The 137,981-nt window shown below is 34.9% G+C and overlaps 20 protein-coding genes across 27 annotated transcripts in view; 7 read left to right on the forward strand and 13 right to left on the reverse strand.

Annotated features, from left to right (window-relative positions):
- Window positions 1-730, reverse strand: part of LOC123005502 — an 892-nt gene extending 162 nt beyond the window's left edge. The window contains exons 1-3 of one of the 2 annotated variants that reach the window (XM_044399286.1): window positions 592-730; window positions 367-545; window positions 44-315 (exon numbers count right to left, since the gene is read on the reverse strand). In XM_044399286.1, the coding sequence (XP_044255221.1) occupies window positions 44-315; window positions 367-545; window positions 592-666 (526 nt within the window). In that variant the 5' untranslated portion in view covers window positions 667-730. Of the gene's footprint in view, window positions 316-366; window positions 546-591 lie in introns of both variants that reach the window. The other variant, XM_044399285.1, reaches the window with a different exon arrangement.
- Window positions 731-3,915: 3,185 nt separating this feature from the next.
- LOC123005442 (RWD domain-containing protein 2A) lies at window positions 3,916-11,496 on the forward strand. The gene is made up of 2 exons (XM_044399197.1): window positions 3,916-3,993; window positions 10,579-11,496. The coding sequence occupies exons 1-2, from the start codon at window positions 3,954-3,956 to the stop codon at window positions 11,415-11,417; spliced, it is 879 nt and encodes a 292-aa protein (XP_044255132.1). The 5' UTR covers window positions 3,916-3,953; the 3' UTR covers window positions 11,418-11,496.
- LOC123005441 lies at window positions 4,123-11,788 on the reverse strand. Its single transcript, XM_044399196.1, has 18 exons — window positions 11,643-11,788; window positions 11,450-11,590; window positions 9,794-10,555; window positions 9,626-9,744; window positions 9,408-9,579; window positions 9,150-9,364; window positions 7,660-9,101; window positions 7,063-7,613; window positions 6,773-7,015; window positions 6,570-6,727; window positions 6,267-6,519; window positions 5,963-6,215; window positions 5,731-5,914; window positions 5,474-5,684; window positions 5,253-5,429; window positions 5,124-5,204; window positions 4,860-5,074; window positions 4,123-4,815 (listed from the first exon to the last, which is right to left on the reverse strand). Exons 1-18 carry the CDS (start codon window positions 11,755-11,757, stop codon window positions 4,246-4,248), a joined length of 5,862 nt encoding a protein of 1,953 aa, XP_044255131.1. The 5' UTR covers window positions 11,758-11,788; the 3' UTR covers window positions 4,123-4,245.
- A 63-nt stretch (window positions 11,789-11,851) lies between these two features.
- On the reverse strand, window positions 11,852-12,807 carry LOC123005514 (anaphase-promoting complex subunit 10). The gene is made up of 3 exons (XM_044399303.1): window positions 12,629-12,807; window positions 12,374-12,576; window positions 11,852-12,328 (listed from the first exon to the last, which is right to left on the reverse strand). The coding sequence occupies exons 2-3, from the start codon at window positions 12,489-12,491 to the stop codon at window positions 11,880-11,882; spliced, it is 567 nt and encodes a 188-aa protein (XP_044255238.1). The 5' UTR covers window positions 12,492-12,576; window positions 12,629-12,807; the 3' UTR covers window positions 11,852-11,879.
- On the forward strand, window positions 12,642-16,957 carry LOC123005513 (putative helicase mov-10-B.1). Its single transcript, XM_044399302.1, has 12 exons — window positions 12,642-12,999; window positions 13,048-13,290; window positions 13,343-13,546; window positions 13,925-14,250; window positions 14,301-14,422; window positions 14,471-14,605; window positions 14,651-14,822; window positions 14,871-15,013; window positions 15,068-15,861; window positions 15,907-16,496; window positions 16,544-16,751; window positions 16,802-16,957. Exons 1-12 carry the CDS (start codon window positions 12,984-12,986, stop codon window positions 16,849-16,851), a joined length of 3,003 nt encoding a protein of 1,000 aa, XP_044255237.1. The 5' UTR covers window positions 12,642-12,983; the 3' UTR covers window positions 16,852-16,957.
- A 5-nt stretch (window positions 16,958-16,962) lies between these two features.
- On the reverse strand, window positions 16,963-19,921 carry LOC123005515 (nose resistant to fluoxetine protein 6-like). Of its 2 annotated transcripts, XM_044399305.1 has the most exons (11): window positions 19,742-19,921; window positions 19,298-19,543; window positions 18,846-19,251; window positions 18,718-18,794; window positions 18,313-18,670; window positions 18,095-18,263; window positions 17,856-18,049; window positions 17,489-17,808; window positions 17,302-17,444; window positions 17,149-17,251; window positions 16,963-17,098 (listed from the first exon to the last, which is right to left on the reverse strand). In XM_044399305.1, exons 2-11 carry the CDS (start codon window positions 19,476-19,478, stop codon window positions 17,022-17,024), a joined length of 2,028 nt encoding a protein of 675 aa, XP_044255240.1. In that variant the 5' UTR covers window positions 19,479-19,543; window positions 19,742-19,921; the 3' UTR covers window positions 16,963-17,021. The 2 variants fall into 2 exon arrangements, with proteins under 2 accessions (XP_044255240.1, XP_044255239.1); XM_044399304.1 differs by having other exon boundaries at window positions 19,298-19,921.
- Window positions 19,922-20,429: 508 nt separating this feature from the next.
- Window positions 20,430-22,957, reverse strand: LOC123005191 (nose resistant to fluoxetine protein 6-like). The gene is made up of 11 exons (XM_044398846.1): window positions 22,838-22,957; window positions 22,619-22,788; window positions 22,327-22,571; window positions 22,204-22,280; window positions 21,796-22,153; window positions 21,573-21,741; window positions 21,322-21,515; window positions 20,952-21,271; window positions 20,763-20,905; window positions 20,609-20,711; window positions 20,430-20,559 (listed from the first exon to the last, which is right to left on the reverse strand). The coding sequence occupies exons 1-11, from the start codon at window positions 22,875-22,877 to the stop codon at window positions 20,495-20,497; spliced, it is 1,884 nt and encodes a 627-aa protein (XP_044254781.1). The 5' UTR covers window positions 22,878-22,957; the 3' UTR covers window positions 20,430-20,494.
- Window positions 22,958-23,256: 299 nt separating this feature from the next.
- On the reverse strand, window positions 23,257-25,870 carry LOC123005444 (nose resistant to fluoxetine protein 6-like). Its single transcript, XM_044399200.1, has 11 exons — window positions 25,690-25,870; window positions 25,469-25,638; window positions 25,103-25,418; window positions 24,692-25,049; window positions 24,472-24,640; window positions 24,238-24,431; window positions 23,876-24,195; window positions 23,675-23,817; window positions 23,523-23,625; window positions 23,413-23,468; window positions 23,257-23,357 (listed from the first exon to the last, which is right to left on the reverse strand). The coding sequence occupies exons 1-11, from the start codon at window positions 25,868-25,870 to the stop codon at window positions 23,295-23,297; spliced, it is 2,073 nt and encodes a 690-aa protein (XP_044255135.1). The 3' UTR covers window positions 23,257-23,294.
- A 518-nt stretch (window positions 25,871-26,388) lies between these two features.
- Window positions 26,389-28,425, reverse strand: LOC123004889 (glutamate receptor ionotropic, delta-1). The gene is made up of 6 exons (XM_044398400.1): window positions 28,303-28,425; window positions 28,140-28,252; window positions 27,917-28,093; window positions 27,530-27,866; window positions 27,002-27,485; window positions 26,389-26,945 (listed from the first exon to the last, which is right to left on the reverse strand). The coding sequence occupies exons 1-6, from the start codon at window positions 28,370-28,372 to the stop codon at window positions 26,450-26,452; spliced, it is 1,677 nt and encodes a 558-aa protein (XP_044254335.1). The 5' UTR covers window positions 28,373-28,425; the 3' UTR covers window positions 26,389-26,449.
- A 911-nt stretch (window positions 28,426-29,336) lies between these two features.
- Window positions 29,337-33,640, reverse strand: LOC123005606 (nose resistant to fluoxetine protein 6-like). The gene is made up of 14 exons (XM_044399427.1): window positions 33,584-33,640; window positions 32,746-32,836; window positions 32,345-32,640; window positions 32,053-32,294; window positions 31,772-31,989; window positions 31,625-31,719; window positions 31,382-31,575; window positions 30,751-30,914; window positions 30,536-30,704; window positions 30,286-30,479; window positions 29,897-30,228; window positions 29,707-29,849; window positions 29,549-29,657; window positions 29,337-29,498 (listed from the first exon to the last, which is right to left on the reverse strand). Exons 3-14 carry the CDS (start codon window positions 32,535-32,537, stop codon window positions 29,419-29,421), a joined length of 2,133 nt encoding a protein of 710 aa, XP_044255362.1. The 5' UTR covers window positions 32,538-32,640; window positions 32,746-32,836; window positions 33,584-33,640; the 3' UTR covers window positions 29,337-29,418.
- Window positions 33,641-35,062: 1,422 nt separating this feature from the next.
- On the reverse strand, window positions 35,063-36,704 carry LOC123005609 (Bardet-Biedl syndrome 7 protein homolog). Its single transcript, XM_044399431.1, has 7 exons — window positions 36,531-36,704; window positions 36,365-36,488; window positions 36,201-36,315; window positions 36,023-36,152; window positions 35,787-35,974; window positions 35,231-35,738; window positions 35,063-35,180 (listed from the first exon to the last, which is right to left on the reverse strand). Exons 1-6 carry the CDS (start codon window positions 36,630-36,632, stop codon window positions 35,315-35,317), a joined length of 1,083 nt encoding a protein of 360 aa, XP_044255366.1. The 5' UTR covers window positions 36,633-36,704; the 3' UTR covers window positions 35,063-35,180; window positions 35,231-35,314.
- Window positions 36,705-41,327: 4,623 nt separating this feature from the next.
- On the reverse strand, window positions 41,328-42,653 carry LOC123005610 (toll-interacting protein-like). Its single transcript, XM_044399432.1, has 3 exons — window positions 42,493-42,653; window positions 42,146-42,444; window positions 41,328-42,094 (listed from the first exon to the last, which is right to left on the reverse strand). The coding sequence occupies exons 1-3, from the start codon at window positions 42,535-42,537 to the stop codon at window positions 41,638-41,640; spliced, it is 801 nt and encodes a 266-aa protein (XP_044255367.1). The 5' UTR covers window positions 42,538-42,653; the 3' UTR covers window positions 41,328-41,637.
- Window positions 42,654-42,850: 197 nt separating this feature from the next.
- Window positions 42,851-46,435, forward strand: LOC123005604 (mediator of RNA polymerase II transcription subunit 25-like). 4 transcript variants are annotated; one of them, XM_044399425.1, is made up of 12 exons: window positions 42,857-43,059; window positions 43,311-43,481; window positions 43,531-43,750; window positions 43,799-44,147; window positions 44,196-44,441; window positions 44,494-44,672; window positions 44,849-45,018; window positions 45,073-45,235; window positions 45,282-45,698; window positions 45,744-46,037; window positions 46,084-46,200; window positions 46,248-46,435. In XM_044399425.1, the coding sequence occupies exons 1-12, from the start codon at window positions 42,938-42,940 to the stop codon at window positions 46,386-46,388; spliced, it is 2,589 nt and encodes an 862-aa protein (XP_044255360.1). In that variant the 5' UTR covers window positions 42,857-42,937; the 3' UTR covers window positions 46,389-46,435. The 4 variants fall into 4 exon arrangements, with proteins under 4 accessions (XP_044255361.1, XP_044255359.1, XP_044255360.1 ...); XM_044399424.1 differs by having other exon boundaries at window positions 42,855-43,059; window positions 43,799-44,441; window positions 45,753-46,037; XM_044399423.1 differs by having other exon boundaries at window positions 43,799-44,441.
- Window positions 46,436-46,440: 5 nt separating this feature from the next.
- On the reverse strand, window positions 46,441-47,611 carry LOC123005611 (charged multivesicular body protein 2a). The gene is made up of 3 exons (XM_044399433.1): window positions 47,336-47,611; window positions 46,972-47,282; window positions 46,441-46,918 (listed from the first exon to the last, which is right to left on the reverse strand). Exons 1-3 carry the CDS (start codon window positions 47,501-47,503, stop codon window positions 46,714-46,716), a joined length of 684 nt encoding a protein of 227 aa, XP_044255368.1. The 5' UTR covers window positions 47,504-47,611; the 3' UTR covers window positions 46,441-46,713.
- A 375-nt stretch (window positions 47,612-47,986) lies between these two features.
- LOC123005607 (V-type proton ATPase catalytic subunit A) lies at window positions 47,987-51,034 on the forward strand. The gene is made up of 6 exons (XM_044399429.1): window positions 47,987-48,067; window positions 48,528-48,619; window positions 48,673-49,013; window positions 49,069-49,206; window positions 49,290-49,441; window positions 49,493-51,034. The coding sequence occupies exons 2-6, from the start codon at window positions 48,544-48,546 to the stop codon at window positions 50,628-50,630; spliced, it is 1,845 nt and encodes a 614-aa protein (XP_044255364.1). The 5' UTR covers window positions 47,987-48,067; window positions 48,528-48,543; the 3' UTR covers window positions 50,631-51,034.
- Window positions 51,024-52,773, reverse strand: LOC123005608 (something about silencing protein 10). Its single transcript, XM_044399430.1, has 7 exons — window positions 52,615-52,773; window positions 52,453-52,570; window positions 52,105-52,401; window positions 51,808-52,058; window positions 51,405-51,757; window positions 51,217-51,353; window positions 51,024-51,162 (listed from the first exon to the last, which is right to left on the reverse strand). Exons 1-7 carry the CDS (start codon window positions 52,629-52,631, stop codon window positions 51,070-51,072), a joined length of 1,266 nt encoding a protein of 421 aa, XP_044255365.1. The 5' UTR covers window positions 52,632-52,773; the 3' UTR covers window positions 51,024-51,069.
- Window positions 52,774-52,921: 148 nt separating this feature from the next.
- On the forward strand, window positions 52,922-56,052 carry LOC123004868 (CLK4-associating serine/arginine rich protein-like). Of its 2 annotated transcripts, XM_044398362.1 has the most exons (12): window positions 52,922-53,140; window positions 53,196-53,293; window positions 53,350-53,645; window positions 53,694-53,967; window positions 54,013-54,173; window positions 54,225-54,429; window positions 54,476-54,805; window positions 54,854-54,905; window positions 55,054-55,123; window positions 55,176-55,281; window positions 55,330-55,467; window positions 55,522-56,052. In XM_044398362.1, exons 1-12 carry the CDS (start codon window positions 53,042-53,044, stop codon window positions 55,913-55,915), a joined length of 2,223 nt encoding a protein of 740 aa, XP_044254297.1. In that variant the 5' UTR covers window positions 52,922-53,041; the 3' UTR covers window positions 55,916-56,052. The 2 variants fall into 2 exon arrangements, with proteins under 2 accessions (XP_044254297.1, XP_044254296.1); XM_044398361.1 differs by having other exon boundaries at window positions 54,476-54,905.
- A 1,368-nt stretch (window positions 56,053-57,420) lies between these two features.
- Window positions 57,421-62,948, forward strand: LOC123005337 (maltase 2-like). Its single transcript, XM_044399031.1, has 5 exons — window positions 57,421-57,451; window positions 61,094-61,551; window positions 61,595-61,720; window positions 61,767-62,794; window positions 62,840-62,948. The coding sequence occupies exons 2-5, from the start codon at window positions 61,105-61,107 to the stop codon at window positions 62,901-62,903; spliced, it is 1,665 nt and encodes a 554-aa protein (XP_044254966.1). The 5' UTR covers window positions 57,421-57,451; window positions 61,094-61,104; the 3' UTR covers window positions 62,904-62,948.
- Window positions 62,949-63,544: 596 nt separating this feature from the next.
- LOC123005964 (maltase 2-like) lies at window positions 63,545-65,611 on the forward strand. The gene is made up of 4 exons (XM_044400071.1): window positions 63,545-64,171; window positions 64,227-64,352; window positions 64,410-65,434; window positions 65,489-65,611. The coding sequence occupies exons 1-4, from the start codon at window positions 63,659-63,661 to the stop codon at window positions 65,550-65,552; spliced, it is 1,728 nt and encodes a 575-aa protein (XP_044256006.1). The 5' UTR covers window positions 63,545-63,658; the 3' UTR covers window positions 65,553-65,611.
- A 45,060-nt stretch (window positions 65,612-110,671) lies between these two features.
- Window positions 110,672-133,386, reverse strand: LOC123005477 (B-cell lymphoma/leukemia 11B). 2 transcript variants are annotated; one of them, XM_044399259.1, is made up of 3 exons: window positions 132,917-133,386; window positions 119,037-119,543; window positions 110,672-113,613 (listed from the first exon to the last, which is right to left on the reverse strand). In XM_044399259.1, exons 1-3 carry the CDS (start codon window positions 132,951-132,953, stop codon window positions 111,665-111,667), a joined length of 2,493 nt encoding a protein of 830 aa, XP_044255194.1. In that variant the 5' UTR covers window positions 132,954-133,386; the 3' UTR covers window positions 110,672-111,664. The 2 variants fall into 2 exon arrangements, with proteins under 2 accessions (XP_044255194.1, XP_044255193.1); XM_044399258.1 differs by having other exon boundaries at window positions 119,037-119,546.
- Between the last annotated feature and the right edge of the window lie 4,595 nt (window positions 133,387-137,981).

Genomic DNA, 137,981 nt, shown 5'->3' on the forward strand with positions numbered 1-137,981 from the left:
TGTTCATCTTTTTTATTTTCCATTTTGTCAGTTAAATTATCACCATCTGATTTGATGCTGTAAACACTCGGGGTCCCCTCTTTTGTAATTGTTCGTTCTACACTTGTGTCTTTGTTACATCTGCATTTTATCGTAGAAGTACTTTTCGAAGATAACGAACAAGTAGATGAACACTGATTACGAAGCATTTCTAGTGAATCTTTTGTTGCCGCTAAAAGATTGCTTCTGCATCTACTTCTTGATCTGTGCGACCGAAATTTTCTTGCAGGTAACCATCTGTGATCTTTAAAATTACACAAAGAAGAAGACTGTGATCTACAAGATGTGGAAATTGAGTTTTGTCTAATTCAGTCTTGTTCAACATACTCATTTTTATGAATTCGTCCATCCAAAATTTTTGATCTTCGGTTATTTGCATTTGTATAACTGACTTCAATTTTTTTATTTTTTACCAAACGATTATATAGGTAGTAAAGAGTACCGGAAATTATAATAATACCAGTGGAAGGGGGTATAGTCGGACTTTTTTCAAGAGGTGCTTGAATCTGAAATAGACTTTGAAGAGAGTGAAAATTTTGAAATGGAGCTTACGGCAACTATAAACCTGTCTAGCAAACCTCTAAGCACTACTGTTACCACTGCCACTGCAAAATTAGCCGAAATCATGCTTTTAAACCATATTTATTTTAGCAAAATTTCACACTTCAAATTTTCTCCACATGTCAATAAAGCAAAGATGAGTAGATTGATAAATAATTTTTGATGTTTCATAAATCATCAACTTGTGAATGGGTGTAAAACTAGGGGAGTGGAGCTACCAAATGCACAAAAGCCACGTGACCAACTCAAAGACTGATCAACTGAAAGTTTGCTTACCGCAACACTACAGATGGCCTTTTGAACAGGGGTGAAACGATTTTATTACCCTAGTAAGTGGCACAAAATTTATTTTCAATAAAGACACTTGTCCGGGAGTGCATGATACATGTGGTAGCTAATGACACGAAAACTGATTTAATTAAATCAGATGAAGTGATTAAAATAATCACAAATATTTTATAAATTAAGATCGGAGAAAAGTTTTGTCAATTCGAAATGGAAGAAGTGAAAAGTAAACAGCGTGATAGATGTTTATTATAGAGCGAGGCGGCCATAGTTAGGATGGTCCCTGGAGACTCCGGGATGAATCTTAGAGGTGGAGCGCTTCTTGGACAAATTGCCCGGAGCGGAGATCGGGGACCTGAGACAGGATCAGAACGAAGGGATGCGGCGATATTCCACCAAAAGCCAACTCACGCTGCGCTTTCTCAAAACACGACAAAAACACACTAACCAAAAGACTAACAAACAACTTTTTACTATATGATTGATGTATTTGATATTATATTGATTTGATTATTTACTTACAAATGTCATTATTAAAAAATAAAAAACCTAATTTTTATATTATTATAAGCATCAGGATGTGTTCTGATAAAATATTTATTGTTTTACAAACAAAACACTTTTTATATTATTTTTGTATTTACTGTACAGGGTGTCCTAACATATCTCCGTCGCTATAGAAATTTTTAAAATAAATATTATGTTCAATACTATTTGCCACTTTTTACAAAAGGGAATTAACTGGCAGTTGAGGTAATATTTTGTTTTTGTCACTGTTTGTTAATGAATTTTTCGGCTAAATGTGTTACCATTTGACAATAGCCATTGTCTCCGAAAATTTCAGTCAAATTCTTTTTAATTTATTCTCACTGATTCTTGTGTTATCAGTTATCACTCTTGAAAATCAAATTTGAAAACTTATAAAATAGGTGGCTACCTAAACTGGCTAGTTAAACAAAAAATTGATACATAGAAAAAATTTGTCTAACTATGAACTACTTTTTAGAAAAACTAAATAAATACAAAATTTTAAAATTAGAAAATTTTTATTTTTTAATGGTAACTGAAATTACAATAAAATTCTCTATACAAATTGAAAAAAACATTTTTTTTAGTTTTTCTGTCATCGACTTAAGAAATGTTGTTTTTTTAATAAAGCAAAAAATAATAAGACAACATTTTCAGGCAGAACATAAGAAAAGACATAAATTTTTATAGTAAAATTTAGACAGGTATGTAGGTATGTTCAAATCGATTTTTTTTATTGCACATGACTTTTCTGCTTATTTTTTTTACAGTACAACTGAAAAATATTTTTATTTTTTGTTTACTGTAATAACAAAATACTAACAGAGAAGTTATAGTTGGAACATTCTGTGTACAAAATAATGTAACGGCGGTGTTGAAGTTAATTAAATTATGGTTCTATACTGCTCAACTACTTTAAATATTGGTGCATATGCTTTTTAATGCTAAATAATTGTATGCTTTAGTACAAAGCTAATTAAATACAAAACGAACCTTTTTTTTAGTATTTATATCAAGGATCTGTCTTAATATTTTTATACCTTCTCTGAAAAAATAAGACTACACTTTGTGTGCATTTCCTTGAGTGTTTTTATCCATCTTTTCCGCGAATTCTGCTTACGCCAATGAACGGCGAAATGTCAATAAGCGTTGTGCCCCTCGAGACAAAAGTCAATATTGTCGCTGTTCAATCCGTAAGAAGATGGTTTTGGGAGGCGTTTAATAATTGACCGGAGTTGGAACGAAAAAGCTGATTTGTGCGTGGTGGAACTGCTGGCGATCCTCTTTCCGGTGCCAATCCGGAACAGACACGGACTCCTGTCCCGAGGCAATGAGGACAATCAGTCTCTCCCCTGTTCTTATTTCGTCGGAGATATTTGTCTGGCCGGAATCTGCTCTTGTGCGGAGTTGAGACTCATTTCTAGACCGTTTTCATCCGTTCTATTAGTCTAGATTGTAGTCGGTCGGGCGGCACTCTTGTCTTATTGCACACACACAAACTTACCAAACACACACACATACCCGCGTCTCTGTCGATTCTCCACACACTGTGCTTTCTGCTGATTGCTTAGGGTACACAAATTGTGCAATAAGCTTTTTCATTAAATGAATTATGTGTTTTGTTGCTGCTTTGCCGGATTCCGGACTTTTTTCCGCTTTTTCACATATCCTAACTTAATGGACCACTATGTCTAGCACTGGTTTTCATCCAAAATAGACAAAATCGCCAGAAATCAAAAGCAGTGACTTAATTGCTTAATGACGCAAAGCTCGGTTTCGATTTCGCAAAGCTTCTACATGGCTAAACCCTTAAAACGAACAATTTTGTCGGCCGTACCTTCCAACCCTTTAATCGATGTTTATGAAATGAGGCTTCAGATATTAACGCTATTATAGTCTCAAATTGCTTCTTATCTTATTAAGAGCCATGAACAGCCGCATTAACCGTCTAATTCGCTTTTACATTCTAATTAAATTCTAGGCTTGAAACTCTTCTTCTTAGTTTCTTAATGCATTCTACAATCATGGTACTAATTTCAACAGTAAGACCCCTTCAAAAATTTATATTCTCATTTGCTGTTTTTATCATGATTACATCAAGAAAAATAAGTTTAACTTGTTTGTTCAGTATTGAATGACGTTCTCATCCGCCCATTACAATCATTATCCACTTTGGAGGTTTGATTTCAATAGGGCCCAAATGTACAAACGCTCATCAGATATGATCTCATCTAGTGCCACGTGACTCGACAGTCAACTTTTTCGGCACGTGACCGACGGACGTCATCTACACATTCAAATTGTCCCATAATCTAATTTGATGAGCCATTGATTTTTACTTCGGAAATTATTTTCTCCACTACGCCCCTTACACCAATCTTAATACAAAAAATCGATAGATTAAGTTTAGATATTTATTTTGTCGTACATTGTACAAAATTTCCTTTGTGGTAGGCAACCAAATATACACTTGCAATACGCATGCGTGCGACTAATTTTTTATTTTCATAAACAGTTGTCAGTGTCAAGATCGAAAGCACATGTTTGTGACAGAATCAATTCAATTAGCAATCACAAAAGGTAAATTAAAATTAAAGCATACTAATTAATAAATTTGGTGTAATGCGCCATGACTTGCGTATCATTTTCTGTAATCATTGATCAGTTCAGAGGTTATCTCTAAAAAACCAGTCAAGTGGAGAAAACTAGTTTGAACCATTTAATATTTTTTATTTATATCAGTGTACAATCACATTTATGTATCACACAACAAAATAAAATAACAAAAACACCAAAACAATACACTATTATTAAATTCCCTTTCTAATTTCATCACCCATCAGCTACTTTTTCGCCTTTAAAAATCGCTTGTATAACATTGATTTCGTCATAACTTTGTGCTATAATAAAGTGTTGGTTGTCTCCACCCATAAACAGGTTCATGTATAATATTTTGGGCAGAGTTGACGCTGCGAGGGCTAATTTGAACCCGGCGATGCCCTCGTACCGGTAAACAAGTAGGGGTTGGGTCGGATTGTCCGTAACGACGTATAAAACCAATTCATTTGATGGTAAAATTGAAAATTCGACTTGGATAGGAGCGTCTAGCTCCAGGCTTTGCCAGGGGACGAATTGGAGTGACAATTCGTCGAATTTTCGGATTTCAACTCTTCCAGAATAAATCGCGTTTTGTAAATGACCACAAGCTATAGCCAAATAGTGAAATCCATTATACGAAGCTGTGGCAATACTTCGCGGTTGGGCTTCAAACATTGTTTGGTGGATTTCAAAATAGCCAGTGTTGTTATTCAGGCGCCAAAGGTCGATTTGAGACTCCAAACCCTCCCTAGGTTCGGTGATAATGGCCAAATATAATGTTCCCTCAATTGTTTTCGATGTTCCCTAGATTTTGATTGAAAAATCGAAATTGAACATTTTTTACTCACTTTAAGACCTATTGAAGAATCCAATGATTGCAAAAGTTCAATACTGCCCTCAATTTCGCAGAAGATCTTTGGGGCACAATCATCATAAATAAATAGAGTACAATTGGTCCCTGTATAAGGTAGTACAAATGAAGCAGTAGATCGCGTAAAGTTTGTAGGAATAGTCAAAGTGTTTTGAAATACAGGGCGTGACATAAGAGTGAAACTTCCGGTCCCTAAAATAAAAAAATTACAATTTAGTTACTCTGATATGTAAAAATGTACCGTTTTGTCTTTCCATGTAAAGGTAGCGCCCCGAAAATACCTGGTCTATGTACACTAGAGGTTCAGTGAATTGTATAATTCCTGAAAAAAATTATTTGTTGGGTGTTAATTCCACCAGTTTTAACTTACCGTTATTTAAGAATTGTTTTTCGGGACTCCAACCATACAAATCCATTCTTAGGCCATCCTCGTCTGTTACTAAAGAACCAATTCGGAGAATATTATCTGAGCAAAATATCATCTTGCTCTCTTTTACCCGGGGTATTATTTGGATGGTTTTGTAATGATGCATGAAATAAGCTTGACCTAAGTGAAAAATTAGATAAAAAAGTTTGTACGATTTTTTATACCTTTGACCGAATTTTCAAGTTTGTAAGTCATGTCCAAAACCTTGTTGTATTGTTCAAGTAAATTGTTCAACACTCCTAAATTAGTGACATTCATAATCAATTCAGTCATGTTTAACTGTTGGTAGGTTTTTTTTATTATCAAATTATTTGTAGTAATATTGTTAGCAAAATTGAGTCTTGTTTTAAAAATATTTTCTTGATTTTTGTACGCCTAGAAAGAAATATAAAACCTTTAATTTTAAGTGTGAGTATAATACCTGGTCGTTGATAAGTTTCGAAAGATCAACATCGTTTAATAACCCCTTCAATTTGATACTTTTGAACATGACTGAATTTAATTGACTTGTATGAATAATTTTTTTCCCGGTTATTTCTTGAGGTATGTTTGTTACCATAATATTTTTTGAATCAAACATGTGATCATTCAACTTCCCTGAAACCCTAATAAAATTGAATTAATTTGGAACCAAATTAATATAAAATAATTACTGAAATCCGTTGGCGAAATTGGCATTTGTGAAACTTTTATCCGCCGTGATATTGAAACTAGTGGTTTTGAGAACCGAATTTTTGAACCACTCTAAGACATCAACATCTTGTATTTTGATATTTTTCTCTAATTTCAAGTAATCGACATTCAGATTTTCGAAAATTTTTGTACCAGTAACCATGTTGTCCTTATCGTATCTCATAACATCGGTTTCTAGATCCAAATTATTTACAAGAAAGTCTCCATTTAAATCTGAAAATAACGATTATATAATAAAAAAATAAGGAGTTTTAGTAATTATACTCTCAATAACGCAGTCTTCTATAAAAACTACAGTTTCAAAAATTTGTTCGTAATCATTTAGTAAAGCCGTTTTAACAAATTCGTCCAAATCAATGTTATTTAATCGCCCGTTAAGTGATATTTCGGGAACTGTTACATTATTTTCAAAAATTAAATCATTTTCGAATTTGAAAGTGGCCGTAATGTTTTGATCTTTGGATTTGCTGAAGTAGTTTTCATAGAGGAGATTCAAACTGATGTTTTCAACGTAACCCTAAAAGTTAAATTAATTTTGAGGTATTTTAGAGCGAAATTTGAACTTACTTTAACATAAATATCATTTTCGAAAATTATATCGTCGAAATGAACAGAACCGGTCAAATTGACGTCTCTATCCTTAAACCAAGCTCTGTTTCTGATTTCGTTTATATTCACGTTATTTATTTTTCCAATATTTGGTCCCATGGCAAAATAAACATTTCCTGAAAAAAAGTTAGCAAAAGAAAGACTAAAAACCGATCAAATACCGTCAATAGTGACATTTCTGCCTTCGCTTTCTCCCATACTAAATTCACAAAATTGTGTTACATTGATTCCGTTAAGGAGACCATCCAAAACAAAACTTCCATTAATTGTGACACTATTTTTGAAATTTTTTTCACCAATAATTATCAGTTCTTTATCAGAATTCGGCAGTAATGCATTTTCGAAATCAAAATCTTCAATGTGGCCATTAAGACTTACCCGACTTCTTGAAATAACTTGAGATTCTACAAAACTATGATTAAGAGAAATTAATGTCGGCAAACAAAGTTACCAAATGTAGCAGAATTAAACTCGAATGGCTCATCCAATTTGACTGAATTTTCAACTAAATCTTCGATTTCAACCTCACTTATTTTATTTGAGGCAATATAGACGTTACCGAAAACCACTACAGTGTCCAAATTCAAATTTTTTGGAATTATTGTATGGTCTGTGTTGTTTTCATTTCCAAAAATTTTCTTGTCCACACCATTGAACTCATTTTCGAAATAAATGTTTTCAACTTTAATATTTGTGAGATTTATGGGTTTGTCAATTGTGAGTTTGTCAATTTCGGCAAGATTGTGAAGAGTGATACCATTTTCGGTATGCAAGTTGTTGATAGTGAGTTTATTAAAATTTTTGTGACCACCAATTAAACGATCAGAATCTTTTTTAACTGTATCATTGACAATTTGAGTAAAATTTAAATTGTTAACTAATCCTTTGACTGTAATTGACCCAGTTTTGATTTTGTCCACTTTCAAATCCCTATTTATTACAACATTTTCGGAACTTGTTTGATTTAAAGCTTCGTTAAATTTGGTCTCATTACTTGAAATTCTACAAAAAAATTTGAGTCAAAATAAAATCACATCGACAAACTTACTTATCAGCTATAACATGCTTGATATGGTGTTTTCCTTCAATCTCCTGATCGCCGTTAATCCTCAAAACTTTATTTTCCAATTCCTCAATTTCAACATCATTGATTTTGATTGCATTAGTGCCCCCTGTAACGCGAACATCTCCAAGAAACGTTTTCACACTTTGGATAATTTGTGATTCCTCAGTTCCAGTCACGACAAAATCATGAGGATTTTTCCCATTTAAAGTATCAACAAAAATCTCATCAATATTAATCTGTTGCACGAAGTGTAAATGCGGCTTCACTTCTTTACTAGTTAATTTAAGACCATCAGCTTCGAGCCAAGTTAATGAATACGTGCCATCTGTAGTGACGATGTCTTTCACACTAACCAAATTTTCGATTTGGACATGTCCTGTAATTGTTTTTGGGCCCGTGAGCACCAAATCATTCTCGATTGTAATCAAAGGATTCATTTTTTCCAAATTTTTGCTTTTGACGTGCCCTTGGAAATTGATAGCGTGGTAGATGATAACGTCGTCGAAGATTTTCGCACCGGTTATTTCCTGTTCCTCTCGACTGTCTTTCAAAAGAATATCAAGCTTACCATCAAACACTTCAATTCCGTCTAGAGACTTCGAGACCTCTAAATCATCGACGAAAAGATCATTTTTGAAAATAATTTCACTATTAAGTGAATAATTGCCACTATTTGCGGATATCAAATCTGATACTTTTTTGCCAGAAATTTCCCCAAACACCTCCAGATTTTTCCCTTGAATCTCATCAAAAATAAACTCGGATGTTATTTGTTGATTGCCGGATTTTTTCAAAGCATATTTGTCCAAAGTTGGAACATCTACATTATTTATGTAACCACCAATAGTCAAATTTTTCACTTTTAGTGTTTCCAAATGTGAAATGATTGGTTCCTGCGTCGGTGTTCGTAAATTGGCCAAATCTTGGCCGTTTAGTGATTTTGCAGTTATTTTATTAATTTCAGCTTCTTGTAACACTAATGGTTGCGAAAAATTTTGATCACCGGACTTTAGCAACAAACTTTTGTTATTTATAGACATGTTGTTGAGTTTTCCTTCAACTTTTATCCCCTTAGGTGCAGATAAATTACCTTGCACTTTAAGATTTGTTAAATTTAAGTTGTCGGAAGTGTGAAGAAGAGTCTGAGGATCTCTTGCATTGATCGCATGTGCCTTAAGAGATTCATCGGTGATAAGTGAGACAAAACTCACTTCACCTAAATCAAATCCTAGCTCAATATTCAGAGTATTTTCCAATAATTTATTTGTTTCAAAGTTATTAATCTTGTCAGTGACCAAATTTTGGATAAAAGTTGAATTATTGAAGATAATTACTTCAGCACTGATTTGTTCAGGTTTATGAAACACGTTCAGTTGATCCAGCAGTGAGTTCAATGAATCAATTTGTGAATTAAGATTTTGTATCTAATGTTTAAGATTTAAGTTTTTGCAAAATGTTGACACAGTACTTACCTCTGTGTTTTCTTTTTCTTCGTCAATATCAGCCCTTTCGGCCTCACCCAAAACCTCGTCAAAAACATCTCCATTGACCATTTCTTCAATTTTTGCCAATCCACTATCACACCAAGTGCTCATATCGGCATAAATTTCATTTACGACATTTAGATGAGTAAATTCCAACCGAAAGATGTTGGCCGTTTTGCCTTTGTTGTTTTTACTCGAAACGACTAAATTTTATTTGAGTTACCCCGTCAAAAAAATAAAACTTACCTAAAGCGTAACTATTATTAAATTTGGCAAAACGTATCGACTTTATTCCGGCACTTCTGACCAAATCCACCGTTTTTTGAACAGTTTCACTGAAAGACCAGCCATCGTATTGGAAATATTTGAGGCCATCAAAAGCCGAAGTTGCAATAAGAGCAAACTCGTCGTCCTCACCCTAAAATTTCAGTAATAATTTTGAATTTTCGGTAATTGCAACCCACCTGTATTGGTAGCCACTGCTGAATTCCATTCAGACGGAAAGTTTGAAACGGGATAAAGTAATTGTCCACATATTTATAAATTATAGAATCAGTTGCATAATTTATATTACCATCAGAATCTAAAAAAATTGAGGATGTTTGTAATTGGAAACAGATTTTACTCGTTACCTTTGTCGTAGAAGTTGGCAACAATTAGAAAGGTGTCCTTTTTGTGATCATCTTGTGATAAAGTGAAGACTTTAATATCACTACAAGCCTTTGTGAGAATACTTTGATACAAAACATATTTTTCTAAGTGATAATCGTATTTGTGTATTTCGGAATACACTCGAGTATTCCCTTGGTTGTCCCTAAAATTCGCAATAGCTAAAAAATTCACATGATCGACTTTAAACGGCGTAATTTTTCGAGTCCCTTTGCTTGCAATGTTTTGCACCAAATCAAAATGATTCCCCAACCATTTGTAAACCGGTATTTTGGCCTCGTATTGAATATGACCGCTTTGATTTGTCATAAATTGTGCGAAGGACATGTATACTTCATCGTGTATCTTCCACAAAGTTATATCATTAGCATAATGCATATCAATAGATTGGATTTTGCTCAGTCGGGCCTTATCAAATTGATAAATTCCGGATTTATTGTGAAAATTGTCCCTGGAGGTATCATTTTCAGCCACGGCTATCAGCGTTGAGTTTCCCAAATCGATAGTGGCAAGTTTGACTCCATTTTTGACGGGGGTTCGAGCTCTTTCATTGAAAGTTTGATTCTCAAATTTGAAGATGACTAAATAATTGGCATTTTCTTTAACATCTGCACTTTCTAAAGCTGCAGCATGCCAGTGCGAATTTTGCTCAAATAGAGTTAGATCGAGAGGAAATCGGACCGGAATTGTAGCTGATGGTGTGACGTTAGACAGGAGATAAGTTCCTACAAAATAAATGTGATTTCAGACATGGACCCCAGCAAAATCAAGGAAAATTTGGAAAGCCAGTTGTCTGAATTGGAAACTCTCCAGTCGATGTACAACCCGGGGGAACTCCGAGTTGAAGATTTGAATGTCTTGGCAGACATCAACGCTTTTGTTGACGGTCGTACGTCCGATTTGCCCGCGTATTTGGATTTAACGCTCAATCTTTCAATCGATAAGCAAAAATTCGAGTTGTGTATAAATCTCTCGCACGAGTATCCCGATGTCGAACCTGATATCTTCGTCCGTAATCACAAATTGAATAAAAAGCAGCACGCAACGCTAAATAAGGATTTGACCGAGTACATTGCAAGTTTAGACCGAATGCCTTGTATTTTTTCGGCTGTAACTTGGTTACAAGACAATGCTGCTAACTACATTATTGTGGAAGAAGTGGACGAGCAACGAATCGAAAAAGATGAGACTCTTGTCAGATACTGGATCTACTCTCACCACATTTACAGTAAATCAAAACGGCGTGAAATCCTCGATTTGGCTAATACTTTAAATATAACCGGGTTTTGTATGCCCGGAAAACCCGGAATTATCTGCGTGGAGGGAACGAAAAGTGACTGTACTGAGTGGTGGCAGACTATCAAAGCGATGAATTGGAAACGGATTTTTTGCAAAATTAGTGAAGAGTGTAAAGATTCGGGTGAGAGTTTTTTAAAGTTTCGGACTTTTGAGGAACGGGTGTTCCAGAATTGTAATGTAAAGTGTAATCATATGAACATGGGGGAGTTGTTTAAGTTTCTAGAGGATCATCAGTGTGGATACATTTTTAAGGACATTTTTGGGGTCGAGGCTAAGGCTAGCTCTTAAATGATTGTATAAATAATAATGTAAAAACTCACCTTTTATATTTTTTGTAAAATTATCTAATAAACTGCGTTTTTTCTTATTAGCGTTTCTTTCCCCAAAAGTTACCAGTTTTACATAATTTGATATTTGTGTCTCTATGAATTGCTTCGATTTATCGCTCAAGTTATTATCAGCTACAATTGTAATTTTGATGCAACATTTTTTGGTTTAAAAGGCAGGTCATACCTAGCAATGCAGGGTCGGCTTGTAGATTATCAAAAAAATTACTTGTAAGCACTTGAAAATCATGACTTGTCACGTAATTAATCCCTGCAATTAGCAGGAATATCATAAACCACATTTTTAACACACAAGACGTACTACAAATCAGAAATAACTATCTTTCCCTCCAATTCAAAGATAAGTTTTTGTGAGGATAAATAAAAACCACCAAAAAAATTTAAAAAGAATTTATTACTCCTACTATCTAATTGTTGCATATTGTTGAAATTCTACAGTAGAAAAATTTAAAAAATTGTCAATTGCTAAGCCTTGATTTTCTATTGGACTATAAATTTTTATTTGTCTCATATGAGTATCCCTCCCATTTTGATGATTACTAGTTACAGCAATCTGTATCATGAAAACTCTAATGGGTTTATCTCTAATGTCCTTGATGGGAATATGTACCCATCCTGACGGTTCCGTGAGCATAACAACTTCGATTTCTTGCAAATCGTTGAAGTGGCTTCCCACTCTGATTGATATGCGACTGGGGGTGTAGCTTTCATCTAATTTATAGTCTGTATAGATATAAATATCACTAATTGTGGTTTTTCTTTGGAATTGCACGTTAACTAAATGAGGTAATTGGCCGTCGGATTGCCAGTACGTGTCGTCACGGTCATCCCTTAGCTGATCAACGCCAAAACCTGGAAATTTAAGCTAAAGCAAGAGTTAGCCTAACCTCAAATTACCTGGCTTGCAAGAGGATAAGCTCCAAATTGCTTGCGACCCCACTTCGCGGACATTCCCGCTTCGTTCATTTTTAATCGGATCTACATCACTCGGCGGTTTTGAAGCCATTTTAAACATTAAATTGTCTGTAATTTTAAATTTGGTAAATAAACAAAGCTGTCATTTAGGGCTGTCACTTGTCACTTGCAGTGCTTACAGTTTCCTACAATTACAGAATTCTAGTTTTAGATTAACCTCAAATGCTGATTAAATACGTTGAATAATTTTAGTTTTTATGACAAATCTAAAATCGTTTAAAATGTCAGTTATTTGAGAACAATAAATAAAAACATGGGGCCATAAAAAATGTATGCAAACTTAATATTGGCGGCAAATTTAAAATTTAAATTCGAAATCGTCACTCTATAATCAGAATCACAGACCCCCCACTACAAACGTATTAAACTTGCTGAGGCAAGAAAAGTCTTATCTATCAGTGTTTAGTGGGTTAAAAGTGATTTTAAGTCCAAATTCAGTGAAAATGACTGTCCGATAAGATAAAATCAATATTTTGGAAATCTCAAAAATTAGGGTATTTACTCAAAAAATTGTTAAATCACCGTCTCAAAGATGAATTTCGCACAAGGTAGGACAAAAAACTGTTTTTCCTCAATTAAGTTTTTTTATTTTGTAGCTTGCTCCCATAAATTTGCTTTGTACCTTTATAAGAACAATCATCTTGATAATTTTTGTATTGAGAAGGAACAAGCTAAAAAGCTTTACAATGAGAAATTTAAAAGTGAAAATAAAATTAAATTGAATTTTGGAACCGTATTTCATTTTACTATTAAAATGCTTACTCGACAAAAAAATCTTAATATCATGTTTTATAACAAAAACAGGCTGTTCAACTTGTTGAAAAAAGAAGGACAAATTGGTAAGTAAGTAATTTGCAATTAATTACACAAATAAATGTTTTTGTTTTATAGACACACGTTTGAAAAGTAATAATGTTAAGAAAAATACAATTGTTAGTCACAACCTTTCTTTCAACAAGAAACAACAACTTGAAGAAATTCTGCTGTCTCCACAAGAATGCAAACTGTGTAATGTCAAATTTGATAAGCAGAATAAATTTGAAGATCACATAAATAAGAAGGAGCACACCTTTTCTGATTCTCTTAACAAGGCTCGTAAGTATTTTATTTTTCTATTAATTTTAAAAATAATGAAATATTTATCTTGAAACTAATAATTATTATCATTCAAAAGGATTTTCCTCTATGTAGTTAACTATTTTCTTGTATTCTACATATGTATCTATTGATTCAATATAATTGTCAGTTGATAAAAGATAATGTTTGATTTGTGATATCTGTGATAAACGTTTAAAAGTTTTTGATGTAAAAACAGTTTATTCAGCTCATTGTACATAACAATGGTATTTGCTGTATCCATTAATTTGCATTTTTATTATACTCTACATTATTCTTTTTACATAACCGGATTTTAATTAACTAACACCTAACATTTGTAGTTAATAAGTAATGTAATAGTCGATTTTTTTATAGTGAAAGAACGTAAAGAAGTACTGCTTGAGTTTGCCGTTGACGTTTCTCCAGTTTTGAATAACTTAATAATTCGTAAAAATGTCTCAAAAACATTCATTTTGCAAATAAAAAACTCGGGCAAAAACTCCGTAAAAATAACAAAGATTTGGACCAAAGACAACTTAGAACAAGTAAAATTTCAACACACGTGTCCTTACGAAGTATCACCTCTCCAAATCATACAATTGGAATTATTAGTTCACAATCCAGATACGAATATGCTGTATTTTCCTGTTTTATTTACTGTAGAGACTGTGCGAGGAAATCAACAGTATGCTATTGAATTGGTACGATTTTTTTAGCCAAACATTGTTTGTATATTAAGCATTTCTCTAAGGTCTTTCATACACACGATGAATCTTTTGATGACCTGCATCCAGTTGAACCCTATAAACGTGCCACTAAACCAGTTTTCGAAGAATTTGTTCAAGAAATAGACAAGGGTGAACGACCAGATATGTAGGTATTCCACCGATATGACTATTTTACACTGATTTTTTTTTAAAGATTTCCTCAAAGAAAACTCAAAGTGCCTTTAAATAATTACCGTTTGCCTTTTGATATTATCGGTTGTTTAAATGCAGGTTTGAAAGAGTTTGCCGGTATGACTTCCTCGCAACATGGACAATTACTTTATTTGAAGTAAGATGCACATTTTCTTATCCTAAATCTAGAAAAAAATTGTAGAAATTTACTCAATGTTGAGAACAAACAAAATTGTTTGGCGCCTAGAAATTACACGAAAATGTTAGATATGCTTCTGTATATCGAAGAACATCAGATGTTGAAAGATATCAAGGATTATAATCGAGAGGACCAGATTTTGAAGAAGGTTTCAGGTGGCATGTTTGAACTTGAGGTTTTTTTTGTTTTTTTATTTAACTAAATTTAATAATTGTGTATTAAGGTTCCTGGACTGGCAGAGCATCGCCCGTCTGTTGTTTTCGGCGATGCTGTGTATGTGAGAGAAAACAAAAATAGTAAAATCCTATTTGAAGGATTTGTTCACAAAGTTAAAGAATCAAGCGTTTTACTAAAATTTTCTCGACGGTAAGATATTGCTCATTGCAATATAAGTACAAACTTAACACGTATCTATAATAGATTCACCAACGAGGTTTTCATCAAAGGAAAGAAATTCTACGTCAGTTTTACTTTCAACCGTTACCCAATAAGAGTTGAACATCAAGCTGTCGATTTTTGTCGAATTGATAACATCGCACATTTGCTGTTTCCAGTAAAAATTCCTAATTCACCAATTTCTAGCACGCCTCTTGTTTGGTTTAACAGAAACATTGAGGGTAACACCCAGCAACAACAAGCAGTACGTGCTGTTTTACAAAAAAGTGCGATGCCAGCTCCTTATTTGATTTTTGGACCCCCTGGAACCGGTAAAACTATGACGGTAGTAGAATCTGTAAAACAGATTTATAAAAAAGGCAACGAGAAAATTTTGATTTGTACTCCTTCAAATAATGCAGCAAACGAAGTGACTAAACGTTTGATTGACACAATTCCGACCACCGATCTGTTCAGATACATTGCTCCTAGCTTTCCTTATCATTTAATACCCAAGGAGATCAAAAAATATATCAATTTTCCTGCTGGTAACTACACTTTACCTACGATTGAAGAATTTACAAAATACCGAATTGTGGTCACAACATTGACCTCAGCTGCAAAATTAGTTAACGGTGGTTGCCCGCAGGACCATTTCAATTATGTGTTTATTGATGAAAGTGGACAAGCCACAGAAACTGAGACTTTGGTAGCTATAGCCAGAATTTTGACCAGTAATGCCAAACAAGGGGTTGTTTCTGGTCAAATTGTTTTGGCGGGGGATCCCAGACAACTTGGGCCAGTGATTCACTCGACTTTAGCCAAAGAATACGGTTTTGGTAAGTATTTATCACAATATTAATCTAAATTAATAACTTGCAAAGACACCTCCATGTTGGAACGTTTGATGGACACTTGTGATTGCTACAAAAAGAACAATAACTTGAAGAACTACAACCCCAGCGCTTTGACTAAACTTTTGAAGAATTACCGATCCCATAAAGTCATTATAGAGCAACCAAAAAAATTGTTTTATGACGATGAATTGGAATCGGCGGGTGATAATTTAATAAACGCTGCTTTGAATTGGGAACATTTACCCAATCGCCAATTCCCGTTGATTTTTCACAGCGTCGTGGGAATAGACCAACGTGAAAAAACATCGCCTAGTTTTTTCAACATTCAAGAAGTTCAAATTGTTATGGATTACTTGAATAAGTTGATCGGTTCGAAAATGCAGGGTATTACGATTAAAGAACAGCATATTGGGATTGTAACACCGTACAAAAAACAAGCGGAGAAAATTAGACAATCTTGTTTGAAGAAAAAATATAATGATAATTTGATGGTAGGAACTGTTGAGCAATTTCAGGGTCAAGAAAAATTGATTATTATTGTATCAACTGTTAGATCTAAATCGGATCTTATTAAGTTTGATTTAAAATTTCATTTAGGGTTTTTGAATAATCCAAAGGTACAGGAATTCCTGAGAATTGTTAACTGTTATAAGTGAATTTTTAGCGTTTCAATGTTGCCATAACTCGTGCCAAAGCTTTATTAATTATCGTTGGAAATCCTAATATTTTGCAACACGATAAACATTGGAGGAGCATGATTTCGTATTGCAAGGATAATAATGCTTTGATTGGTAATAAATTTGATTTTGATAATTCAGGTGCCACAAATATGGATGATTTAATTCGTGAAGTACAAGTCATGACAATTACCAGTAAGAATAACAAAGATTATTATTGCAAAGACAATTTTTTTATTTTTCAGATGGACCAAATCTTGAAGAACGTCCAAACTTTTCTAGAGGCAATCTTTAATATTTTTGCTTTTTTAAGAAAATTCTTATTTTTTTTTCGGGAGATATGTTTTTTTTAATATTCTTTTTGATTCCAAACTGCTGCTCATTAAAAAATATAAAAATAATACTTGTGTTTTTTATTCTTTGAATACAAACAATTTGTTTATACCACTGAGTAGGCAAAAATAGTTATTTTTCAAACGCAGCATTATCGATCCCTTTTTCTAAATCTTGTTTTAGTTGTTTCTTCTTTTTGCCTATATTTCCTAAAACAAGTACTGTTATTTCACTTATTTTGTACTAAGTAAAGAACTACCAAAAATGATTTTTTCTATAACTATTATAGGGGATTCAGTCAGGAAGACTAATAAAACTGCAAGTCCAGTACTGATCCAAAGAGTACCCCAAAATTCGTATGCCTTATAAAAAATGATTCAAAAAACTTATATTTAAAACATTTAGAATTTACCATATTAAAGTCACTAAAATAATCCGGCCATTTTTTACCATATGCGATCACATATAATAATGTCACGTGTGTTAAATATATGCTATATGTAAATCGGTTAAGTACTTGGTATATAGGAAGTGAAAGAAACCAGTTGATTGGTCCTAAAACTTGACTGCAAAAAATGTATGTTTTATTTTTAACTTACCTCCATAATTGACAGTACAAGCTAAAATAATCCAGGAAATAGCAATCGACCAAACTGGTCGTACTAGCGCTATATGAATGGTATTACCCCACTTGTCATATTCCTTATTACGAAGGGTACTATGCCCCCCTAACACACAAGCAAACAATGTTCCTAAGCACACACCCCATAAAACAAAAACCACAACTTTGTTGAGTCTTAAACAAATTTCGTTTTGTTTAATTTTGTAAATAAAAAAGCCTAGGATAACTCCAATAACCCATGGCCCTGATCTCGTGTGGGTTAAAAGATAGTACTTATTTTGATAGTCATTAGAATTACTAAAATTATGGTTGTGAAATTTATACCAACTGAAAACCAGTTTTACCCATAAATATTTGATAAAATTGCGGGCAGTTGATTATCCCACGCTTCGAAAAAGCTTACTCCCATAAATGCTAAAACGCATAATGAGAGAAAAGGTAAACAAACCCGTGGATATTTCCATAACGCGAAAAATACCAGTGGTGAAATAATGTACAATTGCATGTCAATATTAAGATACCATGTTTGTCCAACACACTACAATTTTTTTTATCAAGAAATATTATTCTCGCATGTATTTACCATTTCGGAAATGTTGACATAATTTTGGACGTATAGAAGAGCTGACCACCAGTAGTCTTGACAATTTTTTTGAAAATACATCTCAAGGAAAGGCCATTTTGGTCCAGAACCTACATATTTTAAAAGAGTTGCACTGACTAGTACCACCAACGCAAATGGAGCGGTTAACCTGTAAAATATGTTTTATATAAAATTCCGACTGTTGCATTTGTGATTGCCTGAGATATCTGTGAAGATAGTACAGAAATAAATTAAAAGGAATTTTATTGTGTTTAGCTTTCATGAATCCGTACGACATTAAAGTACCACCGATTGTGAAGAAAGTATCTACTGATAAAGTCCCACTAACTATGAACATACTATATAACGAATTTGCCCATTCCATTAAATATTTAGTGTTAGTAATTGAACCATTCATAGGTATTGAATATTGATGTCCAGCCACAACCCACATCATGCTAATGAATTTTAAACCATTCAAGCATGGAAGTTGATCGGAAACGGAAATAGTCATTTTGAAAATTTTTTGACTGTTGCTGTAGACCGAAAAGCCTTGTAAAATCATTGGGCACGTTTCTAAAATTATCAGTTTTTTTCTTAGTCAAAATTAGTTCATCACTTACTGTGGCAATAGAATATGCAGTATAAATCACAGATAGTTGAAACGAAAGCCATTATAAACAACAAAGCTAAAATAACTCTGCAAACAGAATCACTAGAAGTAACACTTTTGATAAGTTTTCAAACAAACATTGTCACAACTGCACCAGGAGTTAGATCAGGTTTGACTTCATTTACTGTTTGGCAAAAAGAGTCAGTGAAAGTAATTCCAATTTCTTGCCCAAATACTGAATTAAAAAAAGCGTTACCGATGACATTAGTATCATTCGTGGAGCACCCATTTGGCAAACACAGTGCCCACATGGGCATAACTTGTGTTATTTTAATGCCATCTAGATCTCCAAGAGAGCTAGTTTTTAGGAGTATGTGGTCATTTTTGGCATTGTTGATGCTAATAAATCCTAAGCAGTATTTACCGAGGATAAGACCTGAATTCGTTGTCGTGGTTTCAATATTGATACATTGATTAAAATCGCCCATTTCGCCAAAATTTAATGAGAGTATTCCTGATGGTATTTTAGACGTAGCGTCCAGCACTGGAGAATTAAAACTTAAGAAAAATTGATCGCATTGTTTACTTACTTTGCAGTGCCCATGAAGACTCATTTATACTAAAATTTGCAAAATATTCTCCAAGTTGTTCTTCACATTTCTGCGTAATTAACAAAGACGAATTTTGCAAAATTTCAATGAAGGCTTCTTGACATTGTGCCTCTAGCACCAACAAAAAAAGTATCAACGCGCTTTGCCACATTTTGCTCATAAAGTGTACTGAATGTGGATATTTATACCTAGATATTGTTTTAGGTATTTATCTTTTTTAATCATCTGTAATAGGTATTATTATGTTTTTACGTTGTAATGAAAACCTTGTGATTTTCAACTCGTGCTAAAAATTTTAAGTGATTTTTGATGACTTTGATTGCAAATGTCAATGAACTCAATTATCTTTTAGTAGCGGATACATCAGATTATCGAAAAAGTCAAAAAATTTACGAGGATTCAAAAATTTACATCAAATTTTACCTTCCAATTGTTGCTTTTGCTTAACACAATAATAAGTTTTCAATGTACCAGTTTTCAGAGACATTAATTGGTAAGTAACAGATTTTTAAGATCAAATTGGAATTTTTAAGTAGAATTTTATCACCACAAGATGTTCTATTAAGATAATATGCAGTATAAACTACGGCTTAAAATTACATACTTATATGAAAATTATAGATTTATGACATTGATCGAACTTCAATTTACTTTATTTTAATTAAAATCAAGTGCATTTATGTTATGTTAAGCACGTAATTTTTTTAATTATTGCAACAAATATTTAAGAATGAGATAAGATTCCTATCAATTATTAACTGCATCATGCTACGAGTCCCTGGTTTTAAGTGCTTACATTTTATAACAATTTTATCAATTGTAAATTGTGCGAGTGCGTTAACCTTTCATTACTGAAAAAAATAGAAAAAAAATATTTCTGGTTTTAGAAACATTAGGTATATTACCTGGATCAAACAGCAAATGAAACAATAAAACAGTAGCTATGACCTACACTATGTTAATTTTACAATAATTATGTGTGTATTTTCCATTTTATCAGTAACAGTTGTTAGAGTGTGTCATTTCGAATATTGCTTAGCTTTACAAGAGTACAATAAAATCTCATTTAGGTACATAAATTTATTGAATAATAAAAATACAATATATGTATATTATGTTATATTTTAAGCAACAAAAATAGCTAATTAAGAAAAACACGTGCCTTCGTTAACCTTTTTATACTTTTGTTGTGTTTGCTGATATTTGTAGCTTTGCAGACTTTCGCATTACAGTAAAACCACCTAAGACAGACCCATAGTATTAGGAAATATTTCAATCACAAAGTTTTACCTAATAAATATTTTTCAACAGCTGATACTGGATACTCTGTTGTAAACACAAGCACAACTGCAAATAGAACACTAAAGCAAAAAGTTCCCCAAAACTCGTGTAACTGAAAATATTATTTATTAAACTTTAATTAAATTTTTTCGAAAAAATTTACTATGTTGAATTCACTGAAGTAGCCTGGATATTTCGTACTACCAGTATACACACCGAGAAAAAGCACATGTGTCAAATATATACTGTATGTAAACCGATTAAATACTTGATAAATGGGTAGTGAGAGAATCCAGTTGACAGGACCTTCAAATTTTATTTTATTTCAAATTTAGTGTTTTATTACTATTACCTCCATAATCGATAGTACAAGCAAAAATTATCCAAGAAATAGCAAGTGCCCACACTGGTCGTCCTAGTACTATATAAAGAGCATTACCCCATTTGTCATAATCTGGGCCTTGAAGAGTTTTGTGTCCTCCAAATACACAAACGTTTATTATTGCAATACATACAAACCACATAACGCAAACAATAAATTTATTCATTCTTATTTGGATGTTATCATGTTTGATTTTGAATAGATAGTAACCTAGAATTATCCCAAAAATCCACGGCGTTGCTCTTAGATGAGTTACGAAATAATATTTTTCTAAATATTCGCGAATGTTACTAAAATTAAATTACTAGCTAGTTGTTAAAATCAAAAGTAGAATAAATACCCATATAAATTTATCATAAGTCCAGTTAATTGGTTGTCCCAAGCTACGTAAAATGTTGCTACTGCAATTGCAACACTAATACCACACAGGAGCGTAATACAAGTTTTTGGATATTTCCACAAAGTGTACAATATTATAGGAGAGATTACATAGAGTTGCATGTCGACGCTGAGATACCAAGCTTGAGGAATGCACTATTTGAATTTGTTGAAAAAATAATTGTTAACAAATCATTTTTCATTAAATGTTACCATCTCTGAAACACTGAAGTAATTTTGTACATAGAGAAGGCCCAACCACCAATGGTCTTCACAACGCTTTTGGAATAATTCACTCACAACAGGCATTATTGGCCCACTGGCTAAGTATTTGAAAAGATTCATTTGAATTAATTCAATTACGGCAAGGGGTAGAGTTAATCTTGAATTTTTTAAAAATGATTTTCTACTGATTTCATAATCGATACTTACCTACCTCAGATATCTGTGAAGATAATACAAAAATAAATTAAATCGAATCTTATTCACTTTTGCCTTTATAAATCCATAAGACATCAAAACACCTGCTATTGTTAAAAAAGTATCAACAGCGTAGGTTCCACTGGCCACAATCATACTTTGTAAATTATTTGCCCAGTCTACTATGTCTTTGGAATGAGTAAGAATATTATTTAGTTGAAACTGGTGTACATGCGAATAAATAACCCACAACATACTGATACATCTTAAACCATTCAGACATGACAAATGATCAGCAGTAGGTGGCGACATTCGGAAAATTTTTTGGCTATTTGTGTAAATAGAAAAGCCTTCGATTAACTTAGGACAAGAGTCTGATCAAAACAAAGTAATAACCAACTGAAATATCAAATATTACACTTACTTTTACTGTAGAAAACACAATAAAGGTTGTAGATGGTTGAAAAGAAAACTACAGAAATCAGAAGTAGCAAAACCGTTCTGCAAGAGAATATTTCGTTTAATAATTTTTTAGCCAAATACTTACATTGTTATTATTGCTTTAGTAGTGAGGTTTGGATAAACATCATTCACAGTCTGGCACAAAGACTCCATAAATTCTACTTCAATCCCTGTATTTTTTATAAATCTATTCGTATTTATAAGAATGTTCCCAATAGTGTTAGCATCGTTAACCGTGCATTCATTAGGTAAACATAAAGCCCAACTCGGAACTTTGACTAATCCTATTTTACCAGTGAAAAAATTTACTTCAGGTCTATTCTCCAACAGCTAAAATTTTTATGTCAAAACTTTTCAATCCGAATTAAAATTATTACACTCATGGCTTTAGTGTTATTAATTATAACACGACCCAAGCAATATTTTCCGAAGATCATCCCAGCTTTAGTCGTGTTGGTCCGAATGTCTATACACTCGTCAAAATCACCCAAAACTTCGACATTTAAAGAGAGGACTCCTGATGGCACTTTTGCAGTTGCATCTATCACTAAAACAGTTTTTTAGTGGAAATTTATTGGAGATATAAAGCGACTTACTTTGGAGTGCTGCAGAATTTGGATTTAAACTAAAATTCATAAATAGTTCTCTATACTGAAGCAAGCATTTTGGTGAAACGGCTAGAGATACTTTGCTTAAAGTTTCACCAAAGACATTTTTTTTACTTTGGGTGCAAAATATTTGTGTTGACAAAATTAGAATTAAAGTTATTTGCCACATTTTTTAGAAACGAGTAAACCACTTTTAAAAAACTAATAATGTCAGTAACACAATTTTACAATGTTATCAAAAGGTTGTCTAAATTTTGCAAGTTAAATGGTGGCCTCAGTTTTGGAATAATAATGAGACCGATAGTGTAGTGCAAATTAAGTATTTATGTGATTAACAAAACACCGATTTTTTGATTAAAATTTGAGAAAAAATTTTGGTCTAGTTCATGAAAATGAAAAGCAAATAATATTTTTATCACTTTATTTCAATATCAAACGAAAACAATTATTTAAGAAACAGAGTAGGTCTTTCGAAGGAAGATATTGACACGGAGTCATCTAATTTTTCCTGTAACAATGATTGCACAAATTATTTTGAAAACAATTTTTGTTTGTATGTTTACATGCATGCTAACTTCTGTATCCACCTTTGGTAACTTCCTTATCTTGACAAATTTATCTAAAAAATAATAATAAACAATTTATAAATAATTTAACTAAATATAATTATGACCTCTCAAAAATTTTTCTATTGCTATCATTGGATATTCGACCATAAAAACCAAAATCAGTGCAAAAACAATACTAAAACATACTGTTCCCGCGTATTCGTACATCTAAAAAAAATTTTTAAATGAACATTTGTACAAATAATAGTGATTTTACCATGTTGAGTTTACTAAAATGGTCGGGATATTTTCTGTTACCAACAATTACACTAAGCACAACCACGTGTACTAGATACATAGAGTATGTAAATTTGTTTAAAACTTGATATATTGGTAATGAAAGGAACCAGTTGACTGGGCCTTAAATTTTTTTTAATCAATTTATTTATTATTATTATTTATTGTTTTTTTTACTCACCTCCATAATCGACGGTGCAGGCAAAAATAATCCAAGAAATAGCCACCGACCACACCGGTCGTATGAATGTTATATAAAGAGCATTTCCCCAGCTGTCGTATTCTTTAGTTCTAAGAGTACTATGCCCTCCCAAAACACAACCTAACATTGCTCCAATGCATATCACCCACGTGATACAAACAATAAATTTATTGATTTTTATTTGGGTGTTATTTTGTTTTATTTTAAATAAATAGTAACCTAAAATTATTCCGATGATCCACGGAGAGGCTCTCAAATGTGTTAAGAAATAGTATTTGTGTGTATATTCCTTAAAATTGCTGAAAACTACATTGAAACATATTTAAAGTCATGATAAGTACCCATAAAGATTTGCTACAAGTGCTGTTAAGTGGTTTTCCCATGCTGAGTAAAAAGATGCTCCCATGATAGCGATAATACAACCACACAAAGTCGCAATACACATTTTTGGATATTTCCACAAAGCAAAAAATATTATTGGTGATATTACATAAAGTTGGAAGTCGATACTAAGATACCAGGTTTCCTCAAGACACTTCAAAACAATTAAACATTTTGAAATTTTTATATGTTACCATTTCTGAAACATTGACGTAGTTCTGCACGTAGAGAAGTGTTGTCCACCAATATTTTTCGCAAGGTTTTTGAAATATTTCATGCAGGATAGGCATTTTTGGCCCATTGCCTAAATAATTGTACAGATTTTTTAACACAAATATAACCACAGCAAGTGGTGCTGTTAATCTTTAAAAATTTTGTTAAGTTGCTGTTAAACAGTTTTGTTTCCTACTTTACCTTAAATATCTGTGAAGATAATAGAAGCATAAATTGAAACGAATTTTTTTTGTTTTTGATTTAATAAAACCATAAGACATCAAAACGCCGCTGATTGTGAGAAACGTGTCTACTGATAAAGTTCCACTTGATACAAACATGCTGTTGAGAGAATCGGACCACTCTACTATGTGTTTTGAATTTGTAAGAATATCATTCATTAGGATTTGATAATGATGGAGGTACACCACCCATAGCATACTAATACATCTTAGACCATTAAGACATGGCATTTGGTCAGCTGTAGGTGGACTAGTTTTAAAAAATTTTTGACCATTTGTGAAGACAGAAAAGCCTTGAGTTAACTGTGGACACACTCCTGACAAAAACTTTAATAAATATTTATATGAAATGCCATTTTGCTTGCTTTACTTTTACTCCAGAAAGTGCAATAGAGGTCGTACACAGTTGCTACCAGGATAATACATATTAAAATTGCTAAAACAATAATTGTTATAATTGCTTTAGTGGTAAGTTGCGGGAAAGCCTCATGGATTGTTTGACAAGACGTTTCAGAAAAATTTACTGCAACTCCTTTATCTTTTAGTATCATACTGAGAAAAGCGTTTCCGACGACATTAGCATCGTCAGAAGTACACCCATTTGGTAAGCATAGGGCCCAAAGCGGCATTTTGGTTACTACGCCATTACCAGTGAAAAAATTAGCCTCGGGACCATCTGTCACAAGCTTAAATAATAATTAATATAACAAACCCCAAAATTCCTTGTAATTCTTACTGTCTTTAACTTTGTATCATTTTTAAGTACAAAAAGTCCTAAACAATATTTTCCTAACAGGAATCCTGCACTCGTATTGGTTTTAATTTTTATACACTGATCAAAATCGCCTAAAGCGTTGATATTTAAAGATAGTATTCCCGAAGGAATTTTTGCAGTAGCATCTACCACTATAAAATAAGGATTTATTATAGAATATTCTGTAAAAACAGAAGACTTACTTTGTAGTGCTATCGAATTTGGGTTTAAACTAAAATTAGCAAACAATTCTTCAAACTGAAGCAAACATTTTGGCGTGACGGAAAGTACTACTTTTTCTAGAACGCCCACCAAAGGGTTTATTTTACCCCAAACGCAAAATACTTGTGTCAAAAGAAATAGAATTAAAACTACTTGCCACATTTTTCAAAATTGTGTTACATAGGGATTGAAATCTCTTTCTGACGAGGCTTAAAGTGTAAAGATTTTTTAAATTTAAAAAAATCAAGATTATTCAAATATATTTGAATGTTTTTGATGTGTTTAGTTATCAGCTCATTTGTTTAATGGTTTCCTAAAGTGGGAGCATTTTTTATTAATAAAACGTTTTTCATTACTGTTTAGATAAGAAAAACCTTTTCTTTATTTTCATTTTTCATTATTTAAAATTTAAATTTGAAATTTTAGAACAACATGAAAATTATTTTTGTTTTGAGAAAACTGATGTGTTGGTAAAATGTTATAAATGTCTGATTTTGTGTGGTTACCTTGTCTTTACACAACCGTGAACTCACTTTTAAAGCAAACAATTGTTTTTTTCTACAGTTGCAAATCGGAGATTTTTGCAGAGGAGGAATTTAATTATTTAAAAAGAATAGTTATGAGTGGGTTTCAATCTCTGATTAAAATGTGGAGCATATTTTTCAGAGTTTATTAACATTTTCTTGTCACAATTGTCACACGCTCTAAGTCTACATTCAAAAGATACACATATTTTCACACTTAATTCGTGTATTGGAAAAGTAAAGCTGAAGGTGTGCGCATTGGTATCATCTTTGTTTCTCCCGAAATCGAATCATAAACCCAATACTCTCTCCCATTGAAATTTTTCTTCTTAATATTATCGTTCTTATTCGGGGGATTAAACAACGTATGATAAGGTGGAGGTGGTGTTACAAACTTTGATGTGTAAGGAAAATATCCAAACTTTTCATAATTATTGTTGAGATTAACTTCAAAAGTGTGTTTGTTTGGATTTTGTAACGGCAAATTTTTCAAAATGTGCGTGTTCTTTGGTTGCCGACGAATTACCAATTCTATTATAAAAATAGTAGCCGAAATGATGAAACCACCACCGACTATCTCGTAAGTCATCAAGAGATCCGAATTGCGTAATTGGCGTTCTTTGTTGCCTAAATTGTGTGGACAGATTTCTGTGTCCGGGAGTTCTTCCCGGAGTTTAAATTTAATTATTCCGGATTCGACAAGGTACTGTATCCTACAAAGATAAGAATTTAGATATGTAATTGTAAAATTTAAATAATTTTAACTAACGTTGAGTCAAATAACGGCTTGTATTTGAAATCCTTCGAGTAAGCAAAGGCTCGAGAAAAGGACACTACTGAAAATTTTGTTATAACGTAAGTGCATCGTTTGGTTTCCTCAATCTGGTTTCTGGTCTTTTCTTTATAATCATCATACATGACATATTCCACTATTGGTTTTTCCCTTATAAACATCCAGTCTCTTTTCTGAACAAAAGTGCTCAAAATTTCTGAATCCGAAACGTAAAGGTAGCGTTGAGGTTGCCCTAACATTTTTCCAAGTTCTGTCAAAGAATCATTTACAGTTACTGTATCTTCCAAAGCATTTCCCTTTGTTGTCACCCATTTATATCCCTTAGCTCCTATATCTTTAGGTTCAGTGATTGGCAAAGTAAATCTTGATAGAGTCAAAAATGCTGTTAAATTAGCAGTGTAGAAAGCGGTCAAAATCGTGATAAAAATCCACCATGTCGCAAATAACAAACGCGAGGAGTCTATGACTGTAAATGAGAAACAAGTGCAAAAAACTACCCCTTACCTGTCATAGGATTTAGCGTAGTGCCTTGTTTCAAAAGCGCCCCGTACACAAACCAGACACATGCCGGGAGAGGAAACACTTTGTTATTATCATCTTTGCACAACTTTGCTTGCAAATAAATAATAAAATGTATAACGGGACCTACGACAACCAAACTCAACAAAATTAATAACCACACAGGTAGGGTGAAAGGTGCTAGCAGTCCCGACCCAGTAGCTGACTCTTTGGGCCGTCTCATGAGTACTACCCATTCTCCTGTATCTATACTTGGAGAGTAAGAAATGTAATTCGAATATTGAGTTAAAACTGGGAGAAAAGCGGCCGATAAATTCGCCTTCTAAAAATCGCAGATTTCTGATTTAATTTTAATAAGTCTTAGTTACCTACTTTTTCTTTGAGTAAGTCTAAAACTCCAGACTTTTCCGACCCCCATACGTTAATTTTCGGTTCAATTATGGTATAATTAAATTTGAATTTATCTTGCAAAATATTGAGAAGATCGAAAGCTACTCCTTTGCCAAAAATGATATTGTTCTTTTTTTCAGTACCACTCAACCGATCATTCTGAAAACCACATTCAACGAACTGAATCTGAAATTGTGTTAATTACCTTAAGTGTTGTAATTACTAAATTTTCATTTTTTAACTGTTCAGATAATTGCGCAAACAACGTTTTACGGTCACTCAAACTGGTGGCAAGATATTGAACTTCGGGAAAGCCAGCTGAAATAGCGATAATTTTTAATTTGATTTTTTTTAAATAATTTATTTACGGGGCTCTTCCTCTCTTGGACATGTTGCATTCAAACATAGTGCTGCTAAAGCGATTTCAAAAAGTCCCATTTTTTCTTGACACCACTCTGCATTTTTTCACATAATAAAGTATTCGATCACTATCGAAACACTAAAGTTTAGATCGGCTAGCATTAATTTTATTCATAAATGGCGCATGCTTTATTCAGTCGATATGGTCTATTATGGACATTTATTATTCAAGAATTTGTGCTTCGGGTAATCGTTTTGACACGGTATACTTTAGTTAGGAATGAAATAAATGGGTTTTTCGGGCAGTAATTATCAAAATAATAAAAACATTGTCAAACCTTTGCACATATTAATTTTTTACACATCCAGTACGTGTATAAACAATTTTTACTTAAAAAAATACAAGTTATATTTTCTAATTTGATTTATTAAAACAAATCAGCAAATTTACTTTTTATTGATTTCATAAATATTATGGGTCATCAAATTGATATGACCTTCAAGATAATCATAAAAATACATATACTAGATATTATTGCCTGTAATAGAATAATCATTACTTATTCATTAGTTTTTTATTTAAATGAATGTGACATAATAATTACCGCATCCGTTCATGATTTTTGTAATGGTAATACAGTTTTCAAAAGCTTTTTAATTGTCTAGCAATTAATTACTTAAATTCAAATATCTTTTCTTGTAATAAAGCGTGATTTATGGACATAGAATGAATTAAATTTTTGTCAAAAAGACAGTACCAGCTATTAGAGGATAGATATAATGATATAAATTATTACAGCTGTAGAAAAACATAAATATTATTGGAAATAGCTTTTAGTTAATTCAGTCTAGTAGAGCAATACCTATATGCAAACTTCGACGTAATAATAAATCGACCCATTTTCAACCTTTATATTCGTGACATTATAATGAGCGCTTCCTTTGTAAAGCTTTTTATCAAACACTAAATTGTCCACAAAATCGATTTCTCAAACAAGTTATCATGCATATCATGTCTTATAATAGAGAAAAATAAACCAAAAATGCTTAAAATTAATTTATTAATCACAAAAATCAGACTTACAATTGTCTTGTACAACCAAGACTCACAATTTGTGCTTAATTTAAAATTGATTAATTATCTTGATTTTTGGGGTCACAACTTTTGAAACTTTGCTTTTTTCTTCCTTGTCACTTGGGTCTTCTACAACAATATTTTTTTTTAAATCCACGTCCACAAAAAAATTTATTTACCTCTGTTTAAAATAATTTTCTCTAGTCCTAGAATGGGGGCCTCGAATAGCATGCTTAAAAATAAGCCGAAAATGTACGCTAACGTAATATCGCCAGCAGTGTAAAACATCTAAGTTAAAAAAACACATTATCAGAAAATCATTTTTTGAAAAACTTACGAGATGAAATACTCCGGCATAACTAGGGTGCCTTAAAATCCCAACGGTGTAAATCTGAATAGCCCCATGACAAAGAAAGGCCGCATATGTTATTCGACTGAGAAGTATCATAGGTTTCCACTCTAAGACTGGCTGAACCCAAGCTGCGAAAAATAATTAGTAAAATCGAAAAGATCTGTTATTTTTTTACCCCCATGTCCTTCCGAAATAGCAATAATAATCCAACTGATACAAATGCTCCAAGTGAAGTGATGCATAGCGGAATAAATTGCAGAAATAATGGGGTCGTAAGGCTTATCCGGCAAGTAGAAAATAAAAGCGGAGTAAACAGTGACTTCAATAATGAAAATACTCATAACCCATCCCATGTAAACCATATATTTGGGTATTTTATACTCCCGAGACTTTATAATATATTTAATGTATCCCGTAACCATCCCGACAAAGTAAGGACTAGCCCTCATATGTGTCGGAATGTAAATGTTTTTGAACGTATTGTTAATAACAGGATCTCGCAAAAACCTGCAATTACATAATTTGCAATATACTTAATAAATAAAAAATTAATCAAACACTCACTTCATGTAAAGCATTAAAATTGCATCTTCCTTGCTAAGATACACGGTGGCAAAAACAACAGAAATTGAAGCTACAATAAGCGTAAATAAGGTCACAAGACCTAGGAAAGGTTTTTTTCTTAATATCCAAATTATGATAGGTGCAAGCATAAACAAGTGCATATCGCATGTCATATACCACGACTGGAACATACACTGAAATAATATAATATTAATATTCTTGTTGTCCTTGTTAAAAACATTTTACTTACAATGTGTTCCTTGTTGATGTAATTATTTAAATAAAATAAATTGGCCCACCAACTAGCAATGCAACGTTCTTGTTCTACTTGAACTCTTTCGAGCCACAAAGGGCCGGAACCCACTTTTACAAAAAGAGTGCAGTAGAAGGCAAGAACCATGGCATAGGCTGGGGTTAGTCTAGAAATAAAACTGTTATAACTTTTATAAGATATTTTTTCCATACCTTATGAATCTGTGGAGATACAGGAAAAGAAAGTTGATACCGCGTTTTCGTTTCTCTAATTGGGTTAGCATTAAATAACAAACTAAAAATCCAGAAATGTTAAAAAAGGTGTCAACTATCACAGGGCCGTTTAGGAGGGCGGTTGCTTCAATTCGGCCGTACATCTAAGAATAATAATGATAAAGAATATTTTTTTTTAATATTTTTACCCTTTAATTCGAATATGTTAAATGTTGGTAAATTGAGAAAAATAGTCTTTTCAAAATTTTCAAAATAACGGTAAGAATAAATTTGAAAAATATTTCAAATGATGGAAGTTAAATACATGTAACCAATATTATTTCAGTTTTCAGTACAATATTTTCAATTTTCTTGATTATTTATAAAACATAAAATAAAATCATTTTTCGAATTTTTAACAAACATTGCAATAAGCAAATTAAATCATTTTTACAATTCTATAGAAGATGGCCTTGCCAGAACTTATTATAAAATGTATTTCACTTTTTTCTAAAAACACGAAAATTTTTGAAAATTAGTGAACGGGAATATCCTTGGCATTTTATAAGCTAGTTTAACAAAAAAATTCTCATAAACCAAATTGATTTAAAATTTAAATCAATTTACTTACATTTTCGATGAAGCTGGGATTTATCAACGGTGACCCAATCCCAAACATAATTCTATGTCCCATGATTATAAGAAACATAGAAATTACTTTCAAGCCATGAATGCACTGAAGCCCGTCATCATTTACAGTTCCACCACTTAATTTTTTCAAATTTGACCATAGGGAGAACGACATTAAAATTTGATGTTTTTTTCCTGAAACACAAAATAAACATCAAGATATACGTTTATGTAAAATGTTTACCCTCAAGTTGATATTTTTTCAAGTCGTCCAGTTTTATTAACCAATCGTAAGAAGTAGCTATACATGCTAAAAGAACAAAAAAGAACACCACACATCTGAAAGTGTTGTGATTAAATTAAATGTAAATAATAAAATTTAAATAATTACATAAAGCCGATATCAGCACTGCTGAATTTGAATTCAGGTTTAAGTTGACAATTCCGCGGATTTACACTTGCCGTGACTTTGAAATCACTGAAGGAATTCAATTTTGCAGTGACTTGTTTCAGCGACGATTCCAGATCGCCGTAATTGCAAGAGGATGGGATGCAATAGGAAAAGAAAAATTCGTTCCTAGTATTACGAGACCTCTTATTCGAAAACGCCTGAAATTAAAAATTGTAATTTTGATAAAAAAAACACGGTGAATTTGTGATTAAATTACTCACTATCATTTTCTCCCACGTAGAGGCGTTAATAAAATAATTATCTCCGTTAAAAAATCGGGAATATTTTTGCTCTTCATGTTTAAAGTCAGGTGGTGCGATATGAAATTTGGCCATACAGTACCTTCCTTGTATTTTTTCCCCGGTCAAAGGTACTCTCACTTCGATACATTCGTCAAAATTTCCAAAATCGTAAGTCGAGCCTGACAAAATTCCAGTAGGAAATTTGGACGAAGCATCAAACACTGGTAAAAAATACATTACAACACTTGATACACTGACACAAAAAACCTACTTTCCGTAGCCCACAATCTCAACTTTTTCAATTCTTCGACATAAAAAATAGTATGATTTCGGCATTGCGGATTTTCCGAATTTAGCGTCGGGATCAAAATGTATAAAACTTCATCCAGAGGCACGTTGTCGAATTGGAAGGCTCGGGAAAAGTTGAGACAAACACACAAAACTAGAGCTTTGTATCCGATCATTGTGACATACTTAATTCTTGCAAATGGACGAAAAGCTTCAGCACCACTTTGATATAAAAGGACTAAAGACGGACGAATTTAAGACAAGGAAAGGTCACTGCATCTGGAAAAAACAGCGCTTATGGTGGAAGTGGAAAATGTTGGTGGATTTTTCAAAACGCCGGGTTTATTGGACAAGATTTGAGATAATTAAGTAAAATGTACGTACCTTAATAGAGTTACCTTGAAAATAACCAGCTTCTTGGTAAAGTGGTGAAAAACTGGCACTCTGGCACTTGTTTCGATGGACTTGTTTATTCCTGCAAGGGAGCATTATTAATACCAAATTTTTTCGCGTTTTTTTAGCAGGTATAGTTATAGGTAGCGCATTGACCCTAGTCCTAGGACTGGTTTCAAGCCCCATTCTGAATACGTTTGTGGGGTATGGAATTTTTTTGGCTACGCTCAAAAACATTGGAATTTTTTATGAACGAGATACCATAATTATATATTGGGATTCCACTGCTCGTACGCTGCTGTTGGTGTTGTTACAACTAATCGTTCTCATAAGTTTTATTCCAGTCTAAAATATGTCTCTAAATTTTCAAACTGCAGCTGATAATAGGTCGTAGAAATTTTAAAAACAATGAATTTATCCATAATGATTTTTACATAATGCAAAAAATAGGCACTAATACTAGGTACTTAATTCGTATCTAACACAATTTAGTACACATATTTCACAGTTTTAAGAAAGAAAAACACATTACAAATTTTAAATTCTTGTTTCTTTAACTGAATTCAGAAATCTTTTTTTGGTTAAAAGCTTAAATAACAAATACGCATAAATAGTAACGTTAAAATATTTTTCATGTCCAAAAACTCTTAACTCTAAACTTAAAATATACCTAAAGAATTATTTTGTAGAAATGTTGCAAGTTATCCAAATTATTCATACATTGTTGGGTTCTATTAAAATCCACATTAAAAGGCACTGATTATTTAAAATTTTTATTTTAGAAACACGAAAGCAAGTTTGTTTGATAATTAAAATAAAAAAAAATTACCTTCAGACTTATGCAACGCATTTTAATAATTCCGCACCACTCAGTCACTGGCTTAACTCAACTAAAAATTCTAAACAGTTTTTAAATTGTTCACAGGGATAGTAAAAAACTAACTACTAAGCAAACTTTTATTTAAATAAACAGAAAGAATGACATTGAAAATGCACATTCATTGAGTAATCATTTTAATATTTTCCAAACATGCAGTAATTATTTAGACAAGTCTGGGCGGAAAAATTGTATCAAGGCGTCATAGGAGTACTCATCAAGGATTTCACGAAGAGTCACTAGTTTGGATTTTACGTTGCAGCCCTTGAATTTATTGTAATCAATGTATAAATCCGTAATAATACCTAAAAATAGTTAAAGAAATTTTTATTAATTATATTCATAACAATAATTTTAGTACCATAAAGGCGATCTAAATAGTCTGGTTGACTTTGATACTCCTTTCTCACTTCTTTTTCATTGGCCAACAAATTTCGATACTTCTCAGATAAACAAGTTCTGTTTTCCTCTTCTGTTACTTCTAATTCATTCAAAGCATTCAATAATTTAATATCGTTATTCAAATTCTTCTGTTTAATTAATTTTGGTTCGATTAACTTAATTACATGATTAATACTTTCATCATTAATATCTAAAAAACAGAAAATCATAGTACGTTTGTAAAAAATAGATTACAGTAATAACTAACTTGAGCTAATACTGATTTTAATTTTTTTCTTTGTGGCTTCTACTGTCAGAAACTCTTTCAGGATTGAAATTGTTGACACGTTATCAGATTTAAAAAACGCTTCTCCTTTTCTGAAAGTCAGTTTTAAGCATTTAAGCTGACAAAAATTATAATTTTTTACTGATAAGAACAGTGTAAGATGGTCCCCAACAAAGTCGACTGAAAATCTAGCACCGTATTTTCCCCAAATTGGGGCTTTTCAGGCACTTCAGGCAAACACTGCGACACCCAAGTATGCATTTCAGCCAAACTGAAAGTTCCGGTAATTGTCAAACTATTAAATAACCGACTTTCATCAAAATTATGAATCCTGTAATGTAACGATAGTGGTTTAATTTCGAACTGTTTCAGTCTGCTACATTTTGGTTGGACCAAAGGCGTAACGTAAGCTTGGAGAAGACCATGTTGACCCTCGATGGTTCTAATTTTAATTTCGAGGCGGTTGGTATTGACTTGACACCGGTAAGTCGCCAATAAAAAATTTCCAATCTGGGTTATTTTAAACTTGTAAACAAACAGCTATTTAAAGTTTGTTAACTCACAAAGTGGTCCGAGTCGCTGTAACTGATCACAGCCAAATTTTTCTCCACGTCTAGTAAATCTACAGCGACGTTGCTTTGCAGGAGAATATTGTCAATAGCCGTCGGAACTTCCATGGTTAAAGTATAAGTCGCTGTGTCTTTTGATAGCACAAACTAGAAGTCAAAGTTTGAGCAAAAATTTTTCCAATTTTTTCACCTAACTGAATCTTTGACTGAAAGCAAGGGGATTGCTGATAACTCCTCAAAAAAAGACTGAGTTGAGTTTTGATATTTTTCCCGTTCTTTGGAAACTTTAACTTGCAGGTCCTCAATTTCGCTTCTGAAATAAGTTAGATAAAAGTCTCCTAATCGAAATTTTGCCAGATTTACTTCAATTTATTAATTTTGTTGCCCGTATCTTGTGAATAAATATAGTTCCCCATGCTGCTATCAGCCACACTTTTATCAACTGCCTCAGTAGTGAGGCCAAAAATGCGTCCGGTGTAGGTTACCACCAAGATCTCGTCGAAACCTTGGGTTCCGATGACCCCACACTGCAGTGATGAAATACTTTCGTTGCAATTCTGTAGGAAAAAAGTGATAGTGACATTGATCTTGATCATGCAAAACCGGTTTGAAAGTCTTGTTAATTGGTTTTTGTCTGCGTGAGAATGGGTCGATGAAACGATCAAGGCCGGTTGTACTCACATGTGAATAAATAAGCACTGAGGAGTCTAATTTATCATTTACATTGATTACGTATACTTCAATGGTACCGTCTTGGCGTCCCAAAATCAGGTTTTTGGTACCACCGCTAGTCATGTCGTAAGTATCTACACAAGAAATGGTACTTGAGTTTGAGGAGTTGTCAATAAGCCAACGGTCAAAACCGTGCAACCTAATTATAAAAAAATAATTACAATTAAATTTTGTTGCTGAGTACTACTTTTCAACGTCTAGTATCCCAATTCGGCCATCGACGGTACCAAACAACACTGTTTTGGTACCTTCCTGTTCAAGGACATGAAGAAGAGTTGGTGCACTCTCCACTTCCATACTTAGAGTGACCCTTGCATGTTCCAAGGCTCGTATCATTCGTCCTTCACACGCTATCAAGGACATAAGTCTACGAGTCTGAATAATTGTTATTTTTTGTTCTTTAATTCTGAAATATTGTTATACCCTGTCAGCATAAAACGCGATTACGTCGACTATTTGATCACCACATAAGTAAGAACCCACATCTTTACAGTCCCTGTAATGGTTGTAAATATGTCTGCCACATAAAAATAAATCGTTGCCCAAAACAAACCTACAAAAGTTTTATTAGGAAAAAAATTTGCGATTTGCGAAGTGTAACATTGACAAGACAGTTTCAGTCATTCCAGAGTCGAAAGTTAAAAACAATTTTCCTTTTTTTGTGTACCCTCTTACTTCATTTTCTGCAGCAATAAATATTTTATCGCTTGAACTCCCTTGAAGTTAAGTTTTGTGATCATGTTGCGATTTAAAAAGGATATTTACCATGAGCACCGCCTAGTTGCAAAGACGAAATTTTAGGTCCTGGCAATGTTTTAAAATGTAACTGGATGTCCTCTTTCTTAACTGAGAAGATTTGTAATATTCCATCACTGTCAGCTACTGCAACCTTGAACCTGTGTTACTTTTGGCTCGAGTTTAATTTTCTTACCTTTTGGGGTTCTTTTGAAACGCTCGGTGGTAGAAGTTTGAGGCAATTTTGAGACGTAATGCCCACAATGGTATAATCCACTCGTGATAGTTCTAATTCCATTTTATTTTTATTTTGAAAGTTTATCTACTTCGTCAGTGCAGTGGGAAATCGATGAAGGAGATGGAGAGGGACATGTTGGTTGCTAAGTTAGAATACAAACAATGTTTTCTCGCTTCATATTCGTTTATTTCGCAATAGCAGAAATTTTTAATATAGGATTTTCCTATTTTATGACAAAAAGACATTGTTTAAATATAAACTATAAATGTCTGTTACAAAATGCTATTACTCAAGGCAGCGTGAAGCAAACATTACTTAATATTTCTTTTAATAATTCACAATGATTTCTTTGTATAAAATTGATTCATCCGTTGGGGCCATGAGACTCCTACCATTGTCCTCAACAGTGGCTCCTCAGGGTGGTACAAAAATCCATAAGTCAATAGGCGATCTCGATATTTATGAAAATATTAAATTTTTATTTGAGTGAAACAAAACGCTATTCAAAATAAAACAAAACGTATCATGTACATACAATTAGCATAATTGTCGACTTTGGCCCTCAAGAAATTAACGTTGGGCCTTCCTTCCATATTATGCACTTAGTCCTACTAACTATTATTATTATTATTATTAATTATTATTATGTACAACTATTTTACGCAAATGAATTTTCCATAAATTTTCTGCAAAAATATTTTGATTTTACGGAGTTCCTTTTGCAACCATTATTATTGTAAAGTAAATAAAATCATTATTTCAGTTATTTTCCAATAATTTACTGCAGTTTAATTTTATTGTAGAGAATAACGAGTGAATGGTGAACGTACTGAAAAATATTTATTAGGAATCGACCTTGATAAAATGTACACAAAAATGAGTCATCTTAAACGGTTTATTCTTACAGAAAATCCGTATTACATGGAGTAAAAAGGTATTTTCGAAAATAAAATTGTTATACAACTCCTTAGCAAGACGTAATTCCAACAGCTGGTATCGATAAGAAGGTATGTTTTTGTTCGGAATAATAATTTCCTCATCTTATAACCTCAAAAACGTTTTTGTATTATTATGCAAAAATTAATATTTTTTATAAACGCCTTAATATTAGCATTACAAATGATGATTAAACCAAAATCCATCAACATTCAGAAATCAAAAATTAAAAAAAAATATTGTATAGTTGGTTGCCTATATACACGTTTTTAATTTTTAACAAAGCTTATCTAATCTGCAGATCTTTAACATTTTTTAGATAACAATGAACGTCAACGATTTCATCCACCGTTTCCACAATCTCGCCGGTAACACAATTGGTGAAAAAAGGAAGTCGCTGTTCCTGCTCCTGAAGAACCTTCCATCAGACCAGTCCACACTTATCACTTCCATCACTCCCAAAACCCATTTGGAGCAACTTTTCAAACTGGAAGTTTTACTCAGGCTACAAAGTATTCCCCACTTGATCGAAGTACTTAAAAGCGAAGAAGAAATTCTCCCCGCAAAATTATTAAAAAACAAATGGTTTTGTCAAAAATTAGCATCGATTCTTGATGAAGACAACTCAAATTTCGTTAACACCATTCTACCGTTCACATCTTTCGTCATACGGATGAGAATAATCGCCAACCTTGCTCTTTACGGCACAAAAATGGATAGTGTGTATGACGATATTCAAAAACGATATGGTATCCATATCGCGACGAAGATGTTAGTAGGATGCAGCGAATCAAAAATTAGACGCGTTTTGCAAGACGGAGACCTCTATCTGTCGCCTCACGACCTCAAAGTGCTGTTTCTTAAACATCCACAACTATTTCTGCTTTATTTAAAACAACAAGGCCCCTTCGTTGATTACTCATCAGTTTTGAGTTTTATCGCACGAAGAGATAAAAAAACTTTCCTGGAGTTAATGACAACTTTCAAGTTAAGAGCAAACATTGGTAAACGACTTACCAGACACCTGTTGAATACTTTCAAAGATTTCATAATCGCAGAAGCAAAAACACTGAGTACATCTCTTCATATCAAAACGGTCATGAAAACTTTAAATCAAGACGATTTTAAAAACTTTTTTTTCAACTGTTTTCCAGCAACTATCGACGATTTGCGTTATGAGTTTCACCAAATGAAACAAAAAACCGGGAAAAAATCTTACGAACTGCTTTTAGAAGGTATAAAAAAGGTTTTTAATAAGAGTTTGTACGATTATCCCGATCTCGTCAATGAAGATATGATGAGATTCATGGAGCTTGAAGAAAGAGAAAAGTGGATCGAACTGAAAAAGAAAAATGGGACCCCGGAAGCCGATTTGGTTAAATTTATGCGAACTTCCGTTTCCATTCCTTGGATCAAAAATAAAACTAATGTTACTTCCGCTGTTACGTCACGAGATGACCTTGCTTGTCTTCTTGTAACAACTTGTAGAATCAACAATGACTTGAATGCCTTAGCAGAAGTCTTGGAATATTTTTGCAACAGACACAGAAATGACAGTGAAAGTGTCTTGCGAAATTTTTTATTCCAACTTGACAAGTTATATAAAGTTGAAACATTGAAAGAACGCCACTGGAAATTTATCAACACGCTTAATAACATCTTGGACATGAAAGGACACAATTCTTACTTCGGTTACGATTTTCAACTTAAATACATCGAATTTCTATTCCTCAACAATAAATTAACAGATGACCACGTGTTAAATTTTTTGAAACTAACCGGAGGGATCAATTACTGGGAGTACAAACTCAAAAGTGAACCCTTGAAAAAGGTATTTTTATTAAAAATGATAGACCACATGCCTGATTTGATGGGTGAGAAAAAAGAAATCCATTTGCAAGATTTGTTAACCATAAGCTGGATTTTTGGTTGGAACAAAAAACACCCTAATGACCAAATATTTTTTTTAAATTACCCTCGACTTGCAGCTTCGTTTCATAAATCACTACAAGAGGCAGTGAATGACACTGAACGGAAACAAAAACTGACCAACTTGTCTTACTTACTCCAAATCATCATTTGCACGAAGGAAAAGTCACAGTTTCGTGATGATGCTATAGAAAATTATTTTCTATTAGATTATCGGTTTTACAATGAGGAAATCGACTTTTGGCTTTTGAAACACGAACCGGAAATGGTACACAAACATTTCGACAAATTCTGTGATCACGTTCTAGGTTCGCCATTCCCGAATTTGCAACTTATAAATTTATTGAAAAAATATTCCCACTTATCGTTCGCTAAAAAAATGGTCGAACATTGTGTCGAAAAGGTGAAAGAGGGTAGCGAAAAGTTATTCATCATCCTTGCAGTACTTATGCCAACGCAGGATTACTTACAAATAATTGCACCATTTTACCCGCCTGATAATAAAATCGACGAAAGCAATGATGAAGAAAGGATGAAAGGAAACAGAGCATTTGCAGTTACCCAAAGTTTGAAATACGCCACCGGTCAGGTCCTCCCAACTATCATTACCTACTGCAAGGGTGATTTTTTGGGTCGAGCCTTGGAGGCTCTCTATTACCATTTTTACCACACTCCTGAAAACAAGTTGAGTGTTTTCATTAACGAGTTATCGTCGAAAGCAGTTTCGGTGCGGAAACATGCAATTTTCCTAACTTGTCAAGTAGCAACAGTCCGAGATACCCAAAATCTAATCAAAAAATACCTCGAGAAGGAACGTAATATCTCGGTCCAGAAACATTTATTTACTGCAGCTTTAAAATATTTCATTAAAAATCCTTCTGAAGATTTCTGGCAATGTGTCAATATTTGTATGACGAATTTAGACAAAAATGACAATGAGAGCTTCGATCTGTTGGTCGACGTTGATAAAATACCCCAAAAATACAAAGCGAGACATGTAATGTTCGTTTGGGAAATGTTAAAAATATCGGAGGATTTGGCCCCGAAAAGGACAAGTCTCTTATCGTCAATCCCATCTGACGTTTTTAAAGACTTTCCGATGCATTTTGTGACGGAAATTATCACAAACAATTTCCTACAAAGCGACTCCAAGTGTAAAAACTCGATTAATGATTTTGTTATTTTGTGCATTATTCACACGGGGTACACAACCGACATTATGAATATAATTTTCGATATTTTGAGTAAAGTTAAAGCCGCCACTTATGCAACTTTCGCAGAGGAAAAAACCGCGCGTCAATTGATTTTACGTTTTGTTGGAAATTTCGTTTCGATGATGGAAACAGATGAAGATAATTACCAAATCCTCCAATTATTTTCCGAACGTTGGCATGGCCTGTTTGGGGTGGGTGAAGCGATTCAAGAACACTTGAAAATCTCTTTTGCGATGTTTAACCTTGAAGCAAAGAAAGATTTAATGAAATTTAGTAACGCAATTGCTGAATTTCTCAATACATTAGTACCAAAATACGGTATTGTTATTGTGAATGCTTTTGCGTCTGAATTGAAAAATGCTTTGTCTTCGTTTTTGCGTTGTTACGGTGATTGGAATGAAGATTTTTACACGTTTTGTTTCAATTTGTTGAAAAACTGGAGCGACTTGACGATTTATTTATTAGTTATTAAACTTTTGCCAACTAAAGAGCCTTCACAAGACGAAACCAAAGTCTTGTTCAAAGAAATCGTTGAGAGACTAAAACAAGTTCCTGATGAGTCTATTCAATTGTTGATGAACCTTTATATAACAAATATGGATTAGAACAGTTGTTTACTTGTTAAGCGCCAAGTTATTCTTTATTTTCATAACATTGTTAAAGGATATTTAATAAAGTTACATACATAAATACAATTGTTGTTTATTTTGCGACAACAATATGATTAAATATAACATAGTAGATAAAATATGAATAACAATGAGTTGGAATTAACAATGGAAATGTTTCAGTAAAGTCGTTAAAAAATTAAAATTGCACGCATTAAGCAAATCAAAAAGCATGACAAAATTTTTGGCACTTGATGAATTAAACAAAATAATGAACTTTGGTCGTTTAATAAACTCTAAACATGAAATTTTAAAAAGCTACGACTAGAATCTGCAACTAAATATTAATTATGGCGTAAAAAGAGATTACTGATTAATTTATTCTGCCATTTGGAGTAAAGAATTGATGGTACCATCTTTATTGCCCCTATTAGCCTCAAATACCGTTTTAATCACTTCTTTATCAATATTTGGAAACATTTCCTCAATCTGTTTGAGCTCAGACTCACTCAATGCAGGTGCACCTTCAGTAGGTGGTGCAGTATATACTTTCAAAGGTGTAACATTACCACCTGTTACATTAGGTACCACCATTACGGGCGCCGGTGGTTGATATTTATATGAAGGAAAAACTAGATAACTTAAAACGAGATTAACCATTCCTTCTACACCTTCACCTTGTTTCCCATTCAAAGGATACCAATCTTCATGAGTCTCTCCTGCAAGGACCTGTTGAGGGATCTGGAATTGAGTCCAGGCGATTAATTCGTCCATCGTAAATGAGCGTTCATCAAATATTTCTAACGTTATGGTATTGATGCCTTGAGGCAACAAACTAGAAATAAAAAAGTAGGTAACTTGCCACTTGCAAGTTATAAATGTTTACCAATGAATAACTTTGTTCCATCGCGGGTTTTTTCCGCCGTTTGGGTCTGTATGCGTTTCGTAAACACAATGACCGACACGAATCCGAGCATAAGGGTCCATCCTAGTCATTCCATAATTTTTTGCGAGCTTCGCTTGAGCAACAGTGATGCTGAGCCTCCCCACGGCATTTGTGTATTGCTGACCACCGCTTAGTTGGTGGTGCAGAGCTATGGCTGTTTGTCGATCTGCAGCTTCCTGCTGTTGCTGCACGGAAGTACTGATACGGAGAAAATCTTCCGGAAGGGGACCAAGAAGAACCTAAGTTTTATCATTCACAAACGATTTTTTAAATAAATTGGAACGTACCCGACTTCGCCTTTCTCTGACTTTGTCTGTTATAGCTGATGCCATATTGCAATATTAATTTAATTAAAATAAAGACGCATCAATTCACTGTTTGCGGTGTTTGATGACAAATATTTCCATCAGCTGTTCACGTCAACACACCTGTCACTAACATCAACAGTGGGGAAAAAATAAAATCCCAATCCAGAATGAAAATTAATTGTTATTAAAATGAAAGAAAAAATAAATTTTGACAAATATAAGTTACTAATAATTCCATTTAATTAAACAGTGTGCCAACAAATGTTTTGGTACAATTTTATTAACATTTAATAAATTTGATTTCAGTGAAAGTATCGCCATAATCTAGAAGCAAATATCCCTAAATTTTGACAACTGTTTTTCAATATGGCGGGGTTTGGTGCTTGTCTCAAATTGTTTTAATTATTTTTTATTATTTCATATAATGGTTGTGTGCCCAGCAGATCATGGCTTGCAGGCCGATATCATTTTTGTTATTGAAGGAACTGCAGTAAATGGTGCTTACATAAATGATTTAAAAACTAATTATATCATCCCATCATTAGAGTAAGTGCTTTTTTATTTTTTTCTGTAACTCTTAATTAGTCTTGCGTTTTTATACTCATTGCGATGTGAAAAGTAGGAACTTGACATTTTCTCATGATGAATACTGAACGGATAGTTGAACGAGGTTTGAGGTACTGAGAAATCAGTGTAACCTTGCTTTGTTATGATAAAATTTACACCCTGACACCAAAAATAATTTTTCCTTAGTTTGTATAATTGGAAATACGTTATTTTAATAGGAAGGTTTTTAGATATTTTAGCCAGGGAAGTATTGACGAAAGTAATTTTCTATCAGAGGGGATCAATTCTTATTACGGAATTGTAGTATATCAGGCTGCTGATTGTTTACCACACCCCAGTAGTGACACAATTGGGCCCTTTGTAAGCCCCAGTAAAGTATTAAGTGCTATAGACAAACTTGAGTAAGTTGTAAACTAGGAAAAGTGTCATTTATTGTAACAACTTTTTCAGACTTATAGGGGGTAAAGGCGAATCGCATGCAAACATTGCTGAAGGTTTGGCAACAACACTTCAGTGTTTTGATGAGTTGCAACAGAAACGTGACAATAATGGCAATATTCAAAGACACTGTATTCTGGTGTGTAACTCGCCCCCATATTCTTTAGGGGTTTTTGAAACTCATGCTTACACAGGGAAGACAGCAGAACAACTGGCAGCTATTTTGCAAGAAGTAATATTTTAACAAGTAATCGAGCTCGAGATTATAATTTATTTTCAGAAAAATATCAACTTGTCGATTATTTCCCCTCGTAAGATCCCTTCATTGTATAAATTATTCGAGAAAGCCGGCGGCGACTTAAGCGCCTCTCAGACGAAAAACTACGCGAAGGACCCTCGTCACTTGGTCCTTTTGCGCGGCTTCAGCCTGAAGGAGCGTCCCCTGAGCCCCCCTGCCGGTACTACAACAACCGGTCAAACCCAAATCCCTAACACTACCATTCCTATTACATCTCTCCCCAGCCCCTTAGCCAGCAATGACAGCCCCATTTCATCATCTTCATCAGCCAACACCGGTGTTCCTTCGGGAGTCGGCCCATCGCCCGTGTATCGGCCTCCCAGCGGTCAAGGTATAAATCCTCAACACTCACAGAGTATGGTTACACCAGGCATGGTAGGTATGGTGAACGCCCGAGGGGCCATGATGGGCAACAACCCCATGAACATCCCGCAACTGCCCGCACCGCCAGGATACCATCAGGCGAATCGACCCAGATGGCCAGCTATGTTGCCCCCAACTCAGCCCAGGTCGTATTTGCCACCTAACCAACAGGTTAATACCACGCAAAGTAGCGCCCTGATTGCACAGTTGACACAACCCCCGAATTCCATGCCGGGGACGGGCGTTCCCCAATATGGACAAAGTAAAAGAAAAGAAAAATTTTTGAGGAATTTGGGGTAAACTAGGTGTTTTAGTGGGGAACAATTCGCCATTGAATTCGCAACAGCAACAATCCCAAATGAAAATTAATATCATGAATACGCAAAACCCACAACCGAATGTTCAAACGTCGATGTCGCAAAATTCGAACAGTGGGATACAGACCATGTCGCAGGTTTCGCAGTCAAATCAGGCCGGTACTTCCCCAGGACAGGTATTTTTCCAATCGGAAAATAAGTCATTTGCCATTCTCAAAACGATCTATTGAAGTTGTGCACCAAATCCATAGTTTTATTATGTAAAACTATAAATCTTATCACAATTTCAAAAGAGCGCTGTTGGGAATACATATTGTCTGTGCTACGACTACTACTAAAAATTAACTATTAGAGCACTGCCCAACCATCTCAACCACTTGGCCCTGGACGAGAACGTCCTTCAATCTGGCAAGGCCTCCTTGAGTGGATCGAGAAACCCAAAAATCCAACTGACCAACAAAAAATTACCAAACATGTCCCATGTCAAGTCTCGGCGAATTCAAAAGATGGCGAACCTGAATTGTAAGTGTCCCCAACCTCGTTTAATTTCGTTTACATGTTTATTATTTTGCATAGAAAAGCAGATGGTTGGCCCTCAAAATTAATTATGCAACTAATGCCGAAACAACTTATCGGTAACATCGGGGGCGCCTATTTAAAAAATTCAAAATCAGTTTTATTCCACCCTCAACCTTGCGAGGCTTTAGAATCTCTAACGAAAGTCATGAGTTCCGGCTTTGTAAGTGTTTTATCTTTCACCACAAGCTGTAATTAAGAGATTTTAGGCCGGTTGTGTGCATTTTACAAGCACCGCAACCCCCGCCACCTGTGATATCAAAGTTTTAATTTTATTGTACACTGCCGAAAAGCGTGCTTATCTCGGGTTTATCCCCAACGACCAAGGCGCATTTGTTGACCGATTACGCAAAGTGATCCAACAACAGAAATCCACCCAAATTATGCGCCAAACACAAGGCGGCACCGGCCAACCGATGAACCCCCAAACATCCGGTGCTCTCACCATGGGTGGTACACCGCCTCAATTGGGAGGAAGTAATCCCGTGACTTCACAAACTATGTCTCAAACCAACAACATGACTTTAGGTGGAGGCCAAATTACACAAAATATAGTCACCTCAAGTGCCCAAGCTGGTATTTTGGGCCAGAATGTTCCAGGCGGACCTAGGTTGAGAATGCAACAGGTAACTAGTTTTCTTTCAACGCACTCTAAATTAATGATTCTGTAGAACATGCAGCCGGGGATGGGACCACAATCATCACAATCAGCCCCCAATCAAAACATGGCACCGGGAATGATGGGTACGCCACCTCAAAGAGCCCCATTTGAAAATCAGTTGCAAGTAGAAAGACAGCAGAATTTAGAGAAGATTAATCAGCTGAAGCAGACGTTAGAAGCAGCTCAACAACAGGAACAACAATATAAAAGTCAGTTAGAAAGGATAAGTCATATGAAGACGTCACAATTGCAAGAGGCGCTCCAAATCTGTCAACAGAATGAGATGAAATACAAAATTCTTGATGTGAGTTGCGTTTAAGGAAATTATGTTGTGATAATTCATTTTGTAGCAACAACAAAGAATGGCCAATCAAAATAATCCACAAGCTGGAACTGCACAGCAACAACAGAGGATGATGAGACCTGTCATGGGGGCTAATCCTGGCTTAAGACACTTGTTACAACAGGTAAAACTAAAGTAAAAATTACGAAACATACTTAAAATGTTTTTTAGCAACCCCAATACAGACAACAACTGATGAATATGCAACAAATGGCAGGTAACGGACCACGCCCACAAATGAACCAACAAATGCAAAACTCGGGGAATAATCAACAGTCCGGATTTGATGAAGTCTCGTATGATTTTATGTAATCTGATTTTTGTATTGAATATAATTATAACAAAAATGTCTAATAAGAGTATGTCAAGTAATCATACTTTCCTTTAATTATAACTTTAACCAAAGTATTTAAAAAATATACAACTTTATTTGTAGGTAAGCACTTTTAACAATTTTAGAAGCTTTTATAAGTTATACTATAAACAGTTGCTTTTTATTTGCCGTATTTACGGACAATATTTAGAACAAATACAACGAAAATATAGGTATATTGTAAAAAATAATTAAGTGAGTCGTGGGATACCCAGGGCAAATTGGCTGCCGCTTCAAACCACAATATTCTTGGATTGAATACATTTACTCCCTTCTCAAGTTATCTAACCTTGCTTGCAAGTCTGCATCAGCATCTGAAATACCTCCATTTCCACCCGCCGTAGCGGCGGCTGCTGCTGGTTGTTTCTGGCCAGTAGCGGGAAGTGAGCCCCCAGTTTGGGGTAAACCTGATAACTGATCATTCAGTTGCAAGCCTAATTCATCAAGGACTTGATTGACAACAGCATCACTACAAAGAATATATATAAAAAAAAAGTAAAAAAAGAAATGATGTTCGGCAACCTCTCCTCCTCATCCGCATCGCCTTCCATCGCGTCATCAATCGCATCATTCATAATTTCCTCTTTCATATCCATAATCTCCGATTGTTTTTCAAACTCTTGCAAAATCCTCTGAATTTGTGGCAGGTTTAGCTGCCTGTTCATACTCTGCATGGCTTTAGTGACCCCTTTCATGGCTTGTGCCATAGCATTTTGAGACCTGAGCGTCTGAATTTTGAGAGATACAGCTTGAATGTTGGCTTTCATTAGCATAAACTTCTTAACATAGCGTCGGGTACGCACCAAATCGCGGGCCATTATTTTAACAGCATCCTAACAAATTCTTACAAACTTTACCAATTTGTTGATGGTAAAATGAGACTCACCATTTGGCCCTCTTTCGCTAATTTTTTTATGTCATTTATGACTTTTTTCTCCTGTTGTTCCATCTTCATTTTTTCTCGGTCCAAATCGCGCATTGCTTTATTGAGTGCTCGCTGGTTTTTCCGGAGCATTTCCTCGGGGGTTACGCGTTTACCGAATAGCCACTCCATTTTGGTAAAAAGTTTTTTTAAACAACCACAAAATACTCCTAAATTGTTAATTTATTTACTAAATTCAGCTGTGACTCATTTGTGCTTTTGACAACTGACATATGTCAAAACAAATTAAAACGGTAATAACAGATCACAATCGTATGTTTTTGTAATTTTATTTAATTGCGTTATTTTTACAGAACAAAGTTACGACTTGAATTATAAAATTAATTAAATTTGTTTTTTTTAAACATTCAAATATTATGCAATTTTAATTTTTTTATAAATTGTGATAATAATTACGTCCTACATTTAGACAAATGGAACCATGTGAGTCAAATTCATTTCTTTCAGACTTTTTTAGTTATATGTTTAATAGTTTGTTGCCTCATATTTATTAATAAAAATAGCGCTTTATTTCTTCGTTACGTTTAGTAATTTATATATTTGTAATAATTAGAAAAATATCGTATAAGTTAAACTTTGACTAAATGTCAAGATCGTGTCAGCTGACCGTCTTGTGACACTTGCACAAATTTGATAATCTTGTGAGTTGGGTTGGTGAGGTTTTAGAAGAAACACGTAAGTTTTTATAATTTTATTAATGAAGTTTTACCCTTTAGACAACCTTTTAAGCCCCTGAAAACCCTCTGAAGTGATCACGCAAAAATAGTATTTAATTTCGCACAAAATATCGATCAGGCAAAGTTTTTAGACGACCCATTTTCCATGTTGAATTTCAATTATAATCATTGAACTTTACTCTCGCCAAGTTGTAATTGCCCTCAAATTGACGTATTTTTGCAAGTTTTAAATAAATGCAGCCCCCTTGATGTGGTAAAATTAACAAAATTTGTAGGCGGTTCCTTTGCCAAGTTATCGGATCCCCACTTTAGATCGAGCGGCACACTCACTCCCTTGCGAAATTCACGTGACTGTGTACAAGCCCATATCGCGCTTTGCAACAATAGTGTACCAAACTTCTACTGTTTTCACGTGACTCCTGATAACACTTTATATTTATTTCTCTTTAATATTTTAGTAAAAAATCCATCAAGATGACCTCTCTACCAAAGATGGGTGATGAAGAACGCGAAAACAAATTTGGATACGTGTTCGCAGTATCTGGTCCTGGTAAGTTGTGAAATTTTTTCGAGGTTAGGGGTTACATGGGGGCACTTTTTTAGTCGTTACGGCCGAAAAAATGAGCGGAGCGGCTATGTACGAACTGGTTCGTGTCGGCTACTCTGAACTGGTCGGAGAAATTATCCGTCTAGAGGGTGAAATGGCTACTATTCAGGTATATGAAGAAACTTCAGGTGTGACCGTGGGTGACCCAGTTTTGCGTACTGGCAAACCCTTGTCCGTGGAATTGGGCCCAGGTATTATGGGTTCGATTTTTGACGGTATCCAGAGACCGCTGAAGGATATTAACGAGCTCACGCAAAGTATTTACATCCCTAAGGGTGTTAATGTGCCATCGTTGTCGCGTACGACCAAATGGGAGTTTGCCCCATTGAATATTAAGGTAAAAGTTGCGATTTGTCAAAGTTGGAGGTTTATTAATAGTGATTTGGACACAGTTGGGGTCACATTTGACAGGCGGTGATATCTACGGTATCGTCCATGAGAACACTCTCGTCAAACATAAAATGTTGCTGCCGCCTAAAGCCAAGGGTACTGTCACATATGTGGCCGATCCCGGAAACTACACAGTCGATGTAAGTATTTTTTATAAAAAATTTAAATTCATAATCTTAAAAATAGACTAGAAACGGTTTCAAAATCATTTCTTATGCTTTAGGAAGTCGTGTTAGAAACAGAATTTGACGGCGAGAGGACCAAATACACTATGTTGCAAGTATGGCCTGTGCGTCAACCCCGACCTGTCAGCGAAAAATTGCCAGCCAATCACCCCCTATTGACCGGTCAGCGCGTACTTGACTCACTTTTCCCGTAAGCCCTCTTTTAAAACCCTCAATTTTTGTGTAATAAAGTTTTGTGTAGGTGTGTGCAAGGGGGTACCACCGCCATTCCTGGCGCTTTCGGTTGTGGCAAGACTGTAATCTCCCAATCTCTCTCCAAATATTCCAACTCTGATGTCATTATCTACGTCGGTTGCGGAGAGCGTGGTAACGAAATGTCTGAAGTATTGCGGGACTTCCCCGAACTGACTGTCGAAATCGAAGGCCAGACCGAGTCTATCATGAAACGTACCGCTCTTGTAGCTAACACTTCCAACATGCCGGTAGCTGCCCGTGAGGCTTCTATTTACACCGGTATTACTTTGTCTGAGTACTTCCGTGACATGGGTTATAACGTGTCGATGATGGCCGATTCGACCTCACGTTGGGCCGAAGCTTTGAGAGAAATTTCGGGTCGTTTGGCTGAAATGCCGGCCGATTCCGGGTATCCGGCTTACTTGGGTGCTCGTTTGGCTTCGTTCTACGAGCGTGCCGGGCGTGTCAAATGTTTGGGTAACCCCGATCGTGAGGGTTCGGTGTCTATCGTCGGAGCTGTGTCGCCTCCTGGTGGTGATTTCTCTGATCCGGTCACGTCGGCTACTTTAGGTATTGTACAGGTGTTCTGGGGGTTGGATAAAAAACTCGCCCAACGTAAACATTTTCCATCGATCAATTGGTTGATTTCCTATTCTAAATATACGCGAGCTTTGGACGATTTCTACGATAAGAATTTCCCAGAGTTCGTCGCGTTGCGTACTAAAGTCAAGGAAATCTTACAAGAAGAAGAAGATTTGTCCGAAATCGTGCAATTGGTCGGTAAGGCGTCCTTGGCAGAGACCGATAAAATCACACTTGAGATTGCGAAATTACTAAAGGAAGATTTCTTGCAACAGAACTCGTACTCGTCTTACGATAGATTCTGTCCGTTTTACAAAACGGTGGGTATGTTGAAAAACATGATCGGTTTGTACGATATGTCTAGACATGCTGTCGAAAGCACTGCTCAGTCTGAAAATAAGATCACGTGGAACGTGATCAGAGATTCCATGAGTAATATTTTATACCAGTTGAGCAGTATGAAATTTAAGGATCCCGTCAAAGACGGCGAGGCGAAAATCAAAGCAGATTTTGACCAGCTGTATGAGGATATTCAACAAGCCTTCAGGAATTTGGAGGATTAAATTAGTTTTTCTGTAGGCCGTATTTAACCTCACTTTTAAAAATTGCCGTCTTTCGATATTAATGTACAATATGTTTATACACATAAATTAGTTCATAGGTTGATAAATCCTATAGATTAGAGGTGAGGGTTAAATTGCTAAATTTCGTCCCTTCATTCCAGTTATTTTTAAGGAATTTTTATTTTTCATGTTTCCGTGAGTTTATCAGCTTTTCCAGTATTATCGGGACCTTTTTTCTTTACATTTTATTTTTTCGTTATTTACGCATATTTCGATGTTGTATATTTTACCATATTATTCAAACGGCTAATTGTACAGTTATCTATGTTAAGTGATTTAGCTATATAGAAAATAGCACAATAAATTGTTTTATTGTAAACAGAAATAAATGCATTGTTGTTTCATAACGGGTTTTATTGTTTATAGTTAAAATACAAAATTAAGTTTTTATTTTGATGCTCTTGGAGACGCTTGCTTTAATCCCTGAAAACTCTCCACCATACCTCGTCATTTCCGTTCGCGGTTCACGTACCTAAAAATACAACAAATTAAACTTGTCAAAAAGATACACCAAAAATAAACGTACAGCTCCTCTCCTTCGTATTTTTGCTTTTCTAAACTTGTTCCTATGTTTTACTCTTGGATTTCTTTGTTCCTTCTTTCTGTGCGGCGTTAGACCCTTATTTTTGGCAATTTGGTAAGTTATAGCCCTCTTACCAGAATCTAAATTAACAAAAAATTAATAAATAAAAACACAAACATTAAGAATTAAACCATTTTCTGGAACATTTGCCTCTTCATCCATTTCCTGTTCATTATTAGGTGCCTCTTTTTCATCCACGTCTGGATTAAATTGTACTTTTTTGCTTCCTGCTGGTTTCTTTTTATTGTCTTTCTTTTCAGTTTTGTTGACCAATTTGCTCAAGACCTTTAATGTTTTTTTGGGAACTTCTCTGTCTTCTTCATTTAAAAGCAACTCAATTTGAGGCTTAATCACCTCTTCAAAAACTGGTGTCATTTGTGATAACAATTGCCTGTATTGGTACAAACGTTTTATGACTGGGTGATTTTGCATGTTAACTCTTGAAGCTTTCAATAACAAATACATATTGATGTTGACACAGTAACTACAATTATGTGAATCAGGAGAAATCATAAAATAAATTGAGAAAAATACTTTAAAATTAATTCGTGATGAGTTTCCACAAACTCCATTGCAGAGCAATTCGAAATTTGTCCCTTTTTATATTGAACCAACACTGGTTTAAGAAAATCTCTAGCAACGATCATTTTTTCCTCAAAATCTTCAACAAGGCCAAAGAATTCTGGGGATTCCTTTTGCAGTATTTGCAATTTTTGCCTTTTACTTAATTTAGAAATGTCACTTTTAATCAGTTCTTCTGATACTTGCTTATCTTCCTCAGTAACCTAATCACAATTTAGTCAGAAGAAAGAAAGACTTAATTGCAATTACCTTTTTTGCGGGCACGTCCAAACAAAAATCATCATCATCTAATTGTTCAGCCAACTGCTTCTGCAAATTTCTTGCTTCTTCTTCTTCCAATTCGGCCAAATGTGCATCCTTACCTTGGAAGCCCCCATAGTCAGGGTCTACGTAGTCCGTCGAATAAAACTTCCTTTTCTCTTTACCCCACGCCCTAATATCAGGCAAATCATCTTGATCTTCTTGTCCTTCAACGTCACTTAACGCAATATCGCTTTGATCATCTTCTTCATCGTCTGTACCAGAACCCACACCAAAAACTTCCCCCTACAATTATTTAGTAACATTAAAAATATAAAGTATTCCTTTCAAGCGCACTTCACTATCTGAGTCTTTAGGTAGCTTATTTCTAACTTTCTTCAAGAGAATTTTCTCATTTTCTGTGTAATCTTCATCAGAATCAGAAGGGTTGTAATCACTTTCATCTTCGTTAAATCTATAAAAGGAATTAATGTGCGACAAGTTTTACAAAAACTATACCTTAAATGGGACGACATTCTGCTTTTTAATCCTTAAAATAACTTTCAAAATTTCAAATTTAACCTTAACCTAAATGTTGCCCACATGTCTGAATTGAGGTTATGTAATATAATGACAGAGCGGGAAAATCAAAACGTAAATTGTTGTAATAGACAAGTTGAAATCAAACTGGATTTTTGTTGATATTTTTTAGTAAAAATATTACAGCTAATTTATTTACGTAGAAATAGCCAAAATAAGGTATAAATGCTAATACAGTATTTTTTTAAGAGTAAAAAATGAGCACAATGGAACTGATCGTGTCCTTGAATTAGCGCGACGCGCGTTGACAGATGTGTGAAATGTGATGGAATTATTATTTTTCTTGTAACTGCCACTTAATTATTGTTATTTTCGGTTAATTTCACATATTTTAATCATTAAAACAATGTGGCATGAGGCAAGAAGGCAAGAACGAAAAATTCGTGGCATGTTGGTGGATTACCGGCGAAGGGCTGAACGACGCCGAGATTTCTATGAAAAAATCGTATTTTTTGCTTTTTCGAAACGTAACGCTCGAATCTACTTGTTGCTTTTTGTAGAAAGCCGATCCAACTCAATTTTTACAAATCCATGGAAGACAATGCAAGATTCATTTGGACCCCTCTATAGCAGCTGCTGCAGACAGTGCTTCAGCAATGTAAGCCCCCATAAACGAAATATTAGACCGATCAGGCGACGATTAATTGATTGTAGGATGCCATGGCAAGGACAAGCGGATAATTTAATTGACCGTTTTGATGTAAGAGCACATTTAGATTTTATACCACCTGTTAAAAAGGAAGAAGAGGAAGAATTGACCTTTGAAGAACGCCAAATTAATTACGAACGGTACAGGATCATTGCCCAAAATTCGTTTCTTAGCATCAATGAAGAGAAATTTTTGAAACAATTACACTTGGAAGAACAGTTTGGCTACACTGAATCTAAATCAAAGAAGGAGCAAAGAACTGGAGGTGCTAGTATTGGGTTCAACTACGAGGACAACACTGGTAGGTGTTAAACATGCAACTGAGGAAAAGATCAGACAGAATTTTTAGCACAAACCTTGGGGCCAGATTATAACAATGACGATGAATCAGATGGCAATTCTGATTCCGATTTAGATGTTGACTTGTCTATAAATGTTTCAAAAATGGATTCGGTGCAAGCACATGAGATGAATCGTCACGGCAGAAATTTTGGAATGAGCTCAAATGATTTTTATTCATTTCTTACTAATGATCTTGAGGAGGCTGAAAGTTTCCGACTTGCCAAAGAAGAAGAACATGAAAAAGCCTTATTTTCAGGACGAAAATCGAGAAGGGAGCGCCGGTAATTTCCCACAATAAACAGTATTTTTTCTAATCATTTTTATAGAGCCCATAGGGAAAAACGTTTGGCTAATAGAGTCATAAGCCCTCCTAGTTATGCCGCAAGGACATCACCTACTTATCCTTCATTTAGGAAGAGTAAATCGCCTTCAAAATCACCGACGCCGGAAAATAGCGGGAAAATTACGTATATTACGTCTTTTGGCGGTAATTACCCTACAAAAAAAGATTATGCGTAATAAACCTTGTTATATTTAGATGAAGAAGAAAGTCCTTCTACTAGCAAACCAAACAGTAGTGATAAAACAAAGGCTAAGAAGAGAAGAAGAAATTCAAGTTCCGAAAGAACTGTATATATTAGAAGAAGCTACAGCAAAGATAGAAATTATAAAGGAAGAAGATCAAGGAGTAGAGATTCAAGAAGTCGCTCAAGGGCAAGGCGGAGAAGTAGTTCGAGGGATCGGTGAGTCTATTGTTGACATAAAAATTTAAATTAAATTATTTTTTAGATACAGGAAGTCACGATCGCGTTCTAGAGGCCGCAGCCGCAGTTATCGTCGAAAACGTTCCAGCAGTTCTTCATCTGTGTCTTCATCTTCGACTTCTTCATCTTCATCCAAGAGTAAATCTCGTTCTTCGTCGCCGAAGTATCGCAAAAAATCATCATCATCTCGCTCTCCCAGTCCTGTGAAAAAATCAAAGTCAAAAAGCCCCGAGAAGAAAGAATCGCCTCCTAAAATCGTTTCTCGATACTACGGAAGGAAGAAAAGTGACCAAAGTTCGTCGGAATTAAGCGATACAAGCATCAAGGATGAGGAAATGAAAGTGGCAAATAGCCCGTTAGTTTTAGGGTATTTAAAAAAAAAATCTAGTTTGTGTTCTTATAGGGTCAACACTGAAAAATGGTCTGGCTATGGTAATTCTGGCTCCGTGACCAAAGTCAGTAAGAATCACTTAATTATTGTTTTTCCTAGCCATTTATTATTTATTGTTGTCATTTTTGTTCTTTAACAAAATTTCAATGTGCGTGTTTATTTCTTTTTCATTTATTAAAAATTTTTAGTTAAATCTGATGCAATGTTTACAGAAAACTGGTCAGAATTTGAGTATTCAAGAGCGCCTTAAACGGAAACGCCAAGCCTTATTAAATAAACAATGTAATAAATGAAATTGGAAAAAATCGGTAAATTAATGTTGTAAACGTTCTAGTCAAAGCTGATAAAATCGCGGAACAATTAAAGACAGAGCGGGAAAAACAGGAACAGCAGACCAGAGAGCATGAGTTGCGCGAAATGGCAATCAAATTGCGTCGAAGGTAAAATAGTATTTGTCACAAAAACAAATAAGAAAATAAAAATTTTAGACAAAGAGAAAAACGTCACGCTTATGATAGCAATAAAAGCTCAAACAGTTCTGATTCTGATTCTAGTAAAAGTAAAAGTCCGCCTCCCACAGTTGAAAATAGAGAAGATGAATCGCGAGCAATAAAAACACGAAGAAGGTAAATACTAATCAATTAAAAAAATAAAATATTAGGAGTAAATGATATTTTTAGACAAAGGGAAAAACGTCACTCTTCAAGTAGTTCTGAATCTGACTCTATCAAAAGCAAAAGTCCGCCTCCTCCGACGCAAAATGTTCCAACTTACAATTCCTACAAAACCGAAAATAAAACAAGAAGTCCCAGTCCACATGCAAGCAGAAGAGACGATTACCGAGAATCGAGAAGAAGAGATACTAGTAGGGAAAGAAGAGATCACAGTCGTGATAAACGCTCATCAAGGTCACCAAGAAGGTGCAATGATAAGAAAACTGTATACAGAGATAGAAGGGACAGAAGAAGAGATGATTATGAACGGGACAGGGATTATAAAAGAGATAGTTATGATCGGGAACGAGATAGAGACAGGAGAGAGGAACGTGGTAGCCGCTCTTTAGTGGATTACTGATTTAAATTATGATAAGTTTTTGTTTGTAATAAAATTATTTAGTAGAGCCCACACAAGTAATTTTTTTGGAAGGGTAAGTGATGTAACACTGCGTATTGTAATAGTTAAAATGTGAGAAAATAAAGGTTGAGGCGGAATGGGTGTTTTATTTATTCTCTCTTGAAAAAATTAATTCATTTGAACCAGAATGATTTTGTTGGCTTTCGTTTAATAAACACTTTAAAATCATTAGATATTCTGATTTCACAAAAGGCACAAATGACTAAATGCACAATTCCGTAATTTTCTTCTAAAGTTTGCCGATCGATTTACTTGCCACAAACGAGGACCCTCTTGAGATTTGTGAAGAAAACCAGTGTTACTAGATTTGATTACATACTCAGAAATTAACAACTGTGTTTATGCTAAAACAAAAAATATAGCTGGTTTGCTGTTAGAGCTCGTTAGTAAGCTCCATGTTCGTCCTGAATCAATAAACATAAAAGTAGCAATAAAACCACAAGAAGAGTATTTTATTTTTTCTTTATTTAGTAAAACTCCTTTGAGCGACCGGATCGTCCTCGTTCACAGTCTAAACATGTCGTGGTCGAGACCGGACTGTTTGCAAAAAGGGAAAACCGCGAGCCCTTGGGGACTCGTCCTGGCAAAATTACATTCTTCCAGATCTCCCCACCTGCCGCCGGCTCCGAATACGCCGCAGGACTCAGGATCAAACAGGACAACTACACCACAGGTATGCTACATTTACAGTCGAGTTTATTATTTGATATATTTCTCGGTTATATCTCCCGACGTAAATAGAAATAGACCAACCGAATGTGGAATAATAAACGTTATGAAATATTTTTACAAAATGAAAACAAACCTTGCAGATCATTATTACGAGTAAATACAAACGATAACACTATCTTCTTAAACATCAGCAATTATAAGAAAGGTATCAGAGTAAAACAGATTAAATCATGTTGAGTCGGTTTTTGATATTCTTAATTATGGGATTGTCCACCAAGTGTGATAATCCTGGAACGGTAACATTTGGCACAGAGGCCACCACGCCACCTCATCCATTCAACTATTGGGAATATTTTCCACAAGCTTCTGATGTTGATGAAGGTAATTATGGTGATGCCGAATGCTACATCGAAGGAAATTTTAGAGAAACTTAACTTCTAAGAGATGTTATTGCAACTTTTGATGCACAAACTGTTTTTTATGATTTTCACAATTTTCGGGGAAGTGTAACACGCATAAGATTACTGAATTTTGGGAGATATCACGGTGCAACGAAAGTTCTTCATATTTATAATGACAAAGATGGAATTGGAAGTTCCAATATCGAAATTGCTATATTTTCCGGAAAAGGGATAACAATGATTTGTGAAATTTATGGTTACAGTTGTATGTTTTTAATTTTTATGTAATAAATTTCTAAGCTGGTAATGAAATAAATACATGAACAAAAACACGATTAAACCCGTCACACCAAAGTTTTATTTCAAATACAACGCGTTTTAACCACAAAGTGATCATCCTCAGGTGAGAAAAAAACTAACTAATTTAACAATGTTAATGCCTTATATACTAATTTTTTCGACTTTCACTTTCCCTACCCCTAACTAACAAGTTGAGGGGAGAAAAAGGAATGGGGCCTTGTGTTTGAAATAAAAGTTTGGTGTGACGGTGTTTTTGTTCATCGTTTCCATACCAAGAGGATCCAGTAAGAAGTATATTGTTCAACTAAATATAATCTTAAAAAACATGTTAAATTAAATTAAAAAGTAACTCACAAGACTGTTATCTCATTATAACACACAAAATAAGGATTTTGTTTCAACAAACTTTAGAAAATGATTTAGAAAAAAGTTAAAATCAACATGAATTCTGAAATAGGAGTACTTCAATAATACTTTAGATTTTTTGCTTGAAATATTTTTTTAAAACCTAATAATTAGGAAATAAATAAAAGCATCATTTTGAATAAAAAAAATATATTTACTTGAACTAAGAGGCCTCCGGAAATGATGAAATTTAGATGAGTATACTTACAGATAGTAGGTTCATAAGTATTTTAAATACTTTCTAGAAAAGTAAATGGGTTTGTGGAGGAAAATTAGGCAAGAATTGTAAATTTTGAAAAAATCGAATAGAAATCAACTATTTTTTATTTTTATTCAGTTTTTGGATACACTTTTAGTTGCAATTTATTATATTAAATAGACAAAATAGTAATGTCATCGTTTTTATTTTTATTTTATCACCTGATAGGATACGATAGCTTTCTTATCAGTTATTTGGTTTTAGATTTACTAAATCGGGCGAAATCGAGATAAGTGCACAAAAAACGAGTAACCCCTTGATAAATATAAAAGGACTACAATTTTGATTTTGATTTAATGAATTAAAATTATTGTTTTAAAAGTCAAAACTCCACCGCATCCCATTGACTAAAAATCGAGGAAACAAAATATAAGCCGATTCTTGACAAAAAATCTTTGCAAAAAATACGATACACGCGTCTTTGAACTCCTTTTGTAGATAATATGAGGCAAGTAGGTCAGGAATTACTTAAAAAACGCAATTCCGACCTTTCCAGTATAGCCATAGATAATCCCAAGGTAAGTATAATTTTAAAGTCGGTGCTTTTTGTTTTGTTTTATGTTTTTATCAAATTTATTGCTATGTCGAGTTACGTATATTTTCTGTTAATTGTTGAGTTAGGTTTGAGCATTAATTAGTTGATCAAAGTGATGAAACAAAGTAATTTATGTGATATTTTTGTTAATTTTCCTTGTGTTTTACTTCCCCTCTGTGATAATTACGCACCCCAGCACCGTTGTTATTTATAATCCATAACGGCTGCAGTTGTAGGGCCAAAGCGACAAACTTTCGAAATTATTTATACAAACGCGCGGGATCAGGTGGGCACGGCCAGTAAGAAAAGCAAGGATGGGGTTTTTAGTCTCGGAGTGCGAGCCAAGAGCAGGACCTCGAGGCCCCCAAGGGACTCGTACGGCCTCCTTGACAGCCCCATTCGCAAACATACACCTTCCTTTCCGCGCCTCTCACACGCTCAGAATGTGACACCGCACGACTGCGGTTTCATTATCATTTCATTGCGAAAAATTTTCTCGGTTTTTAGACAATTATTGACGTGAAAAGCGACCAACGAAAGAAAATTTCATTCGGCCTTTCAATCCCAGGCGGAGCGAAAATAAAATAAATTTATTAAGCACACACGTCAGGGGCGTCGATTTCCGCATCCTGAAAGAAACAAATAGCTCAAGTCCCTCTGTCCCAGCACAATATTCGGCTTGTGCCGCCGCGGCCCATTCAATTATATCGCTGTCGGAGCCGATCGGAACGAATTTGTTATCAATATGCTTTATTGTTTATGCTTTTTTAGACCAGACAATGCCCTGAAACGGCTGTTGCGCAAAATTAAACGCGGAGAAATTGGAGTACCACAGACTAATCTTAAAAAAAAATCATTAAATAAATATCTAAGCCATTACACAAGCACAAACTGTGTGAATGCGAAGATTTATTATCAGGTGTAAGGCGCTCTGAAATGTAATCTATCAATTTTCTAAGTTTAAAAATAATAAGAGTATGAGACATAAAACTAAAAAGATAAAATCAGACGATGGGAACTTCGTGTACGTGACCTTATCTTATTTGAGATGATCTTGTAGGCGTTGTAATTGATTGATTGCTGTAGCACATTTCTATGCGTTAATTAATTTTCTTTCTCTTTCTACACTGACCCAACTCGAAAAATGTGTGAATTTATGTTATTTTTACGAATATTTAGCCAATTAAAATTTGTGGAAAAACCTTCACAATTCGCTGCAAACCGTCTAAATTAATCAGATTGCAACAAGCCGCCGTGATTGGTCCCTTCGTTTTATCAGCGAAGGGTGCATGTCAGTGGCCATTTAGCAAGGGTTCGATTTCTTGTCCGTCGCTCCAGACAGGGACATGCGGTGGAGGGCTAGAGAACTTAGGACAGCGGCCAGGCCGGACATGAATAATGCATACCGCAGATGTGGAATACGTGTAAGCCCCAAACCCGACCTTCCATCCCTTGCCCCGTGGCTAACTTGCCCCTTCCTGACAAGCCGTCTTTGAATCCTTCAGCCCAGATCACACAGCCGAATCGAAATCCCGACGATTGTAAAACAACACACATTAACATAACATATGTGCGACGTTATGTTACATGTTTGCGAACATTGCGCCTGGTTTATGAGACGATTTCTGTCTAAAAGATGTCCTCGTACGAGGCTCGAATAGTAATGTTTGGCAAAACTTCTATTCTTAAATAATGATAGTACCTCACTTTTGTTGAAGTTCAGGTTAGTTTTTGTTTTTGTTGCAATAATAATTGATCGGGTGTAATTCCGGCTTTTGGGTCTAAATAGAGAGGATTCAGTGTAATATTTCGGATACTGCTGCCCGATGTCGTCTCTGACGGATCTGATCTAAATTAGTTAAATTTGCATGGAATTTCTCACACTATTCTATGACCAACAGCTTGTTTCGTATTGGTGAATTGTCAGTTGTTTGATAAATATGTATACCTAGTCCTGAATAATTTAATTAACATTTTAAATCAGTTGTGGGGGTTCCCTTTTTAATGAGATCATTTTCTTGGTGTGGATATTTTTGTAGGGTACCTCAAGACTGAAAATAATTACCTTTCTTATTTCTCCGGAATTAATAACTAGATTTGTCTTCATCAAAATTCATGACACAGTTATTTGAGATCACAAGACGTAGCAAGGGGATGATTTAGTTACATCTTTAATTATTACTTTGTTGTTATGTATCGCTGACTTGTAACTTTGCGTGACACAATTTTCCATTAAAAATTGCTTTCATGACCTAACATTGTATTGTTTTCTATGATATCTATTAATCCCATATTAATAACACTTGCTCAGCATGATTGCCACGAGCACACAAATGCTAAACAAGCAAAAAGGATTTCATTCTTAGAAATTCGTCTTTTGTACTTTACTGTTTTACATAAAGAACGCTCTTATAATGTGGGACGTCTGTTTGCCTAAGGATCGAATTACATCCATTTACTTCCACTAATAAAACAGTCATTATTAGTGGTTATAAGAACGCAGAGCTTTTTCTTTCACGTGTCAATCTCATGGTCTTTATTTTCAGAGAGTCTACATATGACCAAAAATCTAGTTGATTGGGACTGGTGGAAACACGCCTCTTTCTACCACATCTACGTCAAGTCTTTTAAAGACAGTAACAATGACGGAATCGGCGATATTCGAGGAATTGTCGAAAAACTGGACCATTTTTCAGAATCTGGAGTTGATGCAATTTTTTTATCTCCAATTTTTGCGTCTCCTCAAATCGATCAGGGTTACGACATTAGTGATTTTTGCGATGTTGACCCAATTTATGGTTCATTAAACGATTTGGAGGAATTAATTCACAAAAGTCATGACAGGGAAATTAAACTTCTTTTAGATTTTGTACCAAACCATACAAGTGATCAACATCAATGGTTTATTGATTCTGTAAATGGTATTGAGGATTATAAGGATTATTATGTTTGGGCTGATCCTCAATTTGATGAACAAGGAAACAGAAAACCACCAAACAATTGGGTAAAATTGACTTTTCAAAAATTCGGTTTAATGTTTTGTGTAGCTTAGTGTCTTTGATAATTCAGCTTGGGAATGGAATGACAAGCGTCAACAGTACTATTTCCATCAGTTTGATGTCACACAACCTGATCTCAATTTCTACAACCCTAAAGTAGTCAAAGAGATGAAAGTTAGTGTCTTCGTTTAGATTAAATTATTTCTAAACAGATTTTTAGGACATTTTATTATTTTGGCTTGATTTTGGCGTAGACGGGTTTAGGGTCGATGCAATTCCTTACATTTTTGAACACCAAGATCTTCTCGATGAACCTAAGTCACATTTTCCAAATTGCGACCCAACCAATTTTGACTACCTTCAACACATTTACACTAAAGACCAGAAAGAAACCTACGATCTTATGCACGAATGGCGAAAACTCATCGATGACTATAGTCAAAAACACGGTGGTAATGCTAGAATCCTAATGACTGAAGCTTACACCACCCTTCATAACACAATGCTTTATTTCGGTACTCCAGATGGGAGCAAACTTGGGGCTCACTTCACATTTAATTTTAATCTGGTTGGTGACGTACAACGATGGGCTTCAGCTTACGATATTGTTGAATCTATCAATAAGTGGCTTAGAGAAATTCCAGAAATATATGCTTCGAGTTGGGTTTTAAGCAATCATGATAATCACAGAGTGGCCACACGATGTGGCTCTAAAAACGTCGATGGTTTCAATATGTTGAAAGCCATACTTCCAGGCATAGATGTAACTTATTATGGAGAGGAAATTGGGCAAGAAAATGGTGAAATTTTATTTGAAGAAAATCAGGATATTAAAGCTAAAACGTGGGATTTGTTTCAAAGATTGGGTCGGGATTTTGAAAGAACTCCTTTTCATTGGGATGATTCTAATAATGCCGGGTTTAATGATGGGGCTAAGCCCTGGTTGCCTGTCAGTAAAAAGTACAAAGAAACTAATTTAAAGAAACAAAAAGAGAGTGAAGGCTTAAGTCATTATAAAATTTTTCAAGCTTTGAATAAAATTAGAAAAGATCCGGTATTAATTTCGGGAAACGTGTTGATTAAAGCTCTTAATGAACATACAATTTTTGTAAAACGGAGCTACAATTGTGCATCAGTTATCCTTATTTTCAATAAAAGTGAATACGAAGTATTTGTAAATGTGGATGAGGACATTTCGACCAAAAATTGTATTGAATTGAAAAGTGTTGACTCTTCTCGAGAATTAAAGTAAGTGCAAATAAAAAATATTCAATTTTCTCAAAAATATTTTAGGAGTGCCATAAATCCTTCTGCAATACAATTAGAACCTCATGAAGCCTTGCTTGTTTTCTGCTGAGCACTACTTTTTTTTTCAATTTTTTTTCTTGTATTTAGTGTGTGTTGTTAAAGTTGAATAAAAATGTGTAGGAATTCCTGCTTTTTTCTTTTACCAACGTTAACAATCTGTACTTATCAAACTTGATGATGATTATTACAATTAACCAAGAATTATTTAACATTGAAAACTTTCAAGGTCTGGCTATTATTACATACTCGTAACTTCTGTACTAAGTAGGTAATTTAAGATATGTGTATAACTCGGTGAGACCCGACTAAAACATTTCATGTTTTGTCACATTATCATCATTATTATAAGATTTAATTAAAAAAAATTGCATTCTTGTAATTTCTGATACTTGATGGAAAAGTACTTTTAACTAGTTTTCACACACTTAAACCTACTTGAAATAATTGTTCTCATTAGGCTAATTGCTGAAACACAAAACTGTTGACATCTTATAAATTATTTATTATTTACATTAATTTTTTGCTTTTAAAAAGTCAAAAAATTTGATAATAATAATTATTATTGTTATTAGCATGTTGCGATCGTGCAGAGACCGAAGTCTGTTATGCCCGCGCTAACAAAGATAAAGTGCCTTTATGATGATGATTAATAAAATCAGTGTTAATGTCAACGCGTGATAGAATTTTACCTAACCAGTTTTAGTCGTAGTCAAGTATTTCAAATCTAATCTTGGATCAATATTACGTGTCCTACTACTACTATAAAAGTCCAGCGTGAGTGTTTGTGTTTAGTTATTAACTACAATGCAGTTCATAATCTTACAATTAGTGTTTCTTTTCGCAATTTGTTTAGCAGCAAACGCTGCTACTATGAATAAACAAATTCGCAGTTTAGATTGGTGGCAACATGCCAATTTCTATCAAATTTACCCACGATCATTCAAAGACAAAAATAACGACGGCATTGGCGATCTTCAGGGAATCATCGAAAAACTGGATCACTTCACAGATGCTGTAATCGATGCGGTTTGGCTATCACCAATTTTTAAATCACCGCAAGTGGATCAGGGGTACGATATAAGTGACTATAGGGACGTAGATCCAGATTATGGAACAATAGACGATTTGAAAGAATTGATTCAGAAGGCTCACGCCAAAAAAATTAAAATTATTTTAGATTTTGTCCCTAATCACACCAGTGATAAACACCAGTGGTTCATAGATTCGGTAAATGGTGTTGAAGAGTATCGTGATTATTACGTGTGGGCTAACGCCAAAGTTGATGATGATGGTAATAGAGTGCCTCCAAATAATTGGGTAAGTATTTTACGTTTTTCTTGATATTTTTTACTGGATTTTTTTTAATGTTTAGATAAGTAATTTTAAAAATTCGGCTTGGACGTGGAGTGAAGAGCGTCAACAGTACTACTTGCACCAATTTGCTGCAGCCCAACCTGACTTAAATTACCGAAATCCAAAACTAGTGCAAGCAATGAAGGTACTAGACATTTTCTTTTAATCATATGCGATGATTCAAGTTTTGGTCAAATTTTAGGATATTTTGACTTTTTGGCTTGACCAAGGGGTTGATGGTTTTCGAGTTGATGCCATACCCTGTTTGTTTGAAAGTGAAGAACTCCTCGACGAACCCAAATCAAATATTCCGGGCTACAACGACACAGATTATGAATATCTGGACCATATTTACACCAAGGACTTGCCTGAGACGTTTGATATGGTTTATCAATGGAGACAGTTACTCGATGATTATACCACTAAAAATGGGGGCGATTCTAGAATATTTATGACTGAAGCTTACACAGACATAAACCATACAATGCTTTATTATGGAAGTGCCGATGGCAGACAATTGGGGGCCCATTTTACCTTCAATTTCTTTCTGATCACTGACATCAACATTAATTCAACTGCACAAGACATTGTTGATACCCTCAACAAATGGCTAAATGCAATTTCCGAGAATTACACTTCTAACTGGGTCTTAGGAAACCACGATAATCACAGAGTGGCCACTCGATTTGGTGTTGCAAACGCTGACGGTTTCAATATGTTGAAATCTCTTCTTCCCGGAGTTGCTGTGACCTACAATGGTGAAGAAATCGGTCAAGAAAATGGTGAAGTATCGTTCGAAGAAGGCAAAGATCCGAGTGCTCGAGATCCGGCTATTTTCGAAAAAGTTAGTCGAGATTTTGAACGCACACCTTACCAATGGGATGATTCTACTAACGCTGGGTTTAACACTGGAGCCAAGCCTTGGCTACCAGTCAGCGAAAAATATGTTGAAACTAATTTAAAGAAAGAGAAAGCCAATTCTGTGAGCCATTTCAAAGTGTACAAAGCTTTGGCTCAATTGAGAGCTAATCCGACCCTTATTTCCGGAGATGTGACGGTGAAAGCGGTCGATGAGTATACGGTTTTGATAAAAAGAAGTTTTAATGGGTCGTCATTAGCTTTAGTCTTTAATATCGGAAATGATACCACTACTGTGGATGTCGCTGAGGATGTTTCCAAGTCTAACAAAGTTGTTCTTACAAATGTTGATTCTTCTAGGGATACTGGGTACGTGTTTTTGAAGTTTAAATTAAGAAAAATATATTATTTTTAATTTTGTAGGTCTGTCGTTGATCCATCGAATTTGGAACTAGAAGCCCACGAAGCTTTAATCTTATCATTTTAAACCTAGTTATTAAATGAATAGTACGTGTGTGTGAAATAAATTTCGTATATTTGACTAAACGTGTGTTTTTTGTTTTGATTTTGTGTCTCTTTCCCAAAAAGAACTATGTAATATAAAAATGTTTTGTTAATTGTGTTTAATTGGTAATTTATGAATTGTGAGTGTATTTGGGGGTCGTTGTTCTGCATCTGTTGCAAAAGTTGGGTCAGAAAGCACGCCGGGTATATAAAATTGGTTAAATCTATGTAAATGGGGTTTTAAACTATTAATTGAGTAATTTATTGTAGAGATTGTCAATAAAGTTGGTTCGAGAGCTGCAGCGGTTAGTGCTTAGTGCCTTAGCCGTCCCTAAGTGGGTTTGAAGACCTTAACTGCGACCTCAGTGTGCGAAATCCCTTTATAAATTAGTATGCGGTCGAAGAGCACACTAATCTATCCTGGACAATGCGGATGAGGCAATGTTTACTTTGCGGTCCTGCGTCTCTAAGATCCTGGAATAGTCCGGGTCTGTTAGGCCGAGATTGACGAGTTACATTAGCAAATGGCCGCCCCTCATTCCATCAAGATACGCATCAGACAGATGCTCTCGGACAATGGAATTTCTCACTAACAAGACGTTTTGTCTTATATGTAAAACCTGACATCGCGCCCCTTTGTGACCTGTCGAGGGGTGACCAACACGATCTGAATTTAATCTTTGCACCCCAAATTCCAGAGTTGTTGCTGGACCACTTGCCGCTGCACCTTGCTGCTCTCGTTTTGATCTTGTTTGCTGACCCTCGGAGAGGAATCGACCTTTGACCGCGGTCATTCACGTCCTGTCAGATCTGGCTTTTTTAAGATAATTGAGTTTTTGTTGACGGTGATAAAAGTTTTATACTGCTCGGGGGGAATGGGAATAACAAGCACATAATAACACACTTCTCTGCTTTTATTAGCTTGCACGCCGTTCTATAATGTGGAAAGAATATGTGTGGAAACAAATCCGTGTTGTTGGGATTTTTATAGGACATCTGTGATTCCATAAGAATAAAGCGCGACGGCGGTGAGCGCGCGGTAAGGACGACTGGACCAATAGTTGCGGAGGTGGTAATCCTGACGGTAGATCCTCTGCCACATTGCTTAGCATCCGAGCCAAAACTACAGCGCGCTTATACTGGCAAAAATCATACTTTTCTACAAAAACAAGAAAATGTTATAAACAATTAATAAAACGAAAATTTTGAGTTTGGATAAACATTGACTAAACATTGAAACTTTATTTTCCGTGCAGAAATGTGTTGTAAAAATGCATGGTAATGCGAATTAAGGGTCCGATAACTACAAGAATCGTAACAGTAATTTATTATTAGTTTAAACGAAGCGTTGCTTCTTGCGTTTTTATATCAGAACATGTAAGTTTCTTGCATTCTTGTAGTGATAGCGCTGTAAGAGGACAAAACACACGCCCAGAACATTCCAATATAATGTTATATTCTGATCAAGCAATAAAACTGGATGCCACATCATTGTGCGCGCCTTTAGCATGTGAATTAGGGTGTTACGTTCTTTGATTTCTCGGGATAGAGACTCCCGAGCCCATTTTTACTGACCTTCCAGCAGATACAAGACGATACACATCGATGAATTATGCATCGTCTCGGCTGTTTCCCGGTTATAGAAAATGCAATGATAAATTCGTCATTTCCATACAAAAACGTAAAACTTTTCGATTTACGTATTGCTGACGTGGAAGGCGGCCAATTTGGTCGAATGGATGAAAGTAACGCCATTAGGAGCATCCGTGACCGTTTGTCATTCTAGCCACGGAGCGATCATTTCGTGGGTAGAAGCGTGGCCATTAGGTTGGGGGATGACGAGCGGGGGTGGCCATCGATTCCACCCCCCGAACCTCGTTCCGGCACCGGAACATAACATGTGTTCCGCATGCCGGACGCGCCGTTTGATTTCATGGACGTTTTTCCGGAGACGTCATAAAAATTGCCAGCAAACGCGGGGCAGATTTTATAGAATTCTATTCGGATTGTGGAAAATATTAGAAATGAACAGAAAGATTACAATTATTTTTTTTTGTCTTTTAATTATGGCGAATAATCGTTACCACACATTTTTGAAACGATGATATTACATGCCAACAACGTTATGAATAACAACAATGGTTGATGTTAGTGAAAAAATTGGTGTTCTCAAGCTGTTCGTAAGTTTGCTTTTTTTGTTATCGAAGGTAATTCCGGGAATCTTATTTCGTCGATTAATTACGCCCCCGTTCGGCGTTTGGGCTTGGGTTGCTGGACCGAGTATGGGGAAAAAAGTTGGTGGGATAGTAAAGTTGGGCCGTAAAGCGTGTAATAAGGTTCTGGAAAGTCCGGAGATCCGGGCCGGAGCGGGTCAGCTCGCATTACGTTTCGACCCTAAGGAAATAAGGCGAAGATGGTGCGGCAGTTCCCTGACGGCTGATGTATGTTCGGGTTGGCCTATTCCCAGATATTTATTGTGTACTTAAGTGGAACGAGATACGTTTAGACCGGAGCTCTATTATCTAAACAAAAACTGTATCTAAACAGACGCAGACGATTCTATCGAATCGAATGCGACCGCCGTATATATTCACTCTAATTCGTTTATAGAAGCAATTCTGGGGAGTGTTTCTGTCCACCGTCATAAAACGGACGACTTCACACGAGATTCACATGTGATAAGACGTAAATGAAGAATTTACACGACGCGATGTACGCGGTGTTGCAACGGAAAACAATCGCTCCGGACGGCAGTTGGCAGGGATTCAAACAGGAGATATTTTCGATGTTAAATTATTTACCAATGGAATATTAAATAACGGGTGAAAAAATTTGCAAACTGCGGCATTATGAAGCAATTTCGGGAAATATTATTTTACTTTTTAAACAACAATTCTGAGATTCGTTAATAAAAAAGTTTATTTTTTTGGTTTTTATGTTTATGTTTTCTATGCCTTGTGTTATCTGTGGAATGATAGAATTTTCTGTAGAATCGACATATAGTTAAGGACCGCTTGAGTGCTTTTGATCGTCTTGGTCCGGAAGATCCCCGTTTTAATGTTTTTGCCAATAGGTGATTTTCGTTGAGGAAACTTTATCGCTTACTAAAAAGTTAGAAGCGTAATAGGAAGCCAGATAATGATGGTTTTTGTCCTTTTATTAGATGTTGTAATTAGAAATGGTGGAACATTTATCGAATTTGTGATGTTTCACTTTTAATTTTTGTTTGCCGAGTCCGGATCGGTTCCGGTGGAAGGCACACAATATGGCCTGGCGGAAATTCCCTCCGGGATCGGAAACTCATTACAGTCGTCTTTGACCCCGGCGTCCAAGACCGGCCCTAGAGACTGGATCAAACTGCAAAGAACGAGACTAACTCCAACAAAACTCCCCCGCAACAGACAACGAGCGAATTACGTCTCAAAAGAGACGCGAGTCACAAAGAAAATAACGAAGAATGGGCCATATAAGGTAGTTTTATGTTGGCAAGTTCGACTTCCAATGCAGCGCCGGAACTCGGACGGGCTAACTCCTGGAGTTTCCAAGTTTCGTGCATTTGTTATGTCAGTGGACCTTACACGGCTGATTTATGTGCTCGACGAACAGCCCGATAAAACTTTCGGAAGTTCGATTCCGAACTCGGCGATGTATGTTTTTAAATGAGTTCGATTATTTCGAGTTCAATTTAGTCGAGACGCGAGGCGGACGACTTGTTTTTCTTGTATAATGCCAACTGCTTCTTAAATGAAATCATGGGTTCATACCATCATAATGCTACGATGATTGATGGAGGACTCTATTAACCTTACCCAAAATAAGAAAACATGTGCTCCAAATACTTACGACAGATGGTGTTAACGGGTTACTTCGAATTATCGCCGCGGTAAATTGATCAACGAGCCAACCTCCAGGGCGGCATCGAACTCATCAACCAACAAACCACCCCAACATTCAACACTAGACTCAAAATATTTGTATATCGTTTTTCAAATTTTGGATTTCAACATAATATGTACTTGCGAAAGCATTTTCAAAAAAATATATATACTAATAACAAATTTCTTCATATTATTTAATAAACACAACAAAACCCTTTTTCTGAATTTGAATATAAAAATACTACAGATAGTTTGTCTATACATAAACGTTCGATTGCCGTTATTTAGTTTTGTTATTGTTATTGAAGCGTTTCGCTATTGATAAAAATCTGAGTATTCTGTCCGCCCACTCGTTTCTTTGGTCCATTCAATTTATTCCGCAATTTCACTTACCGGCGATGTCTCAGATTGCTCAGAATCGAGATTGTTGCTGTCATATTCATGTATATTTACGGGTAGGCCAGCGTCGCATTGTGGCGTCAGAAGCTATCAGCCGTCTCCAAGGCCCCTGATTTAAATAAGCCCGGACTAGGGGCGACTCGAGGGAATGGGATTTGGTTTTTGTCGCCAGCCGAAGTTTATATGTCAGTGTCGGCTACAACTACCTAATTTAGACCGATATATTCTCCCCGAATCCTCTGAAATCACGGACATTTTTACCCATCATCCTCGTGACCGGTGAATAACCACGATTTCTATAATTTAGTGGCACAATCCCGCCCAATATGCTGTTGCAAATTTCCATTTTTGACTGGTCTGATCCCCGGTTATAAATGTCTCTGTTGGGGGAGTTTATGTGTTTGAAATAGAGTCGGATTGTGCACTGGACCAGGGTGTGGCTATTTCATATTAAACACACCCTCGGACGAGGGGTGGCCACTGCAAGAAATCGACTCGATTTCGCACAAAATCGCAATACGACTGATAGAAAAATGACATCTGCACTACCCCTCTCTTCAACCCTTTAGACCCCCACTGCGCCCTTTCGAAAATAATATCCGACACTCTATAAGGCCACAAAACCCTTCAACGATCCGATTATTTTTTGTACGGGTTTACCCCCGAATGGGGTGGTTCGTGTATGGAAAAAATCACACTGAAATCTTCATGTCATTATTAGCATCAATAGCTAAAGTGACTCAGGTTTTTTACACACTTTTAAGCCCAAAAATTGCCAAGCGAATTTATTACCCCGTCCTCATTTCTTTTAAAATACAGAAGGAACGGATGCGATTCTCACGGTTACCATTTTTTACCTGCCAGAAGTCAATAATATTGATAGCTTTTTACAATAGTATCGATTTTTAGGGTTACGTACCTGGCCACTATCTTCAAATTTCACCCTATTTTCTAACAGTAATTCGCATAACAGTATTTTCCACCAATTTGGGCATTCCCTGACTTAGTTTTGCCATATTTTATATTTTATCAAGTGGAATAACAAGTTTTGGACATGATTTAAAGTATTGGTTTTACGCTTAGGGTCGTTATTTTATTACAAAATTTACGATCGCAAAAATCTAATTTACAGTCTAATACATTAAAATACGCGTAAAACCTTTTCAAACAAAAATTTACAGCTAAACAGACAAGAATAAATACACAGCACTTAAAATTTTATTCAAAATTCTAATACAATAGGCGGTCCAGCGAGTTGGTTAAGTTTGTTATTGACCATGTTGAAATATTTACACTGCATCACCTGAAAGTATTTTCAAGTATACAGGCTGCGCCAGAACTCGCGCCCCAGAGAAAAATGCTATATAAGGTAAGATACCAGGAACATGGAAAAACTGTTTAAAAAATTATCTATAAAAATTTCGAAGTTGTGAGGGTTTAAAGTTTGCACTTTGACTCTATTTATCTCTGTTGGAAAAATAATTTTCCAAGTTTTTTTGCTATAGGCTATTAAAAGAGGAAACAAGGAAACTGTATCCTAAATTGTAACTCTGTTCAATGTTATTTGTGGCTTTTGTTGGCAAAATTTTTGTCTCTTTACTAAATAATTGTAAAAAAACATATACAAGATCATCAGTATCATTAAATAGATATAAAAAAATGTCAAGTGTCAAAAAATAAATGTCAAAATTTTTTGACAGAATTTTTTAAACATTTTTTTCATGTTCTTGGTATCTTACCTTACTTGAAAATTTTCTCTGTTGTGCGAGTTCTGGCGCACCCTGTATAGGCAATACATAGGTACCATTATTTTTTTAATAAAACACTTTACATTTACAAAAATAAGATGTTTTATTAACTTTTGTGACCTATAACAAACTTTCTAATTTTTTTAACTTTTTAACTGAAGTACGGTTACAATGTATTATAATATTACGCTATGTACTTTCACTACTTTTTCCTTTCAGGGTTTACATTTTTTTATTATTTTTAGCTTTGATTTTTTAGTTTGGTATTGAAAATTGGAAAACTTTAATTTTTGATTAGGATTTTGAAGGGATTCAGAAAATGAGCTTTTGTTTTTGGGAATGATCTACATTGGGTAAAGTTTTTCTTTTCACTTTCTTCACTTGGTTGCGTCTGGATAATTTTTGCGTGGTAGCCAGTGATCCGGGTTCGTGCGGGGTTGCCGCGGCGAGGGTCTTAAAGGGGGGTGGAAATAGTAGCGACCCTCTGTTATCAGCGACCGGCCAGCCTCGCGAGGTATTACCATACCGACCCGGGAATAGCCGATATAGCAGGGCAATATCCTTCTTCTTTCAACACACCCGAGTGAAAATCGCCGAAGCACAGGATTTTAATTGCATCGGCGATCGAATAAGAGACAAAAATGCACCTGCACCACTGCACTTCGCACCGTGAAATCCAAACCCATATTAGAGGATTTCACCCCAAACGGTGCGGTCCATTGTGATATTTGCTTTTTGTTGAAAAACACTATTTCAGTAAATTCACCGGGCGGAGTGTTTACACAAAATATAAAAAGCGTCGCGTATATTTAGGGGAAATAGGGATATAATAATATTATTACAAGCGACTTCATTTCAAGATTTTTTTACTTTATTTGATCGGAGAGCCGTACAATGGAATTAATGGGGCAACACTTTACAATCCCACTTTACTACCTCAAAATCAGATAAATTCACGAGATTCTTATCAAGGTGCTCCACTCAAGGACCATTGCGATAATAAAAGGACTCTTGGGCACATTAGCCTCTCAAAAACAACACATAATATTAAAAATTGACGATGGAAAAAATACAAACGTGGGGGGATGAATGCGGATCGGGACGACTTTCTGTCCTTGCATTATCAAAGCTTAGGACTCGTTCGCATCAGAGCTCGCGACAGATTGGCTACACCTAATCCTATGCTCGATATTATATATTTTCCGTCTTCGACATCGGGGTTTCCGACGAAATAAGAACTCTTTAGAAAATCATGATTGTGTTATAATACCACCAAACCTTACATTTTATTTTAACCTCAACCACAGACGTAATAAAAGCACTTTTATTGATATTTAAATGACTCGGTCGTGTACACAAAAATTCATAAAACCGCAGAATCTGGTCTGTTTACAGCTTCAAAAAAAATATTTGGTGCGTGAGCTTTCCAACGACAAGCGAATCTACAAAGACTAAAACTAAATACTTGTTTATTTTGTTGCTAATTTTATTTGAGTTGAATTATGGTAAGAAAAATCGCCTTTGTACAATATCGTCACGAGCATAAGGAAGGGTGGATAACCACCCCCGAGCAGCGATCGCCTATAAATGTGAACCCAGCCGATGGAGATCGAAGGTTTTGCATTATAGCTAGTTCAATTTTGAATTTATAGCTGCCGGAGTCGCCATATCAAATGTAGGGTCGTATATTAGATGTGATGGACCAACGGTCACAGCGTCGCAACGTCTCCCGCATCGGCTCTATATTTTTAAAAGTGCGATATAAAATTCGACGTTAGTATCCAATTAAAATGTGGATCTTTCACCCTATCATCGATCGCATCTGCACTTTACCCTCGTGCATATGCAGAATATGCGGTGCCGAAAGCTACCTGGAAAAAGGTTGCGCAAACCCATTGCCTAAAAAAAGGATTAAGTGTCCCAATTTACCTAACACGTATTCGATCAGATTAGTTTTTAACAGACCGCCACTCGAACACGTTTTCAACTTATCTTGATGACTGGGCGATGTGACATTTGAATATGGAGTACTGAGGTTTTATTGAATATGGAACAGATTGGGCCGGGTGGACAAAAGGGCATGTGCGTCGCTCCACCTTGGGCTAGCTATCGACCCAATTTTTCACCGGCAATCGATCACGATTTACATTACAATCAATCGAATGTAATCAATTGACAATACAAAAATGTTCTTTTGTCTTTGAAGTAATTAAAAAAGTTACATTCAGTATAATAAGAAAAAATTGAATGTTTTGGAATCCGTATTTTGTAAATTGTTTACCTTCTTAAAAAAAACGCGAATAAGTTTGTTTATGGTGATAAGTTTGGTGCAAAAGTAAAGTAGGTAAAAATCTGAAGGTAGGTAGAGCTTATTCCATATCTGGTGGCGAACTGACAAAAAACACTTGGAGTGCGCCCACTTGGTTAAGATAAAAAAATACATGGGCATACTTTTTTTTCTCCAAAAATTTTGAAGACAAGGATTGTTAGGAATATCATTTTTGAAAATTCTTTTCATGCGTTAACAATTTAATAATTTGTTCATCATTCTTCATCTTATGTACGAGTACCTACTTATTATAATTTTTTAAAGAATAACAGTGGTTTTGAAATATTATTTTATACGACGCTTATGAACAATATTTTTTTTAATAATAAACATATGTTTAATGTCAAAATTCAGTCATTTTTGACAACGTCAGTTCGCCACCAGATTTGGAACAAGCTCTAATTACACTGGTTTATTGTACCTTTAATCAAATTATTATTTCTGTGTTTATTTACCTTTAATTAAACAAAAATCTTAGTTATTTTTTTATCACGTCACAGTTTTTTATAATTTTCCTGCTTTCTGCACAAATACCGCCGATTTAAAGTTTATTTAAAATTCAAATTGTTGCTGAATTATACCGGGTGGGTCTAAATGTGTCTTAAAATACATTTTATTGACTCGCATTTGGACTTCTTTTCTAAAAATTTAGGCATCATGATAGTGACGAACAGGGCGAGCGTTTTTATCAAGATCTGAAGGGTTTTCAAAGATCAGCAGAAAAATTTTTGGGATGAAAATACATATGTTAGCAGATTACTATTAGACTGATCCAAAAAGTATAAAAAACAAAGTACAACAATAACTCATTTTTAATGTATTGTTTGGCGGTTTTTATATTTTTGTTAATTACATATTTCTTAAACATAACGTGGTAGACTTTTTTAAATATATTTTTTTGAACTCAGTTCCTCAAAATCTATAAAAAATTATAACTTTCAGCTAACGTATAAAAATCAATTTCAATTTTTTTTTTCGTTTTATGATTTTCTTATATGACACTTTTTTCTGTGCTTGTTTTCGCTAATTTTAACTTTTAACATTTGAATAAAAAAGTTGTGTAGTTTTGACTTCTTTTGAAGTCTACTATCACCTTTTAAAATATTTGCATATATTTTAAAATGACGCTCTATACATACACTTCCGTGACACTGTGTCATCGGGCGGTGCCCTAGACAACAAGAAAAATGTTAAAAAAAATCTATCTCTAAAAATTCCGAAGTTATGAAAGTTTAAATTTTGCACTATGACTATTTATTTCCGTTGGAAAAATAATTTTCCAAGTTTTTTGCTACAGGATATTAGAAGAGGAAACAAGGAAGCCGTATCCTGAATTGTAATTCTGTTTAGTGTTATTTGTGGCTTTTATTGACAAAATTTTTGTACCTTTAGTAAATAATTATAAAGAAACATATACAAAATCATCAGTATCATTAAATAGACTTAAAAAAATGTCAAATATCAAAAAATAAATAACAAAATTTTTTAACAGATAGAATTTTTTAAACATTTTTTCAGTACTCTGGGGGAATACCCTATTACTCCCTACCAAGGAAGTGCGCGATTTTTTTGAACATCCTGTATGTATGTGATCAAAATTTTTTTTTGGTTTACCTAGTAAGTTTTTGACATCCAAGATACAAATAAATATCAAAACGATTTTTTTTTAAACTTTAAACTTGACTTTTTAACAATATGGAAAATTAGCTAAGGTGAGAAAGTTTAATTTGGGGTTTATTAGCGCTTCATCATTTTGGTCGTAATCTCATGGGTGGTCAGCTCCATCTTCGCTCTATTAATTATCAAGAGGTTTATTAATCAAGCTATTTGTGTAAAACTCGGTCGTTAATTAAAATTTCACACCGTGTTCGCGCCGCTGGTAGCAACGGAAACGGCTCTGTCGAAGTCCTTTGTGCCTTAATATATGCCATATGTGGACAGGTAAAGTCTTTTGTCCAAGGCCTAGAGTCGGCAATATTAAAATGGGCCAACCCTTTTAATTCGGTCCCCGTGATCCCGGAAGGAAGAAAAAGGGTATTGCAGGTAGTTTTTCGACACGGTGTTCCCCATAGAGCATGAAAATTACATCAGTTGCCCTTTAGACGTTCACACATCGATATCTAGATCTAAAGTCAAAAACTGGTGCTAGTGCTTCGAATTCGGTGAGTGAAAATCAATTTTTCGCGCAAAATGGCCGCACACTGATGAATAAAAACAGGGGTGGCCACCCTCTGGACAATAATTAGTCATAGAGGTGGGGTGGTTTTAATCTGACGGCCATCTTGCGCCTAATGCACTGTTGTTTGTTGAGAATTCTTCGATTGACGGCTCCTACGACAAACGATTCAAACAGACTAATGGCTAGTTCTTCCGGGTAATTTATGGGAGCACTTTACTGCAAGTCAATGCAAAGAAAGGTCCTGCTCTTGAATCGAGCTCGTCCTTTTCTGTCGCCTGCCAAACACGGCCGCAGTGATAAATTGCGACGATGTGTGAGACGAGTGGGGCTCCAAACTGAACAAGACCAATAACCGAAACTATTCCGCAAAAACTGATTACCACAAAATTCCACACGATTTTTCACTTTTTCAAACGCAAAAATTATTTCGATATTTCTTATGCAACAATGCCTTTTTATTAACTTCAAATATGCAGTTTTTCACAATTTCTGACAATTATCTCAACTTTTATTTTTGGGTCGCCAAAAGTATAGATATTAGAGTATATTGTTTGATACACTGTTAAATTTATTTAAGTTCTATATATTTTTCAAATTTTTACTTCTATTTGTTTTTGAGATACATGGCTAATTTAAGTTTTTTAAAGTCAAATTTATTAATCCTACGGATTTTTTTTTGATATTTATTTTGCAAAATATATTCAAAAAATTCTTACCATTTACTACTTTTTGGTAATAATAAAGACGTTATTTTTTTTGTGAACAACCGATTAAAATATAGGAAGAAATTTGGGCAATTAATACTCAGCTGTCCATATCATACACATAAATATAAAATTTTTCTCAGAATTTTTTGAAAATAGTTTTAAATAGGTACCACATTGTTTTTTTTATTTTTTGAATGAAATATACAGTATGTTCCCGGATTGAGTTTATAAGAGGAAAACATTTTTATCTTTGATTTTACGCCAAAACTGCAAAGGAAAAACATTTCACATTGGCGGTTTTATTTTTTTGACAATGATGTGACTTTGAGAAATGAGTTTACGCAAGTTAAATAACAAAAATGTTTGTGAAAAACATAATTTTAATAAACCGCAACTTATAAAAACAGCTTAAGATAAAAAACAAAGTCATTTTTAACAAGAACTATCATTATTTAATTAATAAATTAATAGTCAAAGTGGCATACAGTTGTCAAATAAATAAAACCGCCTATGTTATATGACCTAAAAAGCAGAGAAAAAATTATTGATTTGAAAATCAAGAGAAAAATTAAATTTTCTTTTCACTGAATTAAAGTAATGAAGTTTTAATTACAGACTTGCTCGTTTCAGGTGAAGCAAAAAATGTTTTTCTTTTGCAGTTTAGGCGTAAAATTAAAAATAAAAGAAAATTTCTTCTTGTAAACTCAATCAATCCGGAGACATACTGTATAATTATTTTAAATGAAGATTACTTTAGACATCACTTAAGGCCGATTATTGTTAGAAGAAGAGCTTTAGCAATATTAAGAAATTAATTAGATACGTTTTTAAAATTATTGTACCTACATAGGTCTAGGATTTTTTTTAAATATTTGTTTAATTTGATTAATTTGTTTTTAGAGAAAGTAAAAATTAAGTATTTTATTATAATCAAACGACAAAACTTAAAATCAACCGTTATGATTTTTTTGTACTGTGCTTGCATAGAATTAATTTTAGAAATTCTTTTGCAAATTAACACTTTTTTGTACTATTCCGTGTTGCTTAATGCTTGCCTAAAAATTTTTAATTTTGGAGCTCTTTGGAGAAACATTTTCAATCTCAAATATAAAGTAAGAAATTGTAATTGTCTAAGGCTGTAGAGAGATTTTTTTATGAATATTCCGAGATTGCCGAATTGAAGTTGTAAGTTTTGAAAGAAAACACGAAGTAGCCTCTCAGCGCTTTGGTACCTAGTTCCGTGCTGCGTGATTAATTAATTATTCGCGTCGCTAAGGGTCTCCAGGTAAATGGTTATCTTGGCCAAGTTTCGAATCCCAAAACAATAAGTAAAATCTAAATCAATATTAGTCGAGAACAGTCAGGTCTGTACATTAAACTAATCATCTCATTCGGCATTATACATCCTCCCTTCAAACTTGAATCCCCCCATCTTAGACAAACATTTCAAACAAGACGGGACCACGCATAAAATAAAGACGACCACTGCCACAATGGACATTTGCCACACCAAGCTTTTTCGAACAAGTTGCGCTCAAACACAGATCAATTTTCTTTTATGCTAAAGTTCAATAATTAGCGGCGAGAGTTACAAAGTTGAGCTGAGGCAAGTACAAAAACACATTACAGCTATTTTAACTATAAATTAGACTAACAAGCTGTTTTAACGGATTTATCCAAACAATAATTTAATAAAATCATAAAACAATCTGGATTTTTTTGCCAAAAGCGGCTATTTTAGTGCTTTTAGAGAATAATAATAATGAATAATAAATCAATGAATGTTACAGTTGTTTAATTTATTTAAATTTGGTAAATTAGTGGCTTTCATAATTGTTTTATGGTATTTCTTAAACTTAAACCGCAAAAATAGATATGAATTATGTAAATATATAACGGGTGTTTTTCACATAATTTTACGAGGCTGTAAGATGCAATCAATAATACATATTCCGATACGAACTCGATTACAAATTTTGAAAAATTGAATAATCTTCTCCAGTTTGTTTACCCTTTGAAAAATTACAACGTTTTTAGTTAGTTAGTGATTAAGATAGATAAACTAGAGTCATATTCATGACTCTCTTGATAGAACAAATGATAATAATTGTTTCTGAAAAAATGCAGTTTATTAATGAAACAGTGATTATTTTGACAACTACTGTCATTGGTTTCTCAAAATGAAATAATTAAATGTGTATTTTTTGTATCCAGTGTTTTGTGACTTTTGTTTATTTTTGTGCTCAAACAAAACACAGCTTCTAAATTAATTATAATTAAAATTTGTAAAATTTGAAATGCAGGTTGCAGGATTGTGTAGCTTGCAATTCCTGCTGCGGACTGGCCAGACCTGCTCGAGTAACATCTTGTTTTGTGGCGATAACGGCCTGAAGCGGACGAAACTTTTGCTTACTTTGCAATCTTCTTATTATTGATCAGTGTCCAGCGGTCAGATGCGCGCGCATAGTCCGAACTCTTAGGACAGGGGAGCTTTGGACGTAGGTAGATCCTCGAATCAATCCTACTTTACATTAATGAAAGCTCCTTTCTTTGCGGCCTTGTCCCGGCCCTCGTTATTCCGAGACAAAGGCCCGAAATGTTTGGTCTAATAATGACAGTTTTACGGAGTAATTCGACGTCCTCGCGAGCGTAAAAGCGCGCTAAGTGGACTGAAAACTGGCAATTTATCAAAAATCTTTCGTACAAATGTTGCCGATGATATGTCATTGTGAAATCTGCAATATTTCAATGTCCGCTCCGGCGTTCCGGGCAATATTTCACTGGTCCACCATAACGACTCCCCACGTATGTTTATTTGCATATATACTTTCTTTGAGAAAAATATACCCACTCAGCTTTCCGCAAAGCATCGTACACACATCTAGCCTGATATTGATGGCCGAGAGAGCGTCTGTCAAAATCTCTGACGGGCATAATATATAAATTTGTTTATTTACACAAACAACTCGCACAATGCGAAAAAATATACGGCGTGTGGGGGCTGGGGAAGGTGTGGGGCGGAAAAAATCAAGGGGTTGTTGGTGCTGAGTCAGGCGGTCGACGGAAAAAACTACCAATGACTGGTGTATTTTTCTTTGGCGTCCTTTAGATTGATGGAACTTTTTTAAAATCTACAAGAAATGGTAAAAATAAAACTCCCGGTTAAATCGAACCGACAAACGACGACAATGGATTATAAATGATCATTTCGGCCTTTTCAAAACGTACAAATATCAAACGAGATTACGACGCGGTTCTAAATCCGATATTAAACTAATTTCGATTCATTTGGCACAAATTTGCTATCGCCAGTAAAAAACTCATTTATTTATTTTTAATTTATACTTGCTGCCAAAAAGTTGTAAGATCTAACCCTTTGGCGCCCCAAGGCCCTCCCAAAAATTAGGAAAGCGTTATTCGCGGCAAATTTTGGTGCAACGGTTGATGGGCCCTTCTGTTTCCCCATCAGACAGATAGCTATTGTGCCCCATGAGAAATTTATTGCAACCCTTTTACAGTTTCAAAATCGGCCATATGCGTCACGTTACACAATTACCTGCGCAGGTATGCAAACGGAACCTTTCCGAAAAGGGTTAATGTGTGAAATAAGGGCAAAAAAATCGTAACGGTGTAACTGAAAGCTGGCATATGTTTCCGCTACACTAATCATCGATTTAAAATTATTGATTGGTTTATGTAGCGGAAATGAAACTTTTCGCCATTGGAAAAAGTGACCGACGAAGCGCATGCTTGGAGGGGCGACTTGACCACTAAGGGTGGTCAGTCAAGCAGACCGCACCCTCTGTCCGGCACGCGTCTTCCACACTCAAAAGAATTCCATTCAAGAGGAATAAACTCATTTTGTGAGAAATTTTCGAATTAAACCGGACCCCACTTGTGACTCAACCGATTTGTACAATAACAGGACAGAAAAAAATTAACGACCCCTTTGCCGTTTTTTACCTGCTTTATTTGGCTATAACGGGAACACTATTTACAATGGTTGAGATTTTTTTATGGATCTAATCCCGAAATGTGCATTGTAAGTCAATGACGATTTCGATAGACGAATTGAAAATTGTCCCCTTCTATTCTGCTACGTTTTGACTTACAACTATAATCCTAAAATGTTTTGGTTAATTCCATATTGAATTAAACGACTATTTGAAACTTATTTCATTTTAAACACTATTAATCATTTAATTGTGTCACGGGAATAAAAGATTTTTACGTTTTTACTGCAGTTGCTTTAAATTATTATTTGAACTGTGAAGAACATTCAATTCAAAACCCATAAATATTCAATCCCATTCATGTGGGCACATTATTTCGATTTTTATTCAAATGGGAAATTATAAATTTCATTGTATCCTGAGAACTTGCGATGAATTTCTAATTTAACCTTTATTCATTCATTTTGAAAAGTTATTAATTTAAATTCATTTTTAAAAAGATTCTTACTCTCAAAAAGTGGACAGAAAGTTATATTAAAAAGTGGAATTAATATACTAAGGAAATAGAATTAAAAATGGAAAATAGAATAAAATTAAAATAAAGATTAAGAAACCAGCAACAAAAAACTTAATCAAAAGTAGAGTGACAATAGAATTACAAATTTGATTATAAAAATAGAAAAAAATGTGGAAAAAAGTGGAGAAAAAATGAAAATCAAAGAACCTATTAAAAATGCAAAAATCGAAGAATTTGTTACGAAAGTAAGTACATCTTAATTTAGAAGAAATAAATATGAAATGGGAAGACCATAATAACTATTAAAATGTAAGTAATGTAAATTACATCACATAAAAACTTCAATGGAATGGGACTAGTATTTAAAAAATAGGGCATACAGTTACGTTCTTTTAAATTATAAAATAAATTCTTACAAAATGTTATTGTTTCCGTAATAATAACGTTTGTGACTGATATGTGTCTATAAATATTTCCTCTAAGTCTCCGAGTGGGTGTCCAATCAGTTAATTAATTATTCTATTAGCGATTCATTAGCCATTTAATTCGATTCAGCGAAAAGCTTGGCGTCTGCCTCACTCCCGAATAATAATAAGCCGTGTTTTATACTTGCAAGCTCCGAAGCTCCCAATAAAACTTCGTCCACTTTTTCGTCATAGCTCGATAAGCCACCCGCATACAGTGTCAAATTTCAAGACAAGATAAGCCCCGTCCTGGCACATCCTCGGACGTAATAACTATGCAAAGGGGACGCAGCAAAAAATGGGCATTACGTTTTCTCCCGATTAAACGAAACCACGCGTGAAGCTCGACTGACCAGTCTGACAGCACGGGCCGAAAGCTCTTTTATTTCATGACAATAACCCGTTCTGGAAGTTAGAATGTCATGTAATAAAAGCATTGCACGCGATGATAAAACCAGCGGCAAGCAAAATGTCGCGTAAAGTTTTTAGCGAGAATATCGGGGATCTTTACGGGCTGGCATATAGGAAAAGCAATAATGTGAACGATAGTGGACCCAAGATGGGATCCGAAGCGGTCGGTCGTTTACTCGTTATCAGCCACTAACGGGATTGACCCGTCCGCAATGGCCAGAAAGCCTCCGAGTCATCAGAGCGGTTATCGCACTGCAATTAGATTCGTACAAACTTTGTTCAATAATTAAGTGGCTAAGGGTGGACCAGGGAGAAGGCAAATGACAACTGGGAGGGAATTTCGTAAATGACGGACATTTATAATGGCATTGCGGGATATCGGCCCACGGATATACAGTAAAACCTACACACAATGGACACCAACCAACGCTGACATTTATTATTACTTGAACAAAAACTACTATCACCTACAAACTACAAATATTCACAGATAGGTTAAAAATATTAACTTAAAAAAAGTGAAAAGTTTATAAAAATAATGCGAACTAAAAAATAGTTCATTTTTAAAATACTTAATAAGTACGACGCCTGCAATTTTAAAAAATAAATAAACTTATTAGTATGCATTAGAAGTACATTTTTTCAGGATGAATGTCGGCAAGATTTTTTAAATCATACATGCGAATTTTAAATTTTCCATTATCTTTTAGACACATATTTTTGACTTGATTTACAAGAGAATTATTATTTTTTATATTAAAGAAAATTTGTTAAAAATGTCCACAGTCATGCTGAATGTCCTTTATTTTGTAAATAAGACTAATTTGGAATATTAGACTATAAATAATTCGATGGCCTAGCGGCAAATGTGTTAAGTGCAATTTTTTTTTAACGAAAATTTTGATTTGTTGGTTCAACATAATTATGGAAATAAATATAACTTTTCCATTTTAGTTTGAACTTTTGAAACCCTTAAAAATTTCTCAGGGTCAGTTTCATAATCAAATTAAAGGAACTTCAAAATTAATCTTGGTTTAGGATGTGAAATTTTTGTCAATAAGTCCGTGGAATCAGCACATTCTAAAGAACATTTAATTTAAACCCCCTTTAAATCCGACTATGAAACTGGACCTTAGAATTTTAGCATACCTCAAAAAACTTGTAATTCATCATTTAATCCATTTTACTAAATTATATAAATTGGGCAAATTAAGACTTAACCATCGAGATAATAAACAAATATTAAACAAAGCTTTGTCAACTTTCGATTTATTAATAAATCTTCAAGACTTATTACGATATCTTCTTATAAGTTCTTCATTCTTTGAGTTATTGAAAAAAAAAATCGGAAAACCATTGTTATATAATATTCTGTAATTTTCTTATATTCAGTGTTATCACCAGAATTGAACAAAATTCCAAATAATTTTAGTCTACTTATCTTACCTATTTCAAAACTGAGTTAAAGTTAAGAGAAACAAAAGTAAAAACGTTTTTCTAGAAAATAGAAACATTATTTACTTATTTAACAAAGAAGTTTAGTTTCGTTAATGTTTTTTTTTTTGCTTTTTTTAATAATTTAACAATTTTCACCGAGAAAAAAATGGGAAAGTAGATAATAGAAACTTGAGAATTGAAAGCCGCTGTTTAATTAAAATAATTTTTATTTGTCACCAAGCAAAATGCAAGAGTGTCAAAAAATTAAATTAAAGTATAACATAACAAAGTGTACAAAAGCACAATAATAACAACATAAATAAAATAAATAACATAAACTGAAATAATAAGCAACTTTTCTAAATCGTTTTAGGACAAAAATAAGATTTTGTCGACATATTTGTTAGTTTTAATTTTTGAATATTTTTTAAGATACTGCTTTCTTTTGTTAAAATTTAATAGTCAAATATTTTTCTTTAAATTGTTATTTTAAATGCATACTTAATTATTTCGAGTTAGTATTTTTTTTGTTTACTGAACATTGTGACAAATAGATATGTGGATATAATATCTCATGCAGAAAATTATTACTTTTTAATATGTAAAAACCAACGATGGCAAAAATAAATTACAAAAATACTAATAAACCTAAAGATGTGGCCTCGAGTTGGATCGGTTCGTTTCTGTTCTTTTCATTTCTATTGTTCCGCACGAGCTGTCCATTTCAATTTCATTAAAACGATGAAAGTAGTTGTACGTAAACGTCGAAAGTTGGACGATATAAATTTTAAAAAGGGGGTGCGTATAGAGAAATTTCCAATTTCACCCCTTGGGTATAAAAATGGCATAAAATTAAAATAAGTGGACCGTGTAGGAAGACGCACCGAGGGTCGAAGAGAGAGAAATGGTCACACACTGAGCTTTTAGTCGATGCTGCCAATATTTTAAAATAAATAACTTTAAAAGGAATCTATGGTCCGTAGGGTCGAAATTACTGGTCTAATCCTTATTTATAACATGGCCGTGCGTCTGACGGGACTTCGGGTGGACTTAGTCACGACCTACGTCCCCTGCGCTTCACAATAAGACCAGAGATTTTATGTAATCTGGGGGGTTTTGCGTCAGAAAGATGGTCATTAGATGACAAACGGGGAAAGAAAACTAACAGAGATTATTATTTCGAGGATGCTAAATATAGTTTTGTTTAAGTTTGTTGGACGACAACCAGATGAATAGGGCATACACCAAACTATATCTGATAGTCATAAATTTAGGGAGAATATATTACAGGGCTTGGGGGATTAGATTGGTACATTTATGAATTCAAACATTAAATCTTCGGCATTTTTTGGCAACTAAAAGTAATTACTTAAATTGAAGAGTTTTTGGTTAGTTTTTGGTCCCCCGACTGCGATTTTCTTTTCCGGATCACCTGTTATAAACGTTTGAGCAACTTTTCGTTAAGTTTCTCCCGAATGGACGCTGGTATCAAGTAAGGAGTTTAGTAGAGCGGTTATTTGCCTAAGTCGTGTTAAGCCCGTCGCGCGCGGACACTTGTGTTTAAGTTACGGTCCTGAACATATCCTTTAATTAAACAGCTATGTTTGAACAGGCAGATTAAATGTGACATAGAACTGTAATCGTGCTTATTGTGGTCGACCTTGCTTCTGCCGGGTCAGAGGCGGCGGCCGCCTACTCAAACTGCCCCCGATGTTACATCTACGTATTCTCATTATTACAACTTCAATATTTGAGTTAAGTATATGGACGCCGGCTCGTGAATTATTGACGAAGGTATTGCCGGCACTGGGAGTATCGAGTTTCGGGAGATGACCACGTTCTTTACTTTACTATGTGTCAAAAATTTAAAAGAATCCCAGAGGAGACATTGAAAATTTGAAAGTGTCCGAGGGAGGCGTCCCAGGGTGATCGTGACGCTATAACGGCCGCACGCACGACGTCCCGACGACACACAACTTACATTGCTTTTGCGTTACGTGCGTCATCTAAAAAAGTATTTAGGTAATCGAAATTGTAATTGAAAAGAACGCCAACGCACATTGGCTTCAAATTAAAAAAAAATTAAAACAAAACTAATTTAGTATTAAGCTTATTAAGTTCAATAAACATCTTCAATTTTATTCAAATTTTTGAATCACTTACTTATGTTTCACTAGTGAAAATATAACTGGGTATTCCACTAGTTAGTTGCACTGAGTATTTTAACAAAATTATTGAATAGTCTGTTGAATCCAATTCGTAGTCAATTCGTGCTGCGCACTCATGGTGTTCATAAAGCGAATGACCATTTATAAAAATATTCAACAATCTTTGACTACTCGTTGTATTATAACTGACTATTCCTATCACCTGTCATTTTTCAAATGTTAACCAATAAAATAGCAGATATTTACATTCGCATCCTAGCAATAGCAAATTCCAGCGAATATTTCACTAGTGAAAACATAACTGGGTTGCTAGGTTCACTAGTAGTTGCAGTGAGTACTTTAAACTAACTTGATTATTATTTTTATTTAGGGAAATTATTATTGTTTTACAAAGTTAATTGAAAAATTTGCGGATTTGCTAACTAGTTTTTGATATACAGAGTGAAAATAAAGTATGGAACCAAGCGTTTTTTTTTTAAATCATTTGTCTTCAGAAAATAATAATTAATATAAATTAACGTCATATAAAAATGAGATAGTATTCTGAGAACGAAATTTTGTGTTGTTTATGAGTTATGCGATTTTTTTTAGTCAAAATTGCAATTTATAAAAAAAAAAGTTTTGAAAAAATTAAATATGAAGTAGATAGTTGTAATCCTTAGAGCATAACCTTTATGAGAAAAATAGTTTTATAGTGGGATACTATTTAAAAAAATAAAAAAAATTGTAGAACTCAAAAACAAAAGAAAATTTCGAAAAAATTTATTCTTGATAAAACATCACATCTTTAATGTACTTTATCGTTCATCAATTAGTTTTTCCAAAAAATTAATAGTTTAAGCAAAAAACGTTTGGTTCCATACTTTTTATTCACCTGGTATTTTATTTTAATCATTGATTTGATTTATTGAACAGTCTCTGTTGAATACAATTCGTAGTCATAGAATATTTTTTATTATTGTCATTACGCTTGCGAACAAAAGCGAATGACCATTAATAAAAATATTCGACAGTCTCTAACCACTCGTTGCATTATAACTGAAAATTTTTGGGAAATAATGTAAGAAAGATCGTTTTGCTGTAATCGTTTATTAAAAAATATTGTCAACGGTTTCAGTCGCAATCTTTGAAAGTGGCCAAAGAGAAATAAAAATTGATCCGACATCCGGGCACACCTCGCCGCGTCCTGGCAATTTAATATAGCCAAACCAAAGAAGATATTAAAATGTCTCCTTGGGGAGCCTTCCCTGGTCCAACTTCATGATTAATGTCCGTTCTTCTGGCATACGATAAGTTTTTGCGGCCGTTTTCAGCCGGAAACGGCACAAGAGTCTCGAGGACCATTGTCCGGCTACCCTGGAGACGAGATAAAACTTGCAGGGGTGGAAGATATTTGACGTTTACAAATGCAAAACGTTTCTAGGGGGTGAAAATGATGTGTTTGGATATAGCGAGATTTCTTGACGGTTTCAAATTTGCTTATTAGTCTAACGTGTGCAATATTTCTCGTTTGAGAGAAGTCGCACCCTCGAACAGTTGTTTTCGAGTGCTGAAAACCGGTAGTGATTGGCTCCCCCTACTCGGACCCGTGCTGGACACACACCCATATTTCTGACGCACTTTTTTGAGGGTGAGCTTACCTGGGGGAACGACAAAATGGACGAAGATCTCTATATTTCCACTAGTTTTAATTTATTTCGTATTGCTTCACAATTTACATAAAAATTAAAAAAAAAACTAGTTAGATCATTTTGGTAGTGGATAGTTTTGATTTTTTTCCTAAAACAAGAATAACATTGTAAAAATAAATCAAATAAAAGTAAATCCTGTGCTTTTTACATTCTTTTTTATTTCCTTGAAAACATTTTAATAATTCAAGCATTTGGAGCATACAAGTCTGGAAAATATTTACAGAACAGATAATACAAACGCAACCAGTTTTTAAATGACAATAGACCACATATGCGTATATAACACACGATAATTCTACCTGGAAATCACCCCAAGCGAGTCTCTTAGGGTGACTCGTTTTTTTGTATGAGAAAGTGCAAGGGATTGAATATCATCGTGGATTCTCACCCTTACTGTTTCAAGCTTGCGGCCCTCTAGCTGGGAATAGCGCATTTATAAGGATAGTTAAGGGATGATTATCGAAGGTTTGTCTCTCGACTACAGCTTTATAATTTAATTAATGTAATGAAATGCTAATTACATACAAATTTCATCAGCCAAGGAATTTAAAACATTTATTTGTGAGACCCTGATTTTGGTTCTTAAAATAATTGGTACAATTGAGGCAATTTTTAATTATTAATAATAAACATCAACAGATGTAATTTGATGAATATAAAACTTTTAGCGTACTTATTTGTTGATATTTTTTAAATCTACTTCTGATTTGTTAGTGTTTAAACAAGTTTGTCTGATGTTCACCTTACACCTACAAAACATGATTGAAAATCCGATACGTGTAGAATTATTATTCCACAACAAACATTAATCATCATTCCAAAATAAGTAAATGTAAAAATACAATTACAATTACCTAATTAACTCAAAAGCACTTAAATTAAATAATAAGTAATTAAAAAAATAAAATACAAATAAATAATTAAAAAAAAGTAGTTTTATAGTTAAAAATGTTAAAATATTTTTAAAACAATATATTAAAAAAACAACACAACACAGAAACAACTACCCGTTTCAAAATCGAGTTTTAATTAAATTTTTGCACAAATGTATAAAATTGTTTCTGTAAGCACCTGCTAAACCAATAATTACAATTATCAATGCTCTAATGAAGCATTGGTGGTACATAAGAAGCTATTAAAGTTTAATACATATTTGGCATTTTAAAATGTTTTTTGTTTTGTAAATTATTTATCAAGAATTGGTCTTTTTTCCATAAAAATACAAGTCTTTATATTGATAAGGGCAAGTTTTGTTACTTACAACTGGCAAAGTTAAAAAAAGTAAATGAATGTTTTACGAGAAAACTGTGTAGACATTTTTTGTGTGATGCACAAAAAGGACATAGACGTAGTGGAGGCTTTACCAACAGTAGCTTCAAAGCATCACATAAGTGGTTTAATTTTGTTAATTTTCAAACTTGCATCCCCACATGAAATTTCCGCCTCGCTCTTCTCGTTTTGTTCAAGTTCTAGTGGACCGGGCATCAAACGAGCTTTCCGTTCCGGAGGCAAGAGAAGGGAATAGCCACAAACGAACTTTGCAATTTGGCGTCTCTTCTTTGTTCCCGCCGGCAATTAGACTGTGAGCACTCGCCTCACCGGTCACTATCCTCGGCCACATTCACCCATTTGGTATTCTTGTCACAAATGCCGATGGGTGAAGACGCATGCGTTTCACTACCACCTGACCACTACTCCGACTATAAACTTCGATTCAAACTTAATTGTAGCGTAATTCCGTTAAATGGCGACGTCAAATTTTATGAGCACTAAGCCGTGTCGGGTGCAACGTGCACTTTCTCGAACCGCCACCAGAGGCTTGATTTATTAAGTTGCGGCTCTGATTATTAAATGAAGGCCGTAATTGGCATTGTTAATGAATTTCGCACGGGTTTTATGGCGGGCATAAAAGTGTTTTCGACACTTTATTGCACGTAAAAACTACTAACAGGGTCTGAAAATATTATTAACGGAAAAGTAACCATTGGAGTTAACTAGCGCCAAAAGGAAGATAAACAACCGACGCAGAAGAATATTCTACTTTTTACATTTTATTACCGATTAATAAATTAGGTTTTGGACAGACTGAAGTTTAGGAAACTGCGTTAATCCAAATATTGTTGTTTAACCTCTTTTGAAAAAATGAAAGACGATTTGATTTGAAAAGCCAGTAGGTCCAAATATTCCTCCCAATTTCCTCCCTCTTGAATTCGGCGCCCATCTTGGCGGAAATGGAACCGCGAGAATAAACATTTCCTGGGTGTGTCTTTTACTTTAAATTAAATTTAGGTAAATTTTCGGAAATGATTTTGGTAAACGTGCGGCGTATTCGTCGAGCGCGTGTTAAGTTTTTGGTCGTCCTCCCGGGTATCAATTATCCATAATAATGACTATGCGAATATTCAGATATATTCGGAAAGGGTTAATCCATGATGGAGAACGTCCCTGAGGCACGGGGATGATGGGGTTAGAGTGCGAGATAACATGGTGTGAGGGCGTAAGATCGCCGATTGGGCAGAGGGGCGAAATATACCGATATAACCCTTCAGATACGGCCGATAGGAATTGTTAACGACGTGATTATGAATGAAAACGTTGCGTAATTAAATTGTTAATGTTATGTTCGAGTCGTTATGGTGCGAGAAAAATTGCCTGTAGTTTGGCCTTTGTGTATACCCAGACGCTTCCTTCCTGTCTGGCGAAATGTTCTTATAGGCGGAATCGTAAATTCACAGACGGCAAAACAAAATTGAACACAACAAATTTTAATTGTACTCTAAAAAAATAAAGAAATTAATTAGTATACTCTAAAATATTAACTAAACAAATCAAAATCTTATTGTACAGAAAAGTAAACGACAAGAGATACTCGTAGGAAGTCAGAAATGAGAAAAAAGTGCAACGTCGAACTTTTGTAAAGTTTAGAGAAATCAATGCTGCTCTTGCCCAGAGGAGAATGGGGCAAATCAGAAGAAAACTGAGAGCCATTGAAGATAATGGCCCACTATCAGTAATTTGATAATGGATTATTTATTGTTGTTTATTATATCTATTGTTATAAACAAGTTTTGAAAAAGTTATAAACATCTAAAAAAATTCCCAAATATTATGACCATACGTTGTATTCTATTTGAAGAAAATAGAAATAAACCATTGAAATGTCGTATTCTATAAACCACAATTTAGACTTTATTTTTAGTAATCTTCACAATCTTCATTTATGCTTTAAAGAAATTGAAACTTTTTGTAAAACTTTATTAAATTTCCTTTATCATTCTTTACTTTGGAAGAAATTTTGAGGGGGAGAAAATAAAAAGCAACTGTTAACTTATAACCATTTATTTTCTGACGTACTAATAACACAAGTATAATAATTAATATTGACAAATTATTAACATTTGTAAACATATCTACGAACTCAGTGAGCGCCAAAATTATGGAATAATTTTAATAAAACGGAAAATATTTTGTTTTGGCAACAAGTCAATTTTTTTTTAATACCCAATTTTCGTCTTGATTTAAAATTTTACATCTTTTGGTTTTTGAGTAAATGCGTTATGAATTTTTTTTTAATAGAAACCCTTATTTTTTTATTTTATTCAAGAGGTAATTTATTTTTTTATTTGATAGATCTTTTAATTGTTGAAATGACAACACCAAAGTATTAAATATTTCATAATTTTTTTGAAAAAAGAGAACATCCAAAAACTAAAGGAACATCAACAAAAAACATACAATTTTAAATCAAGCTGAGAATTTTATTTATTTATTTTTTTTTTTTTAATTAACCTGTTCGAGCATTTTGTCGAAACAAAATATTTTCAGTTTTAATTTAATAAATATGATTGCATAATTTTACCGCTCATTATATAATTCTGAAGTTAACTGGTTAACAAACACAGTGTTTTATAAGTAAATTCAGAAAAACAAAAATTGATAAAGAAAAATGAGATCAATTTCAAAACAAAGTTTTTAACAATATACACACAATAAACTTTACATAGAAATGTTAAAAATTACATTAAACAAAATAAAATTTTGTTTTTTTTTTAAAATATGTATACTTAAATTTAACGCACATATCTTAAAAACACATAAAATCTAAAAAATATTAACAAAGCGAAATGTATTTAAGCAAAGAAAAGAAACATATGAAAAATAGACGTAAAAATGAGTTGAATGAGCTGTTTTACTTAAATATTACATTTGTATGTTAACATAATTAAGAAATAACAAAACAACAATTTCATAACAAAAACAAAATAAAATTTAGAGTTAAAAATGGTGGATGCGCCGGGTCAACTTTTGTCTTACTTATGTTCTGTGTTAAAAAAATAATTTTGGTTTCTTTTTACAAAATATTTAAAATAATATAAACAATTTGAAACAAAAGATTTGTGAGAATCTGTTATTAACAAGGCCTTCGCTGTAATAATCATGGCGCTAATAGAGTCAAACTGAAACTAGATTTTAGAAGTCGGCCTCATTTGTCGTGTTAGATTGCCTTTGGAAATTATTGTACAAATTGCAATAATGCATGCATATTGGCAATTGGCAGATGTGGAACGTCTTGCATCTGCTACCGCAGGCGTTCAAAGCCAGATAACTCGATTCAAAGTCTCTTCCTTTCGCTGCTCCGTTTCGTTCGTTAAACCAGCAACAATTTCTCAACAATTACCATAGCATTGATAGACCTCCAAATCAAAAATAGAAATTATAGTTCGTAATAAAGTGTTTTGGGTTGTAGGATTGAATAACGACGTTGCATTAATTTCCGTAATCTTTGGTAAGTCTCGTGCGAATCCTCGGCTGTTCCACATGTGAATTAAAATAATTAGCGTCGAGAAAATATTGGTGCAGAAGCTGTGTAAACGAAACTATATACAAAACAAACTTCCAGGTCCAAAACTAATTCATGGAGAGCGCTTAGTGTGACTGCTGCGAACAGTAAGTGTGTTTAGGCGGGCAAAGTTAGAAGAGAGAGAAACCCGGCGGCGAGTGAGTTTCTCCAACTTAGTTGTCCTTCTGACGGATCCTCCAACCAAATACTAGAAGCATTTGAAGAGCCGGGCACCCACTAAACGTCTGGACCGGCATACACGCCTCCCAACACTTCGAGATGTCTTAAGACAATGTACGAAATTCACTCGGAATACTTGCCTGAATGAGGGCCAAGCACTGGACGCTTCATCAACGGAGCTATTCAGAATTACCACTCGGAATGTCGACTATTTACATTCCTTCTACTGCGTGTTTTCCTCGCGCCGTTTCTTACAACCCGCATTCTTATTCAAATTCTTCGCCGGCGAACTGAATCGCCCGAACATAAAAGGCTACTCTCCGCACGAGGGACGACGGATTGTTGCGGCGGCAGTGGACGTTGCGGGGACTACCGATATGCCTTTTGTGTGATGGATATGTGCTCCGTGTTTGGAATGAATTAGGCAGATTTAAATGTGTTTTGCATCCCTCACCGAAAATAATGATAAATGATAAAGTAATAGCATGTGTATTCAAGTACCGGGCGATCAAAACAAAAATATAGTAGGCGGTGATTAAGGTCCTTCAGATGGCAATCCTGATTGTTAACATCGGAAACTTTGACAAGTTTTGCGTTTTATTCATTTTGAGTGAAATAATGTTCACTTTAGAGCAGAAAATTTTTATTGTTGCAAGTTATTACAAAAATGCTGTAGGTACAAGACGAAAACGGTGAATGGTCATTTTTACTTTCAGTTTGTGTGGAAAATTTCCAGCCCAGATTCCCAGCCAACGTGTTGCCAACTGTAAAGTATTAATCGTCGCCTACTCTAATTTTTTTTTGATTGCACGGTACTAAGACAATTCAGACATAATTTGTTTCAATTTTTTGGTTATTAACACTAAATACGTACAAATGTACAAATGTTGTTTTAATTTATTTAACTAAAAACTCCATCAAATTTGTAATGTGATGTAATGAAATATGATATCGTAAAGGGAACCGGCAACTTTAAAAAAATTGTACAACTACTCGTAATTCCAATTTAAAAAAAACGGAATGTCGAATAAATCCAGTAAACAATCTAACGTAATTACACTGTTTTCAAATTGATTACTATAATTTTAAATTAATGTTTACATATCCAAACTAATTCCTAAAATTAGTATCCATCCAACCTATAAACATTAATTTATTTTCAAAATGGTGCTAATTTTGAATTGCATTATCTCAAATTTACTTCTCTTCTGCCATACATTTACTCAATCGTCTTGAAAACACATAATCTGTCACACTGGACGGAAATATTAGGCGACATCAACAATAGTTATTTATTATACAAGACGATAAATAAATTGTTTATCTATGAGTAAAAAAGTTAAGTTTACTAGTGATAAAGTCATGAGTGGACTTTTTTCACGAGTAGATAAACCATCTTTATCGTCGTGTATAATATTTCGTTTTATTTTGTACTCACCTAGCAGAATTTCTTGAATATAAACAGTAAATAAAAAGTACTTTATTTCACTAGACGATAAAAGACTACTTTATCTACTAAAATTAGTTGATAAAATATAAACAGTAGATAAAAATTACTTTGTTTCACTAGACGAAAAAAGGTTACTTTATCTACTGAAATTAGTTAATAAAATACTCTTTAACATTAAGCACAAAATAAAAACTATGTTTATTGCAGTGCAAAATAAAAAATCGTACATTATTATGCTACATTATGCTGTTTGTTAATAATGCTGTTCCGCTGCTGCTGCCACATATAAAGACAATGCTACTTTTTAATTCTCTAGTTAGCAACAGCATATCATATACAGTATGTCCCCGAATTGGGTTTACAAGAGGAAAAAAATGTATCTTTGATTTTACGCCATAACTGCACAGGAAAAACATTTTTTGCTTCACCTCAAACGATTAAATCTGTAATTAAAACTTCATTATTCTGATTCAGAATAAAGATAATTTTTCTTTTGATATTGGATTTGTAATAATTTTTCTCTGCTTTTTAAGTTCTATCACATTGGCGATTTTATTGTTTTGACAACTGTGTCAGTTTGACAATTAATTCATTCATTAAATAATAATAGTTTTGTGTTAAAAATAAGTTTTTTTTTAGCTTTAAGCTGTTTCTTTGAGTTGCCATTTATTAAAACTATGTTTTTCAGAAATATTTTTGTTATTCAACTTGCATAAGTATACTCATTTGGCAAAGTGACATCGTTGTCAAAAAATAAAACCGCCAATGTGATGGAATTAAAAACGCAGAGAAAATATTTACAAGTTCAACTACAAGAGAAAAATGAACATTTCTTTTCTCTGAGTCAGAATAATGAAGTTTTAATTACAGATTTACTCGTTTCAGGTGAAGCAAAAAATGCTTTTTCTTGCCGTTTTGCCGTAAAATCAAAGATAAAAAATGTTTTCCTTTTGTAAATTCAATCCGGAGACATACTGTACATGACAATCTAGCAAACATTAAAATATTCACGTAATTCTCGATATGACCCAGTAATTCCTAAAAAAATCCAGTAATTACAAATAATTCCACATAATTTAACTCTAATTCCAATAATTTCAAATAATTCTTTGTCAATTCTGAGTACATAAATTGTAAATATTTGTACCTATAACTAATTTCAATGATCTTCAATACTCCACAACGTTATTATTATTTTTTTTTTAATTTTAGTATGTGCACAGTTTTTAAACTATTGGTAGATAACTGTTAAAAAAAATTATCTCCAAAATATGAATTGCATACTCTTACTTACTTTGAAAATCACTTACAAGTTTGAAGACAGAATGATGTCAAGCTTAACCAAATCCCTTCTTTTCTCATTAAGAATTGTGCATCTGTACTTTAACGACCCTCGAGCTTATTTTTAATTTAATCCTTGAAGCACAATACTGTTTCCCAGACATTATAAGAGGCATAACCAGGAAATACAACATTTTTTAGGCATAATGAGGGAGCTTATATAAAACTAAAAAAATAATTTGTCTCCATTTTATTGAATTAAATACATCTACGGAATATCCTCGACATGTTCAAGTGTCAAGTTTGTCATTTATAATTGAAGCTTAATTACAAATTCGTAATTTGAAACTGGTTTTAGATGGAAAGATTTTTCTGGTTTCTGATGTTCTTTGCTGTATATTTTGAAAAATAATAATGAAACTTAAAATATATGGCGTAAAATAAGCCTTTCTTGGCAAAGCGAGGACTTTAATTTGGCTCTTTGACAGCCGAAATATTTCATAAAATGTTAATTAAATTAAGAAGGAGATTCTCGGCGTGTGTAAACGTAACCGAATAGTCGAGTAGCACATCATCCCTTACTGGTCTCTGGAGGTCAGGCTGCTTGGTAATTATTCAGAGAGGGTCCGTCCGTCGCGGCCGAGGGAGGGGTCTGTTCTCGAAAATTACAAGGTTGAGGGCGTAAAGGGTTCAAAGCCTACCTCCTGATATACACATATAACTCTCGGTCGACAAAAATTTTTGAACGATTGATGAAACTAATTTCACAAGTTTCGGGTTTATTTCAGGCGAATTTCTGGCAAGAGAGCTACTACGTGATTATTAGCCATTTATAATAGAATTCTAGTACGGAAGTTGTGAATAATAAATTACGGGTCCGGGAGGGTTGGCGGCCATGCTGGTCCGGTGGCGCGGACACCATCCTCGAGCTTCGCCTCCGGCTAAAGTCCGGGTTTTGATTAACGATTCAGATTCAAGATTATGCCGTGCTTTGTTCAGCTTCGTTACACCATCTTTGTCTGCAGAGAATTACATGAATGTCGGTCGACATTCGAACACAAAACACGACAGAAACTGAAATAAATAGCACAGTTTTGCTAATCAAACACCACAAGACTGGTAACTAAAACAAAACAGCCGAGGGAAATATAATAAGGCAACAAAAAATTCAAACAACGCAAAGAGTAAGACATTTACAGAAAGGAAGTTGCAACACAAAAAATAACGTCAAGGAAATTTGAAATTATTAGTCGTGAAACAGTAGTCAATAAGTAAAACTATTAAATATTAACACTTTGTACTATTAAGAAAGTTCACTAGATAATAATAACTGACGGTTTTCTGAAAATGTTAAAAACACAAAAGTTGATCAAAATTTTTTTAAAAATGAATGTAAAAGTTTTAAAAATTTGAGAATTAGTACCCTATTTTCTGTTTGTTTTTTAATTAATTATATCTTACTAAAACTTGATAGTTTGAGCTCTCTCACACATGTGTAAAACGTTAATTTAACCATGCGATAGCAATGGTTGCAAAAAAATAGCAAATAGCAAATTATTAGGAAAGTTGAAAAATCAAAAAAATTGAGGTGACAATAAAAAGCTCTTTTGCTCTTATACTCTTTCTCTTTCTTATGCTTTGCTCTCTTATTTCCTCTAATGCGTTAATGCGCCATCTCTCTCTCTCTCTCTTATTTACTTTTATGTGTTTTCTCTTTCTCTTATTATAGGTACTTATTAGAACACGTGCACAAATTTCGAGCTATTATGCGCCCGCCATCTTTTGACATTTATTTGAATTGTATTTGAATTTGAATTACACAAAAATTGCTGACTTTACCGGGGTTCGAACTCCGGACCTACCTGCTGGAAAGCGGGACCTTATAGCCTTCGATTTTCTTTACAGAAGCTCTAATCTTCAATACAACTTTAAAGAAATAAGTACGAGTAACATCAAATTTTCGATTTCCACATTAGTGATAAAATTCTTTCAACAGAAGGTACAATTTTTGTAAACGAGTTCTATCAAAATAGAAGCTGTTTTATAAAATTGAGCTTTACCTAATAGCAACCATCACGTCACATAAGTTTTTTTTTAATATGCCTTTTTGATTGGCGAAACACGTATAGGAGTTTTTTTTTTAATTTAAGTGTTTTTTTTTTGAATATTTATTCAATTCACTTTTTATAACATAATACTTCAATTTTTTTGTTGTCTGTAATGTTGATTAAAGAAAAACAGATGATACAAAAAAATTTAAGTCTCATATCTTCTGACTTTACATCACAGGTTTGAATGATTAGAAATTTATTAGGAAGTGGTTGTTGATTTTAATTTTTTTATTGTTTATTTGATTTTAATGCAAGTATTTTAAAATATAGCACGTTTTTAATTTTGTTTGGTTGTTTTTTCAGTTTTTTAATTACACTTTGTCAGGTCGTTTGAGATAGTGGTCAGAACTAGAGGCGAAGCTTTAGTATCCATTTTAGCGAAAGGACCTGAAGCACCGCTGGAAAGCAGCCGACCCTCGCTTGATGCCCAAAGAGTCATTAGCAGAGCGCCCCTGATTGCGCTGACCACATTTAAGTAACACCAGCGAGGAAATTTCGCAGTTTACTAGCTACAACTATAATAAATTTCGCAGAGTTTACTCAAAGCGCTAATTAAATTGATTCCGCTGCAAAGACGTTGACTTCTCCTATGCGGAGTGCACCCAGACAAAAAAAAACCTAAAAAGAAACACTTTTCTTAAATTTATATTCAAAACCACTTTCTTGTTTCAAATATTTTCAAAATGGAAAACTTGAATTTTGTGAAGGAAAAAAACAATAATTTAAGCTTGATTTTCATTTTTTACTAATTCCATCAGCCAAGGATCAGATTACTGAAATGTTGATATAAATAACTTCCAAAATATCCGTCTTATTTATGATGGAGTGTGTTTTGGTTTAAGGGGTTGTGGCAGGAAGGGAGAGCAAGGAAGGCGGAGGTGCTACTGTCAACCCACGGCTAGCTTGATCTCCGATTGCAATTAATTCGGCCGGCTTGAGCACTAATTTACATCTGCGGACAGCGTTAGGAAATCTTATCAGGGCTTGAGCAGAGCGGCAAAATGCAGTTATCAATACAAACATCCAGTGACGAAACACTCAACATAAAAACTAAAATTTTGATAGGTACACAAGGTTTTCAGTCATAAAAATGCTGTTTCAAGTAAATTTTTTGCGCCCCCTCTCATTTTTTCACCAAAATTTGCTAAAAAGTGCTATTTATTCAAGCCGAAACCCTTAATATTATAAAGTGTTTCTTCTCCCTCGTGGAAGGTAAACAGCGAGAATTTGCGAACACTGCGAGTACATTAACAATTAACCAAATGAATAAGAGCCAGTATAGAATTGCCCGAAGTTGTATATAGAGCCAGGACCGGCACGCCATTGGTCAACAGCCCTATGGATTATTCCGTCTTTTGTTTCACCCCTTGAGAGAACGGCTTGTAAAGGGACGAGAGAGCGAAGGGGGTCCAGCTATGGCCGCTGCTTGTAATGACACTTGGACGGACCGACTTGCCCTGAGTTTCATGAGTTGCCGCCCCCGCCTTCGCCCCCCTCGCCCACCAACTGACAAACGCAGAACTACGACGGCGAGGACATTGTTCAACTTCTCACTGTGTCTTTACAAAGAAAAACGCCATTGTGCCATATACAGAGCGTGCACAAATTCTTCCAAATGAAAAAAAACGATCAAAATTTCATAAAAAAAAATTACGTTAAGTGTCGACTTTTAGAAGAAATTGCTATTTTGTGTTGGGAGCTAAGGGATGCCATCGTCTTGAGTTGGGCCAAGCAGTCGTGAAAGCATGTCAATAATTTAATAAGCTAAAGGAATGCGTGTGATTTCTATATTTTAATATTGTATCTTCCGCGCGGTATTTAAGGAACAGAGAGCCGGCTGAGTTCTCAACATAACTAAATTAAAAACTAATTGTATAACAAGAAAGACTTGCTTGTGCGATTGCTTTGATATGCAGATATACCGAGGATGAGGGATTCGTATCTTGGCAACACACCCTTTGTGACGTCACCCAGGTAACACTGTACGTCCCGGTAAACCCACACTGTAGTCGTTGCCGTCTCTGTCCTCATCATTCTATATATTTTTATTGAAATATTTCATTTCAGAGAGATTTTCACAATTGAAGCACCAGCATCGGACTCTTGACAACAACATTCGACAAAACAGGGAAATGGAACAAACACCAAGGAAAGGCTCCACATTTCGTCAAGGAAAAAAAGTAATGGTATGACGTAACTGTGTAAACAAGTACAAATAATTAACATTTTTTTTTATTTAAAGTGTCCAAAAATTTAATTCCAAATCTTTATTAACAACAGGACAATGTTTTTTTTTATTTTTGTTTTTTTGAACAATTTTTGTTTTTTTTTTCAATTGCTTTTTTACAATTTCTTTAAAAACCATAAAAGTGGTTAAGCAAAAGATTTTAGAGGCTTAATAGACTTTTATGAATTTAACAATTTTTGTTTTTTTTTTTCAATTGCCTTTTACAATTTCTTTAAAATCTTTAAAAGTGGTTAAGCAAAAGATTTTAGAGGCTTAATAAACTTTTATGATTTTCGGATGTAATTTTATGGGTGGTGAGTTCAAAAATGAAAGAATTCTTCGTATAAAATTATCACACCAAAATTCATGGACAGATTGCAGCAATATTTATCAAAACTAAAACAACAACATAAACATAAGATAATTGAAAAAAAAAAATCCAAAATTAAATTAAAAGTAAAAAATGAAAAAATATCGTTTTATTAAATCTTTCACAATTATTATGTTTTGTTATGTTGGCTAACCCCAATAATAAATATACAGTCACATTAAAGCTATTTTCTTTCAAATCTTTGTTACAAAAATCTTAAAAGTAGATAAAGTAATAAAAAATAAATTTGTGGCTTATTATATAGGGTGTATCAGAAATAAGTGTGTTAATTTTAACATGTAACACATCTCGATAAATAATACATTTTTTCTATTTGTAATTTTTCAATAAAAGCTTTCAAATTTGATTTAATATTTGGAAAAGATAACATACCTATCAAAACGTATACCCGCCTATGGGTATCAAATTAAAAATTCCGAAATATTTTCGTTGTGATAGAAACGGAACTACCTACATTAAAAGAACTACATTGTTGTGATTATTTATTAACATTTAACGGCTCGTTTACACAAAATTGTGGGGGAAAACAATAAAAACAATTAATATGAATTTTGCAAAATGTTATATAAAAAATTTGTTTTACTTGGTGAGTTCTTTCACGTGGTAAAATTACACACGTATTTCTGATACACCCTGTATAGTTAGTTATTAACTCTTCATAATTTTCCATTGTAATTTCATGAGTGGTCATCTATAACAGAAAGATTTCTTTGTATTTGTCTCAAATTCTTCATCTTATCATTTTCTTCATTCTTTCACCATCAAAATAAGATATTTACACCAAAACAATAAATACTTTTATACGCAAACGTCACAAAAGTGACCACTTTTATTATTACCTAAATGACACAGACATGGAGTATAAACTCTAAGAAGTGTGAATTCGTGTTTTGGGAGCTTTAACAAAAAAATCTTGTATGCACCACGTACGCAAAAGGTTTTAGGTGACTCCTCTCATTAAAGTCTCGGCTCCTACGTCGCTTCGTCATTAATTACGATTCGTCCCCTAAAACCATATTTTGGGTACTTGATACACAAATAGCTATTATAAGATTAGTGATATTTTTTGCTCTCTATTTTATTCTGCGCTCACAAATATTTCTTAAGTATATTTAAAAAATTGATCATTTGTACCTAGTCAAAATTTTATATTTCCTGTGAAATGTTCCGTTAAATAAATATTTGTGCTAAAAGGACAAAGAGAATGCGTAAATTCGATTTAGTTTCCCAGTTTGCCCACCGTTTCGAATTTCAGTTTGTAAAGGTGAAATGTCGCCAATTAGCGGGTCAAAAGCCAGGTTCGTATTTGTCCCGAACCTGTTGGTGGAGAATTCAACATCCATTTGGACCAGTCCCTCTACATTATGTAAACATTTTGAAAACATGAATGGCTGTAGGGAGAAGAGATGGTCACACGACCACATTTAACCTCCGACCTATCATATCATCTCATCTATTCACGAGATGAAAGAGATGTTACCGGTTAGGTGGTGAGGGTTAAATTAACTTATAATTGACTTCCACAATAAAAACAAACATTTTTGCATCGAAACCGTATTTCTGTGATACGTCATGTATGAGCCTGAAGATATGCTTTTCCCGCTAACGTCTTTGACACTTGAATCATATGCTTTGATCAAATAAATTCTATTTGGTTGTGGGCAGTCGAGTGCGAACAATAATGTCTCCTTTCCTAACGTCTCATATTTTTCAAAGGACTCACCGTTCTGTACTAGCGGCCACAAGAGCAGAAGAAAATAACAAGGTTTCGGGGATCACCGGGATTAATTTATGTAGGTACTAACATCGACACGGGATATGTAAAACTATTTACTCAACGGCTGCGAGTTGGATTAGGCTTGTTTTGTTGGCAAATTGTGTCCAGGACCGGTCCGACGACTGGACGCCGGGTGGCCATCGGTCACCTGGGGCCAGAGGTCACAAGGTTACAGACATACAAGGGAGTGAGCACGCCGCAAAAACCCTAATAGTAGTAAACTGTCAACACATTCCCGATATTAATCATAAAGAGCACACAAACATCAATTATGAACCAAAATTTTCCAAAAATTAATTAAAATTATCTTGGATTGGTTTATTTCAGTATGAGACTTGGGAAAATGTATGCAAATTAGGGATGGGCCCAATCGACCTTTTTAGGGATCTCTCTACCTGGAAAGGGATGCCTAGGTAAATTACCCCTCCACTGGTCCAAAAACGTTACATTCCGAATCGATTTTCCAATCAGGATGGCCAGTTAATTTGTCACTTGTCGGTTATTCATATACAGTTTCAAAGTTTGTGATGTTGATATTTGAACAACGTGTATTCACATAGATCTTAAAGAGAGATCAATAACGATGTTCTCTTTCTATAGAAAGCGGCCGCAAGTGTTGCATCTTGTTTGCATCTTACTTGACGTTACATTACAAATAAACTTATGAATTTAACAAAGCTGTAAAGTTTTAATGAAAATGCAGAGTTTAATGTAAATGTAGGTATAAATTACAACGTTACTTATTCATCGGTGATAACTACTCAATCGACATTCCTTTTACGAATAGATAATCAAGTTATAAATAAGTTCTTGCACATAATAAGACTTAAATTAACTTTAAACAAACCCAGGAAGAGTTTAATTTGCTAGACCCGTATATCAGAACATAAATATTTGTCAGCATTAATCACCCAATTAATATATTATCATTCAATACAAACACAAAGTATAAAGAAATCATTGCCACCACATAATATGAATAATTCAAAACCATAAAACTCCCTCATATGTAATCGAATGGACTTCCAATCCCGGAATTCTAAAAATAGTTTTTTTTTGTATACACTCCCAATAATAGCTATTTTTCGGACTCATTAAATAGTACGCAAAATAGTAATTTTGCTAGTAATAGGACCCAAAATACAATTTTTGTGATTGAAGAAGTCAATCAATCAATTTGGTGTGGCATGAGTATTGAGAAATTTTTGCTCAAATGCCATTAATCATAAATAAAAAGATGTGAATGTGTTTTTGGAAGCTTCAACAAAAAAATGTTGTTTGTAACACGTACCGAAAAAGCTGTATTTTAGAAACCTACTTGTAACAAAAATAACTATGTTGTTATAATAATTACAGTTGTCGGATATACCTATAATATTTCTGTGCTTTTTTTTAACTTTCTATCACAAAGATCAAAAAAATTAATTATGTACATACAAAAGGCAAACTGACTAAGTAACTTTAAAGAGTTTTTATTTGTTGTTACATTCTATTAATCACTTATTAATTTTAATTAAAGTTACGTTTTATGGGGTACTAAAAATTTGCTCTGTCTGGTCTAGTAAATGCTCTTCCACTTTGAGAATAATCATACCAAAAAATTTACATTTTCAAATTTTAAGAATTCAAATAATCTTAAACATTTAAAATTTTTGCAAAATGGTGGTATCTGAATAACTTGAATGTAAGAAAAAGTAAGATTTGGATTCTGCATCAGCAGAGACCACTAACTTTTGACTTTTTCTGAACTAAAAAGTGTTAATATAATTTCTCAAAAACATCCAAAAAAACGCGACTGTCAGAACTTTAAGTGCGATTTTCTTTTAAAAAATCCAAAGGAGTTTTGAATTCGTATTCAGCACCATAAAAAAATAGCTACACTACACTTTTGGTCAAAAAAATAAATAAGTAGGAAACAAGTCAAATAAACAAAAGATTTTAGTTGTGAAATTTTGGATAAACTGAAAACTAAAAAACCTTACAACCTGCTTCTATTCAATAATTTTGCTTTTCAGGCAAAAAAGTTATACTCATATTTAAAAGAATTTGAATTTATTAGCAAATACTTCAACATAAAAAAATTAAACAACAAAAGCCAAATTAACACACTTAACAATCAAATAAAATATTAAAAATATATTGTTTTCATTAATTAACTAATCTTTAAAATAAGCAAGATTTCTTGCTCTCAAAACCGAGTTAAATAGAATAAAACATGAGAAAATTTGTGCCTGATTTTGTGATTATAAATTACAATAACATCTAAAAACTAAGCGAAATCGAACAAAACTAATTGAGATAACACCTTTAGCATCAATTCTGGTCAAAAATAATGCTATTGATTGAAGTTTTATATATCAGGTGAATAAAAAGTATAGAACTAAACGCTTTCAATATAAAAATGTGGCGTTTTATCAAGAAAAATTTTTCGATTTTTTCTTTGTTTTGAGTTCTGCTAAATTTTTATTTTTTTTTAAATAGCAACCCAATATAAAGCCTTTTATTACAAAGGCTGTTATCTAAAGACTACAACTACTTACATTTTATTTAATTTTTATTTAAAAAAAATTGCAAAACTCAAAAACAAAACACGATCACATTTTATAGCGCTTTAATTTTTATTAATTATTATTTTCTGAAATCAAATAATTCAAAACATGTTTTTGTTCACTTTGTACCTGATAACACTTCGACTAGAGACGGAATACCTAGTATGAAACACTTTTTTAATTAGGTATGACAAGTGGAAATGGCAAAAACAATTTTATTTTTTTATTTTTTGTTTATACAAAATAATAATAATAAAATATAAGTATTAAATTATAGTAAATGCTAATTGCTTTGAATGGCAAATTTAATTAATGAGAATTCAAAAATATTGATATATTCGGATTTTTTAAATTCATTCTTGGATGTGTTTACTACACTGCAACCCCATTTAATGAAATTTGATAGGACCGATGGTAGACTTCGGTTGAACGACAATTAGGTTAAACCAGAATAAAAAAAAATGTATACCTAGGTATTTTTGACGTTAAAAAACGGATTTTGTTAATAGCAATAAAATGAAAATCATTTATTACCTGATTATGATTATGGCAAGTGGTAAAAAAATCATTGAATTCTTGTTTAAATGTTGTAATGAAAACTTGTTATGAAAATTTTGAAATACCTCGTAAAATATTACTGCTGTTTTTTTGAAGGATAAAATAATATTCTTCACATTGCGCCAACTCGCCGAACGACGGTATTTATCTTGGCAGGATAATAATGCGAATAAATTAGAGAGCCCACCAATCGATCGTCGAAGGACGGAACATTCCTGCCATTTCATAGCCAAGTATTAAGTTAATTACGTCAGTAAGCTTCAACTGAAACCTCTCATTAAAATAATAATATATATAAAAACGCAAGACATCCTTGTTCCGCATCCGCCAGCCTTTTAAGATAATTAGGAGCAGCACAGCAAAATTAAAATAAATTATGTTATTATCTTTTAGGTGCAGCGAAATTAATGTTTTACTTTCTACTTTACTACATACCAAATAAATTTCAAGTTTGCATCCTGGAATTAGTTTTCATTGAAGGGTGATGCACAGAGAGTATTATGCTAATGGCGGAACGCGACGAAAAAGAGACTTATAAGAAAATATTCGGCGGAGACGTTGCAGTTTTAATTTGGCAGCCGAGCTTGAAGTACGCTACATAATAATAATTATTAATTACGTAATTTAATTCAATTAAACCGTTGTCTCATTAATCAATAAAATTACATTCGAGGTTTTTCTACAGTGTAAACTGTGCTGGAGTGACCGATGGCCAGTGTCCACCAATGAGAAACGTTGATCGCTCCACGGACCTCCTCTGCAGGCAAGAGTGGGGAGACACGATAGGGGAAGAGTGACCCTTGTCTCGTGATGCGTGAAAGGGTAATATTATTAATTCATGAGGGCGAAAGAGTGTTGCTTTTAATTGGGATACGTTACAGTAGGCAAAATGTCCGAAAAAGCTTTTGTGATAACGGCTGTACTCTCGTATATGATTTATTATTTTTTAATTAGTTCAAGTGCTTAATGAAATTTACAGGCTGTCGGTGAGCTTTCCTTATATTTTGATGTCACAAAGCATGATAATCCTTTTAATTTTTTATTTTAATAAATTATGTTATTTTTGGGTTCTCATTATTTGCACCCACCCCTATCCTAAAGCCTCTTATTAGCTAGACGTATTTCTCTGTAGAGATAAATAAGTAAGATTTTTCTGAGTTTAGAATATTATCACATTCATCATATTTTCAATTTTATAATACCAAAGATTGAAATTATAAGATCGATTGTGCCACTCTGTATCTCAAAAAGAAGTTAAACCAAAATTTCGCTATTTATTTTATTTAATTTAAATTAGATATTTAGTAAACAACCTTATAGTAAAATATAAGTAATATAACACAAGGTGAATAAAAAGTATGGAACCAAACTTATTGGTGCTTAAATTATTTATATTTTTTGAAAAAACTAATTAATGAATGATATAAAAATGTTTTGTTTTTGAGTTCTGCACAATTTTTAAGTTTTTTTTTTAATGGCAACCCACTATAAAATCTTTTTTTACGAAGTGTATGATCCAAGGATACAATTTTCTACAATTTATTCAATTTTTATTTAAAAAAAGTTTTCATATAAGTTGTCAATTTGATAAAAAAAAATCGCATACTTAACTCAAAACAAAACAAAATTTCATTCTCAAAACACGATCATATTTAATCACACTTTAAATTTATTAATTATTATTTTCCAGACGCAAATAAAAAAAACGCATGTTGATGTAGATATACGTAAAATTTTTCACATAATTTTACGAGGTCTACCACTAATATGCGCATTTCAAAATATTTATAATAGTCACAAAACATTAAATACAAAACAAAAACATAAGAAAAAAATGTTGATACCTACATTGATATTTGTTAAAATCCCTATACAGAGTGTTAAAAAAAAGATTGTAAAATATTTCAGATGAACCGAAACAACCAAAAAGTCTTAATAAACATGGGTCCGCAAAGTAAGGGTTTCGGAAATATCGAAAATTCTTCGTTTTTTGAAACACTTATTTGAAATTTTCACATTCGATATCTCCGAAACCGTTCCTTTGCGGTTGACAAACAAAAGTAAATACTTTACACACCTATTTTTTTAATCAGTGAAATAAATGTAGTATATCACACATCAAAAAATAAAAATTATTAAAAAAAGAGCACATAAATATGTACTACCAATACCTGTAATTTTTTTGTGATTAGATGTATTTTGAGTGAAGAAAAAAAACACAAGCAATACACACCTAAACATTTTTTGTGTTACGCAAAAAAATTATTGTTGAGAAAGTTGCCTACATACCCACATTTTTACAGTCACAGGCAAAAAGGATGCACCTGATTAGTGATTAGTGATAAAATATGAAATGAAACCCTCAGACTCGCCGCAAAACTGAATAAACTCTGCGTTACCATCGTAGAAAAAAATGTATTGGCAAATTTAAACAAAGTTATTTTATACTGGGTGTCCCACGAGTAATAATGAGTCTGAAAATTTTTTTGAAGCAACTAACATTACATTTCAAAGATAACGTGGATATTAAAATATTTAGTTTTAATAAATTAAACATAGAGACCAAACAGAGCTTCAACTTTAATTTATAAAATGTCAAACCTTGGAGAATTTGGTGAGAATTACTAAAATGTTGCCGAAAAGACAAACAAGATTCTCAGTTATAAGAATATTTGAAAAACATTTCGCAGACCACGTTTCTATCTAGCGTGATATCCAAATAGACTTCCTAAAACTGGTGTAGTCATTTTGACTGACAGAAATCTGTCAAAAATAGAAATACGATTACTATGTTTAACTAATTAAAACGAAATATTTTCATATCCACGTTATCTATGAAATGTAATGTTAGTTGCTTCAAAAAAAATTTCAGGCTCATTAATAGGTACTCGTGGGACACCCTGTATTTAAAGATTAGCATTACTGTTAACGCGATTTAATTTCCAAAATTATGGAAAAAAAGTGAACGCAAAAACTATATTTTGAAAGCAAAAAGCGTCTTTACTGCTTTTAAAAAAGTAAGAGAAGGTATGTAACTTATATGCATAAGTGTGATTAATATTTTAGCTCATGACGTTTGAAATAAAATGTGATTGATATTCTATCACAATCAAGAAAAATTTGTTTCCTGTTGGCTATAAACCAAAAGCATCGTTTTTAAATTTATTCATATGGAAATCACATTGTATTTTTATCAGAAAATAATCAAAATCTCGTAATTTATTTAGTTTGTAAATATCTAAACTATTCAAATTTCTTATCAAACCTGAAATATAATCAACTTTGTAAATGTGGTTCACGAAGCTATAAAATTATCATATAATAAAATCTCTACAAGAAATACTATCTCTTAGACTCGTCTTTCCTGTATTTATTTTTTGCAGTTCACCCTTGCAACAATTAATGTGTTTAATGCGTTCTTCCTCCCATCTTGATAATGCACGTTCCACACATGTCTTTAATCAGTCAGTCAGTCACAGTCTCTACAAGGGGAGTCAAGCGACAACGACTTGATAGGTAAACAAAGCTGGAACAATCAACCAAGAGCTGCAAATCTATCTCGCAGTCATCAGACATAATAGCTAGGTGTTTTTACGCGCCTGGCCAAGACAGCTTCAGATTGAGTAGTACTCCCGTCCCAACCCTCCCCGTTTCGAATTTTCACTCTCTGAAGGAAGCTTCCAGCCGGACTTGGTGGACTTTTTCGTGAAAGCTCCATTTTGTACGATCACATTCTGAGCCGGTGGCAGCCTCCTTGATGGATTAATCCGGCCCTAATGAGTGTAAGAGCGATAAGTCTCGCATGTGAATGCTCCGAAGTCAGCAGCAATCGCTAATTAGATGAATGGTGGCTCACAATGCCTAACCTACTTGACTGGCATATCGTGCGGTTTGTTGTATAACCACWTGCACTTATTCCTGCTAAATCTCTGCTGCTGCTGTGCTCGACTTGCTTACTCTACTATTAAGATTAATGAGACGGATTTTGGGGCGGTTCATGTTCTGTGTTCGTATTATAATAGGGAATTTTTGGGCCAATGTGCGGGTGGGTGGAGAAAATTGAGCGGAGTGGTGCTTCTGACACCTATACTAACACAACTAATTAGCTATTTACAGAGCTTCCGCCAAACTTAGTCAATATGACTGAATCTAACAAAACTGGTGTAAAAATACCAATCAAAAATATTTCTATCAATATCGTTAAATTTATACATACTTACCAACTTGTGTAATGCCGCATTTAGGTAAGTGAAGTAGAAAAAGCTAGAATCGTGGTTCACTTGGAAAATGGTAGAAAAATTATGAATTTAGCGGCAGGATTTAAAGTGTCATCAAAATATTTCAACCTATTTTTAATAAAACACGTTCACACCATGGAAAAATTGAAAAAAAAACTCTAAATGTTTTTGACAGTTCCCGTTTTTTTTAATGTAGCTGTACATTTAACAGTTAAAATTTTTGACATTTGACGTATGCGGTACACAATGTGCTTGCATTAGTTTCGTTGAAATACATTGGACTGCAAAAATTTCTCACTTATAAACGACAGTCTACGGCCAGTGATGACCATTTTTTTGTCAAAAAAATGTAGTTTCCCTGTGTAATTTTGTCTGTTGTCAATCTTGTTTCAAAAATGAATATAATGTCAAAAACTAATTAACAAATATTTTACTGTGTCGCCAGTCTCTAACTTCAACAGAATGAAAATAATTACCATGCTGGAGAGAGGATTTTTTGAAGTTGAGGTAGCGGATCCAATGGTCAATTATTATTTGATATCTATACGTTCATTTCACAAGAGAGCATGTTAGGCAATGATATTTGACTACCAAAATTTAATGCTACGAGTATCTTTAATTAGTTTTTTGAGAAAAAAGAATTTTAGTTAATGTTATTGATAGAAATTCAATTACCTAAATGATATATCTTTTTGAAAAATATGAATGACTGAAACACAAGAATTAAACAAACGTTGTTCAAACGCCCAGAAAAGTAAATATCTTTAATGTTATCTGTGCCATATTATATTCTCCTTTGAGCGGTCTTTTATGTTGGAAAAGCGGTCAAAGAAACCAAGTTTCTTGTAAAAAACCTCTTACTTTAATACATACTGCAGACTGAAATATTACATTTATTTTTCTCAAGACATTATTTTATTCTTGTGTAAATTAATTTGTTATCAAAGAGTTTAAAAAAATAATTTTTCAGACTTGAAGCGACGAATACTGCGAAATTAATATTTTTTATGTATCCGTTTTTTATGATCCGTTTACGAAAATGTGAAATAAAATCAATAAAAATGCAATTATGCAACCAAAATATCACACAGGTACTAAAGGTAAGCAGATGCACCTTCCCCAACACTAGCACCAGTCGCATTTTCGCTTTGGATCGTTTCAGCGGTACCCGATCATCACACATCATGATCATTTGCGCTAGTGCTGCCACCTAGGAGTCAGTAGACTGCTACAGGCGACTGTAAAACGACTATAATTTTGGTTGCATAGTACGAGGATTGTGACTCACCCTAAATCAACATCGCACAAATACGCCCCCAAGGATTTAAACGAATCTAATTCTTCCAACCGAATATTTATCCATAAATCATTATTATAGTTTTAGTAAAACATTTTTAATTTACAATAATCAATCTTGCAGTTAGGTGATTAACATGATGTAATAAAAATAAACCGCGGAAAAAATGTGTTGGAGATTGAATAATTATTGATCTGAACCCGCGTGATTTTTAAAGAAAGAACGCCAACTTTAACTACTTATCAACATAAATTTTTACTTTAAAATATAATTAACAATGAATGTTATGTTTTTGTGGTAAAGTAGGTAATAAAACTCAAAATTCAATATTGTAATAGATTTAATTTAATACACACTGAAATGGGAGTTCAGTATAGGAACACGATTATATTAAGTGGAGTGCAGCCCATACGAACACCGTAGTGCTACAGCCATATCGTTGAAATAAATAAAAATATTCGAAATAACATATTATTAACATTAATAGTTACAGTTACATTGAATTGAATCCGGCATTGCGGCAAATACTACAAGAACAGACCCTGGTCCACTGTTATTACTAGTATTGCATTACAAAATGAAGATCAGCCATCACATTCTTTTTTTTTAATTCTTTTACGGAATAGGATGGTTGTCTTGGTCGGAATAATTGTAAAAGAAAATGCGGATATGCTCCTATAGATTAATCTGACCCTGAATTAAATCTATAAGACGACCCTGTTGACATACAGGGGCAAATTTCTCGATTTGTCTAACACCAACATTAAAGAGTAACTTTGAAAAACATGAATCTATACAATGATAATACTATACATTAAGTGGAAATAATTTAATGAGAGACATTTTGTACAGTATAGTGGGTCTAGTACACGGCAATAAATACTGTTTATATACAGTCAAGGCTACTGGCCATCAAAAATGATATGATCGGGAATGTACAGTGGGCCCAAGACGGCCTGAAGCAGCAACGTCACGCTATCCAGGGCCCTCAGTCTCAAACAACAACCTACAACCTAATTATTACAAATATACATGAATCAATAATAAACTCAATAATCAATAATAATTACGAAAGTTAAACATTGCTTTGGTATCGGTTACATCGAACAATCGTCGATCCGGCCCTTCGCTCAAAAAGGGCCGTCTCGTCGCAATACTATACACAGCTAAATCGTCCATCGGGAGACCCCACGCGTGGAATCTCCCGATGCCCTACAGTGTCCATCACTCATCACAATTCCCTAAGAGTTCGTGGCGACTAGTACGTAAGACTGGGCGGCGGCGGGGGTAGCCTCATGCCGCCCCACGGAAAGAGTCATGTTGCCTCCTTGGAGGCGATGCTCGCTGACGAATCCTCGTCTCCACTCAGCATCGGCATCGTAGAAAGCAGATGACCCTTGCCCTGGTTCACCACACACTTCCGCATGTGTTTCTCTAACGTCGAGGGCACCGAGAACGGCATTTCGCAGAACCGACACCGGTAGACGTCCTTCCCGATCCGGCCGTGCGTTTTCATATGCCGCGTCAATTTCGAACTTTGCGCACAAGCGTACGAACAGAGTTCGCACTTGTACGGCTTTTCTCCCGTATGCGAGCGACGATGCACCGTCAAATTCGAACAGTTCTTAAACACTTTGCCACAGAACTCACAAGTATCGTTCCGTCTGTTTGTATCTTTTTTGATTAGGGGGTTAGGGAGGAGGGCACTAGGGCCAGGTAAGCCCTTACTTTCGCGTGGTAAGCCAGGAAGCCACCAATCGTTGCGTTCCAAATCGAGTTTGAGCCGTTTGGTAGCTTCATACGTATCGTTGAACGGCGGAAAAAGAGGCAATGGTTGAGGAGGAGGACCGGGGAGGAGGCTTTTGGCAAACTCGTCGCGAAGTTTCAGTTGGTTTGTCAAACTGGTACTGTTGTTATTATCACGATCTTTACTCGCAAGTTGAAGTTTAAGGGCCGAATTTGATTCTTGAAGGGCTTGTTTATAAGCTTCACTGTACTGCGCGATGTTACTTAAACCAAACTTATCCATTAGTTCCCCGACTAGAGAAGCTGATTGGTTGGCGTTTTTTGGAGGTATTTGTGTAGGAACAGATAAATCTTCAGCTTCTTCTTCTTCCAACTCGTCTTCTTCCTCTTCTTCTTCATCTACGTCGTCTTCTTCTTCACTTTCATCACCATCGAGTGTTTCAACTGAACCGGCGTTACTAGTACGATCTTCTGGTGTTCGATGTATTTTCATGTGGCGTTTTAGTTTTGAACTTTGAGCACATGCATGATCACAAACCGTGCATTTGTAAGGTAATTCCCCTGTATGTGTTCTTCGATGGGCGTCTAAATTATTCTGGTACCGGAATTTCTTGCCACAGTACTCACAAGCATGTACTGCTTCTCCCAAATTTGAATTTCGGGGAGATCCCGGTTTGCCTGGTGGAGTCGAAGCTGATCTTGGAGTTGATGTTAATTGTGTGTTATCATCTTTGGCTGGAGGTGACGTACTTGTGGCTCTACTTCCGCCACTATTGCTACTATTGTTGTTATTATTGTTGTTATTGCTGTTACTGCTACTGCTGCTGATGTTGTTTGGTATACTCGTGGGTGGCAGCTGCGATGGCGAGGGACTGGCGAATGGCGGTGAGTGCTTCCGTGGAGACGGTGAGCTCGCCTGAGCCGCTCCCGGACTGGTTGTACCAGCGAGTTGCCTCAACCGCTGCGAGTAAAAATCCAGTTGTGGTTCTAGAGAAAGAGGTTGGTTAGGTGTGCTGCGTTCCCTTGAAGGAACACTAGACGCGGAAGGCGCCCTCTCGGCAGGTGATGGAAAACTGGTGTGTGGTGGAGGGACACCTTGAGCTGCAACCGCCGCCGCCGCTGCTGCCAAATTCAACCCATGGTGCCGAAACTGCTCACTAACAAGTTGATCGATGCGATAGTGGTGTTCCGGTCGGGAAAATAGTGGAGCTGGAGGAACTGGACCGTGGTTAAGTGGTGGTAGCGGTAATCTCAACAAACCGCCAACACCAAAAGGGTTATGCAAGTCTGGGGGCGGCAGCAAGTGGTGGCGCATACTAGGCGGGGGCGGAGGCCCGCCAGAAGAGCACCCCGAGGAGCTACTACTAGCACTGCTAGAACTGTGATTATTATTCTTGCTGCTGGTGGGGGAGCTTTCGATGTAGATTTTGATACCATGCGAATGTTGGACGTGCTGGACTAGTCGCCAGGCCGAGTGCAGCCTGGCTTTGCACGTAGAACAAACGTAGTTGCTCGGTTCTGAAACAAAGAGAGGGTTATGAGGGGTGAAAAGCAATTTCCATGTCCATATCGCAGCGGTGGCGATCTGCATGCGGCCGCATGTTGGCGCGCCATTACCGCCCCCGCCGCGACAAAATAATAATACAGTGAAAATCGGAATGAAAAATTGCTCGGACATTTACGTTGCCGGCGCGCCGAGGGTGTGCCGTACGTGTCCGGACTGGCAAATGGGAGCTGGAAGTCCGATCCTGGCGCTCCTTTGACAATGACGAGGAAGCACGGATAACTGAACACATCTCGCGAGGTCAGACTTGAGACGGCGGAAGTAATATCGTAATGATGGGCTCGGTGATCGGACCGAAATCGCTTCTTTCTGCATTGTTCTGCGACCGTAATTTTGCGAAATCGATTCGACTAAACGGTGTCCCGCTCACGCCGGACGTCGAGGAAACGGAAATAGTAGCGGTTTCCGGTTTGCGACACGGCTCCGGGCAAAGAAAGGTTTTTCAGGAATAGCTATGAGCGGCCGTTCGCACGATCGTTTTTCAAACGAGATGAAAGCACGACCGATAATTAAGGCCGTAATAAGATAGCCTGACATAAATAATGAGATGCAAGCACGTTCGAATGGTACTAAATGAAAAGGCGCGCGTGGAAGAATAACCATACAATGTAACATTAGCATGTATACTGCCATTCCTAGTACACACAGCCTCAAACACACAGGAAAAAAAACACAAATTGTTACGTCATCAGAAATAAATACGATACAACATTTAATAAATCCTGCGAGTGCATGTAGATCTTAACTAACTGACTGCGAAGCTTAAACGGAGAAATGATTAAATTTCACCTTTTTTCAGATGAGAAATTCTCGCAACATGAGTAACATTTACCTACATTAGGTCGACTTAAAATTTTACAACTTCAAGTTTTGCTTTTGGTCCCCACATTTAACATTTATATTTATTAAATGTATTGACAATACAATTCTTTATCATTATTAAAATATTCATCATAAAATATTCATCAAACTTGACCGTGCGACTTAACAAGAGCTTAACGAGCCACTGTAAATCATGCAGGTAACGACATTAGGGTGTGCGAACGCTGGTGGTCAAACCCGACCTTCGACCCTTCATCCATTAAACGTTTTACAAGTCTGAGATAAACACCAATAATGCACTTGCTCGCCATCAGAACGCCGTGATGGGCCAATAAAACATCACTAATAACCGCCTAGCGTTTAGAATGATTGCGCTGCTGTAATTGTTTTACCTCGATAATTACCCTCTGGGTGCGTACATCTATAATTTGTGTCCAATTAATGCCTGACTAATATTTTCGCACCTACTGCTTAAAAATAACAACATAGTAATCGAAAATTCAATCATTTAGAAACGCTAAAATTTATTATGGGGTGTGAGAAATCCGAGAGGGTGAAACTCTTTTAATAAAACAAAGAGTTCCCGCCCGGAGCGTCTGTCAGAAACTTGTTTCGTATTTATTAAAAAGTAAATCTCAATTTTGATTGATTTACAGTCTATCGATAACATTTGCGACGCTGCGGTGAAATTCATAATCGTGTATTGTGTTTCCCTTTTCTAAATTTAATATCGGGGCGAGTTTCAAAATAAAAACTGTGATCATGGTGTGTGATTGTGGTGGGCGACGACGGCCGGTAGAATACCGATGAGGGGGCTGATGGCTTTCTTTAAACAAGGCCTGAAGTGAGGGAGAAACTTAAATTAAAAAACATAAATTCAAAAAATAATAAATAGCCAGACAGACTTGCTTTCTCATAAAATTTATCTAATAAAAATAATTCACTAATGATTATTACACCAGATAGAGAAAAAATATAATTAATTACCTACATCAGATTTACCTGAGAAAGAAATTATCTTAACTCAAAAAAGACAAAAGTTTAGCTTTACATACATGTACGAAACAAACAATAAAAAAACTATAAAAAGAAGTTCCAAAGTTCTTTCCCATCACAAAACTGTTTAGTTAAGATTTGGAATACTGGACTGGAAACCCAACATTCGAATTAACATCCAATTCAAATTTTTCTTGGAGAAACCAAAAACCCTTACCTATAAATCATACTTTCTGATTAAAAAGTTAAAAAAAAACCTACTCTCAAAATTTACAAAAAAGAGAAAAAAGCAAAAAGAGGCATTTGATCCAATTTTTAAAAAAAAATCAGGTATAGCTATACAGGGTGTTGCCAATAAAAGCCGCAAATAACATTGAACAGAGTTACAATTTAGGATATAGCTTCCTTGTTTCCTCTTCTAATAGCCTTTAGTAAAAAAACTCGGAGAATTATTTTTCCAACAGAAATAAATAAAGTCAAAGTGCAAAATTTAAACTCTCATAACTACGAAATTTTTATAGATAGAATTTTTATGTTCCTGGCATCTTATCTTATATGGCATTTTTCTCTGGGGCAGGAGTTCTGGCGCACCCTGTATATCAGCCTGAATAGCTGAGTCAAAGAGTCAATAGGACGGTTAAAGAGTCAAAATAGGATTATTAGAGTACCTTTTTTTACTCTCCAGGCACAAACCAATAAAAGTTAAAAAAATGCAATTCGAAAAAAAAAGAAAATAAACTTGAAGATTTTTAGTTGATTAAAAAAAATGAGGCACCAAAATACTTAAGTACCAAGTTCAACTTTAAGAAAATATTTTGGTTTTACCAATTAAAATCTGGCGGTGTTGGAGTTATCCACCAAAAGAATCTCATATATTTCATAATTAGTAAACAATTTTTTCGCAAGACACAATATATTTTTTTAATAACAGTAGTTACAAAAACTTTAATAATACAGAAACTACAAAAATAAGCAAAAATTTTAGTCTTAGAAATGCAAATTTGATCAAAATTGCGGAAAGCGTGTCCGCTGTCTGTTGAAAGGGTGAAGAAATTTATTCATAGTAAAGTCGTGTGTTTTGGCACGCGTATTAATAATTACGACGTCGGCGTCTGGTTCTTGCACCCTTCTTGTATCTTGTCCACGTTCCGAGTACAAAAAAGATGCACACGGCCCATAATTGAGATGAACAGATGATAGGAACCGGTAGGACGCGTGCTCGACATAAAGCCTTAATACCTGACGCCGGTAAGTACCCTCTCTCGTCCTATTAATCAGTCCGTCGAACGCTCCTCTTTTTTCTTATCCTCCGGGTCGAGGTTTTATTACCACCTCCTGCGTGTGCTGTTAAATGAGTCCTTCTACCGGTGTATAACACGAGGTCGTAAATCCTCGTCGCTAGAGGACCATCCGTCATAAGCCTCAATAGATTATTTCCTTAATGCGGCGATAAGGCCGAAATGACCGCGATATTCAAATTTTTAAGCTCCGTTTCTTTGTGCGCTGTCCAAAAGCCGTATCACGTATTCAACACGGGGCTACTTTTATTCGCACCCCCATCGTCGCGAAGCAGCTTTGTGCACCCTTTCGGCCTTTTCTATTAGCCTGGTTTGCCGCCTCTCCGGACTTTAAACATCTCGCAAGATGTTTCCAACCGCCCCCACCTCTCGAACCCTTCGTGATAAATAATCGCGGGTTCGTGGAGTCCTTTGTGCTCAGTTCGCGGCCACATTTTAAACATATGCAAATGCGTTGAAGCCTTCTGTGATGACCGTGACTGGAAATTCTAAGGGTGCGGACGGCTGGACCAAGAAACGGATTAAGCACAAGCACATTAAAGACGAGAGACATAAAAAAATTTTGATTGACGAGCGACTTAACATTTAGTTAATTTGTTTACATGCGAGTTGGAGACATCTTCGCGTCGCTTGTAAAATCTTTAATTACCTTTTTATTGTACCATTTGAATTGCATATTAATATAAATGCCGCTAATGGAAACACGCGTAATTAATTTTCTGATCGTTAGATAAAAATCAGCAAAAATAATCTAATTTAATTTACGGTTTGTTATTGTAGATTTAATGCTTTGGTGTCGTAAGGACGAGTCCTACTTCGAGAATTATTACCATTTCACATGACGCATGTTTTCCGTGTCGGTCGCGCCTTCAACCTAAAATTACCATGATGGGTTGATAGAAACGTAACTATTATTTATCGTCCAGTTCATGTAACACAACTCCCATAATCAAAACTCGATGAAAAGCAATAAAATCAGATAAATCAAAGATTAGTCCAAGTGCCAAGGTAAGACAATATTTTGACGTACGTTCTTTCACATTTCCATTTGGCTCCGAGTAACCCAATCGTATTTCTTACGGTGTCGGTGTCAAATGTCTTCAACCCGCGGCGTTTAAATTAACAAACTGTCATTCTAACACAACCCGTCCCCCAGAACCGACGACGGGAATATTTAATAACTTGCTGTCGAAAATCGACAGAACAAGACTCTGTGACGAAAAAAAACCTCGCATATGTCGCGATTATGATGACCCTCGGGGTTAAAGAAGTTTAAAATTTTACTATACGGTCTAGTGAGTCTATTAGATGAAATTCAAGGGTGACACATGGCAAGGGTTAGGATGCTGGACAATGGTGTTTCATCCCCCACGATGCGTAACATCGATTGATTGCCGGGTTACGAAACAAACGATGCTTATCTGGAGCCTTCGAGCGAAAATGCACACCGGTATGACGAATTCGTTATTGTTATTAATTATTTTGTAACCGTGCGTTAGCTCACTTTCACTGATCTGGATGAGGGTATGTTTTTGATGCGAGAGCTTGGGTTTGGGCCAAGAGCCGCCGCTCAAATGAAATGTGTGGGATAGTAAACAAAACGTCTTATTGAACACTTTCCAAGTGCTACTTGGTCTCAAAATTCACAACACATAAACAACATAAGAACCACAAATCAAAATATCAAAATTAAATGAAACCTTGCGTCCTTTTTCTGTTTAAAGTGACAAAAAAGCTCAGTATTAATATTATATCAGTACCTACGTAGAAATTATAAAACTTGCTTGCTTCCCAATAAAGATTTAGTGTTTTTAGTAGGAACACTTAGTTGTTCTTTTATATAAAAAAATTCTATTTAAATGAAGTTTTATAACATTTACGTATTTTTTTATTTAGATTGTGTTCCTAGTTGGACTCTAAAGAAATACTAACCAAAAAAATCATGTCCGGAAGTAATAATTGTTAATTAGTCAATAAATAATAATTATTATCGTAATTTTATTTAGGTGATTTTTTATTTACCAACAGTATGCCTAAATGTAATAAGAGATGAGCCATCACAGCCCCAGGCAAACGCTAGTTTTCCATACATGAATTGCGCTGCGCCTCATAAATAATTCTTTTAAATTAATAGATACGTTATCGCTTATGACACATCGATTTCTCCAAAATTTATCCGCTGTCAAATTTTCCTTTTCCCTTTGATTGCCTGATTGCAAACCAATCACTGTCATCACTGAAAGCGACTTTCCCCAACTTACCACTATGTGTGGTGTTCGACTCGGCGTCTGCGAACTCCGTCCGCGATTTCTTGCACTGACTGCTCTCCTCCGTGGTGTCCATCCTCTCCTGCTTGATATCGGGCTTGATGTCCTCCCCGTCTTCCATGCTGGAGGACGTGAGCGGTGATGCCGAGGCCCTTCGTTTGGGGGTGGAGGACGCGGCGCCGTCCACGCACAGATCGCCAGGTGCCGGCAGTCTGGGGGAAGCTGGCGGTGGAGTATGCACTCTGCTCCCAGACGCTTTTTTCCCGGAGATGGGGGCAGAGATGCTCGGCCGGCGGGTGTTGATGGTGGAAAGGGGCAGCGCCCCGTCGTCGTTGTCTCGTTCTCGGTCGGCGGCGGCGAAACATTGCCCGAAGTTTTCTTTGTTGCAAGACGCTACTTTGTGCTGGATGAAGCGGACGATGTCGGAGAGGGCGAAAGGCTTCTGGCACACTCCGCAAGTCAGAATGTCCTGGTGGGTGTCTGTGCCCGCCCCGTCTGCGTCTGCTGCAACAAAGAAATTTTCTTAAATTAATTCCAATCCCAAATTTAAGTAAGTATAAATGCGGTTTTGGAAATTTTCTTTCCGATTTTTATGCGGTATCGATTTCTGTAAACAGCTGCGATTCAGTCCCACCCCCTGATGTGACCGGGTGTCGTAATGACACTCGACAAGCAGGGCAACAACCCCTTCACCCCCCTAATAACGAACCCCTACAGGGATTAGCAATCACCAGCTCGTCGATCCATATTTTTAATTGTTCTTCTTAACAGGGTGTCTTGTTTGCCGGTTCATTGTTGATAGCTTCCCACAATACAAGTTTTACGCTACTACAATCAAAATAAAAATCTAAACGACCGTTTTGTTTAAACGAATAATTGCTAGACGCTAAACAAGGAGGTTTCTCCTTCTACTTAGGATAATTATTATATTAGTATTATTGGCCATTTTGTGGATGTAGCCTTTACTGTACAAATAGGCTAATTGCCTCATTTAATTTATGGCGAAAGTCGGTTTTGACAATTCATTTAAATAGCAGAAGCACAATAGAGACACATAAAAAAATACCAAAAAAGGAAAAACCAATTATGTTTTACTCCTCTTATTGTCAAGAGAGTTACAAACATAAAAAACACAATTTTTCTGTCAAAGAGCAACATCCGCTCGGAGTTCCAAAGAATTCGAGAATTTTAATAAACCAAAATCTTTAAACATTTCTTTATTAACACCCTCAGATGTGGTCATTTTTCTTACAAAGATCAAACACACGAAAATGACTTACGATGTGATAATAATTGAAAGGTTCTAAAAATACTCTACTGCTTTTAGCCCAGCAACCTATTTATAATTTAAAAAATCAAACTTTCTGCATAGTGCTCCTTTAAAATGTAACCCCTTTAGGTGACCTCAACTCTCTTTATCCTTGACCGTTTCCCATAGGTAAAAAGATAAACAGTAACCTTTTTTCGTCCAACCGTGTCCGGTCTCAGCTACCCCTTGCAACTGACCACTCCCCGAACTGACCAATAACAGTGCGCGAAGGGTTCATTCACACATCACCCTTTTTATTGGTTGAACAATCGGACAATGGTCAGTACTCATTGGAATTTGTAACCCTTATATACAAGGAGCAATTTCCGTTCAATTTGCTATCAATCTTTCGATAACGGGACCAGAAAACAATGACAGATACAGAAATAAAATTGGCTATTTTCTCGTCTATTACTGGACCAATATATATTGTAATGTATTCTATTGGGTCGTGATAAGGAATCGACGGATTGGAGAGGCTGTTTGTGAGACGTGATGCATTTCAAGAGCGGAAAATGAATGATTAAAAGGGCGCAGTAACAAGGCTGTACTATAGTAGTCACAAATTCGATTATTTTTGCCTTCAATTGATATCAAGAGTTGCAATTTCGGGTATGCAGGTAGAGTCGAGAAATAGTTGTAAAGAGGGGAAAAGAGTCAATGGGTTTGTTTGTGTCCATATTCCACCCCCCCAGGACCGTATGCGCAATAAACAGTAGACGCTATCCCCTAATTTAATTTGTGAATTACGTCGGGTTAGTCTATTTTACCGATATGTGACAACGTGGCCCCAAATGCGATTACTGACCACCTCCTGGCGCCGTCAAAAACTAAGGAAATCTCGTTATTGTCGCCGTGCTCCCGGCTTATTTGACACTTTTTCGTCTCAGATGCCCACCAGTGCGTTCGTTCTGACGTTGGTATTGTTTTGTCGTTAATCAATATTTCCTCTTAACTCTAAGAAAAGCGCGGAGAACAAAAACCGCCCTTTTTAGGGTTCGGACAATGGCGAGGCTGAGACGCGTCCGTTGTTTGGACCATTGTAGTGGTCCGTGTGCTCAATACGCACCTGGACATTTATGTTTTGTGGAATGGCCGACGAAGGGTTGATGGTTAATTTTCTGTGCTGTTTGGAAGCCACGACACAAAGAATGAACCCAGACTCCAATGTGTAATCAATTGCACCCTATAGCGATCAATATACACAGTGATCCATTAAAAATATTGGGCTTTCCACTCTTGTAAAACCTTCCTAATAAAACTCTAATGCTAAATCTACCGATCAAATAAATAATTCCTCAAGATATATTGTTACGAGTTTCTCCTTGACCAGTAATTTGAAACAAATATGATTTTTTTTAAGTTTTGCATCTTATAATAAAAAAACATAAAACATTATAAAAATTCGCTGATATTACCTGCCGACATGTCTGAGAGATAATATGATTATCTATATTTTATGCAATATTAATTTCTAGCATGTTCAAGGTTTGTCTACATTGATCTTCCAAAAAATTACTTGAGATAAGTATATTTCCTTGCACTACGCTATTTTTTGGAAATCCTTATCGAAAAAAAAAAACATCCACTCTATTATATTTACGTTTCTTTTTTTAATTTTCATTGTTCAAAGTTCCAAAAACCCACAAAGTAATAAAAAGGAATAAATAAATAGGACCAAAATATTTTTATTAATAAAAAAACAAAAACTATTAAAAAAACTAAAAGATAAACAAAGCCAAAATAAGCAAGGTGATTTTGTATCATTGCACATATCTAGTGTTTACAATTATTGCAAAACTTTGAAGGTTATTTTAGAGATAAAACACCTCTATTGATTTATTTCGAGCATTTGTTTAGCAATAATAAGCAAGGTATTTATTTGGAATATTTGTCCTACATTTCCAGAAACTGCTGTAAAACATTTTCCCCCTATTGTCAAAAAGGCTTAAATAAAAACCTCGAGCGTTTAAAAATAGTGAGACATCGGGTAGTTAATGTCATGACCCGATCTTCATTTGTCACCCCCGAGGGCCAATAAAATGACGCCGACTATAGCCACTCGTCGAGTTTTAGAAGCGGTATCTGGACATTATGTGACTGGATATACGAGTCCTTGGCTTAATCAGGACATCGCAAGGCTACTATTTCCAATCAAGAGGGCTGCGAGTAATGGCCTCGAAAAGCTATATTTTATTCGGCGAAATTAATGAAGAGATTACGGTAATTTAGTGTTCGCTTTTGGAAAAACAACAAACCGACTCACCTATGAAATACTTCCAAAAGAGTTTCATTTTTAAAAGTAGTTCAACCGTCATGATACATGAGGCACAAGGACACTGGTACTGCTGTGGATGCTGATTGTGAACTGATACAGGTAGTAAGATCAAGGGTGCAGATGGGGTAAGGTGGGGATAGACCCTTAAAAAAATATCTCGGGGAGGGACCTAACAAAAGAATCCGGCCGAGGTTGCAAAAATTGATGGTAATTTTCGATATCGGTTTCCAAATTATCAGACCTTGAGGGAATAGCGAAAAAAAGGGCCAGAAACCGTTAGGGGGACCAGCAATGACCCAAATTGCTAGAATCAAACCGACGTTTTAATGGTAAAACGACATGAATAGAGACGGTAAACATCGGTGAATGGGACCCGTATTGACGTATAATGGGACATTATGGGCAGGTTGCTGCTGACCATTGTCCTCCGACAAGTGCCGAATGCATCTGACCCTTTCTTATGGTCGGTGGTTCATCTGGAGCGTGGGAGTCTTACGATTTCCACATTTACAACACCTTGCTCATAGCATGTTTACAAGGCACAACAGCTACCGTTAGAGGTCGCGTTATCTATAAATCACGCATCCTAATTGTTCGTATATCAAAGTCGACGGAATGAATTATGGCGCGCGAAAATAGCTATGTCCATAGTTGGGAGGACGCGAATATTACACGATGCGATAATTATTTACCCACAAACAAAAGCCCAAGCAATAGGCATATCTCACCAAGCCAAAATACATATGATCTCTTCTCTTTTGAAACAAAAAAACTGAAACAAATATAATTTTCTTTTATTCCTTCTTCATCAATTCATTAAGAGTTGAGTGCATTAATTTCCAACCAGTCTATACACAGCAAACTAAAAATAATTTAATTAACCCCCGGCAGGTCTCTTTCATTAATTTACAAATGGTGACCACGTTTATCAATAAACCCTGAAAGGGTGTAGCGTATAACAAGATTTTTTTGTTGTTTTGAATGTGTTTTTGTTGTAAAGTTTTAATTTGAGGTATATCCGCGTTCGGCATTTCCTAGTATCAATGCGTTTACATTCAGCGTCCAAACATGTAGTTAATTATTTTCGCGAGGGAATATACGGGCATTTGTTCTGAATAAAGGCATGAAACCATCACACAATTTGCTTGTAAATTTGTTCGGTCCTCGTACGGTCTAAACAAGGCATATCTAAGCCTATTCTCATCGAATATAAGATTTATCCAGCGACTATTCTCCCGGTCGTCAATTAGATCAAAATCGCGGATCAGAGATCGATATCTTAAGCTACTACTGAGTCAGTTGCGTTTGTTAACATCACGACACCGGCAATAAACCATGTTCTAAAGTTGAGTTTTAGCTTCAATTAAGACGGTGCTTATTTCGGAGCTAGTTAAAAATAGTCCCCCTTTTCTGGCCCTGTCCAATATTTTTCGTCTTACCAAAGTCAGCCAAATGTGTTTTGTTCATGAACAAACACATTAAAATTCTCTTAACTAACTGCCTGATCGGACGAGGGTGGATCGACAACTTTAGAATATTTAAAGTATAGGTCCTTCAACTCGCCCCACGTGTGACGATTATTTTAATATTTCAGATGCACCACCGCCAATTCCAAATTGAATTGCTTAATAAGCCACGAAATTACACAACAAAACACAAAAGATGCAACTTATTTACATGCAGCATCCGTTTTCTCTTTTTCCTGAATCTCAAATTCGACATTTGCATATCTATCGAGCTTAAAAAACCGATGATGTCCACTTTAATTGATGTCAAGTGCGCATTGTCTGCATTGTGTGCGGTCTGCAAATAAAACCTGACGAACTGACAAAAATGATATTTTTTCATTGGCTGGAAAACAGCATCGCCTCTGGTTCCCGGCTCTGTCAATTTAATTAGCAAAGTCGGTTAATAAAAGTTCGAAAAATCGTAATCGTGTTTTCATCTCTCGCTTCTTTGATCTCTTTCGATGTCCAGATAACATTGAGGCCTGAGCAGATGTGGGTGCTGTGTGGGAATTTTGCTGAACCCTTTGACTCACACAATAGACTCCTGTTTGCCCCAATACCTCCAAATTCGTCATGTTTACAAATGAAAAATGATCCCAACAAATGAATTTACTTTCCGCGAGCAAAATTACGACTCATTAGAAACGCCGCGGCACATAATGCGCGCAGGTGAAATTGCGAGATTACAATTTCATTTCGGGACGAAATCGGAGAAACGGTTTTCTTTCACAATGGAAAAGAGGTGAGATAGCTGAGGAGAGCAGTGGTCAGATCGTTCTCAAAGATTTGACAACTGGACCATTCACAGGTCACAGATTCCAGCGCAAGGTGTTCGATACTATCTCCCCGTTCCCACGTAAAATAATCGCATTGTCGTTTATCTATAACATGCATGTGTGAGTTTTGTGATAATAACGAGCTGCCGCCGACCGAAACAAAGACTCGTTAATTTACTTTCAAATGAATGGAACAAATTGCAACCGATACCGCAAACTATAACCACTTGCACACAAATTTTTCAAAATTTTTTCGCACACAAAAACCCAAAATGCCAAATCGTGAGAACGATAAATCATTTCTTTCAGGCGGTGCTTTACTTTGAAATATCCACCGTTACTCGGTCGTGCTCATCGAAGATATAAAATTAACTTCCATAAACGCAAAATTATTATTCTTAAATAGGCAAATTGTGCTATCTCATGAAGATGTCTGGTCCTGTTATGCCAGATTTAAATAACTTATTTAAAAAAAATAAGTCACTCAAAAAGGTACGAGATTTTAATCAGAAGAGCGTAACAGAAGAGAGACAATGAGGTGAGGAAGTCACAGTAAAAACCGCATCTCCCTTTCTTCATTAATAAGCAATGAGTTAACAGTATGCAGTTACGAAGTTTAGAAGAGGTTTTCCCTCTAATGCAATCGATGCACTATTTTTCCCACGTTGGTAAGATGAAGAAAATTCTGCAAGTCCCAGTGGAGCATCAAATATGTGTTTTTGCCCACCTTTGACGTGTCAATTAGACATATTGATTATGTTAGGGAAGAGTAAATTGACACAGCGATAAAAATGATTAGATGCTGCTAAGCGCTGTGGGCATACCATCCTTCCACAAGAAAATAATTAATCACCTTCTAGCCGATGGATTCTAATAAATAAACGATCAAACATTGTAAGTTACTGGCCGCTGTTCGATGTCCTGCCGCATATCATTAGTAATCCGATATTTCACGACTAAAAACTTTTAATAGAATTGCGTCCTCAACGAGAAGGATTACGAGAAAATTCCGGCAAAAATCTGAATTTTAATGTTGACACACTAGTCATCAGGTGTTAAACATCACTGTTGACTCTGAAATTAATTTATATCAGATCGTAAAACAAATTCCGAGAGATAAGCAACATTTTTCGTCTTGGAAGAATAAGGCGTGCACTTTTCCACCACGTGCAATTATTAAATATGTCGGTTTTGCAATACAACATGGCGACCAGGTCCGTAATCACAATGTCGCAATAGGGGCCCGGTGTGCGATTGGGTCATGACGACAATGACGCCGTGTGTGTCTAATCAGCGGCTTTAAGAAAAGGTGGATCCGGTCAAGCTTCGTAAATAACTAAACATGTCGGAGGTTTAATAATGAAGAGACATGGTAATTCACTTACGATTTTCAGGACCTGGATGTGTCCACTGGACTGAATAAATCATGAAGAAAAGTTTTGCATAATGGCGGGATTAGGGGACGCCAAGAAATTTACTTCTTTTAGGGGAACTAGCGACAGAGTTGAAGAGTTTTTGGGTCAATACGAGTAACTGTTTCGTAGGTTGTTTACTCGTAAACAATCATATTTCACATTTTATTAATAATAATTTAAGTATTGTGTGTGTCCCACATTCAACACATGAGCTTTCCTTAAAAATTTTATTGGGAACAAATTATTATTATTATTTAAACGACAAGTATTTCTGATCAGTAAAAATAATAAATACCCAGTAAAATAGTAAAGACAATGAATGAATGTCTAGCAAAACTAATTAATTTTCACACAATTAATATTCACACATTTACGAACAAAAAAAAAACGTTTTCGAGCAAAATTGGACTATCGCAAAGCGTTCAAAAACAAAATTGTGGTATCAGGAGCACAGCAGTGGCGTACGCTAATTAAACTGATTACCATTTGTGCACAGTTTCCAGTCCGTACTAAAATCATTCTTGTGCAGGGGCCCTTGCTAATACATATACCACCCTCCAATAATAATAAATATTCAGTAATATTAAAATAAGTACCAATAATAAATAACATTCTTGCGCAGGGGCCATACAATGTTATGTAACCACTGAAAAATCTTTAAATTTTATGTTGTTTTACTAATTTTGATTTAAGTTACTGAGCGTTCATTATTTTTACTGTGCAAATTGGATTTTTTCACTGAACAAATTACAATAAAATACTGTGTGTGCTTTACTTAGCATTTATTATTTTTACTGTGCAAAATATTATCTTATACTGATCATTTTTTATTTTTTACTGTGCAAAAATTAATTAAATACTGATCATTTATCATTTTATATTGATCAAAATTGAATTATTTACTGATCGCTTTATTACTACCCATTTTTATTGCCTTCCATTAATATGACATTCCAAATATTTTTGTAAAATTTGTCAAGCCTGGCTTGAGATTGGCGTAAAACTGGTTAAAACCGGACGGATGAATTGTGCAGAGATAAAGAGATAAGACTTCCAAAAAATCCGAAACTAATCTATGATAAGAAGTCGCCATTCGTTTTAACCGTCTGTAAAAATAAGGTAAAAATGCAAAGCCAGCCCCACCTCGATTCAATTTGTGGGGTTGTTTGGAAAGACGATCCTGTTAAATGCACGTGACCTGAGACGAGTCGAAGTCTTTAAAAAAATCAATGTCTACTTTGCATATCGTTCGAATTTTGGTTTGTTTTAATTATTGTGATGAAGATTTGTGCCTCCGGTGTTATTGCGGAACTTTTATTACGCCGCAATTACAAAATTGTTCAAGTCGAAATAAATTAGGTGGAGTTTGTTTAGTAATAACGTACACATGGCCGCAGCTTTTTATCTTATCGTAGCGTCCGGAGCTCGGGCACGGTCCTTATCTACGGCAAACATTGTTCACCTATATAGGTACTAATTCTATTTTGTTAAAAACCGACGAAAAATACCAAAAGCGTTACGAATTTCCCACATCAAAATCAAATACGGGTTTTACGAGGAACGGGTGATAAAACATCGATTCGAATCGGACATGACATTATAATAAAATGCGATTTATGCATTAATAAAAGCAGGAAACGTGAATCCGTAAGGCTGGTCAGTACAGCTTTTTTAATGGGGCCGTAAAAGCTCTTACGTAAGGCGGTTCCCTGCAAAAATAAACAGGTTACGCGAAATATTTTAATGCTAATTCGAATGCATCCAGCATCCGCTTTATTGTTGAGGGTCTAAATAGCGGAGACGTTATATTTGCCAATAAACAACACCATGCAAGCGAATTATGGTAGAGGAAAATACCAGGTTTGAGTTTATGGCCGGTTTCGCACTCGACATTCTTGCACTTCGGCTCCTACTTCATACACCCAGTAGACAAACAAACTTGCATTTTTCCCACTCATAAAATACACGCACAAACATTACATAAAAATGTCAAATCAACTAACCCAACGATTACCGAAGATTTTATTGTAGGCAAGAAGCTACCAACAAAAAGATTATATAATTGCCAGTCATAAAGATTTTGTTTGGTTGTACACTTTCTGAAGGCAGAACTCATTGAAATAAGTTCTTCAAAAGATACCGACGAGAATGAATATCAAGTAATTTGCGAGAGCTTAAAGTGAAAGCTGTAATAACAAAAAATATATTGCAAATAGTCATGAATTAATATGAAAATTTTCATTTGTTGTTAATATAATAGATGGATCAGCAAGTTGGATAAGCCGTGTTAAGTCACAAGTGATAAATTGTGTGAGCATGTTAGTTAAAAGTTTTTACCGCCTGTAAATAGACGATACTTTGTAGTACTATTAATAAGATTTATGTAATTCAATAGTACCTACATACATGTGTATTTGTAGACTTTAATTTTAACAAACACGAAAAGATACTTTACAATAAATGCAGTTTTTACGTAAATAAAGCCTTTTCTTTACCCAATTTCGTTATTTTATTAAAACAGTATCCCCGAAAGCTCTTATAAAATTGAAACCATTCTTAAGTTTTAAGTTTCTGCAAGTACCAAGTGAACCTTTTAAATTTAAATTATTTTAATATATTTTTTCTAGTTTTTTTGGCAAATTTCCAAGATTCCTCAATTATTACACAAGCAAAAAAAAAGAATTTTAGCACTGGTCGTTTTATTGGTGACTATATATTGCAAAAACTTTCGATATGTATTTAAGTTTTGAAAAGTGACATTAATTGGAATTAGAAAAATGTATTGTTATTTATTTGATGTTTGTTTTCATTATACCTAGTCACATTTATTTTATCTCTCTCAAAGCTCACAAAAAGCTTCAAAAAGAAGCGACTAAATTTTGTGCATTTATTTTATTTCTCACAAACTATTAGCAAAAACATTACATTTTTTTAGATAATAGGACAATTAGGTTTATTTGAAATTCAATTGTACTGCTCATTGAAGCCAAAAGAAAGTTAGACTTTCTTCCATTATCTTTTTTTATCATTTTTATTGTTATATTAGAAATTTTGATATTTATAAAAGAAATTCATTTAATTAAAAAAAAAATTTACCAAAAGTTTAAACGAAAAAAAGCTACAAATTTTGGTAACACATCATTAACAAGAAAATTATCTGAGGAATGCAATCTTGAAGAAATGTCAAGATAAGGCTGTTAATTTAATGGGACATATATGAATAGTATTTGACATTTGTGTCCATCAAGCTGACCTTTGCCAGCACCAAACGGGATTAGCTGTAGCCAAAAAAATTTAGCAATAAAAATCCCGTGTACCTACTTGTAACATGAAATAAAAATTAAAAGTGACTCGAGCTGTGGACAATGTAGAATGTAGGCCAAGAATTATCTTCATTTGAGACAAAATAATTGTTTGCTCATCGTCAAAATGTGATCCAGAGCATAAATCAGTTTTTTCGTGCACTTCCTTGTATAACAATGACGCAAGGTTCTTCATGTCATTGTTGTAATTTTTTAATTATCTTACATATCGGCACCGATCGTGAGTAGAAAATCGCGTTTCCGCGTGGAGAGCCCCGAAATTAGAAAGCTCTCCAGGGCCGTTCCAGCTGCGGTAATTAAGCGGCAATTTCTTGCGCAACATTGCTTGACATTTGTGACATCCTGATAGTTCGTCACATAACTGGACAAAGCGTTCTCTCGGCGTCAACGGAGCTACGCTTAGAAGTACGACAACCACCGGAGCGAAACAGTCCGGAAGAGCGATTTTCTTCTTGGACTCCGACCCGGAGGTCGCCGTAAATAGCAGGAGGAAACGGGAAAAAACGCGTCCAGTGGTTAACGCCGATTTTACGCCACCTGCGTCGAAGAGTTCAGCCGGTCGAAGCTAACCTTAAGAATATTGCAAATGTCAGAGGGTCGCTTGGCCAGCATGAAGCCATGACTCGATATTTATCGTTGCGGTTTCGCGGATTTATCGCCCGAGAAACAATGAAAAACGCAACAAGGACATGAAGGAGCGACCATCAACACACGCAAAATCATTTACAAGCCACACCGCTAAGAAGTCTTATCAAAGAAGCTGACCAAACAAACCGGATGATGCTCTTCCTGCCACAAACAAACCCACAAAGATATCCCAAAAAACAATTAAAAACTCTGGCTTAAACACAAATTCACCTCTTCAGTCCTAACGGTTGGCTACTTATCAATGCCATTACCATAATTCTCGAATCGTTTTCCGCGTTGGTGTGAAATCTGGACGGTTGTAGCAGCAATCGTGTCCATAAGTCAGCTTCAATAAGGATCGACGATCCCTGATAATTAAGCATTTTTGCGTCAGTTTTATCGAAGGAAATTGCACTTGGGGCGTCAAGAAACATATTAAACTTATAGTACTAAACAAATAAAGAGTGGTTATGGGATAATTCTCGGTATTTTGAGAGATAAAGTTGAGTGCAGCCACTGAGTTGACTCGTGGTCAAGTGTGCAGCACGCCTATTTGCGGTCGCAAAACGAAAAGACTATTAAAGCTATCAGCCAGCAGGAAACAGCGACGGACTAGAAAATTTCACCAGCTTTAGAAACTGTTTCTTAGAATGAAGCCACGCAAAAAAATAAATGCCTGGCCACCGGAGCACCAAATAACGTTTCCCGGTTCAGGTTTACGAACGAGAAACTGGCCAATTTTTTTCCTGCATTTTTTTTTTTTTGTAGCAAGAACAAAAGCTCTTACAGGAAGTTTTCAGATAACCAAAAACAAATATTGGTTTTATGAATTTAGTTTTGTGCTTTTCAATGGTAGGTGTTTAAAATCTTATAGATACTTATTTCAACAAGAAATAAATAATAAACAAATATAAAAACTAAAATATAATTGATTAAATTAAAATTGAAAAAATTAAAAGTTATGTATGATTTTTGAGCGCCGTGTTATCACTGCAAATCACCAGCGTAGACTATGGAATGTTGTAGTAAAAGCATTAAATTAAATGAATAGAAAACATTTTTGTTTTTCGCACATCGTTTACAAATAAATGTTTATTTAGACGCTTTAACTTCCTCGCGAAGCATAACGGGTGCTTTTAGTGTCGTATCTTTATAAGAATGTGAAAAATTAATTTTATTATCGATAATTTCAGCCATATATACGAACACACGCTGGGTAAAATAGAACCGTTAGTGCAATAATTAATTTTCCTAATTGCGTTTGTAAATTCCTCCGTCGGTATAGAGCGGGTTCAAGTCTATTTAAGTAAAATATGAAAATACAGCCGATCATTATTCTTAAACTAAATGTGTTTAACACTCTTAACCTTTTAGCTACTGGTTCATAAATTAAAATTCCCATTTATGTGCGCGTCATTCGGGAACAAATTTTCCAAAATTAGACTTTGCTGAAGCGATTTAAGAGTCCGAGCGGTCTCTATTTCAGGCCAAGTGGGAGCTTTGGGTGGTCGCCCCCATAAAATTTGTCAACAGCGGTTTTGATGGCGTTTTTAGCCACTGTCAATAGTGGACCACTCACAGAATTGATTGTAATTAATTGACACTAACATGTTTTATGTCGGACTATAAAATTACTCACTGTGCATAGATTGTCTTTAGAAATTTCACGCCGACACTTAACATCGACAATAAATTTAAAAATCGGGCGATTTGAACGATCCGTCAGTTGGGGACCGCTTTATTAAGTCAAGTAAAACTTTTTGCCGGTGTTTATTCAAGTAAAACTCAAACAATTTGTTGGTCAATTAGTGACAAAAAGCCCATCGTACAAACACTACCAAAGGTGAGATGCTAATGTTATATCAATATTGGCATAACCAGGTGTGCATACAAAGTAGTGTTAAATATCGTACTACTGCCCTCTTAAGTGGGGGTGTTAAATGGGCGTTTTTTGTAATTAATGCGCGTTATTAGAACGACAAGGAACCGGAAATAGCGCGATTATGAAATAACTGTTTCAAAACCACTTACAAACGTTTGATAAGGTTCACGGATGACCGCTCTCCCCTTGGACACTGAAATTTCGCCCGAAAGCAAACAAAAAGTTTTTAATCGTGCAAAGAATGAGCCGTTCGTGTGCCAGGGGTCTAAGACACGCGAATGCCACTTAACATATTAATTCACGGTGGATCCTCTTTTAATAGCCCGAACACGCGCTCATCTACCTGTCGTTTTTTTTGGAAGGGTTGCTCAAGTCAACCCTTTCTTGTTCGCACGGTGGTCAACGGTCAGTAATTGGCGTATTGTCCGGACGGACTCCGGAGCGACGGCTAACCGCTCCGGATTTTTTCCCATTGACGTGTACCGAATTTTTTTAAGATTAGATTAAAGCAAGTCACTCGAATCAAAACCGATTTTTTGGTGTACCGAAACGCTCCCGCTGGAAAACTGAAGAAGACTGAATAAGCAAAGTGCGAGAAAAAGTTGCGCAAGCTTCGTCGACAAAAATCATTATAATAACTTTTTGTTATTAGCCGGCAGACAAGCACCCTCCACCCACCGTCCCTCGCGAACTAATTAAAAACGCGGCTCACGTGGCGCGCGATTTTTTCCGCGCGGAAAAGTCGGAAAAGCTCACCTTGCGCTATACGCACTGCTGGCATCTTGATTCTCATCTTGGCGGTGTTAGTCTCTCAGAGGCAGAGTCTCATCACTGTCACTGGATCACTACACCTGGAGCACTGTCAAGCGAACTCGTTTCATGTCACTCGTGGGGTCGAGGCGCCCATGTCCGGTCCTGGACCAGAGATGCTGAATGGCCAATGGTCCGAGCGCGTGTGTCGTGTTCGCGGACGCTTTCGGCGACAGAGCGGCCGTTTCTGGGTCGGTGCGAGTCGGTTCTTATCGTTCGGGCTCGGGCAGGCCACTCACTAGCCATCGGCCGTGCTCACCCCATAGGAAGGGATGCTGCTGCGCATATACGCGCCCGGAGTGGGGGCTTTGCCCGCTGGCTCTCCGGATGTTACACCGGAGCGCTCCGGAGCGAAAGCTCGCGCAAAAAACACTACGAAGCGGTGCTCAAACAGCACGTCTTCGCCTACATTAGTGGAGATTAGGTAACGACTCACAAATATTGAGATAAGGTGAGAAAACAGACAGGTTCCGATTTTTATCTAGTTGTATGCGCCAAAGCAAACAGCGATTATCCAGAGACAAGACCAATTAATCCACCAATCGGAAACAACTGGCAGAAAAGTTCACTTTGCAAAGACTTTCCGCATTATCATTCATAAGAAAAGCGCGCTCGAGCGCATTCAACACTGTTCAAATAATTAATTAACTTTTCAGACTTTTTAAGTACGAGCTAATGGGGTGGGGGCGGATTGTGGTGTCGCTTTCTACCGGCGCGGGGCGCCACGTGTAGGCGTCGCGACGCACTGATACGTTCACAAGGGGTGGATCTGCGGAAACTCACAACTGGGAAACGACAACCAGTCGGATTCACTGGGATTTTCTTTTTAAAAATATTTGAATCACTAATTCCAACTGTTTAACAGCTGGCCACACTAATAAAAATACCTGAAAGTACTCCATAAATAATTGTTTTATAATTGCCACTATACACGCACGTTTAAGAGGTACGATACAAGTACTTTGTGTTTGTTTAGCCTAATGTAATATGCAATAACTATTTAAATTTATTAAAATCGTATTGAAATGCATGGAAATTAAGTGGTCTCTCTGACTAACTTGTGTGCAGCGCTTTTTAAGCTTTTTCAGTAAGTTGAATATGAATAACTAACTACATATATAACAGATTTATGCATTTAATATATTATGCCAAAAATTCTAATTTGAAGAAAATAGTTTACCTTTGCATTGTTGCAACATTATTCTTTGCATCGAATAAGTCCCTAGTAAAAACTGAAATAAGCAACAATGTTTACCTGTTTTTACCATATCTCACAATAAAAGCTCAAAGTTAAAAAAAAACATTTTTCAAGTGCTACCTATTTACCGTAATTTAATTTAAAAAGAACATTATAATTTTTAATCACTATTGTTTTTGTTTTATTGAAGAATATAAACAAAATAAGAGAGCTTGTGAATTTCGTCTTTTAATTGCTTGTTAAACCGTGTATAACACATAAATATTTATTTTAACTTATTTAATAGTCTTGTACAATGGAACGGAAAAGTTTCTCTAGTAGTGGTAGTCATTGTACTAGTAGCAGTTGTAAATAGATAAGAATAGAATCAATACCTTGAGTACAATATTCTGTCTTTTAAATTTGAGTGTAAGCGTCACAATGATTTTAATATTTTAACGTTATCACGTACAAATTATAATTCTGTATAAAAGCTGTTTGTTTACCTTCTCGAGTTGAAGAAGCGACACCTCCTTGTAACTTTCTCCAAAAGAAAAATACGATGCCACAAAATGTTGATATAGCTCAAGCAGGCCGGCTAAATTGATGTATTTACCAACTTATAGTTGTGAATAAATGAATAATAAAAAAATCTTGACACGGTCCGTTGCTAGTGACTGTGAAAAATTTAAATAAATGTGACCCCTGGAGACACCAACAATGAAAATCAATTAAAAATCGATCCATTCAGGTGGTTGACCAATTGCCGCAACATATGTACAGACATCAAGCAATCAAAGTTTTTGTTTACTGACTAACTGTAAAAATCAAAAGACAAATGTGTTTAGTACAAGAGCGCTTGCTGACACTTTTATCAAGCTACTAAAATATACTGTTATAAGTCGAATGATGTATCTTCGACCTTCGATAAGGAGATGTTATCCATTGCGAAGCAATTATGAGGATTGGCCGTGTTATTAGTCCGTCATCCATGAAGCGAGGTGTTACTCGCTGAAGATGACGATGTCAGAGGTTCCATCAAGCATCGTGGGTCACACGTCAAAAGCAACTATCGACGCTGTATAATTAATTGCATTGTGAATGCAGCCGGTGCCATCAATGTCCTTTCAGACATATTTTCCTTTTGGTCAATCGACGATCAATCATCGAGTAAATAAACAATTGTTTGTAAGCAAGTATCGGTTTTGTCTTCCTGGGTTTGAATGTGTGCCACAGGGTGGCACTTTGGCACCTTTCCTATTTAAATTTTGCGTCAAAAAGGTCTTTTAATCAATATTATTGTTGTTTCGAATGAGTGTTAGACGCTTCACCTGAGCCCTAATCTAATAATACCCCCGAGCAAATATACACTTAGCCTCTTAATTATGTCGAAATTGTGTCAACCACTGAGATAAGGTGACGAAATGCTGTGTAAACGAAGCAGTACGTGCGTTTATATCAACGGTAATGAATAATACTGTTAATTACAGCTTCGAGCTGTGTGTGTCGTTCCGAATTGGGCGACTCTTCCTGAAGCGAGCTAACGAAGATTTGATGACCCTCGGATTGACATTATCCAGAGACACGGCAATCGTGAGTCGAGACTCCAGAAGAAGGAGAGTCGTGTTCTTGGACAATAGTGACCCGGCTCGCCCTCCTGACGTCACAGCATTCAATGCTAATGCGATCTCGGGCCTCATCTCGCCAGTCACTCCTCAATATATATCTGAAAAAGTCGCGCTATCTCGCGTGTTAAATAAGAATTGAATGGGGGTCCGCAGAGGGACGTGGGTCGGAATTATGCGAGACATATTGCGTAGGTGGAAACCCTACACATTTCATTCTGTCAAAATCGACACAATGGAAATTATACGATGGCAAAAATCATCGACCATCGCCGAGCAAGTCTTCTCAAGACAAACCAACCGTAAATCACAACTAACTAGGTCAAAATCAAAACGAAAACCGCTCCCCCCATTCAATTTTTTCTCTTCCATTATATAAGAGGTCAAATCTGGCAAACAAGCTGGTCATTTAATGTTTCCCCCCCGGTTAATCTGTCCGTTTAATAAACCAATATCCAAATATTGACGCACTCAGATTGTGTAGGCCAGTGGTTCTTAACCTTTTACTCTTAGCGGACCCCTAATGATAAAAATTGTTTTCTTGAGAACCCCTTACGAATGCCACACATGTTTTGGAGTAGTATTGAACATACAGGGTGTTCCGTTTTTATTGTTACAAATTTAAACAGGTGATAGGATATTCAATTCTAAGAAAAAAGTTTCCTATAAACCTGTATCGAAAAATACTTGGTAAGGGAGATACACCACCTGGAAGGGGGCTAATATGTTTTTGCTAATATTTCAGAAACCATTTAAGACAAAATTACAAAATTTGGTACAGATGATTATACCTTTATACACCTAAACGAATTCAAACATCAAATGTCGAAATTTTTAATCAGGGGCGTACGAAACTAAGGGAGTGTAAGGTAAAAAAAAATACCCTATTTATTTTAGCTTTAGTTTCTCGGTACTTTCAGCAACAAAATCTTAAGTTCGATAGTTTATCACAGAAAAGTCTCTCTTGTGTCGATACGACTTAATGTTTTTGAATAAAATGAATTTAAAATTTATGTTACACGCCAATACAACATTCAAATCAATCAGCATTTACAGAATTATAAAATAAAGAAATTCATATTGTTTAATCAACCACAACAAATTAACATTACATTACAGTAACGATAATAACATTAACGAACTGAATTTGCCTAAACCTAAAGTGACCACCATTTTGGTCAATGCATAACTAAAGAAACTAAAGCCAAAATAGATAGGGTATTTTTTTACCTTAACCCCCCCCCCCATTTTCGGACGCCCCTGGTTAAAAATTTCAACATTTGATGTTCGAATTCGTTTAGGTGTATAAAGGTTATCATCTGTATTAAAATTTGTAATTTTATCTTAAATGGTTCCTGAAATATTAGCAAAAACCTATTAGCCCCATTTCAGGGGGTGTAGCTCCCTTACCAAGCATTTTTCGATACATGTTTAGAGGAAACTTTTGTCTTAGAATTGAATATCCTATCACCTGTTTAAATTTGTAACAATAAAAACGGAACACCCTGTATATCTGTACCTTAGAATAAAAGTGTACTAAGTCACAAAATCACAAATACGAAATAAATCGATACACAAAAACACGATTAGCCCGTCACACCAAACTTTTATTTAAAACACAACGCGTTTCAACCACAAAGTGGTCATCCTCAGGTGACAATAAAACCTATCCAAGAAGATCCAAGAAGAAGGAGATAAATCGAATTGAAAATTTTAAATACGGTTACGTTAAGTTAGAGTTAATATCATTTAAAAATGCGTACTTCCTAACTATCAAAGATAGAATTTAATACTGTTTTGCACCAGAAGGCTGGAAAGAAATTATACATAAATCTGTAGAAACTAATGTTTAAGAAATTTTTATTTTGGAGTAGAGATATACAAGCTGCTAAATTTATTTAATGCGTTCAGCCAGATTTGCAAAGCTTTTTCCTGTATGTTTAGTAATTGAATTTTATAGAACCAAAAAAAGATTCTTCAAAAAATTTAGTAAACCACAGATTAAGGCTCTTCATCGTAGAAGATAACGGTAAATCCTGAACTGCAGTTGTATGTTTAATTTTTTTGTGTCATACAACACTGCAATTCGTCATTTTTAACCGATTTTCTATGCGTCAGTCAGCTATCACTTTTGCACTCATCGGTGTTCATATCTCCATCAACGACAGCAAAAAAATTTTGTTATGAAGACAATACCACTTTTGTAAAC

This window comes from Tribolium madens, unplaced genomic scaffold (assembly GCF_015345945.1).
Source record: "Tribolium madens isolate multiple individuals breed KSU strain unplaced genomic scaffold, Tmad_KSU_1.1 Scaffold_20;HRSCAF=117;Tcas5.2_LG4, whole genome shotgun sequence".
In the NCBI taxonomy this organism is placed as follows: Eukaryota; Metazoa; Arthropoda; class Insecta; order Coleoptera; family Tenebrionidae; genus Tribolium; species Tribolium madens.

Coding starts and splice junctions, on each gene's coding strand:
- LOC123005442 (XM_044399197.1), top strand. CDS start 3,954: ATGTTTGTGACAGAATCAATTCAATTAGCAATCACAAAAG. Junction 3,994..10,578: donor TCAATTAGCAATCACAAAAG/GTAAATTAAAAT, acceptor ATGTGATTTCAG/ACATGGACCCCAGCAAAATC.
- LOC123005441 (XM_044399196.1), bottom strand. CDS start 11,757: ATGTGGTTTATGATATTCCTGCTAATTGCAGGGATTAATTACGTGACA. Junction 11,591..11,642: donor AGCCGACCCTGCATTGCTAG/GTATGACCTGCC, acceptor TTACAATTGTAG/CTGATAATAACTTGAGCGAT. Junction 10,556..11,449: donor TTTTACAAAAAATATAAAAG/GTGAGTTTTTAC, acceptor TTTATTTTGTAG/GAACTTATCTCCTGTCTAAC.
- LOC123005609 (XM_044399431.1), bottom strand. CDS start 36,632: ATGGAATTAGAACTATCACGAGTGGATTATACCATTGTGGGCATTACG. Junction 36,316..36,364: donor GCAACTAGGCGGTGCTCATG/GTAAATATCCTT, acceptor CTTAACTTCAAG/GGAGTTCAAGCGATAAAATA. Junction 35,975..36,022: donor TCGCGTTTTATGCTGACAGG/GTATAACAATAT, acceptor ACAATTATTCAG/ACTCGTAGACTTATGTCCTT.
- LOC123005513 (XM_044399302.1), top strand. Junction 13,291..13,342: donor GAAAAAAGAAGGACAAATTG/GTAAGTAAGTAA, acceptor TTTGTTTTATAG/ACACACGTTTGAAAAGTAAT. Junction 14,606..14,650: donor GGACAATTACTTTATTTGAA/GTAAGATGCACA, acceptor AAAAAATTGTAG/AAATTTACTCAATGTTGAGA.
- LOC123005477 (XM_044399258.1), bottom strand. CDS start 132,953: ATGAGAATCAAGATGCCAGCAGTGCGTATAGCGCAAG. Junction 119,547..132,916: donor AGCAGTGCGTATAGCGCAAG/GTGAGCTTTTCC, acceptor TCTTTGTTGCAG/CAGACGCAGACGGGGCGGGC. Junction 113,614..119,036: donor GTCGAACACCACACATAGTG/GTAAGTTGGGGA, acceptor TCTTTGTTTCAG/AACCGAGCAACTACGTTTGT.
- LOC123005444 (XM_044399200.1), bottom strand. CDS start 25,870: ATGTGGCAAGTAGTTTTAATTCTATTTCTTTTGACACAAGTATTTTGC. Junction 23,818..23,875: donor CTGCACCGTCGATTATGGAG/GTGAGTAAAAAA, acceptor AAAAAATTTAAG/GCCCAGTCAACTGGTTCCTT. Junction 23,626..23,674: donor ATTTTAGTAAACTCAACATG/GTAAAATCACTA, acceptor AATTTTTTTTAG/ATGTACGAATACGCGGGAAC.
- LOC123005611 (XM_044399433.1), bottom strand. CDS start 47,503: ATGGAGTGGCTATTCGGTAAACGCGTAACCCCCGAGGAAATGCTCCGG. Junction 47,283..47,335: donor TAGCGAAAGAGGGCCAAATG/GTGAGTCTCATT, acceptor AGAATTTGTTAG/GATGCTGTTAAAATAATGGC. Junction 46,919..46,971: donor GATGCGGATGAGGAGGAGAG/GTTGCCGAACAT, acceptor TATTCTTTGTAG/TGATGCTGTTGTCAATCAAG.
- LOC123005604 (XM_044399423.1), top strand. CDS start 42,938: ATGGTTGTGTGCCCAGCAGATCATGGCTTGCAGGCCGATATCATTTTT. Junction 43,060..43,310: donor TATATCATCCCATCATTAGA/GTAAGTGCTTTT, acceptor GAAGGTTTTTAG/ATATTTTAGCCAGGGAAGTA. Junction 45,236..45,281: donor AAGTCATGAGTTCCGGCTTT/GTAAGTGTTTTA, acceptor AAGAGATTTTAG/GCCGGTTGTGTGCATTTTAC.
- LOC123005610 (XM_044399432.1), bottom strand. CDS start 42,537: ATGGCATCAGCTATAACAGACAAAGTCAGAGAAAGGCGAAGTCGG. Junction 42,445..42,492: donor TCAGAGAAAGGCGAAGTCGG/GTACGTTCCAAT, acceptor GATAAAACTTAG/GTTCTTCTTGGTCCCCTTCC. Junction 42,095..42,145: donor TGGAACAAAGTTATTCATTG/GTAAACATTTAT, acceptor TTTTATTTCTAG/TTTGTTGCCTCAAGGCATCA.
- LOC123005964 (XM_044400071.1), top strand. CDS start 63,659: ATGCAGTTCATAATCTTACAATTAGTGTTTCTTTTCGCAATTTGTTTA. Junction 64,172..64,226: donor GAGTGCCTCCAAATAATTGG/GTAAGTATTTTA, acceptor TTTAATGTTTAG/ATAAGTAATTTTAAAAATTC. Junction 65,435..65,488: donor GATTCTTCTAGGGATACTGG/GTACGTGTTTTT, acceptor TTAATTTTGTAG/GTCTGTCGTTGATCCATCGA.
- LOC123005606 (XM_044399427.1), bottom strand. CDS start 32,537: ATGATCGGATACAAAGCTCTAGTTTTGTGTGTTTGTCTCAACTTTTCC. Junction 31,720..31,771: donor AGTGCTGATATCGGCTTTAT/GTAATTATTTAA, acceptor CAACACTTTCAG/ATGTGTGGTGTTCTTTTTTG. Junction 30,229..30,285: donor ATTTTAATGCTTTACATGAA/GTGAGTGTTTGA, acceptor ATGTAATTGCAG/GTTTTTGCGAGATCCTGTTA.
- LOC123004889 (XM_044398400.1), bottom strand. CDS start 28,372: ATGGGACTTTTTGAAATCGCTTTAGCAGCACTATGTTTGAATGCAACA. Junction 27,486..27,529: donor TACGCTAAATCCTATGACAG/GTAAGGGGTAGT, acceptor TTACAGTCATAG/ACTCCTCGCGTTTGTTATTT. Junction 26,946..27,001: donor AAGCCGTTATTTGACTCAAC/GTTAGTTAAAAT, acceptor TTATCTTTGTAG/GATACAGTACCTTGTCGAAT.
- LOC123005608 (XM_044399430.1), bottom strand. Junction 51,758..51,807: donor CATCACGAATTAATTTTAAA/GTATTTTTCTCA, acceptor ACATAATTGTAG/TTACTGTGTCAACATCAATA. Junction 51,354..51,404: donor GGCAAATGTTCCAGAAAATG/GTTTAATTCTTA, acceptor TTGTTAATTTAG/ATTCTGGTAAGAGGGCTATA.
- LOC123005514 (XM_044399303.1), bottom strand. CDS start 12,491: ATGTTTAAAATGGCTTCAAAACCGCCGAGTGATGTAGATCCGATTAAA. Junction 12,329..12,373: donor CTTATCCTCTTGCAAGCCAG/GTAATTTGAGGT, acceptor TTAAATTTCCAG/GTTTTGGCGTTGATCAGCTA.
- LOC123005337 (XM_044399031.1), top strand. CDS start 61,105: ATGACCAAAAATCTAGTTGATTGGGACTGGTGGAAACACGCCTCTTTC. Junction 61,721..61,766: donor AAGTAGTCAAAGAGATGAAA/GTTAGTGTCTTC, acceptor ACAGATTTTTAG/GACATTTTATTATTTTGGCT. Junction 62,795..62,839: donor GACTCTTCTCGAGAATTAAA/GTAAGTGCAAAT, acceptor AAAATATTTTAG/GAGTGCCATAAATCCTTCTG.
- LOC123005607 (XM_044399429.1), top strand. CDS start 48,544: ATGACCTCTCTACCAAAGATGGGTGATGAAGAACGCGAAAACAAATTT. Junction 48,620..48,672: donor GTTCGCAGTATCTGGTCCTG/GTAAGTTGTGAA, acceptor GCACTTTTTTAG/TCGTTACGGCCGAAAAAATG. Junction 49,442..49,492: donor GTACTTGACTCACTTTTCCC/GTAAGCCCTCTT, acceptor AGTTTTGTGTAG/GTGTGTGCAAGGGGGTACCA.
- LOC123004868 (XM_044398361.1), top strand. CDS start 53,042: ATGTGGCATGAGGCAAGAAGGCAAGAACGAAAAATTCGTGGCATGTTG. Junction 53,294..53,349: donor GCAGACAGTGCTTCAGCAAT/GTAAGCCCCCAT, acceptor AATTGATTGTAG/GATGCCATGGCAAGGACAAG. Junction 54,174..54,224: donor GTATATTACGTCTTTTGGCG/GTAATTACCCTA, acceptor TGTTATATTTAG/ATGAAGAAGAAAGTCCTTCT.
- LOC123005191 (XM_044398846.1), bottom strand. CDS start 22,877: ATGAATTTTAGTTTAAATCCAAATTCTGCAGCACTCCAAA. Junction 22,281..22,326: donor ACTAAAGCAATAATAACAAT/GTAAGTATTTGG, acceptor ATTCTCTTGCAG/AACGGTTTTGCTACTTCTGA. Junction 20,906..20,951: donor TTGTACTATCGATTATGGAG/GTAATAGTAATA, acceptor TAAAATTTGAAG/GTCCTGTCAACTGGATTCTC.
- LOC123005515 (XM_044399305.1), bottom strand. CDS start 19,478: ATGAGCAAAATGTGGCAAAGCGCGTTGATACTTTTTTTGTTGGTGCTA. Junction 19,252..19,297: donor GTCTTCATGGGCACTGCAAA/GTAAGTAAACAA, acceptor TTAATTCTCCAG/TGCTGGACGCTACGTCTAAA. Junction 17,252..17,301: donor ATTTTAGTGACTTTAATATG/GTAAATTCTAAA, acceptor ATTTTTTATAAG/GCATACGAATTTTGGGGTAC.